The sequence below is a fragment of the Anopheles coustani genome, chromosome 3, assembly GCF_943734705.1.
Source record: "Anopheles coustani chromosome 3, idAnoCousDA_361_x.2, whole genome shotgun sequence".
Lineage (NCBI taxonomy): Eukaryota > Metazoa > Arthropoda > Insecta > Diptera > Culicidae > Anopheles > Anopheles coustani.
This window is the reverse complement of record NC_071288.1, coordinates 84,385,711-84,507,606: the sequence shown is the minus strand read 5'-3', so window position 1 is coordinate 84,507,606 and position 121,896 is coordinate 84,385,711. Positions and strand designations below refer to the sequence as shown.

Below are 121,896 nucleotides of genomic sequence, written 5' to 3'. Positions count from 1 at the left end.
TAGTGAGTTTGAACTGGAATGGAACGAAATTAAAAAAATATGTTGTCACCTTGCTTCAGAAAGTGTTAATGCCTTGTGTGAAGAAACATTGAAGAAAAGAAAACTTTTAAGAGAAGGAGGTTGAAAGTTACCGAGTGATAAAAGGTCATTGATTTTCGGCTTGGTTGGGCAGTTTCTGCTGTGTTGATATACCTAGTTGTTTTTTTTAAATTGCAGATAAATTGAAGTAAAAGGATTTTTATCCGAGTTTTATTATATCTACCTAACAATTGTAAGTAGCAACATGAATGAAAACCATTGTTTTCCCAATCAACATAATTGCAGGCTTAATTTAACATGATCGTAGAGAAATTATTTATTATGTAACGGCCATTTTAAACATTAGTAAACTTGTGTCATCCAAGCGAGCTGTAATTTACCTTCTGTGAAGTGTGACAGCCGGTCAAACCGAGGATCAAACCTAGTGATGAGAAATCGAATGTAGGGAACTCGAGTCCACCAATCCGAGTCTCAATCCATCTAATAGACGAGAGACCAATCAATGCCAGTTTGTGAATCGAATATCTTAAACCGAATCCACATCAAATTAAAAAACTCTCACTTTTCCTGTAAAAAAGATGCCATACATTTAGATTAGATTATTTATTGGAATCAGTGAAATAGGTTCGAATCCGGTAATTCCGTCGTCCGGCTCTTCGAATCTACCGGAATCCTGACTCTGCCAACACTAGCGTAGTCCTTAGCGCCAAAGCTGCCGGAACGTTTTACAACACCTTCAACACCTCAGGTTGTTAACGTTTAATGTGTAATTTTCTAATGGTTAACCCAAGTGAATGTCTTGTCGTCCGAATGATCTATTAATTCATTGTACATTCGGTTCCAAAGATTTAGAAAACAAAGTGTTAGGCTCGTGCTGGCCATATTTGGAAAGGAATTAGTGATTGTGTGCGATAGTTCAACACGGTGCCAAGGAAGGCCATTGTACAGAAAGGTATTGTATTTTGACTTCATTTTGTAAGGACATCGTTAAAATTCCACTGTTCTCTACAGCACAAGGTTTTTAATAGCCAAAACTATGGTGCGTACGAAAATATCCCGGAATACAGCGTCCAAGCGGAATCGAACTAGCTACCAGGAGGAACGCTATGCCAACATAATGCGAGAGTTCGAAATAATCTGTGAGTTTACTATATGAAATACTGCGAAACTCCATGCTCAACTTATTGTCCTTTGTATAGCTGAATCATTCATAGTCTCCATCGATGCAAAACTAAACATAGACTTGGAGAAGATTGACCGGAATGGAGAGATACTAATGAGCCGCATTCCGAAAGAATTCCACAAGATGACGATGGGAGACCTTCGCAAGTCAGGTTGCAATGTGTTTGTCAACTTACGTGACAAGCATCTTGTAGGGGATGGTGGGCGGGATGTGAGCCCTCTGTCTGTTAGATCGAGTGATGCGCGGAAGAACTCGATCAAGTCATCGAAAACGGACGACGGTTATCAGACGGAAGATTGCAGTAAACTTTCCATCGATGTGCTAGCTTCTGCAAAGCCACCGGGACGTCCTATGGGCCCCTTGGCATCGGCAATGAAGACGAGCTCGAGGAGACGCAGCAATTCCGTGTCCAGCAATGCAATGACACCTAGCAAAGCACCGCAATCATCGCTGCTGTTTGGATTGAAAACGAAGAAAACGGATCTAAGAACACCCGGCGTGTCTAGGAGCATATTCGCCAACCAGTCGGACCGAATGTCGCGACCGAAGCTGCGCACACCGATGGTCCAGATGGGAAAGGTTTCCCGTCCGCACACGGTCAGCACGGACCGTGGCATGAGCCAAATAACGCTCAAGGTCGAACCGAACACTCCATTGGCTTTCATCCGACATCCACGGGCGGGCGAGAGTGTCTATTCGCTTACCGGCAGTCCGGTGGTAAACTCGGTTATGCACAAGAACATGGCCAATGTGAACATTCCCGTACCGAATGGAGTGCTCTCGTTGCAGCCCACGGACATGGACGACGTGGACCCAGAAGCTCTGCCTCCGATCGACCACGCCACTTTGGAGCATTTGAAGAAGCTTCAAACGAATTTGAACAAGATTATGAAATATGCTGAAGATTGCAACTTTCGCATGCATCAATGATGATCAATAAGAAAACAATGCGCTTGCTTTTAGTTCCTATTGTTTTTAAGTAGTATTTTTCCAATTATTGCCGGGTTATATGCAACAAGTCTTGTATTCTACGTGTATTTTAAAAATGTCCAATATAAAGTTTTGTAAAATAAGTTTGATTGCCTGTAATTTCTTTTCATACACACAATACAATTTTGTATAAAACAATAAATCACAAAGTTGTACCGAAATAATTCAATCTAAAAACCCCACAGGTCCAACGCTGCTTTTTTATAGCAGCTGTTTTTTTTTTTATTTTTCACGAAAGCTAAATACTCTTTGCTACCGGGGACTAACTTTTGGTTTTGTGTTTATTGTGTTGCACTGATCTTCTTCTTCTTCTTCTTGGCGTAACGACCTCTTGGTCATGCCTACCCGTTAAGGGCTTACGAGACTTGTTTCCCTGTTGTACGTGGATAGTCAGTCCTCTCGTACAGGGGAGGGTCCGGTCTCGGTTGGGATTCGCGAACCCACGCCGTCGAGGTGGTGACCCGCTCATGGGCCGATTTTCTAACCGGCGCTACCGCTCGGCTGTCGCGGACCCCTTGCACTGATCATTCATTATATAATTGTATTTTGATACTATTTTTTATTAATTTGTGAGTTTCCGTGGTGTAGTGGTTATCACATCCGCCTAACACGCGGAAGGCCCCCGGTTCGATCCCGGGCGGAAACAAAATATGATGTTTTTTTATCACGCTCTTTATATAATCGTATGCGATAGCTCTTTTATTATACAACGCAGCAATAACAACTGAGCTAAAAAAAACAAGTTGTGCTTTTTTAAGACTACGACAGAATGTTCTTTTTTATTTATAGAAATACTCATATTTTTTCTTTTAATAATACAAATACCTATTGGAACTCATCATTCAGATAGTTTGTAGACCACTGTTCAAAAATTCAATTATAGACCGTCCGTCTTCGACACACCTGATGATCCTTTGAGCCGTTCGAATTCCCTCTCTCTTAGTTTACAGCTATGCCCTCCTTCTAAAGTCTCACAATCGGGTAGACCTTTCACTTGGATTGGTTTGCAGTATTTTAAGGTTTCCGTACATGAACAATTTGGAGGCTTAACATTAGCCCTACAAGTCACCATCTGCAGCCGTCGTCTAGTGGTTAGGACCCTACGTTGTGGCCGTAGTAACCCAGGTTGGAATCCTGGTCACGGCAGTGTATGTTCAATTTCAAAGGGACTAAGATATTTGTTCCGCCTGTGGTGGGTGGGATAATAAATCCTTTCGGAAGATTAAACATCATCACTGTCACGAAAGGTGTGTGATTAAACGATTTTTATGGTCTTTTTACTTACTGTAAATCACTTCTTCTCAATTGAGTACGTTTCTGATAACAATAATAATTATAATAGATTAACGAACGACTGAATGCATAGATTGTGATGGCTTTATCTTTTATCGTGAAGCTAACTTCCCTCTAATTAATCGTTGTAACCAATCAAGAGCATAGATTAATTAGTGTGTTCATATACGTTCGTTTATTGAAAACTGCTTCGAAATTATGTCCAAGGCGATGCAAAGGAATGAGCCTTATAAGTTCCGCAGTTGCTCATAACATGAACTGTAGGTAGCTTATGTGCTGTGGCCGTGTGGCGCTTGCTCTCGCAATGCTGGTGCCGATTCTGAGCCGACTGGGAGACGATTGTAATTTTATCCTTGACCACAATCTGAACTTTACCGAAGACAACACCGGTGCACGCTTCGGCATGCTACGGTTGGCGGTTATTGGCCTCATCGGGAAGATCTTGATCTTGAGTGCCCCAACGATGATGGCGATGATCGTGCGAGCTTATTAATGTTGAAACCAAATCAACTGATCCAGGAGCTACAACAAAATAACAAAAAAAAAAAAAATAAATAAAAGAGGAAGGAAATAAAATACCTTCACCGATCTGGTGGCTCAGCACAGGAAGGTCGAATGGCTCACGTTCGGTTCGTTTGGGGATCTTGTACGGATGATTATTTTATGGCTCGGGTTCCCCTCCTCACGCTCCTAAACTAATCGAGTGAAGCAGCAGAACTGTTCTCCACGGAGCAGAGATGTTCTTCGCAATGATCCACCAAGTTTTATGACCCATCTCGGTGGTCAGTTGAGATTCGTTACCGTTCGTCGGGCCGGGGTTGGCAGGAAGACTCTTGTGCGGACACAACTGGAGGCCAGCAGTGTTCCATTTGGTGGACCTTTGGAGTGCTCCCTTAAAGGGCGACTGGTGGAAAAGTGATTTGTCATTTCAACTGCTGGCCGGTACGTAGCAAATGGGCCACCAGTTTTAACTGCGGCCTGCCGTTTCAAGCTGGATGATGTGTTATTTTGGTCTATATTCACTGTATCATTACGGTGAGTATCTTTCCCGCCCAACGTAAAAGTCGATGGAGGAGAAAATTGGAGCATGTTCAAAGTGTTATAAGTAATTTTATTTCATACAAAAATAGTTTTAACATATTCGTACCAACGAATTTCTTTACTTCATAACAAATCACCCATTACCGATTTGAATAATTCTCACAAACAAAAGTATACATTTAAGCCAGATCACGAACAAGATCAGATCAAATGTTAGTAATAGTTTAGGATATAGGTTGAAGTAAATAAATTTTTTTTTGCTCGTCACGTGGGTTTTAAATTAAACAATTTTCCCACTGAACATCATAAAACACCGCCTAGGTACCATAACATTTCCAACTAACTAGCTTAAAAACCCTTTATGCATGTATTTTGTAACATAATGAATTACAAACAAATATACGGTTTTTATTACTACTATCACTACTACTACTACTACTACTACTACTACTAAAAGTAATGGAAAAATATCGATTCGAATATATAGTATTGTTTAAATGAAAAATATAAAAATATTCGATAAAAAATCAGCTCATCACACACCTTCCGTGACAGTGTCAGTTATAATTCACTAAGGATGTTTTATCCTTTTGAATTAAACACTGCCGTGACCAGGATTCGAACCTGGGTTACTACGGCCACAACGTAGGGTCCTAACCACTAGACGATCACGGCTGCAGATGGTGACTTGTATATGCCATGTTGTATCTTCAAGTAGCTTATGCCTGAAAAGCTAAATGAAACAAACCATTTCAAGAGAAAGGTATTTCCGCCCCACCTTTTCGAGCTGCTGGGAAACTTAAAGAAAGGCAAGCAAGGCAGTCAGAGACTTGCCAGGTGCGAAGCCAGAAATAGAATCCGATCCGACTATTTTATTGTCCCTGATGCAAAATAAAGAATTTCAAAATAAGATTTAAAAAGTCCATGTTTCGATCATATAAAATAAAAATAACTCTGATTTTTCAAAACCATAATCTGTCTATAAAATTAGACATTCGAAAACTTCGTTCCGTAATAGTACAATTGTTTACCTGGAGAATTCTTATTATAATCAACCGAATCAAACTTAAGTGTTAAACGAACGAGAACCAATCGTCTTTCAACGCGCAGGTTCGTCGCCTGACGCATCGTTGAAATCTTTCGTTCTACTACGTTGCGTTTTCTCGCTCTGCTTCGTGCGATCGCTCCGTGTGCTCTCGGTGCCGATCGAGTGTCCTTGACCATTGCACCGTGCGACGTATGGCACACGCGAAGGGCTCGAACTAGCAGAACCGATCACCGAGGGAACACGAGTTACTCGTAAAAGGAAGTTGTTCACACCGGGGATGGAACAAATGGTTTAAAAATTAGCCCAACACCAACTTGACTTGTTGCATGGTTAGTAAGTTTCGTTTCTCATGAAAGATTCGACCACTCTTTCAACTTCCTCAGCGTAATCGATGGCATCGTAAACAATAACAATTGCTCGGTAAGAACTTCTCCATTCAACATAATAAGCCCATCAGCATAATCAGCGCCGATTGACCATCATCAAGTCGTTCCGCGGTGGACAGGAGTCGTGAACGAAATGCAACAACAACAAAAAGAACAAAAAACAAGTCATAATAAGGGAAAAGATACACAAACCACCAGCAAACGCACACTTGGCTCCAGCGACAATCCCGGCTCCATCTGTTGCCATACAAAGTGATATGAAACGTCAGGTTCGATTACGTGTCCTCGGTTGGAGCCCTCGGAGAAGCCCACAACATCGCTGGGTTGCTTAATGGTGGCTCCAATGTGTTTTTTTCGCTTTGCCAGTGTTTTGTTTTGTTCATGCTACCCTTTCGTGAGGCAGACAGAGAGCGAGAGAATGGAAGAAAACACAAGACAACCAACGAAAGGACGGAGCCGACGGTTCATCCCCATGATCGATAGCGGTCCCCTACACCCCATCCTACTTTTCCGTGGCTTTGGTATGAGGGGATGACCCACGGTATGATCATCATCATGATCGTGGCTGCAGAAAACGATCTTCAATTCGTTCGCTCTGGTAGAACTGTGAGAGAACGTAAAGCTCGTCTGGAGGACCCTCGCCGGCCAGAAGCATTCGTTTCCGACGTCAGAACGCGACCAGCCACCGGTGGAGCAGGTAACGAGCCCAACAACGGTCTGAGCATTCAGCTACAACGCGGTTGTTGCCTCTAGGAACGGGCTTGTAGTGAGGAGGACAAACAATTTGTAACATTTTCGGCTAGTGTGTTGTTGTTAATTATTCGGAAAAGATTAACGATTTCGGATGGCTAGTTCGTTCGTAATAGTGTTTCAGACTCATTCAAATGAAAGTTGTCATTTGATTTTTTTAAGAAACTAAAGAATAAGAATGAACAAAAAGAATAGTGCATAGTGAAAGAAATGATGTGACTAACTATTTTAAAACATGTCAACGAATAAGTGACTTTTTAAAATGTATGAATTTTCTTTCAAATTCATTATTTTTTAAATAATTTTGCACTCTTCAAACAATGGTTGGGTGTGCAGTCCATTTGTGTCGTTATCTCTCGATCATTAATAATTTTACTTTTTTCCAATGGGTTTGATAACGCTAAAGTGTCCATTGCCTGAAAACAGGTATGCATCATCAATCTCGATGACAGTTTCAAATTGTTTATCACATCATTTTTTGAGGTGTTTGTTGTTTTTTGAAACTTTTTTACCGAAATAAAAGAAGTAAAGCCGAAAGCGGGAATCTCAGCAGCGGTTTGATAACGGTTAATATGCGTGACGTGATTTTTTTTCGCGGCTGCCTCTTTCTTCTGTTTCGGCCGATCGAGCTTCTTTCCGTTCGACAAACGTGTCCGTTGGTTTCGTCGGATTTCTTTTTCTTGAAAGAAAACGTCCCGATTGAACGGCGAGAAGAGAAAAGAGTAGGGTCAGGCAATCAAGCATGCTTTCGTTAATGGTTTTAGCTTTCTTCTGTTCTTCTAGTGTGAAGTTTTTGTTGTATTTCCGTATGTGCCCTTGTGTGAGTGTGTTTTGTGTGTGTGTGTGTGTTTACAGGAATGAGGACGATAAGAATGGAAAAAAGTGACTAACAAACGTCACTTGTCACCCCGGTCCGTGCGTGTGGTGGCGAATTTCGAGCGGCACTGTAAATCGTTGGAGTATAACGCGCGGAATCAAACATAACGGTGATTGCGGCGAGAATCTCGGGCACCTGAAGAACCCTGAAGTTTATCAGAAACCGTGTGGAAGTCCGCAAAGGAGCTTGAGAAGCGGTTCTCTTTGGTGTTAAGAGTGTATGTGTGTGTGTATGTGATGGTGTGATAATTCGTTCCCGCTGCAACTGGGGCATCAGGCCAAAAGGAAGGGATGATTTTATCTTTTTTGTTTGAGAGAAAAGAGAAAACAAAAGAAAAAGTGAACGGTTAAGAAGTTAAAAGTAACACTAAAAAAAACCTGCGATAGTCAAGTGGACCTGCCCGCCCGATATTCAAATGAGATGCAAATTTCAACGACGATAATGCGATTAGTTGTGATTTTAAGCGTTTTAGTACAAATTTATGCGGACACCGTTGGCGGACCCCTGCCATCGACGGTGGGCTCATCGCAATGGACGCGGTCACCGTTGGGCGCCTCGGCAAGAATCCCCGGTCGTCCATTGGTTCCGCTTCAGCCGGTAGCAGCAACAGCTACGACCGAGAGGGCAGCAGAACCGGCACGACACTCGAGTGGTCAACAGGCTCAGGATCGAGGCGGTTTCCGCACGGAACGGAACGTCTACCGGACGAAGCTGTCCAAGCTGCGTCTGATCCTGCTGGCGGACATGTTGAATGAAATTGTGAGTAGCTCTTTTGTGCGCGCGTGGGTCCTTTTGTGTCCATTCTAAACACGAACACGCTCGTGCAGAGGGAAACTGCCGATTCTTAGATCAGCACGCGACTCCACAGGTGGCGAAGTCTCAAGTGGTTTAATTATATCCATCGGCTTTAATATCTAGGGTTTCTCCCTCCTTCACGTAAGGAAGCACGATAGAAGAAGCTGCAAGAAACTGGTTCTCTTTGATTGGGCATAGTTTTATAGACGGACGCTTTTGGGCGGCATAAAAAGCCTCGAAATGAGCAACAGGTTGCCGTGTCTACTCCTAACTGGAATGGTTGTTTTTTAGACTTGCTGTGCTTTTGGCCGATTGATTTTCTTGGATGTTTATTCGCTTGGTTGTAATTTAGCTTAGTATTTTTTGCGACCAACGTTTCCACCTTCTTCGTGCCATCATATTGAATGGCAATTCTACGAGCAATGGGAACCAAACCCGATGCGATGTCAAATTGATTTCTTTTTCTAAGACAGCTAAATATTAATTATCTGAGAAGATCGTTCAATAATATCGTTTTAACGTTTTATTGCTCAGCTTCGTGCGAGGCAATCTTATATGGTAATTTAACAAGCTCAGATTTCTTTCTATTATGTTATCGCTTTATTTCCCTCCTGTCGCGGTCGTTTTGATTTTGGCGTTTGAAATGCAATGGGTGGAGAAATTGCAAAAAAAAATACTACAAAGCTTATGTCTTTCGAAAACATGTTTCGGGTTTTAAACTGAAACCTATTTCTATTTCATTTTTATTCCAAAAAATACGTTTTTGCTACTCTTCTGAATGATTCTCTTTTGAGTGACAAAAACGTGTTGCTTAGTTGTATTCGCTCGTAATTGACATTTTTGTTCACATAAATTTAAACCCACTTTGTTTCCAAAGTAAACATCGAACATAGAACTTTGATGTTTTTTGTCTTTCTTGTTCGGAAACGTAAAACTTATGCCTTTTCGGAACGGAAATGAAACAAACGCTATAAAACAGGAACAGTAACAGCATCCGAGAGTTGAATGAAAAATTGTGTTCATGAATTGATTAGAATTGCAGCTTCCTTTCCGTGTACGCAGGCATAGCTATAGTTGGCTTTTTTTCGTTTTTTGGCAACTATTGCACGGTACCTTTGGAAAGCAAATGGTGCCGTATACGCAATTTCCTTTCTCCCGTTGGCACAATTCCCGCGAGTGAGTGGCACAGTTTGAAAATTTATAGAATTTTTAACAACCGGGGTCCCGGAATCTTTTGGACATTTTCCACGCAGGATTCACCATCCCCGGTTGAGTTTCTGTGTTGTTTTTGTTGAATTGTAGGTAACACCAGAAAAAAACAACAAAGATACATTGGTATTTGTTTTTACTTCTTTGGTTCGATATAACGTATCCTTTTAGATGTTCCCATTTTAGGCTTAATGTTTTTGGTTTTTATTTTTCAATTTTGAATTTATTCATTGCTCTCCCGGGACTGGCACTAGTAAATCGAATGCGTTGTTTCGTAGGTCGGTTGGCTGCATTGTTGGTTTGTTGGTCATTGTTATTTAAACTTATCTAGCCCATGTTTTGTCCTTGTACAAACTGGCAGTAACTAATGCGTTATTTATTCTTTTCGACAGTTTTATGAACGAAGCGTTTACGCCTCGTGCGGGTCCAAAGCGGTTGGCGGTCCCGGTGTTAATATATTCGTCGTGCTACCGTAGTGCTAATACGCCCGAATGTCACCGTGAATTTGCATACGCGGATCAATCCCGGATTGATCGATTGATTGGAATGCGTTTTATTGCTTCACTATCGGTGTGTCCCAAAGCAATGGAACCGAACCAGTCAGCCGCACCAGGAGCCTTTTTGCAGCCGCCCTGGAAAGGAAACGGGCAAGGCACGGGGCGAACGGAAAGCTGGCAGCCAATTGACAGCAACATAGACGATATGTGTTCTAAACGATCAAATCATTTGTCGTTGGTCGAGAATCTTCCGTTGTCAACCGGAAAACCGCGTGGTAAACGGGAGACGACAAACATGGCAACGATACACGAAACCAACGGGAGCATAAAACACGCTGCCTTATTGCCCTCCTCGTACTGCCAGCACCTGGACTAACCGGTTACGTTTGATCGGGTGGGTTTTTTTTTGTTCTTGTATCATGCTGTCAAAACATTTGAACGCAAATGGATGGCTTGGTTGATAGAGAGGTTTTTCCTTTTTCTTTCATTTTCAAACACTGCTGCCGTGAATGGAACATCCCTGGACCGATTCGGTTTTCTTTCTGACAGCTGGCGGGTTGACGGAACACGACCGGTTTTCGGTCGGTCGCAATGTGGGCACCGAGTCAAACTGGGCGTGAGAACAGTGTTTGGAGCCGTCCGATCGGAAGCCTAATTGAATGATAATGATGTGGCAAAGATAAAGACATCATCCGATCGGATGATGGACGTTGGGATGGCGATTTGTTTGTTTTAAGAAAAGTAAGTGACAAGCAATCACTGAATCAGGCGGCCGGATGTATAACTAAGCGCGTAAAGGATCTCATTATCGATTCAAACATATCCAAACAAGAGTTGGATCTATGTTGTTTTTTTTTCCATTTTTCTGTGACAGGTGGATGAGAAAGGTTACTTGTTTTTATTAACAGGTTCAGCACCAAAATGATACTGACAATGGACGAGACGTCTCTCTATTTTTACAACCGAATAAGGAGGGGATTAAAGAAAAATAAGTTAAAAAGGAACAATAACTCATTTATAAGAGTCAGTTCATTAGCCTGTTGAATATTAACCATAGAGACGTTATATGATAGGTCCGCGACAGCCGAGCGGTAGCGCCGGTTAGGAAATCGGCCCACGCCGGGGCTGACCACCTCGACGGCGTGGGTTCGAATCCCAACCGAGACCGGGAACAACAGGGAAACAAGTCTCGTAAGCCCTTAACGGGCAGGCATGACCAAGAGGTCGTTACGCCAAGAAGAAGAAGACGTTATGTGATTATAAATAAATTTCAAATACTTTCAATGAATAATATTTTACTGAAGAGTTAAAACCAACATCAACATTAACCAAATAATTCAAAAGATATTTAAACATTTCTTTTTGAATCAGTTCTTGATTTTATAAATTTTCCAATAAAAGTTGGTTGACTAAATTTTACAGCTTTTTTAAAATTCTGTTGTTCTTGAAACTGTATATATTTTTGCCGCTGCTTAATGGTATCAGGGAGCTTATTTTTTGTTAACTGCAAGCAAAAGGTTAAATGTATATGTAGTTAGCTTACGTCCGTAGTTATTTAATGACAACCTTTTCCCGTCATGGGCAGTTGATCCATTGGCATCGCTGATGAGATTACAACTCGTTATGCCAGATGCAGATTAGCCGATCGTGTGTCACAAGTGAATTATTGCCAGGCATTCGTCAACTCGGGCACCGGAATCACCACGGAAAAGACGTTTCACTCCACGGTTACCATTTGGCTCCGGTCCCGGTGTATTCCATCGCCGACGGTCTGACCGGAGTAAATCTTTCACATTTAGTCTTCGGACCGTTCGCTTCGCTGATGAAGCTTGGACGCCCTGGCGAATCTGCCGGAACATCGGAAGATACATTCGATGCTCAGCCAGCCGTTCGAGGCGTTGGCTGCCGGGGTTCGTATTTCCGTTTTTATTTTATGACAGACGTCGGCCGAATAGCGTTAACGTGGCGAAATGGCGCAATGCGAAACACGGAATAGAATAAAGAAACGTAGTAATAGTAAGAAAGATGTTTAAGAAAAAGTCTGAAGTAACTTCTTCTGGCATTCGTCTTCGAAGGTTTCTTTTTTATTTTCGTTTCCCTCTTTTCGCTTCCCTCGTTGTTCGGCATGCGGTTGTCAATGACCTCCCCGCGGTTCTGTACCAGAAATGGCGATCTCTTTCTTGGACGTGCCGGGATGCCAACATGTGCGCGTCTCGCCATGGTTTTGCACCGATTAGGAACCGGATGGCAAACCGAAATCGGAAAACCGGTGCAAACCTAACCGCACCAACGTACTTATGGGCATCGTTCGGTCACTTGGCTATCATTAAACGCTCAACGGGACAGGAACGTGGATTTAAATTGGAACAAGATTTTTTTAAACTTCAATGAATGTACAATACTACATACATACGTGGCTGTCCAAATATACATAATAACAATAGATGAGCATCAAAGTTGACATTATACTGTCGTATAGATTCGTATAAAATGTTATTACAATAATTAAATGCTTTGATTGTTTAACATTTGCAGTTTCTTTTGTTTTTGTCATTATGAATATAAAATACCTTTTCCTTTTTCTTAATTTCATGTACTAATTTTTTTCTTTTTAATTGTTCAATTTACTCTTTTTTTAATTCACTGTATTTTTTTGTACTTTTGAATGTATAATACAGTTTGGATTTTTCTTTATTGCATCTGTCTTCTTAATTTCTTTTCCCCTTAGTATTTATATTTGTTTACAATAAAAAAAATTAAACGTTTGTTTACAATAAAATCTTATTACTTGCATAAGTGTTTTAACATTTTTATTTCACTTTTTATTATTATTTTATTGAATGTCATGCGAAAAGTTTAAGCAATATGAGATTGCTGAAAAAAAACACGATTCGCAAGCTTATCGGACATTCATTAATCTTTCACATAAAACAAGGGTTGAAAGCATGTTACACCCTGATGAACGAATGGATCGAATTCATAAAAGGCGTTAATTATGTACTTTGCTATGTGGACGTGTGTAAGAGCAGTTTTGGCTCCAACCAGCGATGAACCAACTCTGCCTATTCTTGGTTTCGTATGGAGAAAATTTAAATCGCAGCCAAAGTATTCCGGTTGTCCACGTGCGGTCTTTGCAAACACGCTTCAACCAACGTCTAATGGATTTGGTTTTTCGTTTTGGAGTGTGCCTTTTATGCTTCTTCAATGGCCATCATGGCTCGTGTCCTTGACCTGATGGGTTGCTGATAGCGGCGGTAGAGAAACCGGTCGCCCGTGTAACGTTTTCTTCGCGAATTTTATTTTAGGTGTGGAATCTTCATTCTCGACCGCGAGAGGTCGACATAACATCACCCGTCCGTTCCCGCCCATCTTGGAGAATGAGTTCAGTTTCGATGGCACATTCCTGCGGTTGATGATTAAGCACGACTGATGTTTTTCATTTGTCTTTTAGTCGCGGGGAACTGGAACAAAAGAAAAGAACTTCTCATTAGTGTGGTTACGTGATCGGAAATAGTGGAGGCAAAACAAGTTTTGCAAAAGGCGCTGCTAATTAAAGAATAGCCGATTTAAATCGGCATCAATTTATGAGCTATAAATTATGGTTTCATATAAATGATAGCATTATTTATCTGTCTCTTGTTCTGAATAGAACGTTTAATCGGTTACTTGAAAGATAAAATGAAATATTACACTTGCCTTTGTGACAGATGTTTCTCAAAATGCTCTGTTCTGAAAACTCTGAAACTTCTGCTTAGAGTTTCTCAAAATGCCATTTTATTTATTATACCAGTTTTGGAAATATTTTTGCTCGAGAATTCTAAAACAATTTTGATGTTATATCGTTTATGATTTGGGGCATTTGATTTCTCACTTTCCCAACTATCAAATTATCTCTTGTAACATTTTTCTGTTGCTCCTCTCACTGCAAATGTTATAATAAATTTGTTGGGAGCCTGTGTGTGTATAGCGCCAATTGCCACTCACAGACGACACGCAATTGTCATCTTGTTGATGTGTGCGCCGGCTTCCCGGAAAGCTCCCATGAGCACTCATCCTCTTTTGCTCCTCGACCGTTGGCCAGGACGGTATCGTTTTTAGCTAGACTAAGTTTTAACGTGTGTAATAATTTATTCATTGATGTTGTGTTTTAGATAATAAACTCCGAGCAACACCAAAGATACAAAAAAATTAATTAGTTGTGTAAGTGTATTTTTTTATTTTTTATTTGCTCAGTTTATTTGTAACTTGTTGTAATTTGTTGTAGTATTATTGTAGCCTACCTTTAAAGGTCTTCATGGATTTCCTTCAAAACATATGGACCGTCAAATTCACATGCTTGCAAGCAAACTGGCAACAGTTTTCCAAAGAATTTGTTCGTAATAGTTGTTTACTTACTAAAATACCACCAATCGCTCGTCGAGTCTAGCAGTGGTCTGTTTCAATCCGGAAAAATGTCTTGTACCGATGCTACTCTTCTTCCACTCCGAGACTCCACCGAGGCTCTGGAAGCGTTTATTGTCCGCTACCCGGTATTCTATCGCTATCGGCGACTCGATTGCAGCCGCCAAGCCAAGGCCCCGTGCTAGGGTTTGTCCAGTTTTGAGCAAACAGGGCGGTATGGCCCTGTGACAACTGTCGCGACGTGATCGTCCACTGCACTGCATGGTCACTGCACTGGATTCACGCACCGGCTAGACATTTTCCTGCAGACATATGGAGGCGCATTATGGAGGCACATTGTTTAAACGACGTCAATACGACCGGCGGCCCCAACCGGCTGGACCGATGTCTGGCAGTCTGGTTCAGCGGCCGATCGCACTGATTTCCCAGGGCATCCGTAGCGGCGCAATGTTGTTCTGGTTTTTGTTTTCCACCATGTTGTTCCGAATGTCCGTTGTTATCCTGTCTTGTTTTCTTTTCGTTTGTAGCCTCTTTTGTCTGCTACTGACCATCGCGCTGGGGATGGATAAGGAGGAAGCGCGGTTTATGTTCGCTTTGAGTGGTTGTCAACAATTGTCGTCCGGTGTTGTTTGACTGTCAACGGATTCGCTTCCATTTGGGCTGACTGTTGCAATCCGCTGACCTGCCTAGAGCCTTTGTATATCTCCCAACGGAACCAAGTTCATGTTTAATTTGCTAAAGCTAAACTGCATTGATGAGTTACATGTGTAAATAAGAAAGTTTTCATTAAAAACTGCATTGATTAGTTACATGTGTAAATCATAATATTTTCAAGCAGAAAGTTTTCATTCATTTTTTCAGTTTCAATGAAAGTTTTCATAACACAATAATGAAGTGAATACTATTATATGTTTTAGCTTTTTGATATGTAGTTTTGTGTACACTCAAAATTCTACCAATATTGAAACTCCGTCACTTCTGAAACATTCTACACATTAAGGTTAAGCACTGTAGATGTTGTTGAAGATCTAAAAACAAAGTTTTGTCGAAAAGGTCAAAGCATAACTTTTGAACAAGCATATTTCTTTAGTCGTTAAATTCGTTTACACATGGAAAGATGTTCATTTTAACGCAAAACATTATAGAAATGTAAACATTTGTTTATTTTAATCAACACTAAAAGTGAACTCCATGAAACTACATCCTGGTAGTTTCGTGCGCTACTATGCTTTAGTAATTTTATGTGGAGCTACCATTTCAGCCCGTTGAATTGGGATGATAACCGTCTGCAATTGACATTGTACAACACAGCTGAAATAGTAAAAACACAAAGCGTTACCATGAATTTCCCTTCTCTTTGATAGAAATTACCACGTGTAAGTGTACTGGAAACCGAAATGGACACTCGTAGGGCAACCATTTGTCAGTAGCAGAAGCAACGTTTTTGTTCAAAACCTGTTTTCTGACCGGTGCTGGAGTAAGGATAGCTTAATTCTATTACGAGCGCACTTTCCATTTTTAATTCATCTGTCGATGTTGGGAAATTTTGCAAAATCGTTTTCCCAACCCTGGTACTGTTTATTTTTTGTTTTCCTAGAATGGCCCAATCCAGTAGCGTGTTCCCCTCCCCCAAGATGGATAGAACTTGTTGTTGGAACCGGCTGGAGTTCTCCATCATCTATCAATGTGTTTGGTGCGATTGTTTGAAAATCGGACAAAATCGCCCGGCCTCGGCTACGGCGCAGCCTCCAATTGCCGCTGCGGTCTGCAACTGACGGAAAAGCGCCATCGAGTTGGAGAGGAAAATGTAAATTATTTATTCATGAGTTTGTTTTAGCTACGTGCAATAATGAATCTGACGTTTGGCCACTGATTTTCCGCTCGTTTCGATCCCGACCTCTCGGTTGATTATGCTTCCCGAACCATTGTACGATCGGCCATTTTCCACGACAATCGCGACCAGCCGGCAAACGCCGGCGTTCACTTCCGGTGGAGCACATTGTTTGCTGAAATCGGCGGGAGCTGCTGCTGATGGCGGTCCGAGTACGGCCACGATGGTTGATTTTTCCTGTTTATTGAACGGTCGTGGGTCCAACAATGGCGAACGAAGTGACGAGTGGTTTAAAATTTTCCCAAACAACTCGCGCTAAAAGGAAACTGACGACTGAAAGTCGGGAAAATAACTATAGAATTAAATAACTTTTTTGTTGCTCGTAAAGGAGGTCGAAAGTGGCGGTACGTACAACTGATCACACCGAAGCGGTGGCAGTTGGAGGAGTTGAGTTGGAAAATTGAAAATATGTTTTCGGCTGGATAAATTGCACGCGGTGTCGCCGGAAAATTTAGTACCGCAACCCACCGGATGCACCGGAACCCGCGATTCTAAATTGCAAATTTTGTTTATTTGTTCGCAAAGAAAAACAATCCGTAGCATTATTTGAGCTTACGTTGGGCTACGTCCATGCCGAAATGAGTTTGCGTGTGTGCGTGTATGTGAATATTTGTTTGATGCATTGAAATTGTTTTTCGCAAGGTGGTTAATTAAACTTCGTATCAACGATTGCCTATATTGGCGATATCGGCTTGGATTCTGAATTATATTAAGACAAAGTGTCCAAAGAAATTATTTTAAAAAAAATTATAAAAAATCTAGAAATAACTAAAGAACTCTTAACTATAAAGTATATCTATAAACAACATGTAAAGTATAGAATAGTTGATCAGAAAGTATTCAACTATTTGTTCGATTACGAATGGACGAATATAATACGAAACATTTTAAGCAAAATATTCAAACATTCTCGATTTACTGATTAACTGAACATAAATCAAATCAGGAACGAAAAGTGTACACCCTTTAAAAAACAAAATCAGTTTTCTATAATAGGCTAAAGAAGTTTTGCAGTGAAATGACAACGATAAATCCATGTAAATAGTTAATTGACTATCGTTTATCGTTGGGACGACGCTGCATCTTCTGAATTGTATCTCTACGCTAAGAAGCTTCTCTTCAGTTCTGCTGCAGTTTTATTGCATCTCAAAGAAATTCAATACTTCCGAATGACTTCTAGAACCTAGCATCAGTCTTACCGTGGGGGCACCCATTGCAAGAGTACAGCTAAAGCATCCTGCTACATAATGGAAATAAACGTTCTCGAGGAGTAGAAACTTACATGAAATAAATGCACGTGAAAAATTACTACCATTTATTCGTGCGGAGTTTTATGTGACGGGGTAGAAAACGCGCCCTGGTAAATTTATCGTTACGCTGAACGAGGTAATATTGTAAGTTAAATTTAACGAACATTATTAATGCAATGGTGCGCCGTTCGTTATATCGAAGACCCGGTCCTCGAGGAAGCCCGTTTCGAGGATGCACCGTGTTTTTTGTTTTATTTCATTGGCATTCCTATCGTTGTACGTGATGTGGGAAGCTTTTTAGGGGTATTTCGTGTTTTTTGTGTCGTTTGGTTGTCTTCCACAATGCATGCAGACTCTCGGCAGCATCGGTGCATACTGATACGCGTGTAACCACACACACACACACATAGCACCATAGGTGGGATGGGATATTGGAAAGAATCTGCATTGTCCCTTGGTTGCATTATGTGATTTCGGTCTTTTTTCCCTGTGCTTTCCCCACCGTGCTCATTATTCAGGCGAATTGCGTGTGACGTTCAAATTGTGACGGCAACCTGCATCCGGATATGCAGTATCCGTCAATCGCCTTTCGGCGACCTGTCACGGGCACGGGTGCATCGTTCAATCAGTACCATGGCCCCGCCGGTAGTTGTTCGGTGGTTTGCGAAGGTTAACAGTACGAGCAAATTGATTCGTTCGTTTCGCTAGCACGATTATCAGCGCTGATCCTTTGTGCTGCATCGAAACGCGGTGCACCGACACATGGCACGTTAATTGAGTGTAAAAGGTCCCGATATCGGAAAGGGGTAGGAATTACTGATGGAAGTAAATTAAAACAATTATTATGATGTAATTCATAAACCAATTTTGAATGCTGCGATTTAATAGAATGTATAAAAATAATTCATGTATATTATGTTTCTTTTCTCACGCATTATTGATGGAATATGTTCTACATGGTTTAGTGTGTCATATGAACATCAAAATGCTCTGAAGGCATCATAAGAAAAATTTAACCTTTTTTTTGAAATAATAAGCATTTGAATACAATAATACAAACACGTATTAACAAAACTTTAATGATGTTGATTTCCACCTTTAATGATGTTGCTTTCCTATTAACGTCCTTCCATATCGCCAATGGTACAGCAGGTGACAGAAAAAACATTGTTCTGTCCTCTACCAACACCGATCTGCTCCGTAATGATGTTCGTAATGACATAAAATTTAAAGTAACAGTGACTGTGACGTATCATCTTTTCCTTCTATTCTTTTGTTTTCATGTTTGCGTACACTCCTGGAATGCACTAATGAACTGTGCATCGTCGCGGTTCACCATCCTTCACTCTGCCGGAACCCTGCTTCCTGACCGTCGTCTGGCATCCTGCCGACGTTACACGCGTCCGTGACGGTTGGACTCTCTGGCGTGTCTCTCGAAATGCATACACGCACAGCCACCACCGCAGCAGGAATTAATTACTTGCCTGGCGAACTCATCCACGCTGAACGTGACCACGAAGCACTGCGACTGTGAGGCTTACTCGTGCAAGGATCTGCTGGCCAGCTCTAGTCCTTCCCCGTTCAACCTCATCCAGCCGAAACGGTAAGTTTTTTTTAAATAGTCTAGTGGAACATGAAACTACTTTGCACAAACTTCAAGTTTTTTTTATGTTTAGGCTGGTGCAAAGTGTAGACCTACTGTGTACAAGTTCGATTAGACAATTGAACTTTCATGAACACCTTTTACTGCGTTGAAGATATATATTCAATTTTATTCGGAAAGATAATTTAACATTCTAACATATTTTTTAGCGTATGACGGGCGTTGCCGTATTGTTATAACAATATATATGATCGTTTTATTTTAAAATTCATAATAACCTTTTTTCCCTGTTTCCCTTTTTCTGTGACACAGCCGATCATGTATCAGCTGTTTCTGACTCCCAAAATGTCTAGATCTCACGAATCATTATCCTCGAATACGTCAAACCCTGGAAGTTGTTTTAGTAGGAAAACCAACACATCTATCAAGCATATTCATGTCCATGTACCTGCCATTCAAGTTCGAATGGATGCAATCGTTGTACCACCAGGCTCTTTGAAACTCCACCGCACAGTTGACATGTGAGTTGTTGTTGTTGTTTTTGCGATCGACCGTGGAAAACTTCATTCCCTTGTGATTGGCCATCGAGTCCCCCGCGGTTCCATCGTAAACTCTCAGTTTCTCCAGCTCGAACTGCTGATACTCACTGCCAATCTCGAATTCCTTGTAGTGGGCGAAGCGGTAGTTCTTGTTAAAGTCCTCGAACTTCCCCATCAGCTCGTATAGGTGCAACGAGGTTAACTCGTGCAGCCTTGCCAACTCGAGCCAGTACTCCTTGTCGAGGCATAGTTGTCGTTCACTTCTATCGTGGAGACTCCAGAGCGTTTCACAGGAGCTTCCTTACACGATCTGAACGACTACTTGCGAAGAGTTTGTTGCCTTATTATATCCTGTTGCACCTGCTCATCGTTCGGTTTTGGCGGAAGGTTATCATATTGAGGGATGGTCGGTTCCGTGGTGTTAAACAAATCCTCCGGATGGGGGCTAACTGTATCGTTGCTTGTTGTTGCAGTGAAAAACTGCATGAAGATTAGCACACCGTAGCAAAATATTGCCAACTAAGTTTTGGAATCCTTGATTAGTACTTATTGCTTGCCTTAGCTGTTGCCAAATGATATGGGATACGATAAACTGACTTATGATGTTAGAAAATTATAACAATCCGACAGAAAATTATAACAATGAATGATAAGATGGTCATGATCACCGTGTAAGAGTTATGGTCAAGACCTTTTCGACTGCACAGGTGTAAAAGGTTGAAGAAGCCAATAACTTTGCAAAATCTTTACTTGCAATTAAATTTCAAAATGCACTAAAACCACTGGATTTTAGTGCCATGTACTGTTTGACGATAATTTACTTCCTTTCTTTCTCACTCCCTTAAATTATGTATGCAATTATGACATGCAATTTTGTTTTTCGTCGATTATGTTATTCAATGGCCTTATTGTTATGTATAGATTCTTTTAACAATAAGTTTGTTCGATTAAAATTAAGTTTGCTCAAGATATTATCATGATTTATTAGACCACATTATAGCTTTTATTGTTCAGACTCAAAATTATTATAGAATATAAGAAGTTGTTATTCGTATATGATGTAATTTAAACTTCATGAATTAACATTCTTGAATATGCCAAACCTTGGTAATTGTTCCTATAAGCGTACCAACTCATTGATTTCGCATCATTCTTGTGCAAGTATCTTCCATTCAGGTTAGATGAATGGCACGAGGTGTACCACCATGCCCCTTCGCAGCTTATTGCACAATTTGTTGATGATGAGCTATCGTTATCGTTGTCTTTCGTTGTAAATTTATAGCCTTTGTGTCCCGCAAGCGAATTTCCCGCTGTGCCATCGTAGGCTCCGAGTTTCTTTAACGAATATTGCTCCGTTTCACTCCCGATCTGGAACTCTTTATAGTGGGCGTATCTGTATTTTCCATCAAAGTCTTTTATCTCCACCATCAGTTCGTACGATCTATCGGACGTGAGCTTGTGGAGCCGTTCCAGTCCAATCCAAAAATCCTGATAGACGGACCCGAATCCGTTTTGATACTCTGTCCAGTTTCGATAAAAGTCAAGGGACCCATCGAAACGATTTTGAATCACCAACCAACCACCACCGAAACTGTTCTGCTCACAGAATGCATCGAACACTTCTTTGCTGTTTCCTAGCTGGATCGAATAGACGCCGGATTGTTTTGCAGGTGCTTCCATGCAAGATCGGTATGATCGCTTTCGAAGTTCTAATCCCGAATGTTCAGTATTTTTCGAATGTCCAGCTTTTGAAATCATATGATCGATTTCTGTCCGCATCTGTGCATGGCTAGCACACGCTGTTTGTTGGGCTAGAATCTTCCGGGAATTGGCTTGGAGAGCAGTTAGATTATGTGCAGCATCCCGATCGTGTCGAGTGATGGCCCACTGCAAGGCTTCGATCGTGTCCTCAAGTTTAGTTAACTTTTCAGCCAGTTGCTCATCGCGCTCCTTCAGTCCGAACTCCATTGCGTGTAGCTTGTACTGAAGGTAGTCCAGTTTCGACAGAATTACCTCGTATCCATATCCACCAACGGTATGTTCCGAAGAATTAAGCATGGAAACACTTTCTACACTTGAAGAAACCTTCCGAATGAAAACTAAACTACAGCAACAGATCACCATTCGCACATCAAGAAACATGGTTGATGGAGAAATTGCTAACAAAAATTACTGGCGTTACAGTCAGGATGTCACTTAAGTGTGTGGAACTGAGTTGTTGTGCCTGCTTCTTTTATAGTGACAAATCTGTTAGTTTATAGAGAGAGATGGTTATATTATTTCTGGAGCCAGAAAAGTTAAGAATACTGGGAGACAGTTTAATTGATCTTGATTAGTAGTACGATTAATTTCAATTATGCTCATGTTCCCTCGTGTGTTGTGAATGAGGTTCTGAAACAACACCGTTTGCTCAGTGAAGCGAAATATTACGAAGCCAATACTAAACACTGTTTCAGGGAATCAGTAATCATAGTTAATTAAGCTAGACAGTGTGATTGGTCTCAGATTAATAAGATATATATTTTGCTTGTGTGAGTTAGGTTGATTGAAAACTCTTAAAGATAGTCAAACAGCAAAATCATATTTATTTAAATGAAATTTTTTTTATTTCCTTGCATCATATGACCAATTCTTGAACTATAACATTTAGAGCTTAAGTAGTTTAAATTATATACTAAAAGAGAGAAAAGCTCTTCAACGCCGTCACATTGATAGTTTGAGTCTAAATTTCTCGTATCATCATTTTAACGTTAGCCAATCCTTGGTAGTTGCTTTTGTAAGCGTGCCAACACATCGATTTAGCATCATCTTTGTCCATGTATCGACCGTTCAAGTTAGAGGCGTGACAGCTCCTATACCACCAGGCGCCTTCGTATACCGCTGCACAGTTTGCTCCATTCTCATCGTTGTCTCTGTCCTTGGTGGTGAACTTAGCTCCTTCGTGGTGCTTTAGAGAGTCTCCCGCTGTGCCGTCGTAGGTGCCCAGTTTCGCCAATGAATATTGCTCCATTTCACTTCCGATTTTGAATATCCCGTTATAGCGAGCATATTTGTACAATCCGGTGAAATCTTTCATCTCGACCAACAGCTCGTACGATCTCTGGGATGTCAGATTGTGAAGAAGTTCTAAACCAATCCAGTACTCTTGATAGACGGAACCGAATCCGTTTTTATATTCCGCCCAGGTTCGGTAGAAGTCGAGAGTACCGTCGAAGCGGTGCTGGATTACAAGCCAGCCGCCTCCGAAACTGTTCTGTTCACAAAACACCTCAAACGGTTTATCGTTTTCACTCACTTGTATCGAATAGACCCCGGATGAGTTGAATGGGGCTTCCTTACAAGAACGGTAAGGTCCTTTGCGGCGAGCATCTTGCAATGCAAGGAGCAATTGTGCGTTCGATAAGTTCAACTTTGGTGCAAGTTGAGCTATTTCTTTCCGCATCTGTTCGTGGCTAGCACATGCTGTTTGTTGGGCTAGAATTTTCTGGGAATTGGCCTGCAAAGTGGTTGAATTATGTGCAACATCACGATCGTGTCGAGTGATGGCCCAATGCAAGGTTTCGATCGTGTCCTCAAGTTTGGCAATTTTTTCCATAAGCTCTTCATCACGTTCTTTCAGTCCGAACTCCATGGCGTGCAGCTTGTACTGAAGGTAGTCCAGCTTGGACAGCACTACCTCGTATCCATATCCAGTAGTAGATTGTTCCGTAGAGTTATTAGTTGAAACACTTTCTTCACTTGACGAAACTGTGCCGATTAAAATAAAAGTGCAGCACAATATCCCCGTTTGCAAATGGAACAACATTTTGCTCTTCGAGAACTGCACAAAATCACACACTATCCAATGTCTGTTTCTGAAACTTGTGCGAGAAGTTGAGTCGTTGGACCTCCTTTTATATGACCAAGACGTGGAGAAGCGTGAGAATATCGCTGCTTTGTTTTGTGAAGCAGATGAAATAAACAACGTTGATCACGCAGTTTAATTGATCATGATCATAAATGATATTATTCACTCCATAATACTCCTGATGTCCATCAGTCCGAGCAGCAATAATAATTAATTAAGATAGTCATCCTTCACCTAATGGATTGTTTGCGAGGGAATGAGGAACGACAACAATTAATGAAGACTATGTTTGTCTTCAAGGAAGGATCATAACCGTTGAGACAGATTTAATATGTCCGGCGCCTCTGTTCGCTTTTAATTGGCCATAACTCTTATTCCTCATATATGTATTTTTTTCAATTCCCAACCAGTTCTATTCAGTTTTATTTGGCTCTTTCAGCTTACGAAATGTTTCTTTTTCTTTACCTTCTTTTTAAAGTTCTTGAGAGGCTTAAAATTTGCTGTCGATAATAAAGATTGACAGTCAAACTTGTTATGTTGTTAGAACAATGTAAGAAGTTGTATCTTGGAGAAATTGTAAATGCGAGGATTAGAAACATAATCTTAAGAATCAAATTTCGCGTAAAATATATTGAGTGATAACTAAACTATTGCCGGTTTATGCCTGTTCATAAACAGATTGGTAGATTGAGGTTGCAGAACTTATGCAGACTGTACGAGTACTTTTGTTAGAATTCAACTTATGCATGCGTATAAAAATATGTAACATTGATAGTCCGATGATGAAAGACGTCAAGCGAGGACCACAAGAGCTCGGAAGAGATTACTAACGCTCTGAACATTAAGATGCATTTGCATATCCGTTCCCGTGCCGAAGCAACCCAGCTTCTAATATTGATGTGACGAGTGCTTGGCTTTCGGATCGTAGTTGGACATAATTTATGAAACTACCAAAAGCTTTTCCTTTTATAGCCTGAGAGGGTTACTTCGAACGTTTTCAAGAGTGAACAGCATTGGATCGAGTATTTAAAACGTAAATGATAATTGTTCGTATTTCTACCGCTGATTGTAATTCTAATGATTTCTATGTAAATGTAAAGCATGTTTTATTTTTTTACCATTTGTTCAAACTAAAAATATCAAACTTAATTACAAGCTACGTGTAATCAGCAAAGATTTCGCAAAGTTCGTGAGTTGATTTCTGAAAACGTTGCTTCATCCTAAAGTTGGCAATAACACATTTTATAATATTTGAACCCAAAATAACTGGAAAGAGCTTAGCTATCACCTTCATCAACTTGCTTAACATCCGAAGTGTCTTGTAGCTTATGTATCTCTAAATACTGAATTATTGGGTATTAATGCACAGGTCGTCGTATCTCGCATCAGCACGCCAGCAAAATAACCATCAAACAAATGGCACTGGTGTTCAAAAGCGCCTTCCCCCGGAGGCCGGATAGGGAGCAACACAAAGACGCCTGGATGGTCTTCTTCCAGCCCTATCCCTCGTTTAAGACACCAGTTCGTCCCGATCGTCCTTGATTGCGTCATCAATGCTCGCTAATCCTGTGTACACAGCCACTGGGTTCGGTACCACCGTTTCGTGTCGGTATGCTATCCGCAGGGATGGTAGCTGATTTGATTGTGAAATTAATAAATTGATTGCTTAGCATACCGTCCCGGCGTGTTGCTGTCACTGGCCCTCTCTAATCCTCTTCGCCGGTAACGCGGAGCGTTGATGATCGAACGGCTGCTAATTCTAGTTTATGCGCGAGATCGCGTGCTGATTTACAAGTCCATAAATTTATGCACCCGCTGGCTGCCGACGTTTGTTTCGACGGTGTGGTGCATCCGTTTTAGGAAGCGGCCGCAGGATGCACCACACCGGTTACATCCTTGCGCACTGCAGACGGCAGGCCACTGGTACGGGTTGCCGTGTTGTGCTATAAGGCGAGCGATAACGCGAACGCCTTGTTGTTTGCGCTGGCAGGGAATTAATGGGTGTTTGATTATTATTATTTCTTATCCATTAGCTCTCAAGTATGCACTCGGGCGCATTGTGCTGTCGGATAGGTTGCTCGAAAGTATCAACCCATTCAACCCAGCACGTGAGATTTAATGTTCGAAATAATTTAACCAACAAACTTAATGAATGATAATCGTAGGAACGATAACAAAGTATTGTACATTTCATCATCTTCATCACCAATTTAGAAAAGAATGTTTTCCAGAAGTTGAGAAAGAATTGCTTTTATTGAAACTATTTTTTCATTTGTTTTATGTTTTCCGTTTATGTTTACAGAACAACTTCAAAGGGTTTAAATAATTCAACCGAACCAAAGAGGCATATTTGTGGTAATTTTAAAAATATTTGGAAAGGTTTTTTTGTTTCCGAAGTTTAAGAATTTTATATATTACAAACTAGTTTGGTAGAATGGGTTCTTTTACTTTATCTCAAATTTCAATTGGATTTGTATTCATTTTCTGTCACATAACGTTATGGGAGTTGACCTCTAATAAAGTGTCTTCTTAGTATAAATATCTTCATTTCAATTTCGATGTAGTTTCACTGTAAATTTGTATATTTTATTTTATAGTAGTGTTACACAATGGCAATTGAAAATTGCTTTCATAAAGTTTAACTCTTGAGTGGTAGAAATTAGTTATTAATTTAAATTGCGTTTGATTTGGCTTAAATTTCCCCGCTGCATAACCCTGACTGGACATCATGAACCTGTTCGCGATAGAAATGATGTGATGTATCGAGGAAAACGGGTTAGTGGTATAGTGTTTTTTTTTCAATTTTTTCCAAAGGAGCTCGAGTCAAAGGGTACGGCCCCTTTCGAAAGCAGAGGGCACTTTGCTGGTGGTCATGGTGGTGATGGACGTGTACGGCGATAAACTACGGGTGCGTGTTCCCTTTTGAAGCGGTTTGCCTCTGCCGACGGATGTTGCGTGTGTGTGTGTGCAGTGGATTAGCTGAGGTATCGGCGTTAAAACAACTTTGTCGGTACAGTGTAGGCTCAGGCATGGGCACCAATGATGATGAGTGAAGCCGCACGGTCGAGCCGGGACACTGGTCACTGGCCACTTATGGCTAATGCACTCGCTTTAATTCACAATCACAAACGCATACACCTCCGTTGCCCTTGTCAGCCATGGTGGTTGGTTTTGACAGGCTGCACGGGATGAGATTATCGATCAATGATTAACAAGCAGGCTGGGAAAACACTGTTCCCGAAGCACAGGAATCCAATTTTCAGATGCTTCCGATGGTTCGGCAGGTCAAAAGTGTGGTTCCGATCATGTTGGTGTAGGGTGTGCACATCTTTTATGGCGATGAAAACATAGTTTGTAATTGAGGGACAGAGGATTTTTCTCACATAATATGATAATTGTATAGTAATATTTATAAAATAAATTGATTCCAAAGTTGGAGTCAGTTACTCTGATAGTGTTTAGGTCTTAAATAAATGTTAGCAACATTTTAAGATTAATTCTTTGTAGTATAAGTACTTGAGGTATACTTATCTCTGGACTTGGTTGTTGATAGAACTTAAGTAAATCATAAAACAATTGCTTAACCGTGAAACGTTTTTGAAACTCATATGAAACTCAAACCCATAAAATCGTGAATCCCAGTGTGTGATTCATATTCAATTCATCGACCATCTGGTTCGGCTGGAAACATGATGTGCTGCCTTTGATTTGATGAAAGCATCCACCAACATCCTTCATCGGATGGATGGAGCGGAACAGGATCCAGGGCCGTGCACGTATAATAGACCTCGTCCATAAAGGGGGCCATGGGGCAGTCAAGGCCGTGACTGGCCCGCTAGCCTTCTGGGATGCAGTGTTCGGCTGTGCTCGTTCCTGGTATCCCCTAATCGATCACTTCCTTCTCGGTGCACGCGGTGCACTCCACCATCTCCTATCCCGCACGGGTTGGTATGCCTTCGCCATTCGTTGGCTGATTTTGTTCAAATATCAATTTAATTAATTCATAAATAATAAATCAAACCCATTCAAATCGGTAGAACCGCACCGGATGGTCCGATGTGGGATTCAAGCAAGCATATCGCTTCGTTGTGGGGATGGTTTTGCCGGTCATCGCCGGTCGACATTCGTCAAACATCGGGCCTAATCCGAAAGGAGGGAAGGATGGTTTGGGTTCACCCCGATCGATGTCAATCTGCTGGCGCAGCTGATGCGAGATGCATTCGAAAGTGATTCGCTCCCAAAAGTGAATGTATAAGTACATCTGGGCCGGATAATTGGACCGAATGGCTTTCCCGTGCAGCGTGGACCTAGGTGTTTGATTTGGGTGAAAACCCCTATGCAGCCCCCATGAAGGTCAGGTGGCGCATTTGGCGTGCTGCTTGTAAAGCGTGTGATTGATCGAAAATTGCATTTCTGCGTGCAGATCACAATGGGGGAGGTCGTTGCCGCTGCTAATGAAAACTGGCATCCGGTGTATGTTTGTTCGAATTTAAATCGATTCGGTGGGTGAAATTACTTATGGCAGCGTGATTCAATTAAATCCACTGATGAAATGTGCTAATTCATGGTTGACACCTTTTCGGTTGGAGGATTTGTTGGCTTTTTTTTCCTGTTTCCGTTTCTATGAATGTGTTGCAGTAATTGCAATCATTGCACGGCCCACGTTTGAATCTGTTTTTGCCGTGTTTGTTGGATAATTCAATATTTATTTACAGCCGTTTTCGAATTAGCAGGTAGAATATTGTGCAGTGTTTAATAATTTTTTTAACACTTTCGTTACTCTTTGTTTAATTATAAATCCGATTTATCATGGAATTACCATCCAAATTTTTTATTTCAAAATCGTTACATGGTATTCAATTTGTTTATAATTAAGCATTTCTGGTTTACCGTAATATTCCTGTTTAAGATTTTACTTCGAATCGAAGGTACTTTTGATTGAAAACTAATTACATTTATTGAAAACATTTCTGATCAAATTAATAACTAAAATTGATTGGAAATTATTGAAACATTTGATTGCATTCATGTTCCATTGATGCAGAAACGCGTTGATGAACGTTTATGTCGCATTAGTGTTGGCGTGTAGATTGTTCTCAAAATTACTGTTTCTTGCAGTGTCCGGCGGCCCCTAGAACCACCCCTACCATTACAGCTAATCGTTGTTTAACATCATTATCGCACCGAATACTTCCCCCGGGTCCTTCCCGACGGCAATCTCTTCCACGGTCAAGATGGCCGATGTCCGCGCTAACGAACGTTGGATGAATTTTATATTGAATTTAATGGCCTTTCCTATGACAGGCGGAGACGCAAGCAGTGGTGTGAGTGCGAGTGTGTGGGGCGATAATGCACAACATGTGGCCCGGCAGTCAGCATCCTGGTGCTCCGGTTGCATTGCATTACGCAGCCCGCGGTTCATCGGCACGGTCCGGGCAAGGACACACAGACAAACACTTTGGCGGCGTGTTGTGCTACAATTGCTAATTGTGCATGTTCGCACATTCCTTGCCCGTGCGGCCAAGAGCATGGCACTCGACGGTGAAGGAGTTCGCCCCGATGGGCGAAGTCAAGTGTCAATATGTGCCGCGACACGCTAGATAATTAAATAGAAGTGCTCGGCCAACGGTGGGAACTTCAAGGAGCCACTTAGGGCTTCCATCCCCCCTCCTTCCCATTCGCCTGTTTGCCGGGTGAGGAAGGAATGGACTCGTCCTGAACGCATCCCTAGACCCAACTTACAAACGCCCTGCCGCACGGGATCAATCTGGATCGCCCGATAGCGCCACGGTGGCTGCAAGGCTGAGATAATGCGTGCAATTAACCATTTATGGGCGTTTAATGATGATGGAATGGGTTCCCACTAGCGAGTTGTACTCTTTTCCCAACTACCCATTTGAATGCTATAAACTCGAGTTGAGCGGGTTATAGCCGGCTATCTGCAAATAATAGCCGGCAGCGACAACTCCCCGCGATAGCAGCGTCTTCGCGGGCTATTTCAGTGGTGAGCGCGCGAGAACCCCAGTGCCTTGAGTTACTTTTCCTCGCGGTGTATTTGTTTCTTTCACTCCGACGCTTGGCTGTGACGTCACAGCCCGTGCGCCGAATAAATACGATGAACGAAAATTATTTTTGCTTGGTTTTCATTTTATTTACCATTTTTTTGGTGAACACACAAGATTTACGATCTCTATCAAATGCAGTGATGATCATGATTCGAGTCTGGAATGTAAAATAAAAAAAGGATAAATAATAATTTGCCTTAAAGAATCGTAATCGAGTTGATATTATTGCTAATTATGTGTTAATTCATCTTTTAGGTATAAGAATCTTATGTTGATTTTTCTTATCTAATATTATATTATCACATAGACTCGATTTTTTGTAATAAAACTGTTGCATTAAGTTAAGAATCAAATTAATATTAAAAACTGTTAAGTTTTCAAAGCTATTACCTCAAATGTTTTAAATAATAGAATATCAGCTTACCAGATGATCTTTCCGTTTACCAGTTATGCTACTGGCGGTGTTGTTGAAAGCAGTAGACATCAGCATCATGCATTGAAGTGGAGGACGTTTGATGAATTCCGGGTTATCTAAAATGTTTCAATAATTTTAGTGAATATATAAAATCGGAAATACACTTTCCCGTATCCTACGGCATATGTATGGTATTATTCCAATACGTCTTTTAGAAGATGACTTACCTAAATAATTTCCGGAAATATTCCGATGTACTGTAATGTCGCCGAAGATGCTTTTCATGAAACTGAAGCCAACCAAGGAAGTAAAACTAGAGAAAATTAAACACATCGTGCCACTTGAAGTGTAGCTAGAACAAAAGAATGATAACATTAAACCAAAGCTTATTAACTAACTATTAAGAATAAAACAATTTCATTACTTATTTTATTTACCTACTTGATTCCGAAAGGTTACTTCTGATGCAAGCAACCATGTACCTGTTTCCTCTGTTGTTAAAAAACGTTACATTTCGTACATGTTAATGTTGACTGCAAGTTGATACAAACGCCTTCGTTATGAGAAAAATACAGGACGAACAAAACAGATGCAGATGCAGCTGAAATTCAAAATAAGCAGAGCAATAGGATTAATATATGGGACGACGGCTTCGAATCGTTTTTTGTCTCTTGATTAATCTCACCTGTTATTCGGTAAAGCCGTACCTCTAGCACTACGGAAGCATACATCTGCAAAAAAGCTGTTCAATCGAATGCAGCTGGAAAAGTAGATTCATATTACATTAATTTGCTGCAAACTGAACTGCTATTGATAAGCAGTATTGGTTTCACACTCCGCCACATTGCTTTTTTAATTGTTTGAAACAGCGAGAGCAATATACTCACCCACTAGTATAGTTTTTCCGTCTGATCACCAAACGCACCAAACCAAAATCCGGCTGGATGGCCACTAAACGCAATTCCTTTTTTGCGTTGCTAGTAATAAAGATGCGCAACGACATTAGCTGTAAAAACACCATAATGATCAAATTGCTAATGTTATAAGATCTAGCAAACATACACATCACAACTCACCTGCATATTTCAAGAAGTTTCTTCGGTGCGTTATCCAACGCAACGATGCCTATGTCCATGTATACCGGGCAGGATACGTGCAAGTGTTCTGAGTCGAAACCAGACCGCCGGAATGATAATCACGCTGCTTGCACAGAATATAAACCTTACACCAGATGCGCTGCTGACATCACAGAACACAATGTGATATGGGGAAATCCATCGCGGATAAAGAACTCTTTCCTTTCAACTTACCTGACTGTTTACGATGCGGGATTATGCATTGATGCATGCCTAAACCGATGGCGATTTGAATCGAATGCTATACTGAAGTAAATCCGTCGTGACTGAATGAAGTGCAATTGATGAAACCAAAATAAATCATCAGTAAAGATGCAGCTTGCGTTCGTAATACTGCAAGAACAAAATACAACACCAGAAATCATAAAATAATTCGGATGACACACTTTCACTTCATTGCTTACCAGATTGTTTACATCTCGCCTGGTGCGGTTTCGTCACGATGATGTAGTTGCAAACTGCGGCTAAATTACGTTGCAAACTGCTCTGAATCGTAGGTTGATCGATTTAGGGTTGATTGAAGATAAGAAATATTGTCCTGTAGCAGCTGAAATGTAAAATAACATGTAATTATCAGCGAAAAACTTTAGCGAACTTACCGTGCTGCTTTGTTTACTTCGATGTGTCATGCGTTACTCTGCGTGTGAGATGCGCTGTGCGAACGGGAAAAACACCCACACGCACATCGTCGCGCTCCTTCGATCGCACAAAAAGGACGCTCCTTTGCTATCGCGGCATCTGCGGCGGGCTATGTTCGAGAGCGGGATCGAAAAATTTGGCTAAGTCCGCGAGCGACGGGTCTCCGCCACTATCGCGGCATCTGCGGATGGCAATCATCGAGAGTGGCATCGCAAAAATCGGCTAAGTCCGAGAGAGCTGGTTTTTTTTGTATGGAGTTTTCTCTGGCATGCTCAATTTTCAAATGGAACCCATCCCAGGCTGGTTGGGTTGTTTTACGAGTTCCACCATCGACAAGGCCATTCGCGGCGTTCTTCCAGTGCCAGTGGCAGCGGCTTGTTATAATTTGTTCGCTCTCTTCATTTTTTTCCTGTTCGTTTCTTACTTTTGGCAGAAAAATCCACACCTCCTGCCGGGAGCACTGCTGCCGAAAGAAGAAGTTTAACCGCTCGATCGATCCGGCCGCCCTCGAGAATGTGGTGGTTTCGTCGCTGACATCATCGCCTTCATCATCGTTATCATCGTCCTCGTCCGCGTCAGCAGCGAACGCAGCATCCCGGCAGCGGTTCAACAGTGTCACCGTCACGTCATCGGCTCATCGGTCACCATCGGTCCAACCCAACAGGGTGCAATCGGTGGAATCAGCGCACCACCGGACGACCGATCCACCTTCACCGGGAACCGTTCGTGACCGTACGTCGTGCAGCAACGGAGACATCAATGTAACTATCACGAAAATCGTTAATGCAATTTTTACTAATGACGATAGCTTCCGTCAAGCTTTACTAATGACGTGCCCTTTTTTGTTGAGCATAAAACTTATGACCTATGAGTTTAGTTTAAGGATGATTTCATTTCTGTTTCGTTTTCATCGTAAATATCATGAGTTAATTAATAATAATTTTTATGTTATGAGAAGGATGCAAAAGAATGGGACCTCGGGCGATCGTTCCATAGTAACTTGTTCTCTGTCAAAGAAGTGATACTATGGTTAACGGATGAAAAATGTCGTTTAAGAAATCTCAATCGTTCTCCATTTCAATGAAACAGTGGACTTATTGAATGTTCTCTCAGTGTGTGAAGTCGTCGATTCCGTTTAGACAAAAATTCTCATGCCATTTTATATTCGTGCACGTGTGAAAAAAAAACAGAAAAACTTAAACGAAAGCATGTTTGAATGAAGATTGACATTCGAGTATTCGTTTTTCTACACATTTTCCAAAACTTCTAAGAATAATGAAGTAAATTTAAAGAGTTCCAATAATCTTAGTTCAACTAATTTGCTGCGTTAAAGTCTGTCAAACGAACACGAGTTGTCACCAGATGAACAAAATGCAAAAGGATAGCGCAGGATGAAAGTGACCAAATATTTAAATTGACTACTTTTTGTGTTAAACTCATAGCCGCCATGTTAAACGTGGCTTATTTTTTCTCTTTTATTTTTAATTTTCCAGAAAATTATTTTTTTAGATCTTGTATCTCCAAAGTCCACAATAAGAACGTTTTTATTTGTAATTAAATTTTATATAAACGAACTACAACACGCAGAATTTCCAGTTCACTCTACTTTCTTTCCCTTCATCTCAATATTCCTTCTTTTTATGCCATTTTATACTCCATAACGGAATTAAGGTTTCTTAAACATCGCGTTTTACTTCGAAGTTCTTTGAATCAAAAGTATTGTGAAAAAAAAAAATACTGACCACACACTGAAGTTGAGTCCTAAACAACAGTTTTCTAGTCAGCTTAGTGATTTCAACAGCTGAGTAGTTCAACTATCTTTGTACATCGTTTCTTATATTTTTTCATTACTTCAAGCTGAAAGCCACCCGTTGTATCAACTTTCATGGAATCTCTGATCTACGGGAACTTTTATCCTAGCCCGAAAAAATTCACTATCCTACAATACTGGCGCAAAGTGAATCACCAAAATACATACACACACTAAAAAGAAAGGTGAAAACACAGACAAACTGTACACGGGAATGCTAATTTATATTCTCGGCCACGCTTTAGGTGCTGTAGAAGCGCAAGAGGTGCCATTGCAGGCAACTAACAAAATAAAAACGAAGGTATATCCATGGTATTTTGAGCTCCGGTTCTCTATTGCTTCCTTTCCTATTTTTTTTATTTGCAGCAAATTTCAATTTCCAACAATCGGACGATAATTCCCTGGCTGTACCGGGTCGGTTTAATTGAAACGAAGCATCCACTCTGCGTTGGCGCCTTAATCCATCCGAGTTTAATATTAACAACTGCAGTCTGCGTTATAAAGTAAGTACCATTTTATGAGCACCGAGTAAGCGGGAGGGGGGAGGGAGAAGGGTTTGCGGTTGTCCGGTGTACACAAAGGTGTAGTGCAGCAGTGTACCGGTGGCATTGCAGGAGCGGTCCATTTCCGTCGGTTTTCCGGCCAGCGTGCCGGGTAGTTGGGTACATCGTTGCAAAACGGTTATGAAGATTTTTGCCACTTGAAGCCAGGTTGGAATGTGAGGGTAATTTTTCACTCGCCGGAACGCTGCACCAGCATCGGTGTACGACGGTGGCTGACCGACCTGGTGCCATACGAGTTGTTGTTGTGTTCGGTGCCGGTTTTGCTGCCAGGATGAGGAGGAAATCGTAGGAAATTAAACTGTTATTGCAACAACCGTCCGGCTTGTGGACACTTTCACTGGCCGGAAGCATGCAGATGCGTCCGGCAGATGGTGTATGTATTGTTGTTTGAAGGGCTCTTTTCATATCGGCATGCAGATGATTTTGTGATGTTGGTTGCTGCTGATTTTGCTTTCAGAAGTAAGAAATATTTGAATTCTATTACGGTATGTTTGATTAAGTTTCGTTATAAACAAACTATTTTAAAATGATATTTCTGATCCATTTCGTTCTCAACCAATTACACTCTACTTTCTATTCTTTCTTGCGACACAACGGAGCTAAACTCGGAACCCGTTGCGACGATGCCGAGCGCTATGCCGGATGACGGTGTTCCCAGTAATGGGTTACATCGCACACGATGCCTATGGGGATGCTGGGTGCTACCTTTTCCGGGAAATATGCTCGACAGCAAGCTGGCAAGCTTATCCTTTTCTGCTCGCAAAAGCGAAGTAAAAGCGGTACATCGTTGCAGGACCGTTTGCAATTCTGAATCCGAGAAGTGGCAATGTACCGTGACATAGCTCGAAGGGAGCTGGAGCCACTCCTTTTTTTTATTCCCTTTACCAAATAAGACACCAACGAGTGCCTCGGGTGGTTCTAGTACGCGGGAGAAAGCGTGCAACAGTACCGAGGACCGATTTTAAAACCACATAATCGTACATAATGAAATGGACACGCTGGTCCGGACGCTGCAAAAGGGCACCGAACCTCCCGGGAGTGGAGAGATTGTAACGTCGTTCGGAAGGAACTACAAAAGGACCGAACGCGGCCACATTGTGGGAAATGAGCCGACGGCAAAACAGAGGCTCGAACCTTGCAGACAGTCCAGGGCAGTCTGGACGACATTGGTACAAGGATGTCCTCAACAGCACTTGGCTCGAATGGTACCAGGAATGATTGCGGCTCTTTCGAGTCAAAGCATGTTCCGTTGCTGATGTGAGGATGTGATTCCGATCCGAGAATACGGTGTGGATGTTACATTAACGTATCCCTCAGCCATATGTCGGCCAGAGTCAGGATTTAGAATGTTTGATGGTGTGCCCGGTTTAAGTGAGCAGGGAGTTATGGGTGGAGGCAGCTGAAATTGAACTGCGACGGAAATGAAATCAACGGAAGATGCATTTCCCGCCAGGTCATAATTATTTCTACGTGGAGTGGTTCATGTATCACGTAGGGGATTTTATGAGGATTTCGCAGAAGATGTTTGATAATAGTAAGCAAGCTGAGGAATTTATTACCTGTTTTCTGCATCTTCATACATTTTACTCAAAATGTTCCGACTGGAGGAAGATAATTCTTATACCGTTAAAAAAAGTTAAATTCCTGAAGCGAGAAGTTAACAAAAGTTATTTGTACAATCGATCCAGCATGGGGTCGCAGTACAGAGCTCTCGTGAATCTTAAGCTACTATATTTTTATTTGCGCAGAGTTGTGAGAGTTACTGTAAGGACACTGAAAGTATCATTAAACACAGCTAGCATTTATTTTAACTAAATATTCAGTGTGATAGTACCCCTTTGTTCACGATTCGATGATGAGTAAATTTTCCGGACCACGAGTTAAAATTCTGCCACAAACAGTAATAGATAGCAACGGTCAGCATTTTAAATACATATCAAGTAAAATAATAGCAAGAAAACATAATAAAGGGAAAACATAGAAAATAGAAGCAGCAAACCGTGTAAGCAATATTTTATAATTGAAATGTAAGTCTACATCCTTGAAATAAATTATAAACACACCTTAAATAAATAATAAAATCAACGAAATCACATGGTCATTGATAAGAATCGTAATGATGTAGTAAAACAACAGTTTCATTTTGAGGTTAATCCAAGTATAGTACAACGCAACAAAAACACGATAAAAGTAAAACGATGAGACTTCATATTGAACGTGTGGAAGGGCACATTTGTGAACCGACAAGCACCCAAACCTGACTAGATAAACGTACAAACAAAGCGCGGAAGGAGTCGTTTTTCTGCGTACCGTGAATTGTTGATTGTCCTCTTCCTCTGTCCACGGCCGGGGAAGCGGTTCCGTGGTTGAGGTTGGTCAGAACTGGTCCGAGAGAGCGAGAAAAATAGCGAAAAGAACCCATGCACCCAAGAACTCCTTAAAATATTTCCCCGAGTGGGTTAAACTTTGGTGCGCGATGATAGAGCGTTGAAACTTTTTTAATTATAGCGTGTAATCGAGGAAGTTGGTTCGTTCCCCGGTTGTGTTAGAATGCTGTTTGCATCTATCTACTTGCTCTTTCCCCTCGCACCAGGAATCCCAAAATTCCTCTCGCGCTTTTTCCTCCCGTGGGATTTCTTTTGTGTCGTTTGTAAGAACGCCTTGCCTGGTTAAGTTGCCGTTGCCCTGGGACTTCCGTGCTCCTGCCTGGGTTTGTATACTTGCGTTCGCCCTCTCCCGGTCGTTCCGGTGGGTTAAACTTGCGCCACTCGTAGCCGCTCTGGTCAAGTGTGTAATATGCTTTTTAAGGGAGCCACTTGAGGCAATAAAAGTCACTTGTGAGCACTTACGTAGACTAACGTCGAAGCCAACGGATGGTAACGGATATGAAACGGTTAGTTTTCATTTTTATCTTCCCAAGCGGGAAAAAGAAATTCATAGTTCGAAGATTTTTTGTTTTCTCACAGAGATTTACAACACGCCCATCCTAAGAACTTAATTTTCATTTTGCACCATCATTTCACTCGGTGAGGATTATTTAAGACAGCAAAAACCATGGCTTTGTTTTCAAAGTACGGGCATTGGGGAAACAAAGCATTAATTTATGCTCATGTGTACAAGCTGGCCAACGGGAACTTTGCAAATTAGTTTTCCAAACGCCATTTTCCACATTCACGCAGCAAAAAAAAAAAGCAAATCCCACTTACTTCCGAGTCGCATTCCGACACTCCACCCATGTGAACATGATGAAATTAGTGTAATAGAGCTATAGAGGGTCATAATGATTTTACTGCTCGCTTCGGCAGTTTTTGTACCGCACGCCAAAAACCCCAAAGGCAACCACCAGCGCCACCACTTACACACATTAATTAAACAAAGGGCGCACGGAGGACCCCATCCATCCATCTCCTTCGGTTTCCCGTCGGATAGCTGCTCGATGAAATGAATGTACCGTGTGACAGGACCACATCAAGCTCACGGCCCCCTCCCTCCCCACACAACCGCAAAACCGAGTTTTTCCTCGGGCGATAAGATCCGCTATCCGGCATGAGACTTTTCCGGGGCAGAAAAATGGAATCCCTTGCCGGGCCGCCGAATCCAATGTCCAACGTCCGGCTGGCGTGAACGTTGGGTCCGGTTGCAAATCTGTCAGCCGTCACCGTCCGCCGGCGGCGGGGAAGAGTGCAGGGAAGAACATGAAACTCTTTTTCCTATTTGTATTTATTCACGACCCACACACCCTTCCCACCGCAGTGTGCGTCGGAGGGTGGATGTTTATTTTCGTTTGTTTGGTTACAATGGTTGCGCTAAAAGGAAAATTTATATCCGTCATTTTTCTTCCCATTTCCCCAGCGCGTGGTGGGCGCGCTCCTTACTCGGGTCTGGACTGCATCCTTCATGTGGCGTTGACTTTGTTGTCGGGGCTTTTTTCTGTATCTTCTTTTGTGTCGCCCGTCGGCCCGTGTTCGCTCAAACGCCCGCACCCGCTCCTACCGGTGCCCGAAAGTGAGGTTATGAGTGAGAGCAGGGGTTTCCTTCGAACGACAAAGGAGAGTGGTCGGGGGGGTATTTGGTAGCAAAACCGCCAAAACCCGAGCCCATACTCGAACCGAAGACAAATGAAAGCTGCTTTTACTAATGATTGATTAAAAGTAATATACTTGTTTCCCTAACCTAACCCTCACGCGTTTGCGCCTCCACGTTACACACGCCGGTGGTGGATTTTGTGCCGTTTTGCCGGTATTTGCTTTCGTCACTCGAGTGGAAAACCGGCGGGAAAACGGTCGTCCAGGATGGGGGAAGGCATTCGGTGTTTCGGAATTTATCCGGCCAGCTTAGCATTCGTTCGTTCGTTTTCGTTCATTTCGCCCAAACTTGAACGACTACTTGGTTTCGTGAGGTTCGTTGACTCGTTCCCCACACCCTTCCCTCTCCTGCCACCCCGCCAGCCATCGTTGTGTCGTTTGTGCCTGCCAGGAAATGAGTTTTTCACGAGTACACGGGTGGAAATCCTTTTTCTGATTAGACGAGCGCGCGCGCTTTCGGTGATGTTTTCCTTCCATTTCCATTTCCACCGGACCATCCGGCCGGCCGCCGGGGAGGCCGCCATCCATCCCGCCCGGGCTGGTCTTACAATTTAGAGCTCTTTTGTCTTCATTGCGGGCCACTCCGACCCCTCCGGAGTGCTCCGGCTCGTTACTCATTAGTTTCGTTTTCGCGTCGAGAGATAGAGAGATGAGTAATGATTGTGCTAAGTCCTTATCGCTCATGCCTTGTGCGTTGTTTAGCGTCGGCCTGTGTGTGTGCGCACACTTTTTTACCTCTCCCTTCCTCATACTTCTTGTGAATTGCCTTCCCTAGTCGGGGGTTTCCGTCCGCCTTGTTACGAGTTTCCCTGGTTTCGGTGACGAATTGTGCGATTTTGTTCTGGTGTTTTTGGTGCACGATGAGTCTCGTGGATGAGCTTTGTTCGGGCGGGAAAACGAACGATGCTCGGCTCGACCGTGCGTATCGCAATCAGTTTCCATCTGCGGAACCGGCAATATTTCAACGCAAAGACCCGGGCGGCTTTGTCGTGAGAAAATTGAAAGTATTTGGATTAGTACCGGCATGACGTCGCTCGCTGATGGAGATCATCTTCCAGAGTTAAAAATGCAGAACGCGGGATTATTTGATGTCCTATCTATCTTTTTTTTCTCACCATCGGAAGCTTCATTCTCGTCATCCGAAGGTATTATCCGTGGAAATCAAGCCTGGCTGATAAGGGGCCCTTGTATAAGACATAGGTTTTCAGTATGAGATCGTATATTTCAATTAGATCTTCTTGTGCAACACACAGGCGTACACCACGATTGTTTACCGAACGATCCAATCTTCCCGCAACATCCATCCTCCCCATTCGAATTGGGCATATTGATGAACATTTATCGCCGGATAAACATGGTCCCAAGTGGTCGTGTTTGCCAGGGTGTAAAATGAACGAAAACCCATCGAAAGCATCCGCGATCCGGAACCGATGTACCGAATGATTTGCCGGCGTATTTGGGAGTACCATGTGTGTGTGTGTGTGTGTGTGGGGGGGTGGGGGGGGGGGGGGGGGGGGGGTAGAGTTTTCATCTAATCGGTACCGGAAACGCGAGCGCTTTTGAAGTGCTAATGAAAGGTATACATTAGTCACAAATGAGCACGTGTTTTGCAGGTTGTTAGTTTGTTTAGGCCAAAGTGGGTTGGTGAGATGGGAAAGGGGAGCAGGTTCTGTTTAGAGGGATCGAAAATTTACGTGTGTAAAACCAATGCTCTCTACATGAACCGAGTTTGGTTGCCTTTATTCGTTAGAGTGATTTTTAATTTTTCATTTCATGTACAACCTTAGACTGCTTTTTAACGGAAAATGTTGCTGCTCTTTCAGATGAAATTTTTAGGAGTTAAATTACTTACTTTTTAAACCGATTATTTCTTTAATTTCTTTTGATGCGTTTCCTAGGTCCTGTTTTATGGACCAAGAACCAAAAATTCCATGAGAATCTTCATTTCACAGATGGGTTTCGTTCAATGTTAGATTAAAACTTTATCTACATTGACAATAAACAAACTTAAATAAGGACGGATTTTTTTATAAATAAAGTAAATTATTTCCATTCCATTTTAAGTCCGACAGTTTAAAAGAAGGAAAGGTATCATCAGTAAAAATCGAAGCAAAATGATTTAAAATTAATTATTTAAATTTGCTTAACGATGGTTTGCACAATTTCAAGCACAAAAACCCATGTTCGAACTGATTATAAATTGAACAACAGTTTTTCTCCGATTCCTGATTCATTCCCACTACCGATCAAATCATCAGACATCTTATCAACAAAACGCAGCAACCACTGCCGTTGCCTCTCGAGGCAATTGAATTTACTTTACATGCTATTTACTCGGAACTGATACATTCATAGAATTGTGTAATTAAATTTTCAGCAAGAAGCCGGAAGAGCTGCTCGTCTGGAACGGAGCCGGAAACGATGGAGCAGAATCGCAGGACGTCGGACGCCCGGTGAGACGGATCATCCTGCCGGAGCAGTTCGCCACCACCTTCCAGCGGCTGGAGAACAATGTTGTAGGTAACAATACGATACAAAGTGCTACAGCAAGTGCAGTACCGCTGCACTGTGGTATGTCTTTGGGAAAGTCGAGTACTCCGGAACGCGACAGGAGTATGCGGCAGCGATGACAGATGACAGCTCTCATTTAGCAGGGCTTTTAAGTGAAGAACGTGGGCCGAAGATTATGGATCGAGAAGGAAAAAGAAAGGGAAATCTCCTTTGGCTTGCTAAACATTCCCGCAATGCCGGAGGCTCGTTAGGGCCGGTTGACAAATGATTGTTTCTTTTGGATGGGCAGCTATGCTCGGCTTCCCTTGGATCTTCGTTTGATGTTCCGGCTCCGGCTGCGTGTACCGATGAAGGATATGCGAGAGGATTGTGCGGAATGTGTTTTATGCGAGCGTGAATGTGGACGAACGAGTACTTCCGAGTGACATGTCTTCAGTGACAGTTGCCTGTCTGCCCCATCTCCTCTGCCTGCGCTCCGTACGAATGTGGCAAATCAGAAGTTGTTGTTCTAAAACCTCTTGTTTCTCCCTTTGACTACAATGGTCTGTTTGGCAAGCGCACGTAGGGTCCTTTGAAAGGATCGCCTGTTTTTCCAAGCGACCAGTACCGTAATCCGGAAGCATTCCGTGCCGGATTTCTTCCTTTTTGTTCGATGACAAGTTGTTGTGAGCGGAAGTGCAATATCAATAAACACCCGGCCACACTGCATTCTCCGGTGGTATGAGAGGCGCCCTTTACCTCACAGTGCCTGCCTGGCACTCGTTTCGAAACGGGCAGATGGAATCCGATGCGAAACACGTTTGCAAACGATTCTTTCATTTCCGCTCTTTCGAACCGGGAAGCGAAAGATGAAATTAATTGCTACATTCAAGCGATATTCATGGGAAAGCATGGTGAGATAAGTGTTGGGGAGGGGGTGGACAAGATTGTTTTGTTATGTTTAGTTTAAATAAGCTTCGAAATAAGTTGTTGCTCTCACCAGTTTCATACAAAAATTTAGTTAGCATAAAATCAAATGCTCTGAAGCAATCTTTTGACTATGGTCATGAATTCAACACATATTGGCTATACTTTTACTACAACCCCTTGCATTTTTATTTGTTACTTATAAGCTCTTATTGCCTTTACTATACGATATGATGATGATTTTATAGAAGAAACCTTAGTAGCTTTTTTTCGCATCTTCAGTACTTACAGTTGTATTTGTATACTAAGTGGTTATTAACCACTAAGTATTTTTTTAAATTTAAACATCATTCAAAGGATTCGAATCCAATGAGCTCAAGTGGTAGCTTACTATGAATATACAAATGACAGCTTTATGATTGGCAACAATGATGAAATTTTCGTCACAGTGCCAAATGTTCGTTCAGTTAATGAATATTGAATTTTCCGGCATTTTGTTCGATGTGCAGATGTTTTCGCAGAAGCCCCCATAAAGGTAATACATCGACGACACGACACGACTGCAGTAATGTTGCAGTGATGAGCGATGAAAATGAATCGAGATGACTGCGACCGGCCGGTGAACAGCAGGTACTAAAATAAATTATGAACAATTCACAGGCTCTGTTGCTGCTGCTCGAGGGTTTGGGCTCGTACCCGAAAGACAAACAACCACCGACGGCACCTGGCCGGCACGGGTCGACCAATGTTCCAATTCCGATTGGCACCGGGGCGCTGCGATCGTGGACGGTGAGCGTGCGGGGCGATACGACGGGAGGAGGAGAACCGGAATGGCGACGGCGGAACTCCGCCAAGATGGAACTTTTCCGAGCGCGGCGGAAATGGACACCGGTGCCGGCATCTATTTGCTTATCATCAATTATAGACCAGGCCATGCCGGATCCGGCGGCGTCGTTCAGCTCCACTGTCTGCCGCATCGTTTCGCTCCACCGGCGGAAGCTACCCGATGAAGGCGGACGAACCGGGGATGCGTAAGTATGAGCGTGGTTGCGGGTGGTTTCCCTTTCCGTTGGCTGGCGGAGATGGAAAGTTTCTTCGTTTGTTTTTCGGTTGAAATTTTGAGGTTTCCCCACGGTGGTGGGGTTTCTCGGGTTTGACTTTGCAATTAGACCGGATCCCCGTGTGTTGGTGCGAGATGCCAACGTATCCCTCATTAGCGTGTACTTTCTATGACTTTCGAATCGTTAATAAGTGGAACCAGACATGAGCAGAAAAACTCTTGCTCCGATGAATTTTGACTGCTTCGCTTTCGAATTGTGTTGGTTGTTTATCTTTGAGAGTTAATTTACATAACTAAATGTTCGCAGATATGGATTCATTAAACTTCTCACAGAACGTAACCGTAGTTCTTCCATGTCAAGACGATTATATTAGAATTTTGAGACGATCGGTATTTGACATAATTCCTTCATGCGAGAGATTTAACAAATTACAATTTAATCCTATTACAATTAAATTTTACAATTTTAATCCTACACATTTACATGTTTTACGAGTCTAAGCGATTTTTTCTACAAACAGTTATTCACCAAATGATTGTTTGTACTGTTCTGTATAAATACAAATATGGATAAAATAGAGCAATCTTACTGGAAACAAGTATTTAACTAACCGGGAAACCGGGAACATAAAGAGGATTTTTACCAACAGCTAAAATACACCGTCTTTCGGTCACAGTAACTGTCAAGATCATTTTTACACAATGCTTTGCGTAGTATTCACGTGGTATAAATTTGCTATAAACAGTCGACTCAGAACGAGAAACAAAATCATTAGCTTAAACTATGTGAGCTATCTCACCTCATAATTCAAGCTAAATAATGTTTGATTGGTTTGATATCTTTCTACTTAAATAACCATTTATAAGACGTGTAACTTTTCTTCAAATTGGATAAATCACCAAACGACTTTAAATACCTACCCATGATGAGAATTTTGGTCAATTCTTAGCTTCATACAAGACGGAACGGCACGCTTGCTCAGGGTTTCCCGGTCATTTCCAGTCCAAAAAATACTTCGCTAAAGCATTCGTTGCGGTTGAGTTTGGTGGCGGTCATGTTTGACTAAAATCTGAATTAAATAATTCCATCGAAAGAACATCGTTTATTCAATTATCACATCTATCTCTTTCCCGGTTGGTTTCCATTACCGTTTGCCGGACCATCGCCTTCGTTTCGATCGCTGCATCGCGTCGTGGGATTTCGTGTGCCCTGGCCACCATCAGCCCTCCGCCAGCCATGCTGCCCGCCCCTGGTACTAATTACGTTACGACAAATATTAGCATTTTTCCGGCCACCGAGTGCCGGCCCGAGCACCAGGAGTATCTGCAACACGATGGAAATCTGTGCGCCGGCTACGGGTTGGTCCGAAACCGTAGCATCGATGTGGTAAGTTGTCGACCAGAATATCCGCACACACAGTGCCACTGTGCCAGCGGAGTAGGACGGACCGGGAACAGGACAAATGTGTTTGTTTTAAGGATTTTTCCTACTCCATTCCCCGTTCCTGGCTGGAGCTTTTGTGGCCGATGCAACGACATGGCCCGGTTCCAATGTGCAGTGCGGTTTTGGGGTTTGGGTTAGCATTTTTCCTTCCCAGCGTATGGCAGCTTAATTGGAACTATGTGTGAGAAATGCACCGCAAACCATGGGTTTTCTTATTCCAAGTCCCTCGGTACGTAACCTATTGGATGGCTGCATTGGTTTTGTCAATGTACAGATTGTTGAAACAATTGAATGTACCAATATCTTTGCTACAATAGTTAATTGATTGTGATGGTTGGTTACTTGAAACATAACCTTATTAGGCACTTTCTCTTGCTTCAAAGCGGATGATAATAATGAGTTTTCTCGCGTTAAATGTTCAAACATGACCTAGCGTTCACAAATTAAAGCTGTGGTAGCTTGGCGTCGTTTAATTTGGTATTATTTTCTTTTGTTTAGTATCATTTTTATATTTTGGTTAGCATTTTTTTATTTTATTGACACTATCGTTTTTTATTCAAACTTTTATTTACAATTAACAAAGTTACATTAAATTTGGTTTTGAATGAGTCCAATAACAATCAAGCGATATTTTAGAATTTAAACCATGGTTAATTTTAAATTATTTAAAATAATATTGATAACTAAGCTCTTGTCAGATTGTAATTAACATATCCTCGTTTTTTCTTCTTGTTTGCAAACACTTCACAGGAGTATAGCGGTTCACCACTGATTTGCGACGTGCCACAGCCCGATGGTAGAGTGTTTCGCACCGTGCGCGGATTGCTCACGTGGTCCACCGACATCAATCATGCGCCACATCTCTTCACCAACCTGACCACCTACCGGCCGTGGATCGAACGTGAAATCGAACGGCTCGAGGCGACAGCGGAACCGCAACGGGCAACGTCCCCATCGGAACCTATTATCCTGCGATCCGTGCCGTACGCGCCACCGCGTGTCCCGAGTGTTCTGTACGGGTGACATGGGTGTGCTCCGACCAACTCCCGGTAACCCACGCAGTGATTGATTTCGAGGGCATTTAGGGATAATCGATTAGGTTTACTTGCCACCTGAGGAGCAGCAATAAAATTGCACACTTTTGCTTAAGAATGGAAAATGGAAAACGGTTCGTCATTGTGTCGGAAGAGCGTGTGTATGGAAAAGAACCATCCCAACCCTGGTTCGAAATGTTCGAAAGAAATCACATTGTATAACAAATTTCGATCGAGAAGAATGTAAGAAAAATCACAAAAAAAAGGCGGTAGAAATTGAATAGGTTAGTAAAAATGCGGTAGCATAAATTTTTAAGGCACCGACGTCTACATGAACAATGCATTTTCTCAATCTCAACTTCCCTGTGCCTTTTGCGGCGACGGTGGATGGGTGGTAATAGTGGTGAATATCTTCCGAGCAGTGCCGTCTCGCACTATGATGAATGGAAAATGGCCCCTTCGCCGTTGGAGCTCGCTGGCTTGCGGAGCGGGAAAATGGAATTCCGATGGAACATGTGCACACACCCGGTCCCGGTGTGCCCCGTGGTAGGCACGCGCTGATATTGGGAAAATTTTGTGCGGAAACAATTTGCCCCGAACGAAGCCTTCGACCTCCCGACTGCATTCGTTGCTTTGCCGCCGCTTTTCGGTTCAACTTTCACTTGAAATCCATCCATCGTGAAGCCCGGAGCGATCGCTGGTTAGGAGGGAGATTGGAGGGCATCGCTTTTGTGTAGTGATCGAACAGAATGCTGGAATTTACACTGCAAGGCGCAATAGTGGTCGATGAAATTATTGTTCGTGGTTTCTTTTCCAAATGGCACAGATTGGTTTTAGGTAATAAAAATATTTTAGGCCAAGACGGTTATTCGAAATATTGAACAAGGATCGGGAATTAATTATGAATAAGTAGCATACCAAAAAACACAATACACCCTGTTACAACTAGTTTATTCGTTTCCACTTCTTAAAATGTTGAACGAAAAATTGATTATGCGAGATATTCAGAAATATTATTTGTTCCACAATGAAACATATCTGTGTGTAGACATCCCATCAGAAATATTGCAATTTGCAATTCATCAAAAACCAAGATTAAGTTCGGCACAGAGCATGTGAATATATTTCAACATTTATATGGCAGTGGATCGAGTGCAGTTTGGAACGTGGCTATGCTTTTTTTTGGTTTTACTAAAAAACTACATAGGCTACCTTTTCCGTTCCGTTCCAAAATTTGTGTCTTCTTTAGAAGGAAAAGAAAAAATAGTTTGTCTTTTTTTATTTTGCACGTGGAAATAAATGAGATAAATAATTCTACATGCATCGAGCACGTCTATGCCCAGCACTGTACACACCGCAAAAACGACCGAGTGAAAACCTTGAACGGTTTTTGGTGGCACAGTTGACGGAAATTGTTTCCCGAAAATACAATCACTTTACCGCAAGAAAGCATAGGGAAAGGGACCACAGCGCGCACCCGGAGACGTGGCGTGTCCGTGCCCTGGAGGCGAGCAACCCAGGAGCAACTGATTGCCACCGCCATGCCATTGTGCAGGCGCGGTTGGACCATCGTCCCGCTATTCCTGGTGTCCCGGGAGCAAAAGGTTTGCTTTTGGGAAAAACGGAATAACAGGTGTGTGTATGGGTGCGTGTGTGTGTGAGTGGGTTGTTGTTGGAACCCGCGGGTTGCTAGAAAGAACGCCGGGGGTTTCCCGGGCTAGCGATGGTAACGATATAGAAATTTGCATAATTTACTGTCACCGTCGAATGGGCGCGAGATCTTGTGGAGGGAAAACAGCCGTGGGAGCTAGTTGGAGCGGGGTGACCTTCCTGCCGGTTGCTCCGGGATGTTCGGTTGCTAACGCTACTGATTGCGGTTGTCGATGGCGCTGGCGTACCCGGCTTTGGCCGGAGGCGTCGTGTGAACCTTCGACAAGACACGATGGATGGGAGCAAAATGAAAAACTTGCCCTCCATGATCCGGCGCACAAGGAAATTCTTGCCTCGCGACGAGCTTTCACTCGGGTCCGCAGATTTCCAGCGACCGCGTGCACGGCTGATGATATTTTTCCAGCTCTCCCTCCTCCTTCCGGTGGGGATGAGAAAATTTTCCCGGCGCGCGAAACAATCACGTTAATTTATTGTCTTTATTGTTTTATAATTTTTCATTTTCGCCTACGATCGTAGTCGCTGGCGTGTGGGAGGAAAGTATGACCGGTGGTGGTGGGGAAAGGTCACACAATTTTCGCAAAATCAAAATTTGTGCCTGTGAAAAGTGAGTAAGATTCGACCTCGGCTGAGGCGACCTGGAGGCACGCTGTAGAAAGAGAAATTCTCTCCCAAAACATTGGGAATGCGGATGATAAGCTTGATCGGGAAGTCAGTTTGTGGCAGCAGGGTAGTGGAAGAATTTATTGAAAAACTTTCGACGGTCGGATCGCGATCGTGAGTTCAAAGGACGGACACTAAAAATGTGGTCCAAATGGGAGTCTTCGGAACGAACGTCTGGGAAAAGTGATTCAATACCAGCTGCGATATTTTGAGTCTACTCGTCTATAGTACACAATTTATCGATGAACAAGTTGTCTAAAATATTTAGTAGAAAAAGTTGAATCTATATCGTTTATCGAAAATATTTTCATCTTCAATTAAATTTGATGATTGTATAGTTTTCGACAGTTTTACTCTAAATTTAAATTTTTTACGAGTATTAAGCTATCATAGCAAATACAATAAATTTAATTTGATTGTGTGTGGAGGGAGGGGGGGGGGGGATAGAATAAACTAGCGATGTAATTATGCGAAGTTTTGATTAACGTAGACTTTGTTTAAATGATTCCAACATCGTGAAGATCTTCGTTTCCTTCTACACTAATTGAAGGATTGTGATGAAATTAATTCAAATGAATTTTTTCCAATTGATTTTATTACCCTTGGTTATCCTTTCAAACTTTAAACAATTAAAATCAAGCGAGTTTGGCAGACCAAGACATCCCAGACCAACGGTAAGATTTAGAATTAATGTATGTATTCAAATGTTTTGCAAACCTCGGAGAGAGATATTTAATTCTATTATACCGTTCGATCGCTTTACGACAGTGAGTTGAATTTGTTTGTCGTCATAGCGTCGAAGGAAAAATCTAATGTAGCATTGCTAAGTTTTCGATTTAAAATCCACAACTGATTATATTGAATATATTTGTTTAAAATAAATATGAACCATTAATTTTTTTCAAAGCTTTAGTTCGTTAAAAATGCATAACCTTGTTGAAGTTTTGCTCTTGAAATCAACAAATTTGGGTCTATATTTTTTCCTATTTATTTCATATCCCGCCGATAACCGCAAGCTTGTGTAATCGGTCACAATTTGTTCCTGTGGCGTGGTGTGACACAACCGGTAAAAGGGTCACCTCGGGTTACCGGCGAGAGAACTATTTACCAGCCCTTTGTTAAGCTTGTCAGCTTAATTTTCCTTCTGACCGCAGGGCAAGAAGGAGTGGATGGAGAGAAAGCGTAAGAGGAATAGAGAGAAGGAGAGAGTGACGAGACAAACGAACGAGAGCATCCCACCAAAGGCACACATTCGATTAGAAGAAGGTGGTCCTTCTGGGAAACCGGTAGCAAATTAGAGAATTAGTAAGCGGTCACCCCGAGGCACCCTTCGTGCCCTACAACCATTGCATCCTCTTGACCCCAAAAACACAATGGCTGCCTGTTACAAAATGGCAGCCGGTCCCCGGTACCGCAGGCATGTCACCAAGTGGAAAAGTCGGCTAGATAAGTTCTGTGGTTTTCGGTAATTTGCAAACTCTAAAATGGTATCAACTGTGTGTGTGTGTGTGAGTGTTTTTTTTTATTCCGTGACCAAATCGTAAGCTGAATCCAAAGCCGGCCCTCCGGAGGGAGACGTGGTTTTCGGATAGTCACGAAAACAGGACATTCGGGTGGTAAGAGATACCTGTACCTTTGCTCAAAAGGTTCTTGGGGAGATGTCGTGGCGAGAGTTCCCGTGGTAGGTGGTTTTGTTTGGGCGACAGGTGGACCACATTTTAGATTACCGGAAGACCGGTGTCCGGCATTGTTCCGGGAAGGGTAGAGAGGGGTGAAAGTTTAGTACAGAGAAATACCCGTTCGAACGACTTCGGCATGGCGGTGATGGAAAATATCTATGTTCACGAGAGTTTATGTAAATTATTTTTTGTTAAAGTATGCTTAAAGCATATCAACTATGATAGAGAATCAAGATTTAATAAAAGGTACGTAGACTTAAAAGTAAAATTTTCCACAAGAAAAGGTTGTTGATAACGAAACGTTTGGACTGTAATAAGAAATTGTATGTTATAACTTATTGACCCATTAAAAAAGACAAACAATTGATTTAAACCGATATTGTATTCCAGCCCCCAGATTAATTTTCCAGCCTCAGTAAATTCCAAAAAACGTCTTTAACCCGTCCTTTAAGAAGTTAGAAGAAAGAACCCTCCTGGTCCGATCATGAACCTTTCTAATTAGCCAACAGTCGATTATACCTGCACCGAGGGAGAAGTTCCTAGATTACGAGCTAATACTACTCCGCTACTCGGTTGGAAAGATCGGCTTCTTTTTTTTCTCCTGGAAGGAGGTACAAACAAAACAAAAATACATTTGACTAGTTCGAAGGCCGGTAGGAAGACAGGACCGGGGCAAAAAACTAACCGGGACGCAGAAGAACTTCTCTACTCCCCCTGGATCGTGTATACTCGCGGCAGGTAGTAATCGCGATAATCGGAGCTTAATTTAATTAACGCTTCAATGAAGGAACCAGTAAACCTGTTAAAACTTTTTCCCTTATCATCACACCTTCGCGCTAGGCATGAACTGAATGAGAAGGGAGGAGGTCTTGCATTTCTTTAACGTACTTTGTGCAGCAGCCCCCTCAAGATAGTGTCGAGCTCCAACGCTCCCTCATTGAGCCTGGGAAGAAAAGTGATGGAAAAATGGGTGTGGGTGGAAAAACAAAGCAACAGCACAGTGTTTGGGGTGGCATTGTTGGGGAAAATAATGCCCCAGCTTTTCTTTCACCAGCGGTCGTGTTGGAATTGCCTCGTTATCAGACCATGCCAGAGGAACGGTAAGGTTGCTTGAGAAAATGAAAGTCACGGGCCGGGGGGGGCAATTTTCCTACCGTCTGCAAACGTCGTGGATGCAAGGGTAGTTGATTTAATTGTTTTGTTTTTTACATCCGCACTCTTTACCTTCGATCGGTGTCGTTTTGTTGAGCTGCATCATCGGTACCGCAGACCTTTAAGAAAAGTCAAACAAGGGACAGAGGCATCAGTTACCGGGCACGTGGAACGGTCGGCGGATTCTTCGAGTGCGGAACCAGTTTCGTCGTCTTCACGTTGCTGTGAAGCCACACACCGTAGCTCTATTTGAGCCACTCAACGACCCCGTTCGCTTCGGTTGGACGCAGTTGGGGGTCGATCGACGCATTCGTAGGCGACAACGCCGCACCGTGATGGAGGCGCATGGTGGTTTTCAGATTTTTTTAAAATCTCTGCTTCATGTACAGGTTTTTCTTTCCCTAGCCGATTGCCACTTGAAAATGCATTTGGAACGTCGAGTGACCTAGCCGGGCGGGAGTACATGGTTGGTTGGTTGTGTGAAATTAGACGATGAAGGCGTGAAAGTTGAACGACGGTCCTGAGTGTGCGGTCGAGGTACGCAACAAACCCTTCAGCATGCTAACGCACTCTTGGGGGATGCTGAAACTTCTTTCACTTGGCGCAAGAATCAAGGCTGGAATGCAAAAGTGGGTTGAAAAAGTGAAAAATAAATGAAGTCAAACATGAACAGCACATATAATTTAATTACAACTTTGATGGAGTGGTGCGGTAATTATTTATGAAGTTAATTAGAATTTTAATTAATAAATTTGCATAGATATTGTTTGAATGCCATGGTGTCTTTGTGCAAAAGATTTTACTTTTTTTAATGTAGTTTGTGAACAAGGAAAAACATACAACTTCAATGATGGTTTACGCCAGTACTGATATTGTTTTTTGGAAAAAAATGTGAAGACGCAACATTGGTGCTTTAAACATATTTTTAAATTGAAAATGGATGAGTAAATAGCGTACTGCAACTGTGTTACAAACACATTTAAAAATAACTTGGAATTATCGAAATGGTGTGATACACTTGGTATACATTTAGGAGCAAAATGAACTCACGCTATTGAAGCGCCTGAAAGGTATGCAACAACTTTAAAATGATGATTCGCATGTAAAATTGTACAACTGTAAAGCAAATGACAATTGAATAAGCAAGCTTGAGTTATGACTCTTAACGCTATAAACTGTTCGAACACATAGCATATTTGAAAACTATTCTTATCACATTTAAATTCTAGTTCATTTAGTTCTGTCTGTAATTTTATTGATAAAATTGCGTTAGTGCAAATGCTGTTTGAAATTTCGATCGGTAAAATTGAGTTTATAGTTTATTTTCGAGCTCGAAACTTTTCGCGAGCAAGAAAATTTGTAAATTTGTTCCATTTAGTTCGGGTTTTTGCTGCAATTCTCCATGTTCTCCAGGACAGTCAGTTTAACCTTGCTGGGGAAGTTATTCGTTGAGCCTCCAATTTCATTTGAATCCAAAGCATCGGCAACTCACCAAACTCCCTACCAATGATTATGCTGATAAAAAAAGAACACACACATACAAAACGGTAAACCTATATTCTGAAGTAGGGCGAAACAAACGATGGTCCCGGAAATAAAATGGGAAAATTTACTGCACGAAGAACGTGCGATGCAGCGTGACTGTGAAAACAAAATTAAAACTTTGACTTTGAATTTCCGCACTTACACACGGCATCGTCCTGTGGCAACCGGCTGCTACAACTACATACAGCCATATGCATGCAAAAAACAGTTGCTTACCGAGAAGTAAGCGAAACGATGAATTTCAGTTTGTTTTAGTGCCTCGTCAGAGTTTTCTACCGTCTGCTGCTGGCATAAGGATTGTTTTACGCTTTGTTAAATTAAGCCTGCCTCGGAGTGCTGAGTTTTCAGCAGCTGAGTTTGTCAATGTAACGAGTTTCGTGCTTCGTTAGTTTCGCTTCTTCAAGACCTTTGTATCGATGGAATTGGACATGGATCGAAATTTACGGTTTGCATGTAAGTTGCACAATTGGCACACAGAAGTTTGTTTTTGGTTGTTGTTATTTAGATAGAAGCAAATGTTTCGTGGAGTATTTGAAAGTCTTTTGCATGGAAAACAAAAGTGAAAAGTTTTTTCCTGGAATGTTCTAGTGAGCATCAAATGTAAATAAATCGTTTAAAAAACAACCGAAACGCTTTGAATTTTGCTCATCACTGGATACTAGTTTCCGTTGTTTGAAATAGCATTCTTCTGAATACCCTGTACCTAGCCTTCAGTAGAGGATTTAGAACATTCTCACTAACCTGCTCCCTTCCCAAACTTCTTGCCGGACGAAGGATAATTCGCGCTTCGCCGATCATTACTGCACCATTCTCGGTACCATAACTTTCCCAGCCGCCTGAGCTCGTAAGCACACGCTTTGGGTTTCAGCGAATGCACTTTTTTGGCAATGTTTATAGTCCATTTCCTTCTTCTGCCGTTATGGTATCGAACGGTACCGTGCAGTGGAGTCCAGTCGTTTTCCAGACTGGTCGGTCGGTTGGGTTCAGCAGCAGTTGCAGCAGTTGCATTTACTGGCCCTGGATGGTGGCCAAGCATGGCGCCAGGAAGAATGTAAAATTTAAGAATTTACAAACAAAAAGATGTGCTTTCCAAAGGACTGTTCTAAATGGATCAAACCGGAGCGGGGAGGAAAAATGCGCAAGGAAGTAATGCAGACTGGCACGATGGAGATAGTGTTGAGGAAAGCGCTGGCAGCATAAACTAGAAGCTTAAATGTGACATTATCTTGCTTCTATATACATTTTCGATGCTGCATCTGTTGTATCTTTCTTAAGCCCGTGAAAGTTAGACACATAAAATATTGCAATCTTTTCCTGTACACTTGTAAAAACTGAATTTGAAAATTAAGATGTGCTTAAAAAATATCAAATGAAAGTTCGTGAACATCGTTTTAGTAAGTTTTAAGTATCATAACCTTCTAACAGATCGAAACATTTTTTCATCCGTCATCCAGAAAAACACGGGACCTCTAGCTACGACTTGTTTCATAAATTCATCCAACATGAATGATGACGTTCAGAGTTTGTCCCTGCGTGTCATGACCCTCTACCATCGGTATTCAAAGGACGATTGGCGAACAGAGAACTTTGCCACCAAAAGGGCAAGAAAGGGTTGTTCCGATGTTGCAGATGAATATGAGTGTGATCTTTTTTTCAGTCGCAAAAAAGCAGGTTTTTTCGTTCCATATGTGTATCCAGTTCCAGGACGACGTCATTTTTTGGCATCATAAAAAATATTCCACAGGAAAATTCTTTCTAGCAAGTAGTAAGCGCTTCGGTCCCTTCCCTCGGAACGATTTGTTTTTAAGTGAGACAGAAAGTAAAAGAAAAAAAGACGGGACTCAGGGATAGAAAGTGTCCATGTGAATAATTGCATGCTGGGTCACATTCGCGACGAACACATCTAAATAGCTTTAAAAGAACTCACACGCTGCATTAAATAAACGTGTTTTTTTCCACCCTTAAACTAATTTGTTCACTAGCGTCTTCGTATTCAACGCCAATGTCGTTGGTTCGTTTTTTATCCTCATGCTACAAGCATGTCATAAAAGCTTTTTTACTTGTTCTTATTTGATTTTAGTATTTTCTTCCGATTGGCATATGAATGAGACAATCAAACTATGGGCCATCTTTGTTGCTTAATTGTTTTTTATTTTTTATAGTTTCAAATTTTTCCCGAAAACATTCATCGTATACACTCTTTTGTTTGCTTATAAAAAGTTTGCAACTGCATCTAGACAACTGGCTAATGTGTAGGTTATAATTATAGGTTCTTCATCCATCTCTCTTATTTATCTTTGATTCCACAATGCTGGGCTACGCTGAATGGTTCAAAAATTTTTATCAATAAATTTTTGTTTCCGTTGCTGCAGAAAAGTTTTGAAAACTCTCGTTTGCAAATATTGGAGCGTGTAAACCTTGTAGGCCATTTACATTTATTTTCCATAAATTTATTCTAAATGCGTATAGTACAATTGCTATTTACGATAGTTTTTGAACACTTTTGAAAATATTTCCTAATTTTAACTTATTGGCACTACTCCATCGGTTCTTGTGGTTGCCAAATCCATCGAAAACCAGTCGATACCAAAGCCAACTTACCGATGGGTATAGAAAGCATTCGTTCAGACAACTTCGGAGCTTGATAATTGATCTCCCTGCGGGAAATCAAACACCACAACCCACGAAACAATGCGCTTCTTCATCGCAGAACGTTCTGTGGCATCTTGGTATATAAAATCTCCCAGAAGTCCTGCGGCTGGTGAAGAGTTTTCGAACTGTTATCGGTTTGGAAATGGTTTTGCAACCACTTTTGGTTCTAGCGGTTGCCTAGAGGGAAATGGATGAAAAGTTTTCGCTGACGTGTTGCTATCGCTTATCATACTGTTCCGTTCACGAAGGTGATTATGATAGTGCTTATGTAGTTACGTGAGTTGTGAGTCAATTTGATGTGGAATTTCCGGTGGTGTTGGATGTTTCTGAGAGTCGTTTAAGTTATGGTAATGGGTTTGATTGATTTTCGATTCACTGACTTGCTAGTAAAAGATTGGCAATAATGTAATCCAACACTTTGTATTCATGTACAAAATAAAAATATTGTTGAATGAAGCCATGCGGTGTTAGTATGTGATATTTTTTTCAAAACGTCAGGTATAATTTCCGTTTGCTATTAATTTCGGTGAAAGTAATCATCTCTTTATTCAATTCATATTAAAAGTTTCATATTTGAAGAATTAAAAACTCATTGCAACGAAGGTGTTGTAGTAGAAAGGTATTGTGTAGAAGCAAATTTGATTTCTTAAGTGTTTGATTTAATCGTTGTTATTGCTTTTTACGTATCATCATCCTTGAATATGCCCAACCTTGGTAACTAGAAGCTCCTTTGGACCAGTGAATTGAATAATTTTCATTTGCGTTCATGTATTTTCCATTCAAATTTGAATCGGAGCAATCTTTATACCACCAAGCACCTCCGCGTTCTACAGCACAATTTGAACTGTATACATCATAATCTCGGTCTTTTGTAGTAAATTTCATTCCCTTATGCCGACTCAAAGCGTCTGTCGCAGTGCCACTGTACGTTCCTAGTTTCTTCAGAGGATATTGCTCCGATTCGCTCCCGATCTGGAACTCATCATATTGAGCATATCTATAACTACCATTGAATGCCTTTAGTTCAACCAGCAGCTCGTATGATCCTTGCGATGTGAGTTGATGCAATCGCTCCAATCCGATCCAGTACTCCTTGTTGATGTTTCCAAAGCCTTGTTGATATTCCGTCCAGTTCCGGTAGAAGTCCAGGGATCCATCGTAGCGGTACTGAACTACCAGCCAACCTCCGTCGAACCTGTTCTGCTCACAAAACGCTTCGAAGGGGTCGGAATTTGTGCTCACTTGGATTAAATAGACTTCAGACATATTTGCGGGAGCTTCTTTACACGAGTTGTATGGTTCTGATCCATTAAAAACGGAAGCTGGCGTTGACAGCATGGAGTAGGAGCCAAACGATTGGTTAAATTTTTGAGTAAGCTGTGAGATTTCGTTTCGCATCTTTTCGTGGTTGGCGCACGCCGTTTGTTGGGCAAGAATCTTCCGGGAATGAGCCTGAAGAGCCGTCAGGTTGTGTCCAGCATCCTGATCGTGGCGGATGATGGCCCACTGAATGTTTTCGATCGAGCCTTCAAGTTTGGTGATTTTCTCGGCAAACTTTTCGTCGCGTTCCTTCTGAGTGAGTTCTATTTCGTGTAGCTTGTATTGCAGATAGTCAAGTTTGACCATCATCACTTCGAATCCATACCCAGCGATCGAGTTGCCGGTAGAATTTGCACCAGAAGCACACGCAGCACTTGCAAAGAGTGTCCAAAACAGCACAAAACGATAACAGAGGATCGCGACTCGTACGTTAGAAATCATTTTTGAGAGCAATTTGTCACAGCGACTCGACACACAACACCGAACGCGAACAATCTGTCTGTCTTGATTTTGAGCCGCTTGAAGGAGCTTTTTATATGGATAAATGCAGGGGTTGGCAACCCTTTTCTTTTAAATAATGGTTGTTGGAGCTAGTAGGTTTTATTCGGATTAAGCAAACTGATTTAAAATAATTTTCCGTGTTTTGCAGCCCATTTTGGCTATTTTGCAACAGTAAAAAAATACAAATACAAGAAGTACTGTTTTGTAGTTTAAAAACTTTCTAAATTTATTATTTGGTTTCATTCCAATTTTTATGATATTTCATCAAGTACGGTAATACATGGTACCGACAAACCCCAATATTCTATGAGTTCTAGAGATTTTGTTGTGGGTTATTCACCCCTGGATTGTCGACCGAAACCTTTTGCGGATGCGAAAAACGATAACGATACCGACATCCGCGCAGCTGGGCTTAATGCCACTAGCATAGTTTAAAAATAACTTGTGAGACCCTGATAAACACAGCATCATCACCAAAATGCAAAAGACGCTTACAAAAACTTCATTGAAACATTGAAATAAATCATCGACCGTAGCTACCACCAATCTGCTGTAATAGAATTGTAGCTATTATTAGAAATATTTTTGGACCACAAAACAGAAATGGCTGTTTAGCCCTACATGACACATTATCCGTGAATTATATTCGAATTGAATTTCATTCTCAATTGCGATTCATGCATCACAACATCGAACAGCCAAGCGCAGGATAAGTAGAGTGATGCATATTTTTTTCGTGTTATCGTTTGTAGCTGTGAAGGCACACTTGCAACGGTATGGAAATGAGCCGATCCGCAGATATCTCACTAGAGCGCTTGCGTTTTTTCCTTTTGATGATCTATCTGACCAGACGTTGCAAACATTTCAAACAGGCCTGATAGCAAAATTCAAGGCCCAAGTAGCGCCGGTCGATTTGATTATTTAATGAGATGATAAATTGAAATTGTTAAACAATGCATGCGCATTAGTGAGTCGTTTGTGTAAGTTTATACTTTTTGTGTATATAAAATTTCTCAGTTTTCAAAAGTATTTCAGTTCTACCAAAAATTGCTGGAGCTGTGGATGAGAAAAGCTGGGCTAGCATTGGTAGGTAATTCTTTTACTCTTTGTTCGAATTTCACACATCTTGTGTTGACTCTTAAAAACATTGGGATTGGATTTGTATTTTCGATACAGCATGACATTGGGGCCCTTTTTAACGAGAAATAGTTATGAATCGTTATACCAAAAACATATTCCGATGGCGAGCAAACAGTATGGACGAGCATAGGTATGGCGAAAAACTGTAATTACAGAATAATCGTCCAAGAACAATAAGTTAATACAGAAGTTAAATAGAATTTCCACCGATGATCGTTTTCATCCATATATTTTTGTTTCTCTAATGCATATAGTTGTTTAAACTTGACCTTTAAATAAATTTTAAACCTCCCGAATCATCATTCTTGAATAGGCCAATCCTTGATAGTTATTCTTCAATTTATACCACGAAAACGACCTCGGGTCGACCACGTTCCAGTAACGACCGTTTAAGTTGGCATGATGGCAGTTGTTGTACCACCAAGCGCCCTCGCTGGTGACGGCACAGTTAGTGGGCGCTCCATCGTTATCCCTGTCCTTCGTAGTGAAGTTAAAACCCTTATGGTAAGCCATCGAATCACCCGCCGTGCCACTGAACGCACCAAGTCTCTTGAGCTTGTACAGCTCCGACTCACTACCGATTCCGAACTCTGTGTATCGCGCATACCGTTGGTCGCCTCCGAAGTCTTCGATCTCGACGATCAGCTGATAGGTCTTCCGCTGCGTTAACTGATGCAGTCGTTCCAATCCGATCCAGAACTCACGATCGACGGTACCGAATCCGTTTCGATATTCGGTCCAGTTGCGGAAGAAGTCCAGAGAGCCGTCAAAGCGGTGCTGGATCACCAGCCATCCTCCGCCGAACTTGGCCTGTTCGCAGTATGCCTCGAACGGTTCGTCCTCGCCTTCCAACCGAATGAGATACTTGCCAGACATCTTCGATGGTTCATCGCGGCACGATCCGAATGGGCCCTTGCGACGGTAGCTGTCCAACTCGAGCAAGGACTGCACGTCATCGGAAAGGCCGGGTTTCGGGACGATGTCGAAAATTTCGTTGCGTAGTTGGTCGTGATTGGCGCACGCGGTTTGTAGCGATAGAATCTTCCAGGACTGAGTCTGAAGCGCAGTGAGGTTGTTTCCAATGGCCTCTTCTAGCCGATCAATACTCCATGTCATCCTACCGAATGACTTTTCAAGGTGATCTAGGTTTTCTTCAATTCGCTCGTCTTGCTCTTTGATTTCGAAATCAATTTTGATCAACTTGTACAGAATGTAGTCCAATTTGACCATGATTGCCCCACATGGAGAAGATTCATTTGATTGCATCAATGCACTTAAATCTCCCTCCATTGGCGCAACTATTAGCGGAAATGTCCATAAGTAGGCCAAAATACACTCCGTGTAAAGTTTGAGTTTGAAACGCATGGTAGGCGAATTCGAACACTTTCAAATGACAAACCAAATGCAATGTACTTACATCATACTGATCATGCACGTATGCCAACCTGTTCTTTTATACACCAATTACAATCAAACTGATAAGAAAATAACCTCCGTTTTATCTTTAATAATTGAATGCATGGACGCATGTTGATGAAAGCCAATTATGCCTTGATGTTCTCCTTTTCCGGTAGAAAGCAATAAACCTTTTGAGGAGTATTGAGATTTATGGTATGGGTGCAATAAAATGTATTTCGGGGCGATAACAGATTGGTTTCCTTCTTTCAACCGGATTTGCCATTGAAGAACTTTACAGTGTTATCGTATATGACCGATTCCGAGATATAAAGGCGCTAAAACTGATCTATTTTGGGGTGAAAAAATATCATCACCTGAAAAGAGGAATAAATGCTGTCTGCATCCTGCATTAAACACGTATCTCTATCAAAGAGTTTCCACAATAAACACAAAGATTGCAGGTTTGTATGATTCAATCTGTTTGTTCGCGCAATATCCGGTAAGAGTATAATATAATTGTCCTACTATCCCTTACTTGGAGATAGATTGCCTTTGACATAATTAGTATGAACAATATTCTAACATCACGTAAAAGCTAAAATAACAACGTACTTTATTCTAGGGGTAAACTTTCTTTCAGTCCAGCTAGTCAATTTCGTTTGGAACACTAACTTGACTTTAAAAACTAGATATAGAATAGGTGCAAAATTTTGTTTACGCTGTAATAATAGCTATAATATGTTTGCAATGTATGTTTAACATAATAAACGATGAAAATAAAATCTATTTCCGCCTAACAACATTTCCTTAAAATCGAGTTGAATATATCATGAGCAGTTTAACAAAGAGATGTCAATTTATTTGTTATTGACTACTTATTGAGCTTCAATGAAATATTGTAGCTCAGCATTATTCTACTGTTATATACTTCTTTCAATAAGTTTTTCGTATAACGAGCAAATTAAAATACTATCAAATGGTTTCTTTACGTGAGCAAACGATCACACAACGAGTATTTGGGTTCCTAAAGTTATTATGAGTTTTCCTTTAAACGGGAGAGCAGCCAGTTGAAATAAATATATTTTAAGAGGGATTGTATTGTATGTATAGAGTAGTCGGTCGTCCAACCCCTGCTCTGAATGAATGGATGGAATGACCTCCGTCCGGATTTCAAAATATTGGTTCAAATGTGTAAATTTAAACTGTTATTGTTATTGTGTCTTTTGATGTTCAAATCACTTCTTGGATGAGTTTAGAACTCTCAACCATTTTGACCCCCTGTGTCCTACTGACTTTATGTTTTTGGTTATTATCAATGAAGATATAATTATGGAAAGTGGTTAATTTTTTTTCTTAAGCAAAGGTTCTTTCCTTTGTAACGCATAAATGTTATAAGTCAACACACAAGTTTGTTTTCAATGCGCTTAATGATATCATTTATTAGTTTCAAGCACTAACCCGTCCAGTATGTTCAGTTTTAGAAAAACGGAGTTATCTGCTATTTTTTACATTTTTCAAACCTCCCGAATCATCATTCTTGAATAGGCCAATCCTTGATAGTTATTCTTCAATTTATACCACGAAAACGACCTCGGGTCGACCACGTTCCAGTAACGACCGTTTAAGTTGGCATGATGGCAGTTGTTGTACCACCAAGCGCCCTCGCTGGTGACGGCACAGTTAGTGGGCGCTCCATCGTTATCCCTGTCCTTCGTAGTGAAGTTAAAACCCTTATGGTAAGCCATCGAATCACCCGCCGTGCCACTGAACGCACCAAGTCTCTTGAGCTTGTACAGCTCCGACTCACTACCGATTCCGAACTCTGTGTATCGCGCATATCGTTGGTCGCCTCCGTAGTCTTCGATCTCGACGATCAGCTGATAGGTCTTCCGCTGCGTCAACTGATGCAGTCGTTCCAATCCGATCCAGAACTCACGATCGACGATACCGAATCCGTTTCGATATTCGGTCCAGTTGCGGAAGAAGTTCAGAGAGCCGTCAAAGCGGTGCTGGATCACCAGCCATCCTCCGCCGAACTTGGTCTGTTCGCAGTATGCCTCGAACGGTTCGTCCTCGCCTTCCAGCCGAATGAGATATTTGCCAGACATCTTCGATGGTTCATCGCGGCACGATCCGAATGGGCCCTTGCGACGGTAGCTGTCCAACTCGAGCAAGGACTGCACGTCATCGGAAAGGCCGGGTTTCGGGACGATGTCGAAAATTTCGTTGCGTAGTTGGTCGTGATTGGCGCACGCGATTTGTTGCGATAGAATCTTCCAGGACTGACTCTGAAGGACAGTGAGGTTGTTTCCGATGGCCTCTTCTAAGCGACCAATACTCCACGTCATCCCGCCGAACAGTTTCTCCAGGTGGGCTAAGTTTTCAGTGAGTCGTTCGCCTTGCTCTTTGATTTCGAAATCCATTTCGATCAACTTGTACTGAAGGTAGTCCAACTTGACCATAATGTCATTTGGATTATCGGATGACTCGTTAGACTGTTCGGTTGTGGGCGATTCAGATGCATTGTACGACGCATAGATATCTTGCAAGTGGTAGGACAGTTCGTTAGAGAGCCGCCTACTTTGGTCGTCGATCAGGTAAGACATTGAATACAAATTGTTCTCCAAGTCATTCAACCTCTGCATAATTTCTCTGTCACATTCTTTAGGCCTTACGTCCCAGCTGCTTGTTGAGGTAGTTGGTTGACTTGTATAACCATAATCGCCTGTAGATATATGGTGGTTTTGGAAAGTACTTCTATACTCTGTAGTTCCTTCGTAGTCGGCAGATACTAGCACAAAGCTCAGCAAGAAGGATACAAGACACAACATCTGAATGAGTCTCGAACCCATGGTATTATAATATAGAGACACTCAAATGTATAATCACACCACAGTTTAAATCCAACGAAACTGATGGCTCTCGTGTGCCAAGCTAGTCTCTTATATACTAGATACATTTGTACCGATAAAGAGATAGCTCCTTTTTATCTATACCCGTTTGATGCATCGTAGGAGAACGAATACTAATAAAAAAACAAACATCCGTTTTCTGAACAAAACAATAGATTGCCTTGTTTATTGAAGGCCGAGTGATTTTCAATGATAACGGATTGAACTTCTTTACTTTCCCGTATCTACCATGAAAGACATTGCTAAAATTGCCATTTACACCAGAAAGCCTTTGCTTGGTTTTGCAATGAAAGAGATGCATTGCATTTTGATAACAATCATGCTCCCAGTAAAGATAACGATACAATAAATGTTTAAACTTTTTAGATACGAATAGCTACAAACTAACTTACGCTGGGCATATTTTGTAGCTTAGCCTACAAGTATGCAATTATCTCACAATAGCATTAAGCCTTGATTCCAAATAATCACGATTTCGAATCCGATTACTGTTAAGTTTAAACATTATGGACATGTTAACTAGTTCCTTTCGATAAATTTAAAAAATAAACAGAAATATAGTTGTACCAGAGCATGATAATAGATCGAATGCAACAGACGCTTTCACGCTAATCTTGAGAATGAGAATAGTTAGGCTTCACTTACAGACATATCGAGCAGGACACATTAACGTAATTCTCTGAAGCAAGAAAGAATGAAGTTTTTTTTAGACTGAAAGTTTTTCGTTCTTGTTGTTTGATGCGCTTACATCGTTTTTCGTCTCATAACTTTTGCTGTTCATAAGTTTTCCATTTCTTCTTGTACCATTCAGGAGTGAACTAGGAGTATTGGGGTTGGGTTGAGAAAAGGCATCGCTCATAGTCCGTTCGCCTATTATTTGGTGTTGGTTTACGATACAGATTCGGAACCGTAAATGATACATTGTGTTGGAAAAGACACGATTGAAATTGAGTTTAGCTAAAGTTGTTCTATCGCTGGTGGAACCGATTTTTCCGAGCATTGAAAATCGAGAACCAACAGCGGAGCAACTGGCTGTGCCAGTGCTTCGTGGAATGAGCCAATTGGGCGGTTGGCCAATCGATGTTGGTGAAAGTTTCCGATTCGAAAATCAAAACCATATAGAAGGCTGCCACTTCCACTCGATCCCAGATGTCGAAGAAAGCAAATTGTAAAAGAAAAGTCATAACGGATGTGGTCAGGGGCGCGACGACCTATGTCCAACGCAGACGACGGTCCCGACTTGTCGTTTGACGTCGATGGTGGAACATTTTACTTCACTGCCGCGAATTTTCCGCTGTCGACGGGCTCTCCGGACAATAGCCGGTCAAATGAGCGATTGGCAAAGTTTAGAGCGCTGGCAATTTTACGCATCATCGGGCGAAAGTTGACGATTTATGGGCAATTTTCCAAGCGGGTCTTGGAGGGTTCCAAAGGTAGTTACCGGGCCATCGTTATTTCGATTTGTGAAATGATTCGTACTAAAAGATATGATTGTCGTTCAATAGCCTCATGGGGCTGGTAGAAATTGTTGTTTGCTTGCCTTGCATTAAAATGGACGACTTGTAGCAAATATCACTTTTTCTTAAAATATCTTCCCTATTCTCAACAGGCTTTGTCAAGGGTGATAGTTCATATGCTTATTGTTATGCTAAACTGATTCACAGTAGGACGTAATATGAAGGGCTATCGCATAACTAGCTTATAAAATGTTTTCATCCTGGATTAATCGGTTTTTTATTTACTTCGGTTTTTGGATGAACATCAGTTATATTTGTGTCTCCGTTGTTTCAACGAAATGACGTTGCATACATTGCTGGTATTAGGAATGAGACGAATGTTAAAGCCAGCATTAAAATTTAATTACTCTCGTTAAGCATACTTTGACTCTAACTCTCCAAACCACTTCAAAAAGCAAAAACTAAACTTAATTTGTAATTATCTTTTTTCATTCAAGTTGTCTTTCTTGCCCCAAGATTCGGCAAAATTTTATTATCCGTCACCGCATTTATTTGATCGATTGATGGATGAACGGTCGAAGCGTTCCGAAATGTGGTATATGCCGAAGGAAAGCAGACTGTGATAAAAAAGGAAGCTGGACCAACCGGCTAAGTGTTTGCTTTTCCCACCATTCCAGTCGTTGATTGCACGTTCCAATGTTTTCGGAAATCCAAAAAGTTTCACTAAAAGGAAAACCATCTAATGTCCCCGCAGCTAGAGCAGGAACAAAAGGGAGCCCCGAGTCAGCGGAATAAAAGCTGACCTTAATTTTTATGCAAATTCACGATCATTTTATGCTTTTGAGTGACTGATGGGATGATTGAAAATTAATTTATGGCAGTCCTTTGCTGTTTTTTTTTAATTCTCTTACTTTTCCATATACACAGCTTTCCGTTCTCCGTTTTCGATTTATGTCCGTTCGTATCTTGCAAGTTCTTTTGCATAGATTTTTCATTACTTTTTGCACAATTGAGCTGATCGCATTATACTTATGGTTCTGCTGGTATTATGGAAAAAGAAATTTATCCCCGAGAAATTTCCGGTCTACCGCGATTAAGATTTCATATTACTTTTTTCATATCGAATGAAAAGCACCGAAGCAAATGGAGGATGATAAAAATGGTATAGGCATTATCCAAATATTTCATCACTGTCTAACTTTTCTCAATTTACGCATATTGAACGCAAGAAAATGAGTTTGAGAAAAAAACTAAAACAAGTTAGAAGCCTTGTCAATCATAAGCACTTGATTAAGATAAATTACTTTCGCCAATGATTTAGAATGGGTTTTTTTTACTTTATAAGCTATTGTAAGCTACGATTCTAGGGCTATAGTTCCTTTGAAGCATAAACTGTAAGAAAATATTTTTGTTTAAATTTCGTTTCATATCTTTATAAAGGCCACAACTTACAGCCAATATTGTTGCAATGCTCGCATACTTGTTTGGCATTCCAAACCATTCATCCATTCATTAGTATTTTATTTAACTAAGCATTTTGAAAATGTTTTACAGATTTTCGTTATTGTTCGCCAAAAGCGAGGGTATATAATATGTTAAACAACTATATCCCAGATAATTGTTCGATGATATCACGTGGTTCTAACGGCAGATAGATAAAAATTCTATACGAGAACAACTTCGAAAAAAAAACAAAAACGCGAATGTTTTCCATTTCATTCGCGAACTAAAACATAAATTGCAGTACGCAATCCGTTTGATCATCTGATTACGCTACTTATTAATTGCGTTAAAATACTGAATGTTGGGTTTCGGTTTGGTGCTTTTGCGGTTTAGATATACTCCTCAACAAGGAAAACTTTATGTACAAAGTAGTACGATGCACAAGCACGTTTTTAATTCAAATAAGCCAAGCATGCAGCGAACATGACACTTAAGTGAAAATTTGTCTGTGTCAAGTTAGAACAAGAGGAAAACTGTTTTTATGTCAACACACTTTACCCATTTCGCTGCGACTACTCATGGATAGGAATGCATTTTTCCACGAAGTGAGAGAAGTTAAATACCATCGATTCGCCCAGGCCCTACTGAGTGCTGGGAAATGTTTCGCAACTCATATCGTTTCTCTGCCCGGTGGGAACCCTGCCTGGTTGGATTTGTAATTGGGCCGTGCAAACAGGCTGGAAAATTAGGTTGGGGCAAACTACACCGGCCCACCGTGTATGCGGGTGCTCGTGCTCTGGACCGAGAGCGATGAGAAAAGCAGTTTTCCCGGCTATCTTCACTCACTCACCGGCAGACTGGCAGTGGTTGGTAATTTTTCTTTTATTTGAGCACGGAGTGTAGTTGGATAAATTATTCCGTTAATTTATTTCCCTTTTGCTCTTCCGGTTAACGCATTCCGTCTAGGGTCGAAGAGGGCCACTTTACTTGGCAAATGGTGGTTCTTTTTTCCTTCGCCTTGGTACGTAACGTTCGTAACGCACGTTTGTTATCCGTTCTGGTGCGTTCTTTTGTGGGAAACTAGTAGAAGTCCTTGATGGAGCGGAGGAGTGCGTTTTGTTTCAGTGCGGTAGGCAGCATTCGGCGGCAGTTGTAATAGTCACAGTAGTCCGATCGTAAAGAGGAAATAGCTATAGCAAATTAAATTTATTGACTTCAATAAAGATAGAGTCCAACTAGAGCCTGACCGGTAAACGGAGCGAGAGTAAAAGTTAATCATGATTCTGCAGTGGGGTCCCGTCTTCGGCTCCGGGGAGCAGACAGAGTAAAAGAGAACCGTTTGGCGCCGCAGTAATCGAGCTCCGAACCGTTTAATGTCCTCGTTTGCCGTGTACCGTCTAACAACCGAGTCCTCCGCCCGGAGGGCCTTCTTGGGCTTCGGAAGAAAAGACACTCGAAGAAATCATTTGGAAAGTAATCTCTCCCCGGTGTGGACGGGCGAGAGCTGGCCGACTCGTGAGATTGGTCATCGGGAGGTTCCGAAGCAAAACGCACCGAAAACCATCCGTAGCTATTGGCCGACTCACCCTACCCTACCGTTGAGTGGTGGCCCAACGAGGTTCTGCCGGGAAACGATTCCAACGGCAATGATTTAGGAAATTGGTTCGAACCGACTCGTCCACCATTTCGGGCGGAAGGATGTCGCAATTTCGTCGCCTGGTTTAACGCCGGCACCAGAAACGTGAAATGGTTCGTAATTTGGCGATGAAAGGCGCTGACGGTGATGGGAGCGGGCTGATGTTTATCAGTCATATTAGATGCCGAATTTATGATCACTTAAAGAGATAGATGGATCGAACGGGGCATTGATAGAAAGAAAGATAATTTGAGGCTGGCAATAGAGTTAGATAGAACCAATTCGGTGCGTCGATGAAAACTTTTCTCCTGCTGTGGCTGCGTGTTGGCTTGCTTTAGATTTGTAGTCATTTAGATTACTGTTCTACATGGCATACAAATTACGTACAGATCTTTTTAAGTCATTAAATTTATCTGTCGAAGGAATCATTTTCAACTAATCTACCCTCTTGTAAGTTGCATACTTTTAGGCGCAAATCATATCCATCCTTTCGATATGGATTGTCTTACAAAACATAAAAGGTAAATTCCAGTGACAGGTGATGATAGGTGATAAAACCGTCAAGATTCTATGTGGAATTCACCCGTTCCCCAGATTCCCGAAATCTGCTCAATCTGCTTCGGCGAAATAATACTACGAGTGTATGCAAAATCACAGCCCATTGCCATGTTTATCGATATGATTGCCAAATTGTCGCCTCTCACCAACTGCACACTTTTCACTACATGATCGTTAAAACTTCCCATGCATCGCCTGCGGGGGAGTTGCCGTGCGGGAGTTTTAGTGTTCCAATGTACCGGAACTTTAGCACCTCTTCATGACGTGCATGGAACGGTGTTGCCGCGGGGTCCTCGCACTCCACTCCTCTGTGATTTCGCTTGACGGCGCAAAGAAACGAGAAAAACTTTACCCTCCCCCTCTGGCTTCCAGTGCCATCGGAAACGTACGCCGAACGACACGCTTGCCAAACAGTGTGCATTCGTGAAACTTTTCCAAACTGCAGTGCACATGGGGATTTAGGAAGTGTGATTTGGGTAGCGGAGGAGAAGATGTGTGCAGTCAGTTTGCCGTCGGCATGGATCTTTTCTGTGTGTATCAGTTCCAGTTGCGTACATTCTACTGGAGGGGAGAGCCAAAAGCATAAGTTTAACATCGTTCACGCTGGAGACGAAGCCGAGGTGGAGACGATGGTACCATTTTGGTGCACCTCCATGTGTCGATACCGTTCGCAGAATGTGACCGCGGTGAATCGGGGTGACCGAGAAAGATGTACACAAATAAAATTGTCTAATAGTCACGTTCGTCAAATAAGTTCGCTCCTCGAAGAAGCGAGGGTCGTTGCGTTCCTTCGGTGGATCATTTGCACCGGTACCGTTTTGCGAGAAGTATAAGTCTGCGGAGACTCTAGCATTCCAGCACCGGAGTGGTGATACGATCACATGCACATTTTTCCGCTCGCTCCGTAATGAGGCCAAAAGCTGTGGTGAGGATTTTACGCCTGGCGTCACGAAAACATCACGCGAACGCCAAATGTCCGCTGCGAAAGTTCGACGGCGAGGCGTGCGAGTGTTTTGGTGGAGCATAGCATAGATCACGTGGCCGTTTGTGCGAGAATTCCGGCTGAAACATGAAGACAAGACACGGATTCACCACGTGGCTGATGTTGTTTGCCATCGGCACGAAGGACGTGAGCGTGGCTTCGACTTTACCGTCACAGCGGACGGTCTTGATTTCGGTCATTCTAAGAAACTGCGCCATTTCTTCGCTGGATGCCCACTGCTGTATGCGTGGATACGGGCGGGATGGGCTCCAACGTGCGCCATCGATGAACTTTGCATGAACGCCTCTGATTGCATGAGAACGGTTTGTTAGCCAGCGTGGGCAAATTTATGCTGTAGATTCTACGAAATGATCTGCGGAAAGATAGTACTTCTTAGGGAAATGATTTTATGTGCCAAGGTTACTGCCGTGTTGTTACAGATTTCAAGGAATGAGGATGTCCTTTGTAGGTGTCTAGCGGATGATGGAAGAGCACCAGGGTACACCATTCCAAAAATAAACATAACTTCTGGTTGAATAAGAAAAACTCAAAACGTTGAGAGTAAATCAAAGAATCGATTGATTTTTTAATGTGTTTTTATTATGCTACAATAAATAGTTTTTTGAAAATCTAACGTTTTTTTACAGTTTAGGTCTTGCGTTTATTGTTCCACAGTTTAATTTCAAATATTTACTATCACATATGTTGGAAAATAAAAACTTCGGCTAATGATTGTAAAATCTGTTGTTTAGTAACTTTGGTTTTTATTATCGGCATTGCCGTGATTGAAGTTGTTTCTGTTATTTTCCCAGATTTATGTTTTTTGTATGCTTATTTGATTTGGTATTCTAAAGTTTCTTCATATTTAATTTAAATGATTATTCTTAATTTTTTAGTGTCGTCTGGTTTGTCATATATTGTTCTGTATTCCTTTTAAAATCACTTTAGTTCAATGCCACTGAAGAAACAAAATTTTTTAAAAATATTCGTTTGCAAATGTAAATTATGAGTATTTTATTGATCTTTATGTCCGTCGTTGCTTTAAGGACTCTGTGATCTATGGCGGTCCTTCGGTATTCATGGTTTGCTCTTCTGAAAAATTGTGATAGCAAAATTGAAAAGAAGCACCATTTTGGGAAGAAACCGGTATGGGGGTGGAGGCGATCGCGGAAGCGGAAAAAGTCACACAAACAGTATGAGAAGATTTTTGCATGCTTTCGGAAGACAATTTTTCAGGCACGTTCGAGGATCGAAGGGTTTGCTCATAATTTATCCATACTGATGTGATTTATGTATGCGTTCGATCCGGCTTGCGTTGAGATCGGTGAAGGAGCTGATTTTGATACACTCAAAAAACACTCGGTGGAACTTTTGGTGGGACGAACAGATGCAAAAAAAAATACAATCTCCACCCTCTTAATCGGGATGTCTAAACGACGGGAAAGGGCGTCGATTGAGGACGAACCGGAAGTGCTTACTTTTTGCTGTCGAAACACGCCCGCCCCATGCTTGTCGCTTGTCGGTCGAAGGGTGGTCTCTTTTTTGTTGTCGGTTCTGTCTGCCGTACATTATCCGTTCCCCCTTCCGCTCCTGGACAAACAATTTGTCCCCGGACTTCCACCGCAAATGATCGATGGCGGATGAAGCCGGCGGCGCCAAAAGGACCCATTTTCCTGTGTGTGTATCCTTGGGAGTGACGAACATTCTTAGCCCTCGTTTAGTTAGTTTTTGCTCCACGTAAGGACCGGAAATGGTTGTTGACTTGTGTTTGCATAAAAAAAAAATAAAAAAAAAACGGGTCGGAATCGGTGGCCACCTATGATATCTGCCAAACGCCAGGCAATCCGAAACACGCCGTTAAGGGTAAACGCAACGTGTCGTGTACGAATCAGTTGTTCCACGTGTGCACACCACCTCCCTCCGTGACATTTCCAGTAAGAAATGATATATTTACGTTTGATAATCGAAAATGGAGTTTTTCATTGTAGATGGCTTATTATTTTTCTCTACGGATGCTGTGCTGCAAGGCTTTTTATCTGGAAGTTTTACTGGATTTCTCCTTTTTTATTTTTAAAATAATATTTATGTTTTTTCGTTTATATATCTTTACGATAGTGCAAATATATCGTAAAGCAAAAGTATAAGATATAGTGTTTAATTTACGAAAATTTATGATTGTTTTATTAAAAAGTTAGGAAACGTTACACGTTACAACTACAGAAGTTTATAGAAGCTTTTGTAATTATCTGTTTTTGAAATTCTGTCAACCGAAACGATTTTTTATATTACACTCTTGGTCATTCATTTCATAACGATTAAAAAATCATCGAACCAAAAGTTATTGCTGTGATGCTACGAGAATAAAAAACTGTTTAAAATAGAGTAGATCCAACAATAAACATGGACCTTTAGCGGCCCTAGAGGGAATTTTATGGAATCAATTTATTTCCGATGCGAACCAATGAACGATGTAATTAAAATGAGACGATTCTAATGCTTCAAGGATTGACGAAAATGGTCCGGCTTGATGAGTTGATTGAGGCAGTTGGGCTTCCGATGGTGGTTCTAATGTTCTTCCCCCTTTTCCCCCGCGTTCGGTTGAGTGGTTTTAATTTCACTTTTGATAACTTACTTCTTCCACCATACAAACCTACTCTGGGAAGTGAATTATTATTTTTCGAGAGCCAACCGAGCTACGAAAGTCAGGCAAGTGACTTGTTCATCGACATTCGAAATGATTTACATCTCCGTGGAGTCATCAATCAACCGGTCTGGGCTTGCGAAGTGCCCAGAAGGGTGGCTGACTTTTGTTGTTGTTTTTTTTCGTTTTTCATCCCCTGCCGCACTTCCACACCGTATAAATATTTATCAGTAACAAGTTCCGAGTTTATTATTGAGCGGTCCATTGGGCCGAAGTTCAAAAAGTTCCACCAATTGGGAGCCAATGCTGGCGCTGGCGTCGATGGCGAAACCGGGAAGCGGTTTTATCTGGAGCGTAAGAGATTTTCGTGGCTCGATGGTCAAGCCGGCAAATTGGCAGCATCCGAAGCAGTAAAACTGCACGCCCGGCCACAAAATTCGGGCCCCATAACCGAGCCAAAGCCAAGGCATTCCGGACAATTAATCATAAATAATCGAAACGGCGATGGGTAGCGTTCGACCACTGTTCCACTGCGAGGCCGACAAACGAAGTCATAATGTTATTCATAAACATAAATTGTCTGACACATTTGCATAACTCTTCTGGCCGGGTTCTTCTATTGGGCAGCCAAAAACTCGGCCAGCCCGAAGATGCGGCAGTGGTCGAAGTTTACCGAGTGGCTTTGGCCACTCTCTGGGGACCCTAAGGAGCTAAGAAGTTGTCCGGTAAGTGCACTCGTCCTTTTTGCTGGCAAGAAACAGGAGGACTAGGGACGGGCATGAACCTGATGGCGCACAGTACAATGAAGCCATACATATTAGTGGACGACAGGTTCAGTTTGTTTGATATGTTTGTAAAGTTCCTAATACTTTGAAATTCATAAGAATAAAATACTGCACAGCATCTTGTTGAATCTTTTCTGAAGTACTAGCCTGAACGATAAAGTACGACATTTTTTGTTGTTATTATTTACTTTTGATACACCTACCATCCAGAACTTGCCCCACCGTGTAAGTTGGTTGAAAAAGTTTTCCAGTTGCAGTTACCGATCTCGAACGAGAAGACGCGTCTCCGGGGCGTATTGTCTTCGAGTTCTAACTTCTTGGGCTGGAGTTTGGGACCGGCTTCACCTTTTCCTTCTCGGCAAACTCTTTTCCCCGTGTCGACTCTTCTTCGAAGTAAGCAATTTGGAGCAAAGTTCCAACTTGACGAGTTCGCCGAGTGCTGCCGGCCTTTATAGAGGGGGTGGGCAGGTCATTCTTTTAATGGAAATATTTTTACCCTCGTTTTTAACTATGCACAAATCCTTTCCATTCTCAGAAAGCCTACGCAAACGGGCTAATGGGTTGATTTTCTGCGGGCGAGAAACGAACCTTTGGTTAGGCAGTTCCCGAGAGAAATTAGTCGAAATGGGTTTGCAAATCGGAAATGGCCCCGGGCTAGAATAGGTGTGTTTATTCGAGACGGTTTCTGGTGTCTTACAGGTCGTGATGGCGCCGGTCGGCTTAACTGAGGAACGAAGTCCCAGTACAGACGCAAAGAGAATGCTCCGAACCGGAATGCTCTTTCCGAGTCCCATCGGGGGAATATTCCACCGACAGAGAGCATACATACATCGGTGAAACGCATTTCTGGTTAACTTAACTCAACGCAATCCGGGCGCGAGTGGGAAAACCAATGGGGAAGGGCCCGTCGTAATGGAACAAATGCGAGATAGGCGGAAATGGTAGAAGATCAGGTGCAACGTCGCCGAAGGATCAAGAGAATAATTTTCAATTACTTCGGCATCGAGCCGGCCCGGAGGCAGATGCATATCGCACAAATATTGATAAAATGCTGATTTTATTTATGACGCTTTCGACCGACCGGACAGTATATTTACGGTTTCAGTATGGGTTTCCATTTTCCCGGCGCATCCCATGGCACGGTGGGATAGTTGGTAACGGTGTGGATTTTTTTTTTATACTTTAAATGAGATGACACTATTGAGAAACATTGTTTAACTACATCGTTATGGTTTACCGGATTCACAAAGGAAAATTACTTTATTAAAGCTTACTTAGATAAGCCATTGAATGTTCGAAAAAATTCATCATAAATATTTTAAATGATAATTTTTCTGTTAGTACTATATGTTTTATTTTATGTTTAAGAACTTTTGAGAAGAGCTAAACATGGATTATACTGGCAATTGTTTCATTAGGTTTATTTTTTTTCTCCACTTGCAACATACTTCAACCATATTGTTTATTCAATTTAAGAGAAAAGGTATTGTGAAACTTCAGTCAAAGCACAAAAAATTTATAACAAAACCTGCTTAATGATAAAACCCTGCCCAGCGTGCAAAATCATCATGCTTTCTCGTTCTGTCTAATTGAATTTTGCACACTAGACTGTGTTCTTAACATTATCGGTTGTGGACCGATATTATTATTACTGATTTTTCAGGTTTTATACATTCTATTTTCATATAGATGTAAATAAGAACAATCAAAATCAGAACGACATAAACTACTTGCATACAGTTGCACTTTTTTTTACTTGTTTTTCATTGTAAATTTATTTGGATAGTGGTCTAGTAATTAAAATTGAAGCTTAAGTTACAATAAATTCTGCAGACTAATTTAGTAAACTAAAAAAGAAAAAGAAGAAAATACCCATAATTTTCATGATATACTAATTTCAACTCGAGATGGTATTTCACTTTTTCCAACTACAGCGCGATCACTTCTTTTATCAAATTACCATAAATTAAAATTTGCACAACTTCCTGCCCCCTCCGCAAAGCCCACAGTGCAACGGTAGTCTATTAAAAAGCCACCGTTGGCAGCTTTCGTCGGACGAGTAAATCTCGTTTGAACATCACATCATCCACTCCGGTAGAACCGGTAGTGATAGCCTCCCTCCCTCACCCAAAGCCGGTGCCGTTCGATAGCTCTTGCAAAACCATTGAATTTCAATATTTAATGAAAAGAAGCAATCTCTTTTCGCATCTTTCAGCATTTCATCCATCACTAGCCTTTCTCCATCGGCATGGATGACGAGAGGGTTGAAACGAGAGAATAGCCGGCACTGATAGGCTACGGCGATGGATTCATATCTGCACGGGAATTCAGCAAACGGATGAAAAGCAAACGAATGCGACGGCACTCTGGCACACAGAAATAAAGAAAAAGGAAACTTAGAATGCTCCTACGCTGCGCAAAACTATAGCACCCCTCTCCCCACCCACCCACAATTTCACCGTCATAAATATGCATACAGTCCCGGTTAAAACTTAATGTACCCGGTAGGGCAAAATGGAAGTTATCAGCCCGAAGGAGTTGGGGGTGCAGAAAAATAGCACGAGCGTGGTAAGAAATGACGAAGAGGCTGGAGGGGGGGGGGGGGGAGTTGGAGGGATTGGGGGTGACTCCGTGCTGTTATCAACCCTCATCCGCTCGCCGGCTTCATCTTTCACTGCCGGCACTAATGGAGAAACCCGAACGTTGGCATCGGGCGCTAGGCTGGATTGGCACTAAAACTTAATGGCACTACATTTAATTTAAGTTATAATTTTGATCTAGTAAAAACTTCTTATTACCTGCACGGTGTGTAAGACGACCAGCCTTTAACACCCCCCATTTTTAGGCTCCACATGGACACATACAGCCGCATCGAAAATGTGAGGAGATCCTTTCGGTAAACCTCCGGTAAACTAACTTTCTTTATCGATAGATCCAGGTGAGGCTTTCCCGGAGCGATTCGGGTACCCGTTTTCGGTTTGGTGCCGACTCGCTTTGCCACCGATGCTAATAATATTCCTCCCCGGGCTCCCCGACCGCACAGTTATTTGCCCTGCCCCGTTGTAATGAGGCACATCCGGAAGATCTAAGGAGGGGGGTGCCGTTTTCCGGGGTTCCGCCGGTAAAAACTGTACGCCCGGCATTCTCTTATCGAGGTTTAAGTGCTTTTGACAATTTCATATTTTATGCCGTTAATAAGTTATGATATTTGAGCACACACACGTACACACTCCCGCACACAGTCACACTTACACCGCGGCACATGTGGTACGTACCGTTTCGAAATGCACATTTCGCTGGCAGGGCGCATTAGCCGGAAGGCTACACATTTTATGCCAAGTTCGAGCGAGCCGAGCTCGCAATTCAACGCAAATCGTTTGCAGCACGGGAAAGGACATCATGGTGGTGCAAATTGTTGAATGTATGGGGAAAAGGATGCAGGTTTACGGTGCCGCCGGAGTGGCAAAAGGCTGTTGGCGGGTGGAGTGCTTTCAAAAGAAAACTATCCAATTGTATGACGATGACAGTGTGTAAACTTGGCCGTTTCTTTACGCGCCGTTTGGGCTCGAACGGGCTGAGGGTCGGGAGGTGGGATCGTTTCCTCGTGCCGACTTTTCCGAATGGTTTAATTAAACTTTTGCACAGCAGCTGTTTTTACAGCAGCCAGAGCATAAAGTTATGATGATGGCTCATACGAGTGCATTTATGGTTCCGATGAGCATTAGGCGTCTAAGTGTCAGCTAAAGTTATGCAGAAGAGACGATGCCTTTGGGTTAGTTGACGTTGCCGGTAGCACTGGCGATGAGACGTTTGATGATGGCGTCTTTTTATACATTGCGATGCGGTGTGGTTTCGAACTCAAGCAAAGATTGCTGCCATCTTATAATATTCGAGAGACGTATTTTTTGTCTCGTTTGTATGCATTTTAGGTGACATTAATTAAACCACAATGCTAAATGAAAATACTGAGACGGGAAGGCAAAGTTCAATGTTAGAAAATAAGTATAATCACATTAACCCAATTGGAAAAAAAATTTATGCTTTGAAACAAAAACCAGGTAAGTTATTATTGTGCTACGTATTGTACTACGTTCCTACAACAAAATAGAAATCCTATTACAAATGACTCGAGCAATGAGTGCTTTATTACTAATTGACACTGTAAATAAAAATGTTTCCATCACTTATGCAAGGAAAACTATTTATTTCCTGTTTGGAAAAATAATGGAAACTGAGATTTTTATGAAGTAATACACTTAGGATGGTTGTTGATACCCAGTTTCACTAAAAATATGCTAACTGATTATGATTGAAAACCCCAGTAACGCCAAAACTGGATTTATCGCGTTCAGCATGTTGCGAATGACTGCATGTTATCAGCAATGAGCATAGAGCATAGCGCTATGCGGATGTCGTAATCAGTTCAGTTTTGTGTGTCGAGTCGCTTAGACTAATCGTTACTCAACATGTCTTCCAACGTAAGGGTCGTGGCCCACTGTTATCGTTTTGTGCTAATTTGGACATTTCCTGCAACTGCCGCGTGTTATTCTAGTCTGGACCAAAAACTAAATCACTGGATTGGAAGTGATGCAGGCCAAGTTGGACTTCCTGCGAAACCAGCTGCTTGTAATGGAGCTCTTGCAGAGAAATTTACCAAATTTGAACTCATTTCCGAAAGATACTTGATATCTCTGATATAAGATAGATTAGATTTGATCTAATATAAGATATCTCAAAACTGGATCAAAGAGTGAGCCAACCTTATATCCATAGATTCATGGCTATTAAGTGAAGATACCTACCCATTCGAAGCGTATTGAGAACAGAACACACGTGGCTGGTTAGTAATGCCGTACCGCGTCAATGGATCCCTCGACTTCTACCGGAACTGAACGGAATATCGGAATGGATTCGGATCACCCTATGACGAGTACTGAATTGGATTGCAACGATTATATCAACTCACCTGGCAGGATTCGTACGAGCTTTTGGTTGCTCAATATAATGAGTTGCAAATAGGGAGCGAATCGGAGCAATATCCTCTGATGAAACTTTTAGAGGCACGGCCGAAGATGCTATGGAAAATCATAAGGAAATGAAATTTATAGTGAAAATTTTACTGTTGAGTGCGGAGGTGCGAGGTGATATACCAATTGCTCTCATGCAAACATAAATGGAAGACATATGAACCATTACGATCCGAAGTTAATGCTTTGGTTTAAACAAAAATAGCTCACAAGGTTTCGCATTTTCAAGGATGATGATTAGTAAATTTAAAAAACAGGTTGGTTATGCATATTCTGGTAATAATTAACCATTGAGAAAACTCCTTTCAACAGGGATTGCAAACAATTTTCAATTGTTCTCTTTTGATTATTTCTATGAAAGTTTGAAACACGTAAAAAATATAAACGAAATAACATGACATCCAAGAGTTACTAGGTGCTCAATTGCACAATCATTGCCGTTTCGTTTCCCACCGGTGAAAAGCACATACAACCTAAGGCTTGCCGGGCGTCTGATGTCTCAATATCATGAGTAAATATACAAATATGACGTGAACTCTGCGCTTGGGTCTCGATTTGCGTTTAAATGCTGTTTTCTGCGAAAAATTCTGCCATCCAGCAAAACGAAGCGGAAAAGAAAGAAAGAAAACATCCACAGCCCACTGGCGGGTTGGCATTTGGGGTTCCGTTTCCGTTCTGTTTGCCGACGATCCTTCGTGGGTGGGTGGAAATCCACGAAACAGAAGCGAAAAAAGGGGATCCATGTAACGAAAACGAGGCAATCAAATCAGGCCCTAATCCGGAACGACTCGCTTTCTGATCCTGCGGATGGGGAGCGGTGGGGCGGGATACCCAGTGCCTCGTGGTCCCGGTACACTGAACACTCCATAAAGTATACCGCGCGATCCGTAACGGTTTATGAACATTTACCGAAAATGTTTACCGTTTATTTGGTGCCACTTTGCCTCCGTCTGTCGATTTGCGTTGCTGCGTGCGTCCGTTTTGGAGTGTATTTTTACAATTGACGACGAACGTGAAGCTGTGCGCTCCTCCATCGTGTCAAAAGAGCGGGAAACATCCCGACGATAGAAAGCATAACCTCAAACTCACAGCTCGCCGTCAGTGATGGTGGCAAATCCGAATCGCAAATCGAGCTTAGAATCGAGGCAGCATGTTTTCATCTTTTTTCTCCCGCTAAAGACGCGTTTAAAGACCGACCACTTCCCGTCAGTCTGCCAGATGGCTTTGATTACGGTTCATTCCTGGGCGAAACAGATTGCAAATCTGGGCTGGAGCCGGCCGACAAATGGTGGGGTGGGGTGGTCGGTAAAATGCAAATCATATTAAATCTCGCATAAAAATGACAAAATATTATTTGCATAACAAACCCCTGAACGAATTTTCTGGTAGGCGTTCGAGTTTTCCCGGTTTGCGATTTCTACTTATAAATATCTCTTTCAGTTTCCAAGTTTGGTTTTTTGATTGAAAAAGGTTCTTTTGATACTGGCTATGGGTTTCGATTGAATGTAAGCACGAGTTAGAATTTTAATAAAAACCCTCCCAAATCCCATCGAAAAAATGCTTTGACTGAGAGTTTTTCTAAAAGGGGGAGTTTGCCAAAGTAGCTCAACATTTGTCCGAGTGTCCAGCATTGGAAACCGTCGAATGTGGGCGTACAGAACATATTTGATATTTGAAATCTTTACTCCACAGTGGAAAATATTAATAACCGAACCAAATAAAGAGAGAGAGAGAGAGAAAGAGAAAAAATCTCTACCCGCAGTGAACGATGCCAAAAACATACCTAAAACCGCAAAAACCACTGTGGTGGTGTGTTTGCGTCTAACCATGTTGGTTGCTCATGGTCATGTTGTTACCTTTCGACCCATTCATGTTGATCTTCTATCGCTAAACATTGCGCCAAAGTCGCCCCCACTGTCGTCCCTAATTTGGGTGAACGCAGAGGATGATGCGGTGAGTTTGCTTGTTGGTTTGTTTGGTTTGTTTTACGAAATGTGGGAAGAAATCAAAAGCATTATTTTCTGCTCCAATAGGCAACCGTAGCAGCAATACTGCGTAAAGAGATTTCAATGCGGTAAAATAGATCTGGGGTCATTCTGTATTATTTTTGTATCAGCCTTCAGTGAAGGACGGTATCATTGTCCAAAAACAAACTGAAAAAATAATAATAATAAAGACTTTTGCGGAAAGCGATTGTGACACAAAATAAGGACTTCTTTTGTATCTCACTCCAGATTGGAAAAGGAATGTTAGTAGAGTAAATGAAGATAATTTACAGCCCGTTTTAACAAGGGTTGGTAAAGGGAGATCATAATTTGGTTGTTGTCCCATTGCATTGAAAATGTAATTTTCTGCTTTCAAGTTTAACGGAACGCAATTTATGTGATATTAAGAAAAACAATTGGAAAATTTAAAATTTTATCAAAGTTTTTTCAAAACGCATAGTGCTGAAAAAGTGCCTTGGTGTAAAGGAAAAGTAAAACTATTAAATAAGCAACTTGTTCATATTGGTAAAAAAGTGCCTTGGTGTAGAAGAAAGGTAAAACCATTAAAAAAGCAATATGTTAATATTTCCTGAGAGATTCAACAAATATTGTCTTTAAAACATCATAAACGGAATAAAAAATTGTAATATCCAACAACGTTGATAATTTTTACCCACACATACATTTATTTTCCGAGTATGCAATGCGGTTTTCGGATTTGGCGTATCCTTTTGCAGCGATCATCTAATCTGTCCGAACCCATATCATTGGTCCCGAGTTTCCGGAAAATAAAACTGTCTATCTTTCACCATTCGGTGGGACGGGGGCTTTTTTGTTTCTTGTTCTTTTATTTCCATTTCCTTTGGCCACCACCAATATGGCAATCGTCGGACGCGGCGATTAAAGTGTCACTCTAGCGGAAGGATTTACGAACGTAATCTCCGAGTGGGAGCATAAATGCGGCTGGTTTCATTGGGGTGGCCGGGCGATGGTGCTTCTCTTCGTGGCAGGTAAAAACAGGCGGAAATGGCACTGCGGGATGCTGAATTAGCTTTCCGTTTCCCGGGGTTATTATACATGTGGCGGTGCACTTTGCTTTCGCTTTCCCTTATCATTCCACCGACCGGCATGAAGGTACCCGAAAGGTTGACGTACAAATGCGGTGGTATTATGAGGGATGAAGGATACACAGGCAATAAACGAAGGTGTCCAAATCACGTAAAATGATAAAAGAGAAGTTTGGAAGGGGGAAAATGGGGTTAGTTTGTCTTTTACTCATGTATGATCAGCTATAACACGTTTATTGTTCTATAAAGTATTTCAAAAAACGATTTAGGGGATTATTAGTTCATATCTGAAAAATGTAAACAAATATTACTTTCTCTTCCGCATTTTTACGACAAAAATTTGCTCAACATACAACTCTACAAGTCTTCCATTGTTAATTTATCTTTGCTCCCAACTTTAAGCATTCATTAAAGTGCATTCGTCCGTGCCAAAATTGTGTTTGGCTCGAAATGTTCCTTTCACGATGTTTCGGGCTAAGCTTCACTCCTGAAACATTAGACCAACGGGGAAAGGGAGCGATGAAGTCTGTGGTTTCGAATTGAATTTCGTGCCTTCCCGCACGTGGCGTGTCTTTGAACCTCGAAACCGGACTTTGAGGGGCAAAGCTTCCACGTCCATGCGGCGAAATATTTTCAACAAACGGATTAAACAAACATGCAAAACTCGTTTCCCCGGTGGAACGCCGAATCTATTGTATCTCACCTCAACCTCGCGTCACTTCAAACCCCACGTTTCCGCTTTTTCTTCACTTTCTTCCTGTTAAACGATTGTTTCAATGAAACCGGTACGGCAAAACGTGGCGTGAGGAATAGTTCCAAATCAGCTTGCATAGGAATTGGAGCCGCATGTCCTGAGAACGTACCTTCACTCTTGGGTCATGCAAAGAGCAGAGCACTTGAAACATTTATGCTTATGCTCGAAGCATTTTCGAGGGAACCAAAGAAACCTAAACAGACGGACCGGCGGGAAGCAGATGCAAATGCAAAACGATACAACCATATTTTTCGGAATGTTTCGCCAAGGGCTTTAGCACCGATGGTTCGGTAGCCTAGGGGACACGATCGAACCACTCTGGCTCAAAACGGTCACTGGCATGAAGTTTTGGGGCACGTAATGTTCCATTTCACTCTCGGTATCAGTTGAAAACTACTTTCAGTCGAGACGGTCTTTAGAGAGCAAACAACAAGAGGTTTAAAGTGATTCTGATGTCCTTGTGGGTGGAAATGATAATGGCATTTGGTAAACGAAGTTTTGTTCAGAATTACCTATGTTTTTGACGAAAATAAAGACATCAAGGTATAAGGAAATAAGTCGGGAATTTTAGTTATTTTTCAGGTTAATTAATATCTAAAATGATTTTAAAATGTTATTTTAAAGTTTTTTAATAAAAAAGTGTTCATATTAGAACGTTATTTTTGTAAATACTGAAATATATGAATATTGACATGATTTTTAACTATTGGTTCAACTTTTTTTATCACATAATTTATACAGCCAAAAATCTTATAAACATTCGAGCATAACATATAAAATAAGACAAATCACCAACATATTATCCAACGTGATGCAGGCGAAAGAGTTTGTCTCTACGAAAATGACTCACCCTACAGATATGACAGTTTAGTTTTACATACCGTGTTAAAAAGGATGAAACATGACTAGGATCGGTAAGCGACAGACGTCTGGCTCATCTCGCTGGTTGCCACCCTCGCCAAGCAAACGACCTGCGCCGTTGTCTGGGTTTAAAGTTTATTATATCCTCCAACCCTCTCGTACGAAGAGTAGGAGATAACATTTTTTTCCACAACCTACCAAACCCACGCGAACACGCATGGCACACGTCGCCAGCAGGACGAGCGAAGACGCACCCGGTAACGTGTCCTTTCCGGCACGCAAGCGGCCGACAGCATAAACAAATTCATTTAATGATCTGGAAAACAAGGCGCCAAAATCCGGCCAGCCCACGGGTGGGTTAGGCACGGCTCGGTGCAAATCCATGGAGCGATTGCCTTTTTACAGTTTTTCTTTGTTGGTTACTTTCGGCGAAACTGCGGGTTTCTCGACTTACACGAAGGCTGAAGGGTTTCCACTTGAGTTAACGCGTGAAACAGTGGGAGGCTTAAGAGTTTGTTTAGTTCAGATTTTATTCGAAGAATGTCAACCCTTCCACTTTTATGCTCATGTGTGACATGAGGATAGAACTTTTTGTCGAGTTTTCCTGTAAGATTTATGATACGTGCGAGGTCTTCGATTCTACTGCTCTTTGATATTTTATGGATAAAGTATTATTATTTTTTCTAACAATTCGATTTCAACTTTTTACGGAATCAAATGACTTTATTAAAATTAAATTTTTGCATTTATTTTTGTTCAAGAAAATTTACATCCTATTTATTTGTTTTTTTGAACTCCCACTGAATTGAAAATCGAAAAGCATTGAAGTAGAAAGTAACAAATATAAATAAAACTGTGCATCCAATCTTTTCCCGCCAGGCACGGAAACCAATCGCGTTAAATGGAAAACCCTTTCGGTGCTAAATAAAATATGTACGATTATGCATTTGTTGCTGTCACAAATTCAAATTTCTCATCCTGTTGTGTTTGGCGTGTTGATCGGTTCCCGGTGAGATAAAGAAACACGTAACATAATAGCTTTCTTCTGCGGCGGAGTAATGGGAAACAAAATAACAAATAAAAAAAGGAAAACAACTGAACACAGCGGGTACATTTAATCGAGCGGAAATCTCCGACAGTGGGCTGCACTGTCGCTCGGGGACACCCGATAAGTTCGAATAGCAAGGCGTGACCCGAGACTAGGCGCTCCATCGGTATGGAAGGTATGTGCACGCAATGTCGCTGCACGCCGAAAGTGATGCTTTATGTTGCGTCGAAGGCGTGAAAAACAAATTGAACCGATAAATCAGCATGTGTTCTATGCCGTTGGCCACTTGTCGGCGGCGGTCTCCCGGCTTGCCGGACCAATCCGAGGGTTAGCACGTTGAAAGACGCATTTGTCATGTATCTTATTTCGAAATTGCAATTTCCCTTTCTTCACTGTGCAATTGCCGAACGATTGGAACACAAGTGATGCATGGGTAGTTTTTGCTTATTCGTTTAAGGTAGCTCTGTGTTGTGTTTCTCTTTAATTTATTATTTATATTGCTAGTAGATAATACATTTTTTATCACATTATCTTTTTAATTTTGTTTAAAATGTTCGGTTATTACAATTACGATGCTAAGAAAACATTCTTTTTTATACATATCATATTAAGAATATGAAGTCAACAGTACATCTATTTGGATAACATGGAAAACTTTTTTTTTTTTTTAAATGGCACGACATCCCCTAGTGGGACAAGGCCTCTCTCCGAAGAGAATTTGTGTGACCGAAAGACGGTATATTATAGATCGGTGGTCAGCCGTTCGTAATACCGGAGGATGCCAGACTCGAGATTCGACCGGCACCTGTGGTGTGGTGTTTCCTCGCGCTACCACTGCGCCATGGGCACCCCCACATGGAAAACTAGGAGTTTGAAAATCTTTAAAAGAGATCTAAACAATGTTGCACGTGGAGACTTCCAGAGCATACATATCCAAGTGATTGTTTAATAAAAACAAGGTTTTATATCGTGCGGGCAACTAAATGCTGGTTGTTTTATAAGTTAATCTTGAAGATTCAGTTGTCGAACAATAGTCATCGTTTAAAACACTAGAGTCAGATTTAAGCTGAACTACCTATTTTTTGTCCAATCTACCCTTAGTTTACCACACAATTGCCTTGTACCACAATAGTTCACAAAAATTAAATAAAATATGTCAAGTTTTATGGTGCATCATATTGAACCCATTAAATTAATCAATTATCTGTAAAGAGACATCCATCAGATAGCTTATAGCCAAACTACTTTGCGAACTGTGATCTGTCAATCCAGCAGAAGATCATCCTTCAACAAGCACAGACAAAGCATAGATTTCTATATCCCGAACAGAACAGCTGTCCATAATTACAACCCTCTTCCAAGTGTCGTTTGATGTTTGGGGTTTGAAAACCTTTCCGGCGGTGGTCATTTCGGTTTGAACTTCGGCAAACAACCCGGTTTCAATCCTTCCCTCGACGACAGTCGTCTCTTGGCGCGATGAGCTCCACCTTCACGTCGTAGCGGTTCATCCTGTGCGACTGGGACATCCTCGCAAAACGTTAGCAAATGGTGCAAAGTTCAACCCCGTAACGACATTCTCCTTTTTCGAAATGGCTATTTGCATCCGCTGTGGGTGTTGTTTTATTGCGCAAAAGTTGTGTTGACGGTTTCTCCTCGCACCGGTTTATCTGCCGCCAACATCGCGCCCCTTTTGGCCGTCAAAATTTGGTGACTCGACAAACACGACGCGTCACTACTTGAGGTTTCCTTCCCAGGGCCCCTGGGCCGGAGTGGAACGCTGGGAAAGATTAAGCTACATCCCTGTTGATGTTGATGGCGCTAAAGTTAAATGAAGCGCTTCTTACAGTCCCATTAAGCTGGGTCGGCGTTAACCCGTTGGGCTGGGTGTCAACCTGGAAAACTTCGTCCATCGAAAAGCTCCACCGGGTCGACAGTCGTACGTCGAAAAAGGTTGTCCATATTAGGAGAACGAATAAAAGACGCACCCGAGCCAAGAAAGATATCGTACGAAGAATCACATAACATAACGGGAGCATACATTCGCACACATACACACACACACATACATGCTACCTACAGTCTGCTGTGGAGGTGCCAGAGCAAGTTCCTTCTCAGGCATTATCTAAATAGCAATATTTTCTCGAAATTGCCGCTCTTGATAGCTTTCGTTTAAAAGTTTCATTAAGAATTTAAATAGAATCTGTTGCTGGTAATTAGTAATTACGGAAGCATGTGCACATTCGCACCCGCGCGCCCTCGGGAAACCAGTCAAAGAAGTCATCTCGGCGGTTCCTGGCTGGGAGGTCGTTCTCACTTGCGGATTAAAATGGATGAATCCAAGCTGCGGGTGGATAAAAGCGTGCCTATCCTTGCCTGGGCGTACGGCAAGCAAACCGCATTTGATTCGTTTCTGCTCCTTGTTTCGAGTTGGCAGCGAGGGAACGGCTTTCCGCCAGGATGTTCGCTTCGCTGCGTTGGGTTTGCTCTAGTATGGGAGGACTTACAATATTCTCCCGCAGGCAAATAACGTTGCAGGAATTAATACCAAACCGACGTTCCAGTGCGCGGAGTGTGTGTACGTCGCTTCTTCGGAAATCCTTTTCAAAGCGGTTCCACAGTTTCCAACAGAACTTCCTGTCGGTATGCCGGAAAGCCGGAGCTAGCGGACATCCGAGTTGGTGGTGTGTTCGCGGAATAGCAGGAAGGCGAATGTGACCTCATTGCGCGATAAATCATCATTGCCGTGAAGCTGCTTACCGAAACCACCTCTTTACAAACAGCATCGTTGTCTGGGTCGAAGGTGCAATTTGGAAAGTTTAACAGGACGCTGCTTGCGTCTTTTTCCTGTGATTTGCATTCTTGGTTTCCCACCAACTGTTAGAGATAAAATTCGTCCATAGCAGCCAGGATGGATTGGAACGACTTACCGGTGTTGATTGGGAGCTGATTCGTGGGTTAAGTAATCTCTGTGAAGACAAGCGCAATCCGTTTCATCTTGAGGGCGCTCGGGACCGTTTGCCGGAACCATGCGTTGAGGTTGATTCGTGTCAAGTTGATTTTAGGATGTCTTTTGAAGTTCATCATCGATGGAGTTCTCAAGGATTGGGTTTGTAATTTGCGTTAATTTACGCCAGCGCAGGTTAGAAGAACGGGTACATGTTGTGGGGTTTTAATTAATTTGACGTATCGTGCGATAGAAGTTGGCTTTTGAGATTTATTATTAAAATAACATTTTAAATAACTTAAATAATTTTTAGCTTTCAAGTAAGTCATACAAAGAAGATGTATTAAAAACAAAATTAATACTTTTCCTAATGTTTCACTGATGATATAGATAAAAAGTGCTGAATGAACAAAAATATAAACACGATATAAAATTTACACAAAAAGCAGGTAGCATATCCTTTGGTAATGTAAATAGTGCTCACTTTGGCTTTCATTTATGGAAGATTGCAATTTATAGAGGTTAAACTGTTCGTTGGTGATAACAGAATGTTTCGCGAACTATTCTTTTTAATTTTTTCCATGTCGAAACATTTATAGCAAAAGCATATGCTCGTCATATTACTCATACATACAGATCACTGAGTAATTTTTTAGTAATGCTTTTAAAAAATAACTAAATAAAACAATTTTACAAACTCGTAGTAGAGTTCCGCTAATAAATCTTCTGTGGTAAAACATATGCGATAAACATCTAAATGGTCACTTTCTTAATGAAGAAAAATAACACATTGGGATGGGAAATCTTTCCAAAGTCAATTCCGTTGGCCATAAAACCCCCAATTAAATTGAGCATGGTATGACTGGGTTTCACGACGAAAAAAGGGAAAAGGCCGTCGAGGAAAGTCACAAGGGTTGTTGTTCTAGGGTGTCTAAGTTCTTGATAGAACAGAAAACTGTCATTGAATGAAAATTATTTCTAGAAAGAGTGTTCGAGCTATCTTTCAATCAACATACAACATCCATACGAAGGATATTGATGATATGTGGAAGCAAAACCTTGAAATACAGTATCCAAAATTGTAAGGAGGTAGAAACAACTGGATACCGCCGCTTCTGGATGGTGCGGTGGAAAAAAACCAAAACCAAAACGATGATGATATGCAACGACTTTTCTTACGAGTTTTGATTACATATTCATGAGATATGGTGCGGTGTGGGACCGCCTGTGGCTTTTTGCCACGCTCTCCCACCCCCCACTTCCGCGGATTGCCCCACGGACTTTCACCGAGCCGTAAGAATAGGCGCGAAGTTCGAGGGAGCTGAAAATCTTAAGGACTTGCAACTATACTTTCCTGCTACGGAAACTCCCCCATGGGCGGGTGGAACTTTGCCGGCGCGTAAAACGAATCCGGGGGGGCTGACAAGATTGCTGGCAAATCCTGCCTCGGCTCGGCTGGAAGCAAATACGAATTGCTGGAGCAAATTTGTATCCTTTACCCCGGACGTACCGGCGGCCTACGGGTCCGGGTGGGTGAGGGAACGAAGCGAGAATCAACACACTTCGCTCCACCTCGATCCCTTAGGTGGTTAACGAGGGTGAAGGAAGCGGTGCAAGGGTGGAAACGCTTGTCGAAATGATTCATGACTGGGTAAGTTCCCCAAAAAGCCCTTAAGGGGTTTCGGCTGAAATCCGAGGATGGGGAAACGGAGCACGAGAAAAAGTGAGTCAGAATACAATGGATGTGTCGAGGGAAGGGATTTTGGAGGAGGAATTTTCTTTTGTTGCGGACCGAGTGTGGCGTGTGGGAAGGCAAAGGATTCACCTCCGGGGCCAAGGGATATAAGAAGATGCGTGTTTAAAGTTTGATTCCTCCAGCTCGCTTTGGGTGTCCAGACGGGCTTGGAAAAGCGGACATCCCCCGCTAGTGACAGATCGTGAACGCTGACTTCTCTACCGGGAAATTAAATGGTGCTGGAAGTTCTGTTTACTTCTCGTGTCACAAGCGTCTAGACTTGGTCCGTGGCAGCAAAATCGAGGACATCTTTCAAAACAAACCTCTTGGCTGGACGCCATTTTCTCTCCCTCGTGGCACTGTTCTGTCAAACATATCTATCGGCCGGAAATGGGAGTACACGGCCGAGCGGGATCGACATCAGGCTCGCACGAACCGGGTATGTCATCTTCACGTCAGTCTCGGTAACGATGCGATCGCCCCGGGGCCGATTACAGACGAACTTGGTATCGAATTCATCATCTCCAGACGGAGAACGAGGAACGCCTCATTGTAGCGCCACTTCCGCTTCCCGTCGTGCGGAAGTCTCGTACGCACTCGTTGCAATCTCTCCAATCAAATCCTTGTTGCCGGCATGCTCTGTCCGATACCGCTGGCGCAAAATTCCCTTTCGATTCTTTCCCGCCCTTGGTGTCATTTGTTCTTCGGCACATTCTTCGAAGTCGGAGGTTCGGAGTCCCGCCGGGCATTGGAATTCATAAATATTGTGCTACGCGGAATGATGTTTGAACAATGAAAGTGAAAGTCGTGCCGTTCGTCTCACTTCCGGCCGCTGGGACCACCGTCCGGGAGTCGGGTCCCTGGCGTCAGTGCGGGCGCCACAGCGATTTCCCCGGTGGGCACAGCCGGTCGACTCCGGAAAAACTTTGGCGGCGTGCCGATGCCGCGGCGCGCGTCGTACTTTGCATTGTAAATAGAACATTTCTCGCGAAACGGTGTGGCTTGGTTTCGGTGGAATTCCTCCAAGTGAATGATGAGATCGTTACGGAGGGCAAACCGCTGGGAGCCCATTTTCTTTTTTCACTGTTGAACAAGAAATTGTTCGTCCTTCGTTCCCTTTGCGCTGGCATTAGGGTTGTGATATATTTTCCGCAGATTTTTGATCGTGTTTCACCAAGGTATTGTTTTGCCGCGGTTCCAATATTCGCTTCGCTGACACGGAAAATTGAGAATAGCGTGTGTTTTCACTGTGCCGCCAAGGTTTTTGATTCATAATCCGGCCGGATGGTTTCGAGTGGCTGTTTGGAGAGAGAATATGAATATAAATATGTATATTTGTCAAGGGAAGTGTAAGAAAAATTAAACGAAAGGGATGGAGTCAAACAAAGCGGTCCTGTTGTACATTGATCCCTTGAGTTTTTTCTCATGTTTTAGTTTGATTATTTTATAAGAACAAATTAATTCGTCGTTTTCTTGGCTTAACGATCGCATTCGGTCATGCCTGCCCGTTAAGAACTTATTAAACTTTTTCCCTTTGGGTACGAGGATTGTCTGTCCCCTTGTGTAGGGGAGAATCCAGTCTTAGTTGGGATTCAAACCCAACAAATTAGTTTTTAAATCCGTAAAAACCATTTTATTTTTGAATATTTGTGGGAATAGTTTACATTTATTTCAAAACATTTTTTTTTGTCACTGAGTGAAAATTTTGACCATCAAACAACATTTAGAAAGGGTTCAACGCAATTACTTTCCACGCACATTATTTCGTTGTTCATCATACTTATTACATGTGCTGTATGGGAAAAAATAGTACTGTTAATTGGGTAATTGGTTCACATTCGAAAATGCAGTAAATTTTTTATATTAGGCTAATGTAGCTAATAAAAGAAAACTTATTGACGTGTGCTATTGAAACTTCAACAAAGATATATTTTTGTTATGAAATAAATCCTTACGCCTCGTTATAGTTCAAATTAATAAGCAATAAAATATAAGGAGAGACAGTAGATGTTTCCTTTAACACGTTCCGTACCGCGTCACCCATGGGTGACAGCAGTTTTGGTACAAAAAAGTTTTTGACCCATAAATAAATGAAAATGCAACATAAAAATTATTATAATATTTTATATAAAATTTTTGGGAAGCTAAGTTTTTGCTTGGCCTTTGAAAACAATCGGTTTAACAAATATTATAAACAAATTGTAATTTGAAAAGTTGTACTAAAAATTGTGCTAAAACGCTTGGTACGGAACGTGTTAAACATCTTTTTACCGAAAAGTCTACAAAAAAATGAGCTAAAAAATAGTTCTTCTTCTTAAATATTTAAATATATTGAATAAAATTCGTGTAAAACAAGTTTGAATGGGTAATTACAGCAACGTTGTGCCTAGCAAACATACGGATGGATCATATTCTCATGAATAAAATACTGTTGACTAGCAGGAAATTCCTGTGACTCCTTGCACGCACCATGTGGCTTTTTTCGCTTGAGTTTTCCTACTGTCATCATTTCTGTTATCGTCTGCCTGGCGCCATTCTACATCGTGCTTCCTAGTGCGCCTACAAATTCGGATGACTAATGGCATTTCGGGCATTCGTCAGGCGTTCTATTCAACCCTGTGCAGATCCGGGGTGACGTCCGTGGAGAACTCTCTGGAGAATTACTGGCGCAGTGTATCAAGTGTTTTATCTGGCATCCATCATAACAATCCTTCACCCGGTGCCACCTTCACCGCGTCCGATTGTTAGCAGCACGGGAGAGCCACTTGAGTGGGGTCTCATCGTAATGGAGTTCGTCCTCTATTCGAGCAATCCTCTTCGCACCGCCCCGCCGTCGGCCTCGTCGCGGGTATGTCAATAATGATCCTTCAAAACATATTCCGTTCGCTACACAATGGCGGAAAAGAATGGGAAATCAAAATTAATGATTAGTCTATTTCTTATTTCGATACTCCGTTCGGAAAACCTTTTACCGTCTCGCCCAAAACGGTGGACGGGAAGGTGGTTCATGGTTGGAAACTCTAGTATATTTCCTTCTTTCTTGGACCGGGGGGTTTTGATTCCGACTTTCCCCATTTGCTTTGCGTAGCTTTTAGCCGACGAAATCCATAAAGCCATCACGAAGGAGCGAGGGAAAGCTTTGGTGCCGGTGCGCCGTTAGGGTGCATTTGTAGCACACGCAAACAAATGATCCTTTTTTTGAACAGCGTTTCATCACTCCAATTCTCCTCACCGAATGCCGGATGATAACAAACCAACATCAACAAGATCTATTGTTTAGTTTCTCCCACCACTCGCTGGCGCACTCGTTGGCTAGCGTTCACCCGACCGGTTATCTTTGGTTGGATTTATCATTTTTCTTCAAACAACCAAACCGAGGTTGATGGGATAGATTTGATATATTTATTGTTTCCCTTTGTATCCCGGAAACGGAAGGAACACCGTGTTTGGGCAGATTGTTGAGCAGCTGGTTCTGTTATGGTGGTTTCGACCAGTGGAGAAGGCAGTACGGGTATTTGGAAAGGCGGATTGTGATGCGATGCAATTTTTCTGCTTTGTTTTCTCGGGAATGCATTCCATTTGTTTGTGTTACACTTAATTATGGCTTACCTTTGTTCCAAGCATTAGTTAGTATGAGTATGTTAGCTCAAATTAAGTTTATCGTCAATAGCTTTCATTTAATACTTTGTCAAATAAGCGTAAGATTTCTTCACTTCTGCTTCTTCTAATCTGTTGTTTATAAATGAAAACTTGTTTTTTAAGTTAAAAAACACGAGAAAGTGTATTTACAATTTTAAATTTCAAGAACTAAACCTGCCTCGTTTCATGTCGTTAATAAACTTGTTAAGGAGCTTGGAATTAAAACATTTTAAACTTTTTTTTTATAAAAAAATATAAATGATTGTAATATCTGGAAAAAATGACCAGCCAAATTTACCCATAAAGTAGTCAATATATTAACTATCTCAAAGCCACACCATAGGGGATGAGTAAATCATTAACGACGGCAAAATGAACAGAACAGTGTGAATATGAATATCTTTTCGAATGGATTACCAATTCCAGGGTCTTTTCCAAAGATACATTCAATTCCTAATGATGTTTTTTTGTAAATTCAATTTCAACCGGAAAGTTATGGCCAACCTAATTGAAAGTGTTTCCTCATGACTGGTATAATGTTTTCTTTTTTAATTTTTGCTTCGATTTCTACCTTTTTTTTTTGAGCATCGAACGACATCAGGAATCGGAATTGGAAAACGTTTCGAACGGAAATAGAGCTACCTTGAAATCGTTACTGAAGCTACCTTTCGAGCCCGTTGTGTGCTACCATTGGGAAAGAGAACCCCCCGCCTGGAAGGGTAGCCGCTCACGGCCGAAGCGGTGGCAAGAATTCAAATGAACCGAAACTAATTTCATCTTGCCGCTTCATTACGCCCTGCTTCCGTCAACGAGGGTTCACCAGGGAAGCCGGCAGCTTCGAGAAGATCCCGACACCGGAACAAGATAAATAATCGTTCGTAAAATGCGCCTCGCCGTCGTCGTCGTCCTCGCTGTGTATGCGGCAGGTTCACGTATTAATCCTTTCCCGGGAATGATGTCACGTTTAGATTACGTGCATTATTAATGGCGATTAAGAGGAATGCTATTAATTACTTCGCTCTCCAATTTCAAGACACTGCACACCCGGGAACGCGGGACGGAAGGCTCGAAGGACGCTCGTCGAGGAGCCTTCAGACAACCTTGGCACTGCCATCTTGCGAGCCACCACATCATCAGTGCTGCCGTTTTTGGAAAGTGCGGCCACCAAGCTGTCTGCAGCGGAAATGTTTCGGTTTGCGCTTTGCTTTCCTCGGTGCGCATCCTTCGCTTCCTTCTTTGTCCATTCGCCGAACGTCTTTCGTGGGCCATGGAAACATAACCGTTCGGAATATTTATCGCACGGGCATGGAGCATGGAAAGTTTAAAATGATTGCGGACAATCTTGTAGCTTGATTTATGGGCACCTTCTCCACGGCCCATCGATCAGTCGCTGGCACGGAAGCGACTCACCGGAAGCCGAGCTGCCGGGTGGCCGAAGCCTGCACAGGAAGAACCTTACCGGTGTTGGTGGTGTTGAAAGGAGATAACATTTAATTAAGACAAGCGACCATAGGCGAGGTAATCGATGCTATCAAGTGCGTGACAGAATGCTTATGATGAATGATGCATCTCGCTCGGAGCACTACACATTTGGGAGGGCAAATGAATAAACCACAGAACGTCAGTATCATTAATTAGTATTAGTATTTTGAATTAACGCCAACTTCAATTTTATATATCGTTTGAATTGCATAAAACATTATATAGAAGAGCTTGATCAGTATCACAATAAACCACATATGACAAAATATAAAAATGTTTTTGTTGTTATGTTGCGTAATGTTTTTTTTTTGTGTTTTTTATGGTAAAATATACACATTATGAATAATTGCTGCTTTTTAACAGTGGGAAGTTTATCAATAGGGTGGTAAATCATTATAATTAACATAACCTTTCCTACATTGTCACATGGAATGGTTTTTCCAGCAAAAGCCACACTGAGCAACTCGTGAACAATTGAACAATTTTCCGCCCAACAATAATTAACTTCAAAGCGTTTAATTTTCCTACAAACACCACCGACCGCTGGTGTAATATGCAATCGCGTGGGGAGGGTGAAGAAAAAACAAGTTATGTTGAAAAATGTAATAAAACAAGCATAACATTCATAAGCTTCCCCGTTCTGCGGAATGCGGAAAAACTTTGGCTCATTATTCCGCACTAATCGCAAGCGCGCGGTTGTTGGCTCGTTGCGTTTGCAAAGGAAAAACCTTTCCTGCCGCAAGATTAACGGATTCTCTTTCCGCCGGGACCGTTCGGCCACTCGACCAAAGCCGGGGGAAATTGTTGTTCCGTTCGCGTGGCACTTTAAAGGTGAACGTTTTTCCCTGCCCAGCAGGGCGGCGGAGTCCTGCAGGGTTTGGGTGGTAATTTTCCCGGTGAAATATGCCCCATTAGATTGGTAATTGGAACGGTGCAAATAGGAGGTACGAAGAAAAGAACACCACTCTTTGCGCTTTTCTTCGCCGGCTCATGACATTCGCTGGCTTTTGTGCGGAGAAAATTGCCCTTTTTCATCGATAATTATATTCACTTCCAATATTTGTACAGACGCGTCCGGGTGCGTTCCCGACCGCAAAGGGAAACGGAGGCGCCATCGTACGCCGGGAGGCATATCTCGATAATTAATGATATTCAAGGGGACGTCGCCGATACGGAGAGCTTGATATGGAGCCCCTTGTTTTCCTTCGGGGCCAAAGAAAGGCCGACCGTTGCTTCATTTTGCTTCGAAAAGCCGCACTCCCCTCCGTTGATGAGGTTTTTGAGTTAGCTAAAACTTTTCCCTTTTCATTTGAAAACAACAAAATATTTCCTCACCACTTCACTTAAGGGTCACCTCCCCCTATACTCACACACCTACCCACCACCCTTAAGAAGTAAATTAAAAATGTGGTTTTGCTCTCTCCGCACGGAATTGCCGGGACTCCAGCTTTAGTGTGGCGCAATGAATTTCTTCCTTTAGCTGACCGGAAAAACCTACCCCGTCCACAATACCCCATCCCCTTTACGCATCCTTATCACACCTTTCTAATCTAGCGTGTTTGACATCGGCGCGATGGCTTTCACTCGCGCGGTGCCCTTTCGCTCGTTTGCTTTGGACCACTTTCCGGCACGCTCGCGGTCGCGCTTTTCCGGGAGGTTACGAGCCACGAAAATGCGCGATAAGTATTTTTAAATGATACTCACGAAAAGGGAAGGAAGGACCACGATACCAACCCCGGTTTGAGGGGGTGGGTGGACACTTTTCCCTTAAAAAGTAATGAAACCGGGACGCCCGACCAAACCTGCCGGGAGTGATTTTAGTGGAACACCAAATTTTCCCCTCAGTTGCGGGTCTTTGAACTCGGAGATGAAGGGGGAGAAAAAAGTGTGTGCGTGCCAGTATGCCCAGTTTTGCGCTGTCAAATCTGGTCTGGCATTTGGCTCATAAAATCGTTGCTAACGGTCAAAGCGGAATTTACCTACTTTCTTATCTGCTCGTCGACGATGATGATGGACGATAGGTCCAGGGGAGGGAAAACTTTCGTTTGAGAATAACATTAAGACGTTTAATTTACCGCAGGAATGTTGATTTGTTACACCTCCGGGGAAGAATTGCTGAATTTTGAGCTATATTTATGACCATTGTTGTGTACGAAGAAATCTTTTGGCATATGGCTTTTTTCATGTTTCGGTATGATGGGTTGAGTTATTTTAATCTGAATTGTAACAATACCAAGATTTGCCATGGTTTTCGTTGGAACTCATTGTATTGAACCAGATTTTCTTAAAAACACAAGTTCCAAATCTGGCTGACAAAAACGCACAAAGTTTTAAAAATGTGAGTTACAACATTCCTGATTTTTATAACATTTAGTTCTTAGGTAGTTTGAGTTCTCTTGTTCATGTTGCATTGCATTGACGAGCTAATGCATTTGCCGAAACATCTCTCTTTGTTTTGTACAGAATATCGACTATTTGTTAATATTTTTATGTAGAAAAAGGGTAATGTTGCTATGTTTGTTGATACTGTTGTCGCCTAATTTGACAATTTGCACTCCCGTTAAATTATTTGAATATATCAAGACTTCTACGAATTAGTTCATGATTTCACAAACTTTTACGAAGGAAAAATCGTTTGGCTATCGTGTTTCTATTTTTCTTGTAAAATGTTAGTTTTTCTACGCTTAGGCAATTTTTTTTTCATATTTTTTTTCTTCCAGACGTTGTATCCTGACGTGTATACCATTCGTCGTGAAAATTTCGTGGGAAACTATCTCATCATGCACCTTAAAAACCAATTACCATAGCTTAACAGATCGAAACGGCAAATCAAGCGGAAAATTATTTGAAACCCCTCGTGAGGATCTCTCTCCAGCCAGCATGAGGGTTTTTCTTCCCCAGTTTTTTAAATAGTTATTCCTGGCTTGATGGCACTTTTCCCACTTTTCCTGCGGTTCGAGGAATGCATCCGAAAGTGGGTTTACATAAAAAAAATACCGACGGCTGTCGGTCCGGAGGTCGCCCGGATCGGTCCTTGGCAAGGATCCGTACACCGTATCTGTTATTTACAGCACCTTGCCAGCGCAGGATGCGCACGACTCCCGTCAACACCTTTCCTTCGGCCTTATCAGCAATTTTATCGTTCCAGAAACGGTTGGCATCGGGCCATCCCAACGTCACCACCACCTTGCTCCGAGTGTCACTTATCCTTACGGTGGCTTGCCGAAGGATGTAGAATCATATTCCCACGAGAAGTGTGTGTAGCATGGATAGTAGGGGTTATCCTTCGCTCCTATTGGAAATGCAATATGAGACGAGGGCGAAGGAAGGACCAAAGAAAAAGGGCAGAGAGTATTAAAAATCAATAAACACGGATGCTTAACACATGTTTTTACATACTGCGTACCTCTCCGGTATCCTTTCGCCTTCGCTCGGAGGGTCGGCAAAAAAATCCTCAGGCTTCGTTTTGGAAACCTGAGTTTTCCTTCTACACCTTCAAATGTTTTCCCTCAACCGTACCGGTACTCATTTCCATATTTTCCTTTCGTCTCGTTTAGCTCCTTCTTTTATCCATTGCTTTTTTTCTCACACGGGTTGTGGATTTCTGTTGTAGTTTCGAGAGTGTGGCAAATGCTCTTCAGATTCATTCAAATTGATGTACACGTTAGAAACCACGAGCTGGCGCGCAGGATGTCGGTATTCGTGTTCCCTCGGGCGGAATGACGTAAGGGCATGAGAGTCGCAGAACGGACGATTCGGAGGGGGAAGGGAAGCTGGAATCTCATTTTCACATCAACCTGCGGTCCTTCGATCGGGAGTCAGATTTCAGTTCCACCCACGTGTCCTTCTAGGATTCCTCGTTCCATTTCCTACGAACACTCCTGGGTGGTGCGAGAAAAAGCAAATAAAAATAGAACGAAAATACGAGCAAAAAGTGACGTACACAACCGGGGAGGTTGTGCAAAGTAACGCTCTGGTGGCCGGAGGGAATGGCTTTGGCTGTCGGTTAGACATTAGCATCGCCTCCGGAGGACCTTCCATTGTGGCCTTGCCTTAGCCGGCTCCTCGTGGTCGTATTTCAAACAAATGCACATGCCGCGCAGTCACGATATGAGTGTGGGGGAATTCATTTTGTCCTTTTTTTTCTGCGGGCCAGGGATGCATGTGGGACTTTTCCTTCCGTGCCGGCATTGTTGCCTCGAACTTCTTCCTCCCCCCGAGGGGTGGTGTAAGTGATTCCTAACAGAGCGGCAAATGAACATTGTTTGCCTACGGCGAGCCGACGCACACCAGGGACTGAGGGAGGTGTTTATATACGTCCTTTTGCTCACCGGGGTTATCATCGATCGGACCAATTGACTGACACGAAAATGGTGGCAACTAATCTCGTTCGTACACACTTCAGCTCCTTGCTTTCCGATTTCCACGGTTGGTAGGTGGAAAGCAATCAAATCGATTCGTTTATGATGTTGTAAACGGTGTCTGAAACGTCGAAGTATTGAAAAATCGGGCTGATTACGGGACGAGATTTGATAAAATTACGATTCGGTATCAGGAATGTAATGGATAATGTGAATTTGGGATGGGAAAATTATTCCTCAATTCTCTAATTTGCTTAATTTTGAGACGGTTTCAATTTCGAATGTGTCTATGTTATTGAAAGTATTTTTCACAGAACCTACTTTTTACTGTCATTTCACAGTTTCTAGTATAACGCATTTATTTGAGTTTGGTAGAATGCTTTTGATATTATCTGTATAACGCATTTATTTGAGTTTGGTAGAATGCTTTTGATATTATCTGTAATAAAGCAACGAAGCAAATGTATCGTGTTATTATATTATTATTGATACTTCGGATTTGGCATTTGGAATTTTTAAAAATCTACACCAAGGGTCAGATTCCTATAGCACAAAAATATATATAGAAACAAATTCAGAAAAACTGTACTTGCCCACAGAGATTGGGAGAGAATCTTTGTAATGAGTTCCCAGTCCTTGCCACAAATCGGCGTAAAAAACACCGATGGAAAACCGCAACGAACGAACAGGCAGGAAAAACGCTTATCTGTGGTCAGATGGCGTTTGACCGTAATTTTGAATTATGCGAGGGGGAAAAATGTGCCTGCAACGTTGCGAACAGGGGATTTCCATGTACGCACCCCATTTTCGTGATTGTGCCGCAGCGAATGAAGGACCACCCTTCACCAGCCCCTCCCCTAATGGCAATAGTATCAAATGGGTCCGAGAAGAAATTATTCCCCTCCGGGGGATTTTTTGGCTTTTTGTTTGGACGCTGCTACTCACAACAGCATCAAAACATGCAAACAAATTTTAGCACCCTCGTTATGCGGCGCAATGGTTGGCATGCGCGTCCACGGTTATCTATCGGGTTTTATTATTCCGGGTGTTGATAACGAACATGACACGGATCTGCCACGGTATCCGTTGTGACAAATGCAAATGATGGAAGTGCTCTTGATAGACACGCATTCGTGCAGGTTGCGACACGGACTTACCCTTATTTTTTTCTCTGGTTTATGTTACGAAATTATGGCATTAAAGTGTCAAACGTCAGAAAACGCAGAAAACTATAGAAATAAGCCAGGAAATATCCTAAGATGAACTTTTATAAACACAGTTTGAACAATTGTGGAAGAATATCTTTATTTTCCATTATATCCATTCATCATAATTGATGCAATGAGACTAACCAACTTATCAAAGATAACAATGCTTTAATCATTGCACCTTAATTTGAACTAAACATTAATTTACAGATCAATAATTTACAATGTTATCACAGGTACACTAAGCATTTAATTTCATTTCATAATCATCCTTTTCCATTCATCGAGTGAACGAAGTTATGTTCGCCACAATTATTTATGGTACGTTTATTTTCGCACTGCAACATATCAGTGCTGGCTGCCTTTTCCATCCGGGCATGCTGGCATGACTAATTATTTTCCGCTACATAAATGCATCAATCGCTGGCACAGTCCTGGCTCTTGGTGAAAAAAAGAAGATATTTATATATGGACACGTTGACTCCGGCAATTTGCTTCCGGCTGAGTGCGCGAATCGTTTCAGTTTCAGTGATCCGTAACATTATCCACCGGCGACCGGGGGGTGTCAGTGCTAGTGTTTTAATTTCGAATCGCATTCTGCTTTTTTTGAGGGTTTTGCCTACCAGTTCCGCTCTGTTTCATCTCGGGGTGAAAACAGTGCCTTTTTACCCACTGGCAGGAAATGGGGAAGCTTGACAAAAAAGTGTACATCAATGGAAAAGGATGTTTTATTACAGCTTTGTGCAACTCCCCACACATGTTGCATCCGAGTGCACGTCGGAAGCGAAAGAGAAAAAGGAAAAACACCAGGCATGATAAAAATCATGTTCAATGTTGAAATGCAAACATTTTGTAGTTACATCCCGTGCGGAACATTTGGTTCCCTTTCGTCGCCTCGGGCCCATCCTCGCGTGCTACATATTTATGGCTTATGGTTTTGTGATTTGCAAAAGCACTACTCCACAGCGCAGTTGCCCTTTTTGTCCTCTTTTCTCGGTGTAACATAAATTCCATTAATGCCACGATGTGTAAATTGTACACTTGAAATGCTGGGTAAAATAAAAAACAGCAAAAACTAACACCTATCTGCGCTTATCCGTACGTGCAGCAAATGGGCAATGTGCACAATTTTGGCTCCAGATTTCGTGCAATGCACCCTTTTTACACCCCAACTCTATTTGCCCCCACGGCGGGCAGCGAGTTGGACAGTTTGACAAATTTGCACTCATATCGTCCCGTGGTTGGACCCCTGGCGGGGTCAGCCGGAGAAAGAATGCAACAATGCGGACAACTTACGGAAAATAAAACCGACTAACCCCGTTCGTAGTTCGTGGTGAACCGTGGAGGAAAAATCCAGCACAAAATACGATAAATTTGGCAGTGCGAGCGTCAAAAATGGGATGATTTGTTCAGCGGAAATGAAATATCGTCGACATTTGTCTGGTTCGCGTTCGGGGTTTCCCCAGCTTTTTTGCGGGGGGTGAGGGTAAGCGCATTTTTGGAACCGTCGGGAAACCGGCGGAATTCACCGGCAGCACGTTTGGCACTGCATTCGTGCAGAGTGCACTGCGTTTGACATGCACTATGCAGGGCTGCGGCCGTATTAACGGTCGAACAAAGTCCCACAACCCACGGCAGATTCGTTCCGAAAGCGAATCAAATCATCGGTTCAATCCATTTTCCTCTCCGGGGCACATCTTAATCAGGGCTCGTAACTCGTCGCTTCCTAATGTGCTCGGAGGAGCCGGGAAAGGGTGGAAGAATGGAACGCGAACCCAGCTGGTACTTGATCATCTCCATCACCCGCAGCTTAGCTCCGTGTCTGACAAGTCATTAATATCGAAAGTATTAGTTTGTCATAATTTATTTCCTTCGTTTTACTGTAGTTTCTTAGCCCGAACCGGGAAATAATCGTGCCGTCTGTCCTTGGAAGGTGCTGAAGAATTTTCCTTTTCCGTCAGGTTATATACCGTTGCGTTGTCGTTCGTTTCTTTCTTCACCGGAAAGCTCTCTTGCACTGTGAGACCTGTAAATCACAAGTTGACAATAATTTAATTTTTACCTTATTTTTATTGGTAATGCATGTTGTACCAGCAATCACTTCTAACCATTTACGTCTTCCTTTATTTTTATTAGTGTTTAAAATGTAGTACATTTATCTAAATCTTCGTTTTTCTTCTCCCAAATACCACTGTGTACTTCAAGACTGACCTACATTTGAACCATTTATCACTGACGCTGGTTGGAACCGGGGGCTGCTCGAGAGGCAAAACGCTGCGAGCATGAGATTTGACCGTATTCTACAATCCGTTTGTTCGTACCGTGCCCTTAAAGGCATTGGATAATCCTCTCCGGACAGAGTCGCCTTATATTTTGCCGCAATGGGAGCGGCAGGGTGTTGCCACATGTTGTGTAAGAGCTGATAGTTGATGACGGTAATGGTAGGTCATAGAGGAAGAAATATGAGTCGGGAAATTACTGCATCGAGGTTTCCAGTAGGGAAGTAATCATGGGATGACATTGCTATGTGACATTGCTGGGGTTATCATTTAACCTTTGCCGGTTTTCTGAAGGTGTTAAGTTGAAGCAATCAATGGCATGCAAGCACATGTTTGAAATATACTTCACATGGAGTTAACTGCAGGGTTTCCGAGAAGTATCATGAGTGAAATAAAATATGATACCCAAATGATCCGTGTATTAAATCGTCTTGAATTAGATGTGCGATCATAGTATGGTAGAAAAACCAATAAAATCATTGCTATTCACATCATATTCTTCACGTGGATACTTCTTACGTTTAATAATTTGAACCCTATTCCAGAACATTGTAAATAATATATGAAGGATTCCTTACGCACATTCATAAAAAGGAGCATTATTATGTAGGCGCAAAGCGTTTCGGGCACATTGCGTTGTCCCGTTAGAGGTATTTGAAGCATCTCAAAGCAAAGGTGTCGACTTGGTTAAGGTCAATAAAAGATACGGGTAATAATTCTTGTTCGAATTTCTTGGAAATATCTTCACGAAGGCATGCTACGCTAAAAAGATACGACGAAATTAACGAAGTTTTGAAAAGAACGTACGGTTAACTCATCCCACGATACAGAATTCAATTGAATTGAATACATCATTACTACAGCCGGCTGCAGCATTTCCGGTAATATTTTGAAAATTCCGGAGGGATGTTTTAATACCGCTTCCCCCGAACGCTTCATCAATTGATTCAAATCCAATGAGGTTTACTTCAACCGGCTAATTGAGCACGTTTAGGCGTTGCGCTTTCATCTTCGCCCTTCATCAATGCACGGCTGCGCCGTTTCGGATTGTGTTAGAGAAAAACATCGGAGATCAGCTCGCAAGCGGGTAAAATGGGAAAAATCCTTAGTCATTCCGACTTAATGCCTATCAGCTCTCGGTTGAAACGGGATGAGCCTGGGGAGATTCAGCCCTTAGTCCATTTCCTTGGCTGCGAAACCATTTCCGCCATCCAATTACGGAGGATCCGGTGAAAATCGCAGCTCCGATCGTCAGGAAGCGCCGTTTCCTGCGAAACTCGCAACATCAAAGCATGCGTATGTGATTGATATACGCCTATCGAATACATACACCGCCACTTGGGTTTGTGACTGTTGATGTGGATTGTTGTGTTTAGTTTATTTCTTTCGTATCCAAAAAACTCTGTTTTTTTATTAATATCTCTGTGAAATTTTGTAAGCTGTATTACGAATTGTTAAGATATAAAATCGAGTAACACGAAATAATAATATTACACATACCTTAAAAGATACTGTTGCAAACACTTTCTACTTCGCGGGAATTAGAAGAATTCTTAGGAATTTCTTTTGTGGCAAAGAAAAGCCAAAAATTTACTCTTTATTCCCGTTGGTTGTGCTTGTACAAGAATAAGCTTTTTCCCAATTTTTTACTTCTTTTATCGGTTTTCTAACGCTAGTATCGTTCCCTTTTCGTCTGACAGGTGCTGTTGGAGCGAGTTCGAACTTATGGGTCCGAACTGTTTCCAACAGATACAATTTGGTGTACAACAGTCGAATTATATTTTTGCTGATTAATGGTTTTTCAATAATTAGAGAATAATACAAATTGTGTTTGTAATTTATACCATTTAGCAATAAACTTAAAATAAATATTAATTTTGTTCAGACATCACTTGCAGGCGTGTTCGATTTATTTTTTTAAAGTTTATTGTACACATTAATGTGATATTGTATCTTTAGATAAATACACCCTAAATTAAAAAAAAACCTACAAAGTATTCTACGATTCAAGTCGTTGCTGTTTGTTTGCCTCTATTTAATCGATTTCATTGTTTGTTTGAACGTTAATGTTACAAGGTGAGAAAAACTATATGCCTAAAGCATTCTTCGTAAAAGTTCCAACTGCGTATCTCTTGGCAGTTTTCCATAATTTATCCTTTAACTTTATCTGTGGTCGTTATCGTAGACGCATACGCAAAGTTTCGTATAAGAATCGAAAACTTTGAAAATCAACTATTAATGCAAAACAATACAAATATTGGCCCATCTGAAATACGTGTTTAGTCTTTCTCCAATGAAATGTATCTGTAACAAGCATCTCTGTCAATACTTCGTTCCCACACAACACATATGCATGTAAATCGAATATCAACTTGAAATAATCGTACTTCTATGCAATATGATTGAATCGTAAATGATGCTAAAATAATGCCTATACGTACAAAAGTGGAGGCGCTAACCGTACATTGTTCAAAATGTATACGTTTAGTCGTATATTTTCTAAGTCGGCAACATATACGACTTACGATCTACATCAGCCGTACATTGTTCGTATATCTATACGTATGCATAAAGAAAATCGTATTACATTCTTAATCGGCATCATATGCAACAAAGAATATACATTGCTCGTACATTGTCTATGCATACTGCGATTCCGATTCGAAATATACTAATATGAGATTCAATTTATTCAACTTAATACGACTTCGTGTTGTGTGGGTTGGACATGTTTGTCAATATGTTTCTATCTGATGTCGTTTTGATGTATCATTCTTCGGGTAAAAATTGTCCTCGGATGAATATTTCTACTTTCATTCGGAACAAAGGAAAGTAAGGTTCTTTATTGCTCTGTATTTCAGGAGAGGAAACGAAGAATAATGTCTGACAGTATTGGGATTTTGAAACTTCTAAAGGAAAGTATCGGAGCGAACCTCCGGGGACAAGCGGGACGAATCTCTTCCCTCGTACGGATTTCCCGATAAAGTATAATGGCCTGTATGAGACACAGAGCAAATAGTTGAAAAGGCGCATCGAGAAAGTTGAATCCTTGGGGTCGAGGATATCCTTAGGAAGCATTCCTTCGATTGCGATAACGAACCGAGTGCTGGCGTGTCCGGTTAAGGGGTTTGGGAAAATCCGGTCAATGAAATGCCCGGACGAAAATGCCCAGTCAGCGACCGGATGAACCGGGCAACAGACGCATAAGTTTATATTAAAATTATGATTACGTTATCACTTTCCCAAAACAGATGAAACGAAACCCCGGCATGACGACGCTGCAGGGTAGTGGCCGATGTTATTGCAATCTGGATCTGAAAAAAGGGTGTCTGATGTGTTGCGAAATGAAACGAAGCTAGTAAGCGAGATACCGACGAACTGGGATGTTCAGTTTGTGCAGCAGTAATAATCTTATCGATTGTTTTAGCTGCAGGAAGGAATTGCCGATTGTGTTGCCAATAAAATGCTTACTAGACACATAGATATGTATTGGATTTTGTTAAGTCACTTCAAGCGATGTTCAAAATTGGAGTAGAAAAGATCGTGAATAAATGATGTTAATTATACCTATCTTTATAAGAGGTTATATTTACATTGAATAGGTTTGAAACGATTTGCATGACGCTCATGAAAATTAGTATTGACAACGTTTACTTAATTTTAAAACTGAAACGGAGATAAATATTAGTTTTCATTGTTTATTACTTTATTTTACTAGGAAATTCGTGAGGATAAATGAATACCTGTATGATAACATTTCATCCGCGTAATTATGCTTTTCATTTGGTATTTGGTGCCGCCTGAGTTTCATTCTCTCTTTTTTCCGACCTACTTACCCATCTTCAACTCGACGATCGTTTCGCTCAAAGCGTCGAAACCAGGTTCGGTCTCATTAGACGAATCCTGCAGTTGCTGGGCTCGAGGCAACGTTGCAGTGCGAGCTTCCGTTTCCCGTGACTTCTGTTTTTGCATCGTTCGGCATCAAATGCAACGTACCTTTCACGATTGCTGCAAGCATCCGCCACGGTTACAGCAGAAAACGCGTGCCCGATTGCATCGGAAAAGCGTGGCCCCAAAAGTAAAAAATAAAATAAAGAAAACAACGGCGATGGCTGCGCTTCCTTCCTCGGATGCATTCGTGCAAGCTTCTGTTTTCGGTTTGCTTCCTCACGTTGTTCTAGGGAGGTTTTTCCCACACGACCCTCCCCGGGTGACCTACAGGTTTGGGAAAAGGAAAAGCTTACGGTGGAATCGTTGCCAGACACCTCATTACTCTTAATTACTCCAGACACCATTCATCATCGCCGCTGCCACAATTAATTATAATTCTTTTCGCGTTCTCAACTGCCCGGCCGCTGGCGAAGGTTTTCTATTTTTTCCATCCGGCACGCGGCTGTAGCAGAACGCAACGGCCGCCATCGGTGAAAGTGTTCCGTGTGCATATACTTTTGACTTTCAGCACCGGCAGGCCTCCTGCTTTTGCGATTGCTGTGCCTAAGGGCATCTGGAATGAAAACCGACCGAACAGAAAACAATTGGAAAACGTTCCGGCGCACTGGAGAACGCGCCGCCCGAGGTCAACATCGTTGGTGCCTTATTGCCGAAGGAAGCGAAGGCGAACAAGGCTCACGCATCGCTTCACGAACGTCACGACTTTCGACGGAAGAGGGGCAACAGAAGGAAGGACACACTGAATGGGAAGATAAATAAAATCAGAGAGTTTACAAAAAGGTGTGAACGGGGTAGGTCACGCCACGTGCTTCCTTCGGGTGTGGTGCAGAAAAGAACCAACGCTTACTGAAGCTGGTTAAATGCACACCGGGGGGCATCGCGAGTTGGAAGGCGTTATAATGGGCTTCGCGAAATGAATATGCCAACGACTGCAATTGGCAACGCTAAGCGCAGTCGGACCAACAGTGATACGAGCAAATGACAGCAATTGGTGTCCGTCGAGGACGTTGATGGGCGGGATTTGGCTGTCGTTTTATGGTTACTTTTCAGCTTGCTGCCTTTTTTCGAAAACAAATTACCGTCACTCAAAGGAATTGCAGCTTTTATGAATATAAATGAACTTACGGTATGTTTTGAAGCAGCTCTATTCCTTTAAAATACTGCATGATTTTAATTAAATTTGGTTTAATTGGCAAGCAAAATTAGACAAAAAATTAGCAAAATCATTAGGAAAACATATTTAAAATAGAGATCTAATTCGATCGTATCATTACAAATTCTTTTTCGTCCCATTAACTTTTCCTAGAATCATGGTGATTATAAGCCAATTGCATAAATTGAATAATAAAGGGATTAACACTAAAGCCCTCTCACATTCTAATCGGTACCGTAATTAAAGCGTCACAAATGTAACCATTTGTTTTTTCAACGTTTGTTTATCTTGGGAGTTTTCCTTGGGTTTCATATTATTATTTCGTTTGCAACAAAAATCCGAATTGATTTCTACCCTTCCTTAAAGTATTTTCATTTTTCTTCTGTTTTACTTTTGGTGGAAATGAAAATGTGTCAACAGGAAAGTAAAATGTACCCAAGCCGGATATTAAAGGATTACAGGAGGAAGAAAGCAGTCAATGAGAAGTAGAGGAAACACAAACAGATTCTAATGAAAACGAAGCGATATAGCTAAGCGTGACGCCGTTTTGGAGAAGTTGCTTCTCCATCTTTAGCAAATAAGTATTATTACCCTTATGAATTTGGTAATATGCTGAGATAATAAAAAATTTTAAAATTTAATTAAAATAAAATTTTTAAATTTTTTTTTTTTGAACAAATGAACTTGTCAAAACCTTTTATCGGATGAACCAAAACTGATTTTAAGCCTACCATCATTCTGATGCTCGTGATTCTTGCGTATAAAAAGTATTTAAAACTTTACATAAGATAACAAACATGAATTATTTTGTATTTAATTTTAATTTCACCCGTTTTACGGGTCAACATGCTTGAATGTTGATTTTAGTTTTGCGTGTAATACGGTAGCATTCCTGTCTGTTAGCTTGTAAATTCAAATGTCTTACACCATCCTTTTAACCTTCTCGTCCTACCCGTAGCAGTGTTTCATCTCATTCCAACCCGATGATCTTTATTAATAGTCGGCAAACATGCGGAACCACCATCCGTTTTTAAAGGCTTTCCTCCTTTCCTTCCATGGGCTCTCGAGAGAGCTCCTCCTCGTTCCTATTCCAACAAGGTGACACAGTAAATTGGTAACTACTCGTCCCTGGCAAAACGGTGTAGCGGGGTTGTTTGAAGGCGGTCCCGGATAAAGAGTTAATTTTCAGCATCGAGATAAACATCTTAATTTCTCATTTGCTATTCTCTGTGTGTAGTTTTTCCCCAGGATCTCGGGTCTTTTTCGGACCAGATTTTCCACCGGGGATCGTTCGTGCGCAGCCCGGAAAAATGGGGCCCTTTTCCACCCCCGCATGGTACGGCCATGATGTTGGGCTCGGTCGAAAAGTCAGTACGGAGCCCTCCACAGAGCCATCGGCAGACGACGGCTGGTATCATTGCAATAGTCACACGACACCGATACCTGATACTGTTGTTACGTAATAAAGTATGCAAATGGAGCTCCTGAGTGCTTGTTTGCATAATTTTCACCGCCCGCCGCATGGCTCCTGTTACCTTTATCCAGCTTCATCCCCGCACAAGGTAATATGCCGGAAGGTTAGTGATTCGTAATATTTTTTTCCCTGGCTCTTCTTTCGCCCGCCCTCGATTCTCCCTCGACGGTAATCATTCGAGTAAACCACGTTTCACGTTTGTTCGGTATTAATCTACGATTCTGAATTTATTCTGCTCGTTGGTGCGAGCCGACCGATGGTTGGGTGGATGAGAGGAGCGGGAGCATCTCTCATCATACAGGAAGTGGATGGTTCGGCACATCATAATCGACGTGCCGTTTCACTCTCGCCCTCGTCTTCAGCTGCTTCTGCTGTCCCTGTTTTACTTTTAACGTGAGGGCCTTTTCCGGGCTCCGCTGGAAATCGCGGTCGGGAAAGGAAAATCCATTTTCCTCCTCTACGCTAGGGATGAAAAACGGTACGGGGTACAATGGAAAATTGGCTTCTACTGCCACCGATCGACCTCGAAGCGGCAAAAGTGCTCGACGGCAACGCGATATTCCCTGCGCTGGGATCGAGAGGTAATTGATGGTTAAATTAAAATTCATTTCGTATACGCCGCCGGATGAGACGTGTTAGCAATGAATAAAATTCAACGATTCATCGGAATACAGATACCTTTACACACACACACACACACACACACACTGCTGCAAAGGGCACGTAAATCCGGAAGTCTTCCCCCAGGACTCTTGGTGGAAAGATGAGTTCATCCTTCTTTGGTGATATATTGAACGAAGCCTTCGCACAGAAAAATTAGATACGGGCCGTGGCTTCGAGTGGTACTGCTTTCTAACTTCTCACACCGACAAACGTGTTGGGGAATTTTTGACGTTTTAATTCACCCGTTGGCCTTCCCGACAGGATGGATGGCTTTAACTTGGTCAGTGGGGAAAAAGATACTCTGCCCGCCTTCGAACGAAAACCGAACTCATTTTTCACGTTTTTATTTACTTTCATAGTTCATAAGCTAGGAAAAAGGCATGGTGTCAAGAAATGACTTTTTTCACGTTCACGTGCCAAAGCTGGCAAATGGTTGTGAGGTATCTTACCGGATTGTTCCTGTGGGAATGGATGGGAATCGGTTTTTGCTCAATTTTGAAATCCAAGGTTCCCTGGTTTCCTATTCTAGGTAGTTTTGTTTTCCAAGAATGTTTGCTTGAAAAATTAAAGCTATTCTGACAAAAACATTTTAATAATTGTAAAACATTATTTCCAATGATTACGATACCTAAAATTTAGATTAGCTGCAAATTAAGATCATGTATATTCATTCAACGAATGTTAAATTTAAACTTTATCAGGAATAACACATTCAAAATAAGCTTCATTCATCAAATTGATGGTGTTTTCGAACTCATATTCTACCATTAATCAATTCGAATGCACAAAAGAGCTGCAATCATAAAAATATCAATAAAACTTACAAGCATGTTTTCACACAGCTTCACAATCCCCGACTAATGCGTTCGAATGCGCTTAAAAAATAAAGTTGTTCCAGCTTCCCGACCATAAGTTCTGTTAAAGCACCGAGTGGCGAGAAAAACCAGAATTCAGTCGCATAAATAAAACTCTGGAACATGCACTTTTGCACTATGGCAACAAATTGCATACATTTTGCGGCATCGAAAAGGAATGGGAATGTGTCCTGCGGAAGTGTGAAGGACTGTTGTCCGGGTTTTTTTTTGCTCCTCACATATTAAAACATTGAATGTGCACGTACTGTTTCCACGGTGATGATGTGAGTGCCCTTGTTCATCGTCACAAAAATCCCTTCACACAGCCCGAGGGCTGCCGAAAATTGGATCCCGCCGTGCGGTTTGATGTACCCGGGCTTTTTGAAAAGACTGAGTGGTGGCCGTTTGGAAGCAAACATATACAAGAAGAGAATAAAAGGGAGGAAAATACGTGGGCCCAGAAGGGTGGCGAAGCGCAGGATCGAGCGATGGGTTTCCCATTTTTCCTCGCCTTCCAAAGAACGTAGACGAGTGGTTTCCCGGTGCGTGTGCACGCAAGATGCAGGATGTGTTGGTTGAAACGGTGGGGAAAGATACTTCATTATGATTTATGCTTTGTTATAAATTGTTTAAAAACTCATTCGAAATTCATTGAAATATATTATAAATAACCAGACAGCGTCTTTCTCCCGACTGCATGCTGCGTACGGCTAGAGAAGCGAGCGGATGTTGGATGCCAGAACCCGGATTGCACTTGCCTGCATCACAGTGCGATTCTGCGAAGAACAAGGTCGAAGAGGAAACGTGAATTCCTTTTTTTCAAAACAGTGTTTTCTCCTAACCTACGCGGCTGGGAACATGTTGTGGAAAGAGTATGAGCATTCCAAGGACTCGGCTAGTAACGTTCGGGGTCGAATTTGGTTTTAGATAAATAATCATCACTTCATGGGCCAAGGGAAGTCGTTCGGGGTGGAGAAAAGTGCATCGAAATGAAAATTGACCCGTTTTGTATCGTTGCATTTTCGATCGAGCAAACAAGGTTCGCTGCAGGTCCAACGAGCCACCATAGCTTCAAAGGTTTCGTTTTCGGTTTTTTAAGCCATGTTCCCAAGTTCCAACGAGACGCCAGACAAGGCGCGTCCTCGTGGAAGGCAAGTGGCTGTAGATTTATCGTTCTGTTGGGGTCATTTGTAAATGTTCATTTTATGCTTTGAAACATCTTCGTCCGACCGTCCGGCTCCGTGTTCCGTGTTTCCCGCGAGCCAACGCTGAGAGTGACCGCGTTTGGGGCTGGTGGGCTTTAAGATTAATTTGGTTTCCCCGATGCATTTGGCTTCTTTTCTCCGGGGCCGGCTCGCATACATTAGCAGCTCACCTTTTGTGGCACGGTTTGTTGGAGGGCAGAATAAATTATACTATTGGTTTGATTATGCTTTATTTTTCCCACAACAAACGTCCAGCTCATAATGGTGTCGGATATTTCATTTCGGGGAGAAAATGGGGAATCCTGTAGAGCACGCGCGCACGCTCGCGGTCACCGATGATTCATTACAATGTAATCGATAGTTTAGCGAAGTGGAGCATAAATCACGAAATTTAATCAAGGCACACCGGGGAAGGCTTTTGCTGTGGAAGTGCTGGATGTTGTGGAAGTTAAGGGCGCTAAATTGAGATCACATCACAGTTAATAAGCCTGACCTCCGATTGTTTCCGAGTGAATTGGAATTGGAGGTCCTGACAGGTCTTAAAACGAATTTGTTTTCAATTCTTCTTCTTCTTGGCGTAACGACCTCTTGGTCATGCCTGCCCGTTAAGGGCTTACGAGACTTGTTTCCCTGTTGCACGTGGATAGTCAGTCCTCTCGTACAGGGGAGGGTCCGGTCTCGGTTGGGATTCGAACCCACGCCGTCGAGGTGGTGAGCCCCGGCGCTCATGGGCCGATTTCCTAACCGGCGCTTCAATTCATATGATGTAAATAGCACTCATAGTTAATTCGCTTCAATGTTTTTTTGTTTTCCAAAAACAGTGTTCGAAACAAAACTAACACTGCACAAAATTATTTCCAAAGGCGTTTTGTTTTTCGTATTTAATTTATATTTGGTTCTTTACCATTTAGTTTAGTTATCTAAACAAAAGTGGTCAAATAATCGTGGTCCACTCGTCTACTAAAACAATCGTCGTAAACGTCTACTCGTACAGCAGGTGGATGAGGAGGGGGCTGGAAGGTGCCGTTCTCGGTTGGAATTTGAACCCACGTTCATAGGTCGATTTTTTAACCCCCAAAACGAGGAACTATGAATAGGAATTTATAGCACGAAAATAATGCCATTGTTACACATTTTTACACATTTACACAGTTACACACATTTAGTTTAAAAAAAATAAAAATAACAACATATTGTTATTCACAGTATTGTAGATTGATGTACCAAAAAAAAATACATTTGCTTTAACACGTAGACTGCCAAGCGTATTGAGTACAACATTTTTTTAGTACAAGCTTCTTAATAAAATGTGTTTATAATATTTGTTAAACCGACAGTTTTCGAAGGCTAAGCAATACCTTAGCTTCCCAAAGAATTTGTTTTAAATGTTACTGTAGCTTTTATGTCGCATTTTCATTTATTTAGGTGTGCACAGCTTTTAAGAACTAATCGCTGCTGTCACCCACTTTTGGGTGGCGTGGCAGTCAACTTGTCAACCTAGTGCTGTTGGTCTGAGCAGGCGGTTTGTGTGTTGGGTATAATGAAGGGGCTAGTATGGTGGACTTACTTCTCTTTGCAGTGTTGCTTACTCATTATAATTTTACAGAGCGATACATTTAGATAAGTGAAACTTAAATATTGTTTTTCAAACAAAACGAAAAGGAATAGTGTCCTAGTATGACTAAAAAGTTAATCTAAACCAAATAGCCTATGATAGAATTAAGTCAGACACAAACATCATTGAACAGATTAAAAATATCATTCCTCTCCTTCTTTGCGTATCGTAGGAAAAGATTCTTATTCTGCCGTCAAAGTCAGAATTCAAATATCGATTTCTTCAAAAAGATATACATCTTTTCCCTACCCTACGATGCACAATTGACTGCTGCACCATTCATCGCAACTCTATATGGATCGATGTGTCACTCTGAGCTTCAACTCTGACCACCACTTGTCAAGGTTGCAGCGATTTCCCCTCCGCCGAAGGGATCCGTTCCGGGCTGCAATTATTCACAATTTGATAAACGCCTTCCGTACTCTATCATGTCGATCCCATCGGAACCAATTTACGTTAAATGTCCACGATTATCCGGACGGTGCTTAACTCTTTGCTTCGCTCGGTGTCCGGTGCCTTTTTTCATCTCTCTTCCTCTCTCTCTTTCGGTACCTTTACTTTCCATAATCCTGGGCGCAGTATGGAAGATCCTTTGCAGCAACCGTTGCGCGTTGAAACGCTCCCAATATGGGTGCGATGGCTGTCCGCTTTTCCTTTTCCGGGTGACACCGGTATATATGGCTTGACTGTAACGGGTGGGTTTTTCTTCCGGACGTTTCGAAATGCTACGCTTCTACTTTTCATCTCCGACTTTCTGGTCCTTCTAGCAGCTTACGGGCGTGTTGTTTGCTCGCGTGTGTTTGTGTGCATCACTCTTTGTTTTAACTGACAGGACAAGGGCCCAATCAGCCAAGCCCAGTTTGCTTTCAATGCAAATTAAAAACAAACCAGCAGCGTGCGCCTCCTCCTGCTGCTGCAGTTTGCAATATTAACTGCAACAAACTTTGCACACTGTGCCCGGACTGCATTCAATGTAAGGTTTATTTGCGCATCGGCAATGGGAAAAAGGCGATCCCCTGCCCCTCCTTACACAAAGGGAAGATCACACTCAAGTGACTCACTTACTTCATCTCACATCTCACACGCCTTCCTAGCGATGGGTGGCTATCGAATCTAAAGGAACCTCCTGCGAAGGGCAAGATCCATCTTCTACCCCATTCGCAGCAGGCGGTGCCTCAGAGATCAGTGCAATCGAACGGACCGCGTGTGGTTTCCTTCGATTTTGTGGGCATTAATTCAATCGTATGTTTTTCTTGTTTTTTAACTTCGCTTAAACTTCGCCCCACTTGATTATCTACCTAGCTGAGTTATGTTTGCTTCCTCGCGCGGAGTCGGTGGTTAAGAAGCAAGAGCTGCGTTTCGTTTGGTGTTCGTTAGTTTGACAGAAAAGTGCTGATGCTGCTGTTGCTACCGGGGTGGGTTGATGGGTGTCCAACGCCATCATTCTCCGCCCTCAAAGAGCTTGCGATCGAGGGCTGGGGAAACCAGAGCACTTCACAGTAAACAAATCGAAATGCAATACAGTGCTAGGGTATTACGTTTTATCAACAATGTCACTAAGTGTAAGTCAATTTTTCATAGTAAAACTTCGGAACCGTAGTTTTCCGTATATTTACTTTCATTAGTGAAACATTTCAAAAATTGTAACCCTTGTTACTCTTTCCGAACTATAAAATTTAAATTTTCCTCTTTAACATCAACCGTTGGTGATCTTATTTTGGATGGTCTCATATTTCAATCGAAAATGGCATTGTCGGTTACACAGGTTAAAAATAAAGGTTAAAGATTGATTAATGATAAACTTACTGGAAATAATATTGTCATTTGGTTGTTCAATTTTATTTGTTTCGAAAATAAGAGTTTGTTTCTTCTCAAGGACTACTAATAAAGGTTTAAGTAATAGTATAGAACATTTTTTAAATACATAATCCCTCAACCATTCGAAAAAATCATATTTCATATTTGTCAAGCATTTGTATAAAAAGTTTAATGAAAATTGTATTTTGAAAAATTGACCAAAAAGGCAAATTTTTTCTAATGTCTGTCTTTCATATAAGAAATATTAAATATTCTTTAATTTTTGGGATGTTGTTAAACAGCAAAAACTGTTTAAAACCCGTCAAATTTTATTCAAGACTATGATTAAAAACATCGATGTTACTTTAGTTTGCACCAATTTATGTTCAAAGTGCGGTGATACAATTCCGCTATCTACAGAGGATGAAGAATTTACTACGAAACCAATCCGCGACAACAATCATCAACGTACCAAATAAACCTCAGTGCAGTTTACCGTAAAAAAAGAAAATAACTTGATTTTGTATCTCTTTTCAGTGCCCGGGAATGTCAAGCGGAGCACCGCGATGCATCTTTTTTGCATCGAGCATAGTTTGCATCGTTTGCAGTATTTATCTTGATTCCGAATGCCGTAGCGAACGGCCCCTAAAAAGGCAACTTGAACGGGACGGCGAAAGCGATTGAGATGAACACGCGAAGGAGTGGCTGCGAAACGAAAACGGATAAAAAACGGGTGTCTTAAGATCCACAGTCGGGCCTTTGCGTCATGCGATTGACATTCCGGTTCCGGCTTTAGGCGGAACCCCAACCATGGACCTCCGGAACGGGTTGGTGGAATAAATTTGAATTAATTTGACTTCGTTTAGAGTTCAATAAATTGTGTCCCTCCATGGATGCGACCTTGCCATCGTCCACTCTTCGGTCTCCATCCTCCTGCACCGCCGTTCGCTCGCTCGATGGATGTCCATTTATCCATTCTGGAGCATTATTTGTTTATTTGCGAAGAAATCACCCTTTATCAGGCGGTGGAATCAAACCCCCTCCACGTTTCGCCCGCTGGGGAGGAATTCGCTCGTTCTGCCCAAGAACGGACTTTAGGGCCCGAGCCCGGCACTACTGTGCCACTGGCGACGGTTAGCGACAAGTGCAAGCCGACACGGGCATCTTTAGCCTGCTACGAAGAAGAAGAAATCCTTCCCGCCCGGCCCGGCTGGGTGGTTGGGTGGAGATTAAAATCGGCCCAGCACCATCAGCATTCGCGCTGCCCTAAAACGGACTACGGGCGTAACATTAAGCAGTGCACTCACGAAACCCGCGCGGCCAAGTTCGCAAGACGCAAGGATGGTGCGCGGTCAGCGAGCATGACCAGCAATAAAAAAAGATTATGCTGATTTAAATGCACATACATTAATTGCATGATATGTGCAAACTTAGCGGGCAGTGGGCTTCTTCTCGCCGGGCGATCGAGCGGCCGATTCAATCTCTGCCTCTGGTCAGGCAGCCAACTTCGAGTACTGCAAAGACACGCAATGGGAGATGGTACTTGCGACTTCCCCGACGGACAGAGGGCATGCTTCACTGATTATCGAGCATTATGTATGCACATACGTTTAAGTTGCGGGACACGTTGTTTGTTCGTTTGTTCGTTCGGTTTGTTTCACTCTTTCTTCTAGTCGGGGGTTTTATTTTTCGTTCTTATAGCCTCCTTAGCACCGTCACCCGTCCCGAGCTTCGTGTTTTCCGTGGTCTGAACTGCAACAGAACCACCAGAATGCAGTTCGGCGTCGGTAAACCTTTTTTGCCACGGGTGCAGTTGGGAGCGCATCGTGGATGATGGGAGCGCAAATTGGGAGCAAAACCCCATTTCGGAAAACGGTTTCGTGGAAAACGCGTTACAGTGGTGCCCGCGAAAGAGGTTCATGTGGAATAAAGCTCTTCCAGTAATTACCATTTAGATTGGAACAATGCAAAATAGGGCCAAGAGTGGACCCGATAGATCATCGTGGAGGTCAATGTTATTATACTTTAATGGGTGCTTTAAAAAAGAATGGTTCATTATTTAAGCATGCTGTATGTTCGGAGATGGATAGAGAATGATATTCTTTTCCATTTTCGAGTAAGATGTTATATAAACAACTCAATTAATTTACAAATAAAGCCTCTTTGGTATTTATTGTATTTTAATTCGTTACTTTATTCGTTTTCGAAGATTTTAATCTTGTTTAAAATTTAGTTTTGGTTTCTTTACAGCTACTTGTAATTTTTACATTTACAGCTTTGGCGATTTTTTATTGTTTGAAGCATAGAAGCTTGTATATTTCTAATGTTTTTATACGATGCTTTGTGTAAAAAGGGTATTTTTAAATCAATATTCTTGGGAATAAGATTAATTTCAAATCAGACAAACTGCCATCTGCAAAAGACAAATAAACTTTTACTGTTGTCAAGTGAAAGTAATCGCTCGTAAAATAATTCGTTTAGTAACTTCTTAGTTGAATTTATGACAGGTTAAAATTCTTTCAAAGGTAAAGTTGAGGCAAACCGTGTTAAAAAACTTTTAAGAACGATGTAAATATGTATATTATAGCAGTTCTACTGTTCATTCCAGTCACCTGCAGGTAAAACTAAACCTCGTTCCAACACCATCATGGCAGCGTTGTGCCTTCCAGCTAGCGCAAAGACGGACGGCAAGATAAAAACCTCCTCCTTCAACCCCCGATCAGGTTGTGTTCCATTTCTGGAGAGTTTTCTTGCTTCGTAAGAATCGGAATCCGTTCCTCGAGGCCCTCGAGAAGATCCAAATTTGGGATGCTACGGGGGTAGGTCATCGATTGGATCGAGATCAGGCGGATGGAACGCTGCACCGAGACACCAAGTAGCAAGTGGATTCGTTCTTCCAACCTTCCGCAACCCCCCTTCAGTTGCATTGTTCTTTGGATGCGCGCGTTTGTGTGTAAGTCGGCGTGTGACGCTTTGCAGATGCAGATCATGCATGCGACACGGACACGGAACCCGGCTGAGGACCGACTTTTACTAGCAGCGCAACGAATGCAACTCTTGGCTGTACGTGCCCGGCTGTATCTAATTTTCAATCAGATACACAAATAAACTCCCCGTTTTAGGATGACATTATTTAAACGTTGGTACCAAGGAGACCGAAGTTCGAGGTTTCGTGTGGGGAGTTTTGCATGTAGTTGCAACTTTTTCTTGCCGCATGTCGGATGCAGCTTCTCCGAGGCGCAATGAATGCGAGTGTGGGATTTCGAGAGCCTTTTTTCGGAAGGCACAATCAGGCCGGTATCGCCATCGGTAGCAGGTTTAACTTTTTCATTTACCCAACGCTTCGAATAAGCAAAGAAGAGGATAGCAGAAGGCTTCGGGCGTTATCGAATAAAGTTCACAATTTTAACTGTTGCCAGTTGTGGAGAAAGTTTTTCCGAAAGCGAAAGAGACAGCAACCTCCGATGTGTATGTTTGTTAGTAATCCCCTTACGTGCTTACCGGAGATTCGTTTATTTTTGTTGTGTTATCATGTCTGTTTGTTGGATAACTTTCCGGTGCAGTTTTGTGGTGCTCGGTGATGCTGCTTCTCTTACTCCTACCGTTTTGATTCGATAGGAAAGCGGGGCTATGTTGTGGCATAAACATTACGGTTGAGTGCAACCGAGGGAACAGATTATAATTCCTCATCCTGTTTTTTTAATGTACGACTGATGCGTGTGAGGAGATTATCGAAATCTGAGCCTGTAATGGATAAACATGTTTGTTAGCAGATTCAACGTGTGATACCTATTAGTGCCAATTGCAAAGTTTTTGTTCCATTAAAAACGGTGTTGCCTGTTTTCTTTCCCTTTTGCTTTAATGATACTTGTTAGTTTTTGTATCTCTTAACGGCGTTTATTTGACATCACGGATGAACACTTCCTTACGAATTGAAATTTTCTTTTCAACCAAGCAACGATTTATCGACTGTAAAACTTAACTGGCTTCTACAACGACTGCAACATCTTAATAATTGAAAAACACTTAACACTCAGGACGATCCGGCAAGATGGTGAGCATGTTTGCTTACATTTATCGCTAAGTCTAACGTATGACGTCCAATAAAAACGCACCTCAGCACAGGGCCAAGCGCTTAGGTCCTGAGGCCTTACCTTCGCATTCAAAGTAGGGCACATGAGGCACGGTACATGTGCACATAAATAAAAGTATCGGAGTTTATTACGGTCTCGTAAAGTAGTGCAATTTACAGAACCATTTCGCGCAAGCGTGTCTCGCAGCGAAAAAAGCGTTAGGTGGAATGTTCTTGTACCAATTTCCTAGCGGGTAAGTTGGCACCATGTTCCTTCGTTGTAAAATAATGAAGCCACCATTTTTTGCAACCGCCACAGTGTGAAACCTTTAACGTGGGTTCCGAGGCAGTACTGGTGTGGTGGTTTGGGGAGCCGTAAGCAATTGCAACAATTACGTCAAACATTTGCATGTTGCAATAATCGTTTGTTGGCAGCTCCGGTGAGGACCCGTGTGGGTGAGATTGGCCTCCCTCGGCGCCGCATGGTGTGCATGAAAAATAAATAATCCCATTAAAGTACAGCAAACATACCACACACGTGCGACGCCACACGGACCGGAAGGTTCGCCGCTCGGTTTTGAGACATCAGCGCGCGGTGCCCGCAACTGGTGCAAGGATTAGAAGGTGCCTGGATAAAAGCTCCAACCGTCTGGTTCAATTTAGACATATTCATCGATCCCAGGCCAGAGGCTTAACGTTCCAGCTGCCCGATCCCTACGATCGTGCCTTGGTATTAAACAATAATAAATCCCATCTTTTATCTCGGTCCCGTTCGTTGGCCGGCGACTTTTGTCGAAGATTGGCTTCGCGCAATCACCTAATCCGAACTTTTCTTAAGCCTATTGCGGTGCTGAAATAAGAAGGAAATAGCCCCACCTGGGAACCACCCTTGTGGGACCGCATACGAATTAAGTCATTTTCAATATCCCCGTTCACGATCGGCACGATGATTGGTTGGGGGCGAGGTGTTGCGCATAAATGGGGGAACAAGGTGATTTAACGAATGCACACCGGGGGTGGAAAGAGTACAGTATTAAGATTACTGCATGCACTTTGCGAAGGCGGTCGCTTTCAGAGGGATAAGGTGCAGGCAATCTGGAGCGGAGTCTGATGAACTGCCCGGCGTTACGACTTCATAAATCGTTTGTCCCGTGAGTTGAGACGCAATCGCAAACGAGTCATAATTTTTAAGCCCTGTCGAATAGAGTGAGTTAAACTGTAGGACGATGCTGTTCGAATTCATTTGATTATGTTTCTTTTGAAACCTTCTTTTTCGTGTTCCAAGTATGGTTACCTACCATGTTTAATTTATTCTGTATTTAGCTTAACTTAATATAACTAAGTTTTCTTTAATTTGTTATATTATTTTCTATACCAAGTATTCGATTTCAGTTTGGAATTTTCCCAGTTGGTTAAATCGTAACTCTTCAATTAAAGCCAAACCAGCCGTTGAGTTCAGTGATCAGTCCATTGATGTTTCGTCCCATTTTCGGAGACATTCAGCTCGATTAACGGCTTCATCCCGCGGCCAAGCTTTTAATCCGTCGCTCAAACGTACTAGGCCATAGGGTCATTCGACTTTGCTCGAACTTTGAAACGAAGGTGGCCTGCCATTGCCTGAGAAGACACATTAAACCGATCAACACCCACACGTTGACGGGATTGGTTAAAAAACAAAAATCTCCCCGATTTTGCTTAATGCCTTTCGTGTGTAGCACAAATCTGAAACAATAAATAAATGACAAATCGGAGGAGTATCGACAGGTCGCCCGGTGCCATGATAAATTGTGTTCGTTTTCCGGCAGGGAGCGAAAACAGACAACCGGAGGTGTCTTGGCGGTTCCGCGATCACGAAGAGCCATGTTTTGCGCACGGCTACAGGAGTAACCAAATCCTGACACCCACACGGTGGGTCGAACTTCCGTCCGTCGAACCGGAGTGCAACTGCCAGATAATTGATAATGAAGTGACACGACAGGGACGGGCGGGACAGTCGCCAAAATGCCGTTGCCGTTGTCCACGCTAATTACAGCCGTTTGCGGTGGGATAATTTTTTGGGAAGCCGTAAAATGAATGCTTTTAAATCCTCCCCTGAGAGGAATGGGACGATCAAAAAGGGCTCTTTAGGGACCTTTAAAAAAATCAGCACAGATATGGGGGCGATAGGGTTGGCACGATGGTTGCGGGAAAAAAGGGAAACGAATCTTAATGAAACGCAAAACGAACGCTTTCCGAACCGTTCGGTCGTGGGCCGAACATTCGTACGGTTTTGGTTAATTTATACCAGCGCGACTAATCGACTGCACTTTAATGGCACCATTACCGGGCATAAAAGTATGTGTGTGTGTGTGTGTGAGTTGGGGATGAACTCCGAAAATACCGGACAAAGATTCTACGGCCACTCTCTGATGCACCGGAGTTCGGAATGCTCAGGTTTTTGAGAGTGGGTTGAAGTTGGGTGTTTTTTTTTCTTTCTGGTGCAGAATAATACCTTCGTGTGCAGCCAGCATTTTGGTGGCACATTTATGAATATTTAAATTAGCAGCACCGGCGCGTGCGTGCGGCGGGATGATTAATGGTGGAATTTTAGCACAAAATCGGTCGATAGTGGCCGTATCGGAGGCGTATTTTGGCTCGCGCGGGCAAATGTTATGAATTATTTATTCGCGTGTGTGTTTATGGTGCGGTTCGCCCGCGGAATTAGATATTTATTCGTGTGACTAATTCGAAACCCATCCGGGTAACGTAAATTTTGGGTAAATGCGATGCCGAATGTTCGAAACAATAGGATAATTATGAGAGCATTTTTTTTTTGCAGAACCTGTGTGGCTTAATGGCAACGTAAAGTTAATGAACACCTTCGAAAGAGCTTATTTAGCCATTGGTTGTGATTAAGGAAGAACTTTTTCAACACGAACGTGTTTTGGATTGATTAACGCGTGGTTGTTCCATTTGGATTGATCTTAAATATATTTTCAGATTAGTAAAATAAATGGGAATGATAATTTTGATTGCGTCTTGAAATTTGTTTTCGAGAATATTTTGATGTAATGAAGTAGAAAATATGAATGCTGTGAAATTTTGTTTTAAATCCAAACAAAAGATATCAGGAAATGAAAACACTATGAAATCTCATGTTAAAGTTTTTGCAAGTTATTGACTGATGACCTTCACGAGGGTATCGGATTATTGCTTTGCCAGAAGAACAAGTACGTTTTCAAGCTTAACTGAATATTGCTTCTTTTCCCTTGTTATGCTCGATATGGCGCAATTTACGTTTTCGAGGGATGGAAAAGTTTTCAGCAGAGAGAAAAATAAACTAGCTCAAGAAAGCAACTGCCCGTAGCGGCACCCGCCATAACCTGCTGCTGACAGTTTTCCGATGGCAGTAAATTACGAAAACTACCTACCTCTGATAAATTTCCTTGGGAGCTGAATGGCGGTTTAATCTCTCCGGTTCTAGGATCAGCTCTCCTTTTTCACCCCATTTTATTCCGTTCTTATTTGCGCGATTTCACGCAGCGTGCAGCAACACATTGTGTGCAACCAGCTCGTCAACTCGATTTCTTGAACTGGCGCGAAAACTCGTTTCGAAACTTGCCTGTAAGTAATGTCCGCCTTTTTCTTCGTGCCGAGTGCCAGGCTCGATTTGCTTTTTTAAATACGCAGCGAATAAATGAAAACGAGAAGTGCCGTTGCGCTCGAAGAAGCCAGTGAAAAATGCTTGTGAAATTTAAAAACCGTTCGCAGAATTGCGGCAGCGATGGAGTTTCATCCTGCCCTCGGACGATGGGAAATTCACAGGAACCCCGGTTTTGCAGCAGCAACTTTTCACCCTGCAACGATAGTAAACTTTTGGGCGTCGCGGTAAATCTGAGTTTAGCAAGTAATAAAGCCAGTGTCACGTTGACTGGAGGTTTCTTTTATACCTGACTGCTTTGGCTACCAGACCGGGTGGAGTATAATTTTTCCCTCAGCACGCACTAGAAACTAAATTCTGTGTTGAAAAGTTCGGTCCGGGAAGAAAAATTATTTCTTTTCATCCATTCGTGTACATTTTCGTGCCGCCACTTGCTGAAGAAACTACTCGGTGAAGTTGTTTGGAAGACGAAATAATTCTGTGTGGGAAAAGGAAATGTTGACGAACTAGTTGAGATTCCTGAGCAAGCTTACGAAAAATGAAAATTGGAAATGAAAATTTTTCGTTTGAGCAAAATTGTAATTTTTTTTACAATGAAACCCCGTTCCTACTAAATCCATTCTAAACTTCAATAAATAAAGCTCCGAAATTGTTTGATGTAAAAATAAACACAGTCTGAAAGCAAGCGCGAAGCGAAAAAAACCTTCAAGAAAATTGTTAAGTGGCTCCATTTGTACTGCCTTTGGCAGTGGAATCAAGCGTGTACTGAAATCAGCAAACTGCATACACACACACGTACGTAGCGTGTCTTGTAAAGAAGTGTCTGAAGCATTTTTTCCAAACAAAAAGTAAAATACCCGACCATCAAAAGTTTACGTGTTTCGCACGAGAACTCAAAAGTGACTCAAATATCGTTATCTGTTGTCTACGAAAGGATTTGGTTTGAAGTAAAAAGTCTTGTCATGCTGAAGTACAAGTACATGCAATCGTTAGCAGCTAAGAAACAGAACATGGTTCAGCTGGAAAGACACTTGGAAGTGTTATTCAGTACACAATCGCATCAATTTCGGTTTATTTTATTTATCCAGCCCCAAATGAATAACCATCTTCATTATGTTTGTTTGTGTTATGTGGTGTTAAATTAAACGAATGTTTATGCTGTTTTATGTCACAAAAATAACAACAAGATAACGTTCAGTACGAAAGTGTGTCTTGTTCAAAAACATGAAAGACTTCAAATATACTTCATCAGCATACTTGAAGAGAAAAATGTGTATTTCGCTGTAAAAGAGTTCGATGAAAACTTTGATAACCTCTACAGACACACATTCTGAAATGTCTACACCGTGGTTGAAGATATTAACTTGAAAAGGTCTAGCTTTTTTATTTCGACAATGGAAAAAGCCACCCGTCAGTGCCGGAAGGTTTTCCGAGAAAAGTACACTTGTTCTGGTTCAGAAATAAAACTAACTAAAATCGGTACGATGTTCTTCCCGGCTCCGGCTTCACTATGGTGGCAGAATTTTTTGGGTATAAAAAGTAGGAAACAAGAAGGTAACACTCGTCCCAAAACTATATCGTCATGGATACCGGGCAAGTTTAACCAGAACTACACACCGTTTTTACACTCCTTTGTGAAGTCC

At 42.0% G+C, this 121,896-nt stretch overlaps 5 protein-coding genes and 2 non-coding genes across 7 annotated transcripts; 3 read left to right on the top strand and 4 right to left on the bottom strand.

Moving 5' to 3' along the window:
• Window positions 1–750: 750 nt before the first annotated feature.
• Window positions 751–2,299, top strand: LOC131272206 (borealin-like). Its single transcript, XM_058273865.1, has 3 exons — window positions 751–991; window positions 1,051–1,178; window positions 1,239–2,299. Exons 2-3 carry the CDS (start codon window positions 1,076–1,078, stop codon window positions 2,150–2,152), a joined length of 1,017 nt encoding a protein of 338 aa, XP_058129848.1. The 5' UTR covers window positions 751–991; window positions 1,051–1,075; the 3' UTR covers window positions 2,153–2,299.
• Window positions 2,300–2,785: 486 nt separating this feature from the next.
• On the top strand, window positions 2,786–2,858 carry Trnav-aac (transfer RNA valine (anticodon AAC)). The gene has a single exon. It is a non-coding gene; the product is annotated as a tRNA-Val (tRNA).
• Window positions 2,859–5,149: 2,291 nt separating this feature from the next.
• On the bottom strand, window positions 5,150–5,221 carry Trnah-gug (transfer RNA histidin (anticodon GUG)). The gene has a single exon. It is a non-coding gene; the product is annotated as a tRNA-His (tRNA).
• Window positions 5,222–8,027: 2,806 nt separating this feature from the next.
• Window positions 8,028–45,296, top strand: LOC131268137 (uncharacterized). Its single transcript, XM_058270796.1, has 8 exons — window positions 8,028–8,366; window positions 19,105–19,253; window positions 32,328–32,655; window positions 34,071–34,207; window positions 40,730–40,868; window positions 42,430–42,800; window positions 44,054–44,216; window positions 45,024–45,296. Exons 1-8 carry the CDS (start codon window positions 8,028–8,030, stop codon window positions 45,294–45,296), a joined length of 1,899 nt encoding a protein of 632 aa, XP_058126779.1.
• Window positions 45,297–55,440: 10,144 nt separating this feature from the next.
• Window positions 55,441–56,292, bottom strand: LOC131268120 (angiopoietin-related protein 1-like; the record flags this gene model as incomplete). Its single annotated transcript, XM_058270795.1, has 1 exon — window positions 55,441–56,292. A coding segment is annotated over exon 1 (852 nt), but the record flags the coding sequence as incomplete, so codon positions are not given.
• A 1,617-nt stretch (window positions 56,293–57,909) lies between these two features.
• LOC131271744 (angiopoietin-related protein 1-like) lies at window positions 57,910–58,857 on the bottom strand. Its single transcript, XM_058273264.1, has one exon. It carries the CDS (start codon window positions 58,855–58,857, stop codon window positions 57,910–57,912), a length of 948 nt encoding a protein of 315 aa, XP_058129247.1.
• A 1,682-nt stretch (window positions 58,858–60,539) lies between these two features.
• Window positions 60,540–61,484, bottom strand: LOC131272357 (angiopoietin-related protein 1-like). The gene has a single exon (XM_058274068.1). The coding sequence runs from the start codon at window positions 61,446–61,448 to the stop codon at window positions 60,540–60,542; it is 909 nt and encodes a 302-aa protein (XP_058130051.1). The 5' UTR covers window positions 61,449–61,484.
• Window positions 61,485–121,896: the final 60,412 nt, after the last annotated feature.

Excerpts from the sequence above, each read along its gene's own strand:
- LOC131272206 (XM_058273865.1), top strand. The coding sequence starts at position 1,076 with ATGGTGCGTACGAAAATATCCCGGAATACAGCGTCCAAGCGGAATCGA. Across the intron at positions 1,179-1,238 it reads GCGAGAGTTCGAAATAATCT|CTGAATCATTCATAGTCTCC; the intron begins GTGAGTTTACTA and ends TCCTTTGTATAG.
- LOC131268137 (XM_058270796.1), top strand. The coding sequence starts at position 8,028 with ATGCAAATTTCAACGACGATAATGCGATTAGTTGTGATTTTAAGCGTT. Across the intron at positions 19,254-32,327 it reads AACCTCATCCAGCCGAAACG|AAAAATCCACACCTCCTGCC; the intron begins GTAAGTTTTTTT and ends TACTTTTGGCAG. Across the intron at positions 40,869-42,429 it reads AGCGGCTGGAGAACAATGTT|GCTCTGTTGCTGCTGCTCGA; the intron begins GTAGGTAACAAT and ends AACAATTCACAG.
- LOC131271744 (XM_058273264.1), bottom strand. The coding sequence starts at position 58,857 with ATGGTCAAATTGGACTACATTCTGTACAAGTTGATCAAAATTGATTTC.
- LOC131272357 (XM_058274068.1), bottom strand. The coding sequence starts at position 61,448 with ATGGATTTCGAAATCAAAGAGCAAGGCGAACGACTCACTGAAAACTTA.